The sequence below is a fragment of the Gymnoscopelus braueri genome (genome assembly GCF_963280865.1).
Source record: "Gymnoscopelus braueri genome assembly, chromosome: 12".
Taxonomy (NCBI): domain Eukaryota; kingdom Metazoa; phylum Chordata; class Actinopteri; order Myctophiformes; family Myctophidae; genus Gymnoscopelus; species Gymnoscopelus braueri.
This window is the reverse complement of record NC_137614.1, coordinates 646284-790462: the sequence shown is the minus strand read 5'-3', so window position 1 is coordinate 790462 and position 144179 is coordinate 646284. Positions and strand designations below refer to the sequence as shown.

Genomic DNA, 144179 nt, shown 5'->3' with positions numbered 1-144179 from the left:
GCGCCACCATGAGGCTAATTTGATTTTTTTTTTACTGTTCTTCAGTTGCTGTTGGTAGTCATGGCTGCCAGTTCCCATCTGATGTTATGTGACTGCTCCAGACCGTACTGAATAACTGCTAGCTTGCATAATGTCTTCAGACTAGGACTTAAAGGGATAGTTCACCCCCAAAATGACTATTTAATTGATGACCGGCAGCATCCCCCCCCCCCCCCCCGGGGGGGGGGGGGATGAAACTATCCCTTTAAGTCTGTAAAATGTAAGGTCATTGCGTGTTTTCACTTCTGCAAAGAGGGTGAAACGATCTCCCACCATGCAACAGCAATAGGCTACATTGGACCTGGGCCTTCTTTCCCCTTGGGTTCAACCTGCTTCCAGAAGAAGGTCTCTGGATTGAATTTCCACAGATCATTAAAGGTCTTTTTGATTGATTGATTGAATACTTTATTAACAGTTTGCAAAAAACAAGACACGTGGCACATATTTATACAAAATAATGCTGATAAATAAAAGGATAACACAGATTGTTTCCATTAAGGTGCTGTGTACTCTGTCCTCTGAGCCATCCTATCCTAGCATAATGAGCAGGGGTTAGGTGAGTTCTGGGTGTAAGGCCTAGTAGTAACCTGACCAGTTTGTTTTGAGGGTCTGCAGTTTTGTTTTGAACGCCATTGAGGTCTTTGAGTCTGGTCTCAGTTGTCTCCATAGGTAAAGGCTGAATGACCTGGAAGAAGCTGTGCAGATGGTGTGCTCAGCCATCACTCTGTCCCTCTCTCTGTCCCTCTCCTGATTGGATCAAATTGGTATCCCACCTGAAAAAAATTGGTTATGTTTACCGCCCTGTTCAGACCCTTGTTACTGAACAAACACTGGCAATGATTACTATCAGAATATATATTAACTTTTCAACAAAAAACGTTTTGTTTGAACCAAACGTCACTTTTAATGTTATAGCCTACAATAAATATATTTCTACCTGATATCTTTAACCTGTTGTATGAGGATCTGATTGAGTTGAGGTTGACCAAGGGTTCCCAAACTTTTCAGGCCGCGGCCCCCCAAAATAATCATATTTGAACTGGGGAGTGGGGACCCCCATCCTGACAAGCAAATTTTTTACTCTGTTCCACAGATAAATATTGTGAAAAAAGCCGATCAACAAGCTCACAACGCCTCGCACCACGAGGCGTTGTGAGCTTGTAGATCTGCTGATTTCACAATGTTTGCCTCTTTCTTATGTAATATTTGAAAATTTGGCCAATTTGGTATTAAAAAGGTCTTAAAAGTAATTAAATTGTAACTTTATAAATGTGCAGATACCCTGGCTACACTTACACTGTGTGTTGGTTTGTTTACTGTTGAGTGAGAAAACAATGTTGCACATAAAGCTAATCATCTGGCGGCCCCCAAAAATCATTGGGGGGGCCCCCCTGGGGGTCCCGACACCCAGTTTGGGAGCCACTGATGTTGACTTAACATGTTAATGTGTCAATCTGTCTACGTGTTAAGAAGGCAAGGACACTGGGTGTCACCGTTGCTCTCAGCATGCAGACAACACCAAACCACACACTGTCAATGTCCCAAGAGAATACACCGATCTACAAGCTTGTAGATCGGCTGTTTTCAAATATCCTATGTATAAAATAGGGCTAAAGTGGTTAATGTATGTTTTATAACGTAATAATTAACATCTGCAAAGTAACTAGTAACTACAATTTAAAAATAATTGTAGTGGAGTAAAAGTACAATATTTGCCTCTCAGATGTAATGGAGTAGAAGTAAAAGTATTGAAAACTGGAAATACTCCAGTAAAGTAAAAATACTTCAAAATTGTACTTAATTATAGTACTTGAGTAAATGGACAATAAAACATTCTAGTTCATCAGACCACCGATAGCCTGCGATTTGCAGGTCAAACCTCTTTGGCGAAAATAGCAGATCTGCAAGCTTGTAGATCTGCTATTTTTGGCAATTATCCCCCCAGGGATGCAAGGGTTCAAGTGTTTAATGTAATTTAATAAATAAAAAAGTTCCTATCACAAAAAGATGTTCCGGCCTCCCTGTAGAACTCTGAGGACCCCTAGTCCTGAGCCCCCCTGTTGTAGAGAACCAGATATAGAGCCAACTAGTATAGGGTTTAAGTGTTTAGATTTACTTAAATCATTACAGCAATATACTGTATATGCATTGAAAAATAAACACATAAACTAAGTTAACCAGACAAAACAATGGGTGTTGAGGTTTCAGCATGAACAGAGAGGGTCTATCAGCAACACTGTGGGTGGGATCGTTAGTTTTGCACACAAAAAAAAGGGGGGGAAAGCTCATATTCAGTTTCAAATTATGTTTGGGAAACAAAGTGTGGGAAGTTAGAATCATGTAACATCCGATTGTAAGAGCCACATGAAACCTAGCATCCATTTTCTGGATTCTATGTCGTTGTGGTCATAGAATGGTGGTCCATATTCATTGCAAATGGACCACCATTTGGTGAAAATAACTGATCCACAAGCTTGTCTGCAATTGTATATATTTTTTTACAGTGAAGTATAATGGGGTTTAATAAGTGGTTAATAATGCCTGTGCGTGCGTGTGTGCGTGCGTGCGTGCGTGCGTGTGTGCGCGTGCGTGTCTCAACAACTTGGGATGCCCAAAAAAAGGAGGCAAAAAGGCTGGCAAAGTATTGTGCTGTCTCTGCTATAATTGGCAGCCGCCATATACGGCGGAGACGCTGTTACTTATAGCCATAGAGTACTGAGTGACATGCTTATTGTATTATGAAGACATATTCCATGATTTAGTGAATGTAACCTTAACTACCTTTAATATTTGTGTCCTTGTTTGGGGGGGGGGGGCTGCAACAACATGTTGGGAGTCACTGTACAAGACAGAGGTGTTGTTTACATAACCAAACACCTATGACCCACATGAGATTACAAAGGCTGGTCTGTATCTCTGCGTGGGCCACTCCTGCACTGTCCGCTACCTAATACCAAACACACACACACACACACACACACACACACACACACACACACACACACACACACACACACACACACACACACACACACACACACACACACACACACACACACACACTATGGACCTAGCTGGAATGCATCCTTCTACAGTATATAAACCATGCCAGTTGTCTCACAAAGTACGTCTCCAGTCCCTCACTGAGAAACAGGTAAGTCATGGCTCCTTTTATTTAACCCGTTAAAACCGGGAAAGTATGTGTCATTTTAGATTTTAGTTATCGTCTCTGTTGGGTTGACCTAAACTGTTACTTTTCAGGATTCAAATAAAACAAATTGCAAGAATATCAGATCGACAAGCTCAAAATGCGTCACGTCACGCAGCGTTTCGAGCTTGTAGATTGGATGTTGTTGATACTTTTGTGTGATACTGTAGTATGATTACAGTATTCTTATATTATAGTATATAGTATAGTTTGATGATTACTTTTAATGCAGTAATGCTCTTTTTTATTATTTTTATGTCTTTACTTTGTTTGTTTTTTTGGTATTAAAAAGGTCTTAAAAGTCCTTAAATTGTCACTTAACTGTCATCTGGTGACACCCCCCCACAATCATGTGGGGACCCCCTGGGAGTCCCGGGCCACAGGTTGAGAACTTCTGCTTTAATTAAATCTCCATGAATCATAAACACTTGTCATCATTTCAGGCCACTATAAAGGATAGTCCTGCTGTAATAAACCATGACTTCACTAACCATTGTGGCTGGTAGGTTGAAATCATTGTTGAAGTCATTGTTAGTTCAATTAAATCTAATGTTCATTTAACAGTATAATATAGTGCAGTTACTCAAATGTATTTTCTGCTTTCAGGTCTAACCCTTTTATTATGTCTTCAAGAGGGTATGTATATGGTTTATTCATTCCATTTCAAACCATAAGAATTGAAAGGTAATATGCTTGAAGTGATATTTTAAGTTTTTTTGTTTTTTTGTTTAAAAGGTTACAGTTCTATAATTAAGCAGTATTACACGAGAGGGTGTGCTTTACCGTCATTATTGGCACGCCTGTGATGCGGTCAGGAACGAGGCGAAGCCGAGTTCCGCCAGCATCACAGAAGTGCCAATAATGTAAGGTAAAGCACACCCTCGAGTGTAATATCGCGATTATACAACAGTTACCAACAAAACACATCCAAATGTATTCATATTGTGGAGCAATTCATAATAAAAATGTTTCGCTATTATCCGTTTCCCTGTAAAGAGAATAGTTTTTCACTGAGACATTAAATAGTCCCTGTAGCAGCACTATGAGCCTGAGGCACCGTCTCATCAACACAGCCGAGCTATCAATGCTTGCGCAGTGGAATGAATTCCAGTAGGCTATATGCTCCGTCGTACGACCGTGTCACGTGGCCAAAATAAATGATCTACAAGCTGACAACGCGTCGCGATGGCGACGTGTTGTGAACTTGTAGATCGGCTATTTTCGCCGTGCGATACCTTCGTACGATAAAGTATAACATACACTGGACTGTTAACGAAATGGGAGTAATTTTACTTTAACACAGGAGGATTATAACCTTCTAACCAGTGATTTATTAATGTGATTAGGCCCGTGCTATGATGCTGGTTTGAAGCGCGGCTAGAAAGCTATTTCAGCCAATCAGATTGCTTGGTCGGTACTACCTGTTGTATAATCTATAATAATGCTATAGAGTATTTGTTCAGTAACAGGGGTCTCCCCATCTCTCCAGCTCTTTAATAAACAGTAAATACATGTTCAGGTGGGTTGTCAATTTCATCCAAACAGGAGAGAGTACCCATTCATCAGCTTAATCACACTATCATTAGTGTTCCAGTTCCATTTTGTCTGCTCACTTCTGTGTTTAATCACTTCCAATTTCACTTGTTTATTCCGTATACTTTTTTAAAAATGTTTTATTTTTATTACCCATGGTTGTAGCTGAGCATACTGTACAGTATGTGTATGTGAGTATGTGCTCATTTCCAGCCCTGCACTATTCTCTCTCCTGATTGGATCCAATTGTTATACCGACCTGTTTCTGTACTAAAGAGCTGAAGAGACTAAAACACTCTATAGCAATGATTACTATCACAATAAAGAGCTATTTAACAGTTACTGCACGTAAGCAAATAAATCGTCACGGTCAGGTGGAAACCGTTTATGTCCTAAACCGATCCTTTTGCATTATTATATAAAAGTAAAACAATAGTTAAAATAGACGATCTACAAGCCCTCAACGTATCGCGATGAGCTTGTAGATCGGCTATTTTCACGATGAAGTAGGGCATTCATTTACAAAAAACAAAACAAAAACACAACAATTTGAAACATGAAGATACCAGGTTTCTGCCCGACAGCATCGACATATCACTTACTGCACCTTTAAAAATCATGACTCCATGTTTACCATGAAATGTCTCACACAAGAGAAGTCAAATGCTTACGTTTCCTTTTTATTTGTTTGTTTGTTTGTTTGTTTGTTCTTCATTTCTTCATTTCTTCATGTACTTGTTTATTTATGTATTAAGTAATTTATTTAGTTATTTAGTTATTTAGTTATTTAGTTATTTAGTTATTTAGTTATTTTGATATTTAATTATTTAATTATTTATTAATACATTTATCAATTCATTCATTCATGCATTCATGCATTCATCCATGCAAGCGATCATTCAATTATTCATTCATTCGTTCAATCATTTATTCATTCAATCATTTATTCAATGATTAATTCATTCAGTAATACATCCATGCATTCGTGTGTTTGTTCGTTCATTGTCTCCGCCAGGCCGAAAGGCATGGCGAGAGAGTATGTTTTACCCCCTGTCTGTCCGTCCATCCGTCCGTCCGTCCTGTCTGTGTGTTAGCAGCTAATCTCCGGCACCGTTGGCCCGGTCGCTCCGAAACTGTGCACACACACTCCCTGGATGCCAATTCAGAACCTCTGCCCCAAATGTTTCACATGGGCCTGTTATAGCGCCACCAGGAGGCCGATTTGTGCAAAACCCATTTCTTTATATTACTCCTACAGATTGTATCCAAACGTCATGCAAATCGGTACACAGTATCTCTACAGTCATGTGATCAACACAGATCTGTCCGATTTCCCATATTCCATCCTCATTGCCTAAGGTTAGCTTCCAAAGTTTGCAGGATTGGTCCGTTTTGAACAAAAAGCCTCAAACTATGCACGCAGCTTGCGATTTCCTTGAAATTTCACACGCACATTCCCACTATGCCGAGGAAGAAATGCCACCCTTTTCACATTGGTCTGTTATAGCGCCACCAGCAGGTCTAATTTAGCAAAACACATTTTTGGAACAAAATGCCTCAAATCATGAATTCAGTGTCTGATTGCCGTGAAAGACCTAACAATAAATGGCACCCTTTTCACATTGGCCTATTATAGCGCCACCAGGAAGCCAGAATAACGTACCTGACCTGGCGGAGACCTGTGCTCCGAGGAGCACTTTTTCTCTCCTGATTGGATCCAATTGTTATACCGACCTGTTTCTGTACTAAAGAGCTGAAGAGACTAAAACACTCTATAGCAATGATTACTATCACAATAAAGAGCTATTTAACAGTTACTGCACGTAAGCAAATAAATCGTCACGGTCAGGTGGAAACCGTTTATGTCCTAAACCGATCCTTTTGCATTATTATATAAAAGTAAAACAATAGTTAAAATAGACGATCTACAAGCCCTCAACGTATCGCGATGAGCTTGTAGATCGGCTATTTTCACGATGAAGTAGGGCATTCATTTACAAAAAACAAAACAAAAACACAACAATTTGAAACATGAAGATACCAGGTTTCTGCCCGACAGCATCGACATATCACTTACTGCACCTTTAAAAATCATGACTCCATGTTTACCATGAAATGTCTCACACAAGAGAAGTCAAATGCTTACGTTTCCTTTTTATTTGTTTGTTTGTTTGTTTGTTTGTTCTTCATTTCTTCATGTACTTGTTTATTTATGTTTTAAGTAATTTATTTAGTTATTTAGTTATTTAGTTATATAGTTATTTAGTTATTTAGTTATTTAGTTATTTAGTTATTTAGTTATTTTGATATTTAATTATTTAATTATTTATTAATACATTTATCAATTCATTCATTCATGCATTCATGCATTCATCCATGCAAGCGATCATTCAATTATTCATTCATTCGTTCAATCATTTATTCATTCAATCATTTATTCAATGATTAATTCATTCAGTAATACATCCATGCATTCGTGTGTTTGTTCGTTCATTGTCTCCGCCAGGCCGAAAGGCATGGCGAGAGAGTATGTTTTACCCCCTGTCCGTCCGTCCGTCCGTCCGTCCGTCCTGTCTGTGTGTTAGCAGCTAATCTCCGGCACCGTTGGCCCGGTCGCTCCGAAACTGTGCACACACACTCCCTGGATGCCAATTCAGAACCTCTGCCCCAAATGTTTCACATGGGCCTGTTATAGCGCCACCAGGAGGCCGATTTGTGCAAAACCCATTTCTTTATATTACTCCTACAGATTGTATCCAAACGTCATGCAAATCGGTACACAGTATCTCTACAGTCATGTGATCAACACAGATCTGTCCGATTTCCCATATTCCATCCTCATTGCCTAAGGTTGGCTTCCAAAGTTTGCAGGATTGGTCCGTTTTGAACAAAAAGCCTCAAACTATGCACGCAGCTTGCGATTTCCTTGAAATTTCACACGCACATTCCCACTATGCCGAGGAAGAAATGCCACCCTTTTCACATTGGTCTGTTATAGCGCCACCAGCAGGTCTAATTTAGCAAAACACATTTTTGGAACAAAATGCCTCAAATCATGAATTCAGTGTCTGATTGCCGTGAAAGACCTAACAATAAATGGCACCCTTTTCACATTGGCCTATTATAGCGCCACCAGGAAGCCAGAATAACGTACCTGACCTGGCGGAGACCTGTGCTCCGAGGAGCACTTTTTCTAGTTTATTCATTAAATGATTCCTTCAATGATTCATTCAATGATTCATTCATGGATTCATTCAATGATTCATTCAATGATTCATTCATTCAATGATTCATTCATTCATTTATGCATTCATTTTGACAGTGTCTTCCACCAAACCACTGCTCTGCTACTTCACTAACTGGGCCCAGTACAGACCGGGTGTTGGCAGATACCTGCCTGCTGACATTGACCCCAACCTGTGCTCCCATCTGATCTACGCCTTCTCCATCGTCAACCAAAACAACCAGCTGGACACCTATGAGTGGAACGATGAGGTTCTCTACAAGGACTTCAATGGACTCAAGCAGAGGTGAGTCGTGTCCTTTTCTCTCTCTCTCTCTCTCTCTCTCTCTCTCTCTCTCTCTCTCTGTGTGTGTGTGTGTGTGTGTGTGTGTGTGTGTGTGTGTGTGTGTGTGTGTGTGTGTGTGTGTGTGTGTGTGTGTGTGTGTGTGTGTGTGTGTGTGTGTGTGTGTGTATATGTATATATGTATATATATATGTATATATATATATCTATATACAGTATATATATATATCTATATACAGTATATATGTATATATATATATATATATATATATATATATATATATATATATATATATATATATATATATATATATATATATATATTTGAAAATAGCCGATATACAAGCTCACTTTATGTCTATGTATGTCTATGTATTTACATACAGTATAAATGAAACACTGTGGGTTTAAATCCAATTCAAGACCTGTGTTGTTCTCCCTCTGAGCTTGTAGATCTGCTTTTTTTTTTCAAAGAATGTGGGAACATGTTTAATATTTGTTTAAACATTTAACAACACAAATCTTGTATGGGGGTCCCTGGTGCAAAACATGTTCAGATGGGGGGAGGGGGTCCGTGGTCAAGCACATATTGATCTGGGGGTCCTTGACATGAGAAAAAAGTTGGACAACCACTGATATATATCACACATCACACAACAGGCGATTAGACAACGGATCTGTGTCCCCCTGGGGACCCCGGTCAACACATTATATGGGGTTTAAATGTTTAATAATGGCTTATAGTTAAGGTTAGGGTTAGTAGTATACGTTATGTGCCATTCATTAAAAATGTCCATGTCTACTTTGCAGCAACCCTGGGCTGAAAACTCTACTGGCTGTTGGCGGCTGGAACTTTGGATCTACACAGTGAGTTCACAAAAGCAGTGGTGTAAAGTAACTAAGTACATTTACTCAAGTACTGTACTTGAGGTATTTGAAGTATTTTTTACTTTACTAGAGTATTTCCAATTTTCTGTACTTTTATGTCTGCTCCACTACATCTCAGAGGCAAATATCATACGTTTACTCCACTACAATTATTTGAAAACTTTAGTTACTAGTTTCTTTGTAGATTTTGATAATTATTACAAAACCTGAATTACCCACTTCAGTCCTATATAGGCCTACATTCCGGCCATTTGAAAATAGACAATCTACAAGCTCACAATGCCTCGCGATACGACGCATTGTGAGCTTGTAGATCTGCTATTTTCAAAAGAAACATTTTATACATTTGAAAACTGAAATTGGACATTCTGCATAATGAGTACTTTCTACTCTTGGTACTTTAAGTACAATTTTATACCAATACTTTTGTACTTTTACTCAAGTAAATTTTGAATTCCCGGACTTTGACTTGTAACAGAGTATGTCTACATTGCAGTATTGATACTTTTACTTAAGTAAAGAATGTGAGTACTTTTTCCACCACTGGTAGTCATCATGAGGTGGATAAACACCATTTAGCTGTCGATCAATAATACCATAAACAGTTGAGATGTGGTGATGTGTCGTGCAGATTCAGCAGAATGGTGTCATCTGCTGCCAGCCGGCAGACCTTCATCACATCAGCCATTAAGCTGTTGAGACAGCATGGCTTTGACGGACTGGACCTGGACTGGGAGTATCCAGGGGCGAGAGGGAGCCCCCCGGTGGACAAACACAGGTTCACACTGCTCTGCCAGGTCTGCTATCACTGTCTGGTTCCCAAACCTTTTTGTTTCCAGAAATTCGATGTTTCCCCGGAGACCCAAACCAGTGAAAATAGCCGATCTACAAGCTCACAACGCGTCGCTATGCGACACGTTGTGAGCTTGTAGATCGGCTATTTTCACTACCTCTACTGTTTTGTTTTCTTGTATTTTTTTTTCTTTTTTTACATTTATTTATTTATTTATTTATTTATTTATTTATTTATTTATTCATTCATTCATTCATTCATTCATTCATTCATTCATTCATTCATTCATTCACACCGAGCGCAACCAAGCATGAAATGACTTGTATTGGTTCTACTGGATCTCTTCTCCACTAGTCCCTCCATAACATTTACATAACATATGTCTACTTTTTATTTGCTGACGAAATTGTCAGTATATTTAGTCATAATTTTAGTCATCATAGCTTAGTTTTTTATATATTTAGTTTCCGTCAGTGAAAAAAGGTAGTCGACGGACATTTTTCGTCATAGTCGACAAAATTAACACTGGGTCCCTGAAATCAAAGAGTTTTGAGAACCACTGCACTATTGCTATTATCATTATGACTCATTATTGCATTGGTTCTCAAATTGGGGTCCAGGGGTCCTTGAGGGAGTTCCAGGGGGTCCCCAGCTAAATGATGGATACTTAAGAACCAAATGGACCCTTATAGGTCTTCAGTTGGACCTAAGTTAAATTAACATTGATTTTACAATATAAATCGGGGTCCAGGAGATAGAAATGTCATTAAATGGGGGTCCGTGGCCTAATGCATGCCAAACTGGGGGTCCTTGAAATCAAAATGGTTGAGAATCACTTCTAGAGCCGTAAAAATCTTGTCAATTTGGGGGTCTTTGACATGAAAACGTTTTGAGAACCACTGCAGTTATTGTGTGTTTGGATGTAGGAGTTACGCTCTGCCTTCGAGGAGGAAGGGAATCTGAACAGAAGGCCCAGACTGCTGCTCACAGCTGCAGTGGCTGCTGGGAAGGCAACCATTGATGCCGGTTATGAGGTCGCTCAGATCGCCAGGTGAGTTCAAAGCCTTTTCACTAACACTTACAATCATTGGAGAAAAAAGTACTCACATTTGTTACTTCAGTAAAAGTATCAATACTGCAAAGTAAAAGTGAGTGAGTAAAAGTACAAAAGTATTGGTATTAAAATGTACTTAAAGTACCAAAAGTAGAAAGTACTCATCATGCAGAATGTCCCGTTTCACAAGTTTTGAAATGTATAAAATGTATACACATCTTTTGAAAATAGCCGATCTGCAAGCTCATTCTCACGCATTGTGAGCTTGTAGATCTGCAGTTTTCAAATGACCGAAATGTATATAGGGCTGAAGTTGTTAATGTATGTTTTGTAATAATATTCAAAATCTACAAAGTAATTAGTAAATAAAGTTTTCAAATAATTGTAGTGGAGTAAAAGTGCAATATTTGCCTCTGAGATGAAGTAAAAATATCTAAAAATGTACTTAATACTTTAGTTACTTTACACCACTGTCCATAACTGTGTGTTATTGTATGTGTGTGTGTAACAGATCCCTGGACTTTATTAATGTCATGACGTATGACTTCCACGGAGCATGGGAGAAAACCACCGGACACAACAGCCCTCTCACTTCTTCACAAGATACTAATAATGTGGTGAGTAGAAATATCACAACTCAGACACACTTTATTACAAGTATGTAGAACAAAACACTGTTTTAATATGCTCTAATACACAGCAGCCATATTGTAAGGAAAGTGGGCCTCTTCTTTACTTCCTTCACAGGTCTTACCAATGATACTAATTAAGTCTCTGTTCCGTTTAGTGTAGCACAGTAGTTCTCAAACTTTTTTTTTTTTTTTTTTTTCAAGGACCCCCATTGCTCTGAGAGTGTACAAATGGAACTAAATTGGTTAGTTTGGTTCCATTTGTACACTCTCAGAGTTACACAACTGTAAGTGTCCATTTGGAACCCCCTCAATGAACCATGAGGGTCCCTGGATCACACTTTGAGACCCACTGGTGTAGCAGAGTGTTTCCAGTGAGTCAGCACCCTGACTCTGTTTGACCAGAATGGAACAGAGCCTAATTAGCATAATTGGTATCACCTGTGAAGGATTGGAAGTAAGGAAGAGGCCCAATTTCTTTCCAATATGGCTGCTGTGTATAGAGCCTACGGTGTCTCCCGGTAAAATAAAGGCTAAATAATATACATTTCCATCACAAATCAGAGGAAATCATCACATTTGTAGTTTTGGGGTCCCGGAGATATAAAAATATATATATATATCAAATGGGGGTCCATGGTCTAATGCATGGCGTTCAACAAGGGGTCCGGGACCTCTAGGGGGTCCTCAGAGTTACTATAGGAGGGCGGCAGATCTTTGTGTGATAGGAACGTGTTTTCTTTTTTCTTTTTCTTTTTAATTTACATTAAACACTTGAACCCTAGCTTCCCTATTTTAGAGAAACATTAGGCCAAAATAGCCCCCCCCCAAAAAATAATAATAATACAAAAACAAAAACAGTACTGGGTTTGGTGATGTTCTATATTGTCTGAATAATCTTTGTATGTGTTCGTTATGTGCTAAAAGAGTGACTGAGAGTTGTTTCACCGTACAATGTAAGTCAATGAGGAGCATATTTTTAGTTATCAATTTCTAATCAATGGATTAATTATTTTGTATTTATAGTCCACCTTTGGCGTTACATCATGGCAAGGTAACTACACAACCCAAACCTCTACCAAAGTGGTCTTGCCCTTTAAACGGTTAAACGTCTGAAAATACACATTCAAAATGAATATACAATATGAAATGGGGGTCCCTGCTTCATCTCTCCCTAAGCTAAGGAGATCTTGGCCTAAAAAAGGTTGAAGACCCCTGGTGTAATAATGCATATAAAACTGGGGGTTACCTTGACATTTTAAACGGTGAGAATCACTGATACACATGACAACTGATATGTGTTTGTTGTATTTGTTTACATTTTGCCACCAGGACTTTGCCATGAATTACTGGAGAGATCAAGGAGCTCCTGCTGAAAAACTCCTGCTTGGTTTTGCTACATACGGACGCACGTTCCACACGTGGTCAGCAGGTGGCGCTGTGGGCTCAGCAGCCAGCGGCGCTGGCTCTGCTGGACGCTATACAGGAGAGGCTGGGTTCCTGTCTTACTATGAGGTGAGTGAATGTTGATGTCCATTAAAGCTTTCATGACATTCACTTTTACACCACATTCAAAGTCTTTGTCCTGGTCCTTCAAAAGTGTACAAAAAGTTTTAAGTGAAAATTCCATTCCAGTGATCAATGGCAGGTGTTTTTCTCTCACATTTCTAAAGCCTTTTCAACTGCAATGAAAAAAGAAATATTTGCCTGCGGGTGTCGCTGGTGAGGGATTTTGCCTGTCAATCATCGCCTTTGCTCCGCCCCCCCCCAAAGGAAAGGATAGGGGAGGGGAGGGGCGAGGAGGAGAGTGGGCGGGATTAATCGACTGTGACCTCACTGTCGAAGGGCCAAGCTCAGATTACTTTTCAGCCTAATTATTCAGAAAACCCCAGACCACAGAAAATCCACTGAATGTTCTAAGTTCAGGTTTTTTGGGTGTAATTGAGGTCATAAAACCCCAAATAAAACATTGAAAATAAAAAAAGTGAAAATGAATGTCATGATACCTTTAAGACCTGTGTGTCAATTTATGATTTGGCTATTCAAAAATAGCAGATATACAAGCTCATAGAGATCTATGTGAGCTTGTATATCCCCCATCTGAAAATAGTTTAGTTCCAGAAGCAAAGATTTGAGTTAAAAATGTATATATATATATATATATATATATATATATATATATATATATATATATATATATATATATATTCAAAGATTTGCACACATTTTCACGACTTTTTTTTTCAAAAATAGCAGATCTACAAGCTCGTAGCGTGGCACTCGGTGCCGCGCTATGAGCTTGTAGATCTGCTATTTTTGAATAGCCAAAGACATCTTAAAATGACACAGATGCGTTCCCTTCCCGGTTTTAATGGGTTAATATTGTTGCTGTTGGGGAACCTTGTACAAAACTGTAACCTTTTAGGAAATAGGAAAACATTAACCTGCGTCCCAATGAATCCAATGTAGTTATTATTTAGTCACAAGCTCTAGTTAACCCTTTCAATCCAGGAACGGATCTGTCATTTTAGATTTATTTAGCTATTCAAAAATAGCAGATCTAAAAGCTCATTGCGTGGCACCGAGTGCCGCACTATGAGCTTGTAGATCTACTATTTCTGAAAAATCGTGAAAATCTTTGAATATATATTTTCTAAAGTGAACATTTGTCAAATATTTTGTTCCAGGGACCCCCAGAAGCAAAGATTTGAGTTACAAATGATCGCTTTAAAAATATATATATTGAAAGATTTGCACAAATTTTCAAGATTTTTCAAAAAATAGCCAAAGAAATCTAAAATGACAGAGACGTGTTCCCAGATTGAATGGGTTCATGCTTTTCATTGGTTCGATATAAACCCACAGACACGTGTAACCACTTTCACTTGTTTTAAAAGCAGCGGACATAGCAGATCTAAAAGGCTTGTAGATCTGCTATGTTCGCTACTTTTGTGGTAGGATATTTTACGGGGGGAAACAACAACTTGAAAACATGGAGATACAAGACAGGAACGATATGGGAACAATTTTGCTCTTTCAATGGCATCATATATGGTCAATAATGTCAAGTCTTTTGGATTAGATTCAATACATATATATATATTTTCATTCTTCCAACAGATTTGTAGCTTCCTCCAAGGGGCCGCTGTCCACTGGATTGATGAGCAAATGGTGCCTTATGCCACCAAAGGCAAAGAATGGCTGGGATTTGATAACAAACAGAGTTTTGCAAACAAGGTAATACACAGCAGCTTTACGATTTAATCTTAAATTTAAAAAATATCTCAATACCATGGATGTGTTCATTCTTACCAAAATAAAACCACACAAATAACTACTATGAGTAAATCTCAAATATTGTGACATTTTCATGAAGAAAATCATATTCATGAACTCTTTCTGTATTTTGAGACATAGAAGTGTATTGCTTAACATATAAGTCCTTTCTCTCTGCCTATTGCTGTGTTTCCATCAGAGATTGAAGTTATAATTGGCAAAAAAGTAAACATAAGCGAAGATGAATTAAATAACTAAAATGTATATAAAATTAGTTGAAAGCTGTGATGATGATACCAGCTATATACTGTATGTTACACATCAAATTAAATGACTGAATTTGATCATAATTGCTGTCTGAGTCAAAATTGATACGGGAAGAGTGGGCACTTGATAAGTCTGGGCACATGCATGTGATATTGCCAGTTTTTTCTTTCCAAAATGTGAAAAAGTAATGAATGAAAGTATGCTTTTGAAATGGACTCAAATCATGTACAATATACAGGATTTCAACATGCACGGTACATCAATATCGGACCTAAATTTACCCTTCAACTTCTTGTTTATGCCCATAATAACTGGATAGACTGGTTTTGTAGAAATGTGTTTGAAATGTTGAAATAGCATGTTCAAATACTGTATACGCAACCTCATTTCCTTCCAAAAGCAAACACTTAGTCACTATGTTCTTTACATTTTGGGGAATAAATTATAGTGGCAAAAAAAATAATTGTGATTAACAATAGTTAGATAATAAAAATAATGCTTAAAACATTAACTTTAACCCCCAGCATCCCTATTCTGGGGGAACGCCAAAAATAGCAGATCTACCAGCTCACAATTGTGTTGCAACGCAATGCGTTGTGAGCTTGTAGATCTGCTATTTTGATTTGAATTGATTTGAATTGATTTGAATTGATTTGAATTGATTTGAATTGATTTGAATTGATTTGAATTGATTTGAATTGATTTGAATGAAATACAAGCATACCAAATGCTCTCTTTTCAGGTCCGTTTTATCAAGTATAGAGGGGTTTAACTTAAGTGGTACTGAATGTGCAGTTCAACAAAAGCTAATTCATCCTAGACCTAGTGTATGACGGAGGACAATCTCACGATAAATTAAAATGTCCACAGGTGAAGTACTTGAAGCAGAACGGTTTTGGAGGAGCCTTAGTGTGGACTATCGACCTGGATGACTTTACTGGAGAAATGTGTGGCCAGGGCAGATACCCCCTCATCAGCCACCTGCGGTCTCTACTGGATTCAGGTAAACAAGACCGCAGCATTCATATTGTCACTGTTGGGTAGAAATCTTCAGTGGTGGAACTATAATAGTAATACATCTTTTTTACTTAGGTAAAAGTATCAATATTGCAATGTAGTAATACTCTGTTACAAGTAAAAGTCCAGAATTCAAAATGTACTTGAGTAAAAGTACATAAGTATTGGTATCAAAATGTACTTAAAGTACCGAAAGTAAAAGTACTCGTTATGCAGAAGGTCCCATTTCACAAGTTTTCAAATGTATAGAATGTATACACATCTTTTAAAAATAGCAGATCTACAAGCTCACTATTTTCAAATTGTCAAAGTTTAAATAGGGCTGAAGTGGTTTTGTTATAATAATCTAAATCTACAAAGTAACTAGTAACTAAAGTTTTCAAATAATTGTAGTGGAGTAAAAGTAAAATATTGTGAATGTGGGTTGTTTTCTGCAACAAGCAACAGAAAGCAGAGAAAAAGCCATTTTTCCAAATCCATTACCATTAACATGGCTGTTTTTTCACGTGATTTGCTGCTTCATTGTCTCACCGCGAGTCAAATGGTGACTCATGTGTTAGCGAACAGCGCCATCTAGCGTAAAACCACTGAAAACACAAAATCTCGTCATTCTCATTGGCAGTTTGAGCCTTACTAGCAAAATATGACGAGAAATCTCGTCATTGGCAGTCAAAGAGTTAAGCATATTTTGATTATTGCGATACCAGTGGTGGAAAGTAACTAAGTACATTTACTCAAGTACTCTGTACTTAAGTACAATTTTGAGGTATTTTGACTTTACTGGAGTATTTCCAGTTTTCATTACTTTTACTTCTACTCCACTTCATCTCAGAGGCAAATATTGTACTTTTACTCCACTACAATTATTTGAAAACTTTAGTTACTATAGTTACTTTGCAGATATAAATTATTACATTATAAAACATACTCACGAGTAAAAGTTTGTAATTATTCAAACTTTTTCTTAGAAACTTTTTTCAGAACTTCAAGCCTGGTAAAATCGGAACAACTTCTGGGTTGCACCATTGAACTCCACACCCCTCAGAGAGTGTGTGGGTGAAGTTTAAAGGCAATCAGACAAACCGAAAGTAGGAAGAAAAAAAACGGAAGTGGTGATTTTTTATGAAATTGAAGGTCTGTGGGACCACTCACCAAGTTTGAAACCTGTAGCATACTGGGAACTGGAGTTATGGATGTAAAGCCCAGCCAATAGGAAGACAGAGGGGGCGGGGCTTCAGCAATTACAGCTCGTCCCTATTGTCGGTCCAAGGCCACAAAACAAATTTTGAGATGGCAGCATGCTGCAAACCAGAGTTACGGCTGTTTCTGTTCCCCCCCCCCCCCATTGAAAGTCAAGGTTTTTTTTTTGCCGTCATTTCTTGCGTAACCGGAAGTAGGCAGTAAAAAAGAACGAAGTCATTATTTTTATGAAATTTAGGTCTGTGGGACCACCCACCAAGTTTGAGACCTGTAGCATGCTGGGAACTGGAGTTATGGCTGTTTAAAGCCCAGCCAATAGGAATACATAGGGGGCGGAGCTTTAGCAATTACAGCTTTTGCCTATTGGTGGTCTGAGTCCACAAAACAAATTTCGAGATGGCAGCATGCTGCTAACCAGAGTTGTGGCTGTTTGTTTCCCCCATTGAAAGTCAAGGTTTTTTTTTGTGTCATTTCATAACTGTAAAAGAAAGTGTGTGTACATTATATCCTATAATGCAGTGGTTCGAACTAAACTGATTTGAACTGGGGACCCCCAAAATAATATTTGAACTGGGGACCCCCCACCCTGAGAAGCACTTGGAATCATGAGTTGAGGCATTTAATTTGGTCTGACTTTGTTCCACAGATAACATATTGTTATAGCTCATTTATTTTTTATTTTAAATAGACGATCTACAAGCTCACAACACCTTGCTGTAGATCGGCTATTTAACCCATTAAGACCAGGAACACGTCTGCGTAACCACTTAAACCATTCTTTTATACTTGGCTATTAAAAAATAGCAGATATACAAGCTCATAGGGCAGCACTTATGAGCTTGTAGATTTGAAAAAGCTTGAGCTTCTATTTTTTTTTTAAATCATGAACATTTACATTTTACATTTGTAAAATATTTTGTTCCAGGGACCCCCAGAAGCAAAGAATTGAGTCACAAATGTACGCTTTAAAAAATGTATATTCAAAGATTTGGACCAATTTTCAAGATTTTTCAAAAATTGCAGATCTCAAAGTATATCTGCTATATTTGAATAGCCAAATAAATCTAAAGCAACACAGATGCATTCCCGGATTGAAAAAAATAGTGCCTCTTTCTTATATTATTTGGCCAATGTTTGACTCGTATTTATAGTATACAGTAGTTTGTTTAGTTTTGATGCAGTAATGGTCTCTTTTCTTTATTGAGGTATAAAAAAGATCTTAAAAGTACTTAAATTGTGACTACACCACTGCTAATCAGCTATGTTTGGCGCAACAATATACAAATCTGGCACTTGAGATTGGACTTTAATTTCAAAACTGTCCTTTTTTTGGAGATAGTGTTTAGCAATACAATATCTAAACACATCTCTACTGAGTAGCTATAAGAGACTATTTATAGTCTATCAACAATTACTATAAAATTGATATGTGTAGGCTACTGCCATGTCTGCTAGGTGAATGAGTGAATGCTGACCTTCAACAATAGTCTCATCAGTATGGATGCCTATATTCAGTGTTGATTGACACATGTCCATTTTGTATATATGTCACAGGTAAATTGGCATTCCAGGTAAATTGGAAGGGGGCTCTTGTTTTTAGGCGCGGGGCTGCGAGGCGAGGCTTTGATGCGAGGACGACAACAATAAAATAGCAACCAGGAAATGCAAGCACCAGCCTCAGTGGCGCACTTCGATAATCATTGGACTCCCCATCCACTACCAATGGGAGTCTGGGTTTGACTCCCGCTTGGGACATTACTTTTTCAAACAACCGCGGACTACTTTTTTTCGCCGATAAAGTATAGTTTTGGACCATGATGGAGGCGCGCCGACTCAGCAGACCTTGAGGCCGAGGAGTCGCGCCCGAGCGCCCCCAGGCGCGAGTGCCCGCGAAGACAAGCCGATGGTCTGCTAGTCGACTAAGCGCCGTCCGAGTTATGTACCGATAGGCACAGAATCGTAAATGATGTTGTGGGGACTGCGTTTGCCCCAACTGCCACTCACTGCACTAACATAGCCCGCCAGCACCGCCCCCTCGCCCTCTTGTGCTTCAACTGCATGTAATAAGGCTGTTCGCGGGTGTGTGTGTGTGTGTGTGTGTGTGTGTGTGTGTGTGTGTGTGTGTGTGTGTGCGCGCGCGCGTGTGTGCGCATGCGTGTGTGCGTGCTCGTTTGTGCACGTGTGCATGCGTGCGTGTGTGGTGTTCATGTCTGGCTTGCATTGCCCTCTAGCGTTGATTCTACAGAATTGCCTGGGGGGCGGTGAAAACAAGCGCTTCTTTTCGAATTTACCTGGAATGCCAATTTACCTGTAACATATACACATAATGCTGCTCATTATTTTGTTTTACCTCGTTTTTATGTTTAAAAAAAACATTCTCTCTCTATCATTCCAGATACTGAGGCAACGCTGGCTCCAACAGCGTTGCTGTATATGCGAAAGAACCAGAGTAAACTCTGTGAGGCCAAGAAGAAGGAGCGTGTGTTTTCTGAAGAAATCAGGGACCTGACGCAGGAGAAGGATTCCCTCCTCCACCAAGTTGGTCAAAGTAAGTAAGACCGTACACATTTCAGACAGTATTGCATGGGCACTTAGTGAAATAAAACATAACAATTGAGTGGCAGCAGGTCATCATTTTGACGTTGCAGAATAGCATGGACAGTGAAATAAAACATAACAATTGAGTCATCATTCTGACGTTGCAGAATAGCATGGACACTATGTATTATCCAATCTTTTATGGCATAATCAGTGTTTAGCATTATAGTTCTAGAGTGTTATTTATTGTTGCATTGCCTGTTTTATGTTATGTGTTTGTCTTGCCTTATTACATGCAGTGTCTTGACAATGGCAATAAGTCACTGACTTATTGCGTTTTTATCCTTGACCTTTCTGTGAGAAGCATGTAACATGTTTTTCTTTTAACCACTTCAGCCCTATTTTATACATAGGCCATTTGAAAATAGCTGATCTACAAGCTCACAGCGCGTCGCATCACGACACGTTGTGAGCTTGTAGATCGGCTATTTTCAAACATTTTAGTACTTTTACTTTTGGTACTTTAAGTACATTTTGATGCCAATACTTTTGTACTTTTACTCAACTAATTTTTAATTCTGGACTTTTACTTGTAAGAGTATTTCTATATTGCAGTATTGGTACTTTTACGTAAAGAATTTGAGTACTTTTTTCACCACTGCGCGATACTATCGTTAATCGCAATTACGTTTTTGCCACAATAATCATGACATGTCATTTTCATATCCATCCCATCCCTATGTGTCAGATTCCTCTGCCCCTCCGACGACCATCGCTCCTCCAGCAATCAGAACTACGATCCCTAACCCGGCTGCCATCACCACCACTGATGGCACCACTACCACCACTACCACCCCCACCACCCCCACTACCACCACCCCCACCACCACCACTGTGTCACCTGGCCTTGGCTTCTGCAGAGGAAGGGCTAATGGCCTCTACACGAACACCAAAGACTCCAACTCCTACCACAACTGCTACAACGGACTCACCTACCTCCACGCATGCGGCGCTGGCCTGGTGTACAGAGACAGCTGTAAATGCTGCGACTGGCCTCGCACCGGCTTCTGCGTAGGGAGGCCTAATGGCCTCTATAGGAACGCCAACGACAACAACTCCTACTACAACTGCTACAATGGAATCACCTACCTGCAGAAATGCCACGCTTACCTCGTTTTTAATGAACGTTGCAATTGCTGTGACTGGCCTTAATGGAATGTGTACACGATGATACAGCAGTGGTTCTAAACCTGTGGGCCGGCGGCCACTGGTAGGCCGTGAGTGGACGCCCATAATGTAACATTAGTGTAAAACAATATAATAAAAAAGGAAAAGAAGAGTAAAAAAAAGTTAGTGTATTTTCTTTCAAACCTGGAAAAATGTTCCATTCATTGTGATAAATAACAACTTAAAGTATATTCATATCATTAAAATAAAATTGCTCTGAAAATGCATGCGGCCCACCCATGTGACCACTTACAGATGGGTGGGCTGCAAATGCCTTTGTGATTTTTCAAGTGGGCCCTGATGCAGACACGGTTGAGAACCACTGACTTACAGTACATCATTGCTGTCGGGCTGAAACAATCTTTTCATAAATTCATTATTAACATAATAAATAAATGTAAACATTAAGGTCTGCTCATTCATTAGAACCAGTGTTCATTTTGACAGCAAATTGTGATCACTTTAAGTCATAGCCTTTTAAATAACATTCCATGTAGTTTTAGTCACATTTTAGTCATCTAAAACGTTTTACTTTTAGTCTAGTTTTAGTTGACTAAATATTATATGATTTCTGTTGTTTCTGTTGATTTCAACGCCTTGATGGTGTCGAAATGCCTGATTTATATACTGCCTGAAACACGTTGTGAGCTTGTAGATCGGCTATTGTGACACCCACACGCAGCCAAGCATTAAATGGCTTGTCTTAGTTCTAGTTTTCATTTGTTGACAAAATTGTCAGTAAAAGTTTTAGTCATCATAGGCTAGTTTTTCTTTAGTTTTTCTTTGGTTTTTGTCAGTCAAAAAAGGTTGTAGACGAACATTTTTTGTCATAGTTTTAGTCGACAAAATGAACACTGATTAGAACAGACCAAATCTGTGTCCAAATGCTGTCCAGGGGGCCAATCGTGGCCCAATCTTCCTAAAATGTATTATTTATGGACCAAGTTTCTGAGTGTTTTAAATGAACCTGGGCAGATTTTTCAGTAGACTTTGTAATTATTCCTAACCTAATTCCTATTTTTTATTAATTTGAATACATTTTTATTTCATTTTACTTCAATGTCACACTTAGTTAAATGTGGCTACACTGCTGTTTGATCTGTACGTTTACGTAAGAAAACAATAAATACGTTATCAGCCACAACAACGCAACATTTTACTTGAGGATTTGTTGTTGGATAGCACTTTGTAAGTGCAAATTCAGATTGTATTTTATAACAGTTGATTGTTTTCTTTTTGCTTTTTTTGCTTTCTTGTTTTTTTCTGCGTTTTTGGCTTGAACATGCAATATTGATCAGCCAATAACTAAAAAATGGAGGGTCGTGGTGACAGCAGCCATATTTTAATGAAATTGGGCCTCTCCCTTACTTCCTTCACAGTACTTATAAATTATGCTAATTACGGATCCGTTCCATTTAGTGTAGCACAGTGGTTCTCAATCTTTTTTTCATTTCAAGGACACCCATAGCCAAAGGGTCCATGTGGTTCCATTTGTCAGAGTTACACACCCATAAGGGGCCATTTGGAACCCCCTCAAGGAACCATGAGGGTTTATCAGACTATTTACATTTTGAATATGCCTTTTACAATTATTATGATTCTTTTTTTGTTATTGTGTGTTGACACACCATCATGGGGGAATTGTGAGAGAATGGGAAGCATGTTTATGTGTCAAGAAAGCGTCAACGTTTTCTGGCTTTTTTTATTTCTAAAGAGAGTCAGTTGGAAATCAGTGTTTGAGGAACTGTGTCAACATTGCAGCACACTGATCTGTGCTTCCTGTAACTTGTCCTCCATAATGTTCCTCTTTGCTTGGTCACTGGTGATGAGCACATAGTCTTTATTACAGACACATACTGTAGTTGGAAACAAAGGAGAATGTGGTACTATGCACATTCAACCCAAATGGATTCAGGTGCTGGGTTAAAGGTATCATGACATTCACTTTTACACCACATTCAAAGTCTTTGTCCTGGTCCTTCAAAAGTGTACAAAAAGTTTTAAGTGAAAATTCCATTCCAGTGATCAATGGCAGGTGTTTTTCTCTCACATTTCTAAAGCCTTTTCAACTGCAATGAAAAAAGAAATCTTTGCCTGCGGGTGTCGCTGGTGAGGGATTTTGCCTGTCAATCATCGCCTCTGCTCCGCCCCCCCCCAAAGGGGGGAGGGGAGGGGCGAGGAGGAGAGTGGGCGGGATTAATCGACTGTGACCTCACTGTCGAAGGGCCAAGCTCAGATTACTTTTCAGCCTAATTATTCAGAAAACCCCAGACCACAGAAAATCCACTGAATGTTCTAAGTTCAGTTTTTTTGGGTGTAATTGAGGTCATAAAACCCCAAATAAAACATTGAAAATAAAAAAAGTGAAAATGAATGTCATGATACCTTTAAGAACAAAACTACAAAATTAAGAAATATCTACACATTAAATAATAAGCTTGCAATATATTTGATCAATCTGGATGTCAAATGCAGGATAACTCGGTCTAGTGCAGTGGTTCTCCACCTTTTCAGGCCGCAACCCCCCAAAATAATCATATTTGAACCGGTGACCACCCAAAATAATCATATATGAATTGGTGACCCCCCAAAATAATCATATTTGAACTGGTGACCCCCCAAAATAATCATATTTGAATTGGTGACCCCCCAAAATAATCATATTTGAACTGGTGACCCCCCATAATAATCATATTTGAATTGGTGACCCCCCAAAATAATCATATTTGAACTGGTGACCCCCCAAAATAATCATATTTGAATTGGTGACCCCCCAAAATAATCATTTTTGAACTAGGGACCCCCCAAAATAATCATATTTGAACTAGGGACACACCAAAGTAATCATATTTGAATTGGGGACCCCCCAAAATAGTTTGAACTGGTCACCCCCCAAAATAATCATATTTGAACTAGGGACACCCCACACTGACAGGCACTTGGAATTGTAAGAGTTGAGGCATTACATTTAGTTTCACTCGGTTCCACAGATAAATATTGTGAAAACAGCAGATCTACAAGCTCACAATGCCTCGCAACGCAAGCTTGTAGATCGTCTATTTTCATATTTGTTTTGCCTCTTTCTTGTATTATTTGACAATTTGGCCAATGTTTTTTTTTGTCACTTAGATTTTTATTAAATGTTTCCACACACACACACACACACACACACACACACACACACACACACACACATATAAAAATAAAATTAAAACACAACTGGAGACAGACCTTGTCACAAGTAAAAAAAAAAAACAACAACAAGAAAACACAACATTTCAATTCAGTCATGGCTGTAATATCACACGAGGGCTTGAATTATTATTATTTTATTTTTGGGGGAGCCTAGTCTTCCTCTCATTATACTCTACATCCCCTCTTTATCATTAATTTGTTTTTCAAATCCCCCTCTTTATCTGAATTATGTGACTTCCAATATTTTCCACCTCTCTTGTACTGTTCTTGCCTGAAGGATCTCCATATATAAAAGAAATAACACAAAAAACGTGACTTCCAAACACGGGGTAAGGACCGCCGTGACCCTTATACCCTCCTAACAGGGTGAAGGGGTAAACCCCATCTTGAATGGGGGCCCCACCCTAGGCAACTAGTTCTAAACCCATCCTTGGGCTTCCCCAGCGCCTAGCCATCTACCTCTTAACATAAAAACCTCTCTGTTGGTACATTTCCCCCCCAAAATGAAAAAAAAAAAACCTCAAACATTTCGTTTGTACACACATCCCCATATCCCTCTATAGTCTCCACATTGAGTTGGTGGTGTTCCCAAAATATGACCGTTGAATCACAACGGTAGGAGGGTTCTTTATTGATTTCGTTTTTATTTCTTATTTTTTTAAACATGTCTATTAGCATGACGTCAATGTCTTCTTCTTTTCTCTTAAATGTGTCATTTTCTTTTTCTTTTTTTCCCCCCCCCTCCACCTCCCATCTTCATACCAACTCAATGTTACCTCTTTTCTCTTAGCATTTTGTACTCAGCTCTTTTTTAAGTACACTCTCAACTTTTCTTTGGCTCTCTTCATCGCTCCTCTTTCCCCCTCCGTTCGTCTTCGCTCCGCGGCTCCATGGTTCGATCCCGTGCGCCCATCCTCCTCCGTCGTTGGGTCCACCGTCGACTCGACGTATCTCCCGTCCTCCCTCATCGAGTCAGCGTCTCGTTCCTCGCTCGGTTCTCCCACCATGTAGCCTCTCTCTCTCATGGCTTGGGTAACCTCTGTCGCATTTCTATAGATCATCACTCCGTCAAGCCAATGGATCCTCATCTTGGTGAAGGGGTCTGGAAACGTATTCCTTTTTCTTTAAGGAGTTTTTTAGCTGGGAGATACTCTTTCCGTAAACGGACAACTTTGTGTGGGTAGTCGTGGTCGAAACCCAGTTGCTTGTTTCCAACTTGGATCTTTGTTTCCCAGGCCTTTTTAAGCACCATCTCTTTAGTCTCAAATTTTAGAAAGTTAATCACAATGGATCGGGGGGTGGCCGATGGGTTGTTGGGTTTCTGAGTGCGAGCGCGGTATCGCCTTTGTATCTGGAGTTGGGTCCCTTTAGGTAGAACAAGCTCCGTTTGAAACAATTGTTCCATATATTTCACTACTGAAGTCCCTTCAGCCCCCTCCATGAGACCGAAGACCCGCATGCTGCACCGCTTTGCCTGCGACCGCATGTCCAGTAGCTCCGCTTGTAATTGTTCCACACGGTTCACCAACCCCGTCACCACCACATCACCTGCCCCCGTTTTCCAATCCTCCATCTCTGATATGCGTATCTGTGCCTCGTGTGCACCCGCCATCAACGTCGCCATCTCTTCATCGTGTCTTTGAATCTGGTGGTGTATCTCCCTGCGAAAACTTGTGATTTCCTCCTTCATTTCCTTTTTCACTTCTTCTTTAAACGACACCAGCTCCTGCTGCCTCTCCTGCTTGTCAGATTTGAGTTCTTTAGTGATATTAGCGAGTCCCGTACGCAGTATTTCCGTGAGGTTTTCGTCCATTATTTTACCCGTTAATTCTTTCTTTATATTGGCGATTCCCTCACGTAGTACCTCAGAAAGGCCCCCGTCCATTTTCCCAGTCGAGTCTTCCTCACTTCTCCGCCCGTCGTCGTCGCTGATTTTGTTACTTTATTTTTCTGCTGTATGTCTTCGAGTTTTCCTATGACTTCATATGTGTCTCATAAACATTTATTTTCATTCCTTTTCCACTTTGGTTCTGTTTTTGTCGAGTTATTATAACCAACTGTAGAGAGCTAACTACTTAAGCTGCACCTCTCTCCGCCATCTTACCGGAAGTCCAAAATAAACCAATTTGGCCAATGTTTATATAGTATATTAGTTTGTTGATTATTTTTGATGCAGTAAAGGTCTTTTTTCTTTTCTTTCATACTTTTTTTTTTTTTTAGGAATTAAAAAGGTCTTAAAAGTCCTTAAATTGTCACTTCACTGTCACCTGGGGCGGGAAAAAAACCCGAATCATGTGGGGACCCCCCTGGCCTGGGGGTCCCGACCCACAGGTTGAGAACCACTGGTCTATTGGACCAAAATGTCTTGCGGTGACATAAGGAAGGGAACCATAGATGAACTCCTACCACAAGAATAGTGAATTCTACTGCTCTAAAGTGCTTCATACATCATAGTCCCCTGGATATGGGCTTTCAAAACGTCCTTCCGTTTTCGTTTGGTTAAACAGCATACATTTCATAATGGTACTGCTATTTTAATGAACTACAGATTGAATCACACAATTTAAGTAATAGGAAAATACACAGACACAATCAACTTTTAAACATCATGTTTTTAGAAAACCGGCAAGAGAAAAAGGTGATGACAATCAATAAATTATCAAAACTATGCAAAATGCACCCGCTTCAGAAAGTAATTGCATATTTGTAAGTTGTCCAGGGTCGTTTTAATAATTAGACATCCATCAGAGTACTGAGGATAGTAATAACGGAATTACAGCATGAAGGTTACTGACCTACATTTTTGTTTAGTTTTTCACAAATATATAAAAAGCATTGTCAGCTTTGATTAATTGTAATTGTACTGTGACAGGGAATGTTTTTGCTGCCTACCATTATGTGAATTATGCATGCATACGGACGGCACATAGCAGAGCTCAACTGCAAACGTCATGAGGGGATTGTGAGGGGAGGAGCGAGACAGAGCCTCTTGGGACAGAGTGAGACAGGACTCGTAGAGACAGAGTTGACCAACACAAGCAGAGCATCCAGAGAGACCTGTCTCCCTGCCACTAACCTACTCTCCTGACCGCCGCACATGTAAGATCGTCTCTGTTTAAATCATCCATAAATTAACCCTGTTTGACAGACATTGTCACATGACTCACCAGATAATGTGTACCTAATTTCATGGTCTCTTGCATGCAGGCATCATGAACGTTTAAGACTTTCTAACCCATTAAAACCCGGGTATGCATTTGTGTCATTATAGATTTTAGCTATATTATGTAATAGCAACATAAGTTTTTCAGAAAACTCTTAGGATTTAGAACGGTGGTTTAGAACAGTGGTTCTCAAAAATAGCAGATCTACAAGCTTCACATCTTGTGCAAGCTTGCACATGCTTGTTTTTTACATTTAAAAAAAAATCCCGAAAGAGCATTTTTGAATAATGTTTCTTTTCTGGGAGGGGGGGGGGGGGGTTCCTGGCACAAAACATTTTCAGATGGAGGGTCGGCGGCCAAATATATATCAATTTGGGGGTCCTTGGCACGACAAAGTTCTGGTGTCCCAGACACCACATGTATGCTTAACGGGAGAAGAAAATGGGTGCTATTCTCATGCTGTCCCTCCAGTCTGTTCAGTCAGATAACTGATACTATACGGATCAGTTATTACACAGGAACTAGTTACTTCAACATTTCAAGTTGGCTAATCATTGGACGTTCAGTATTTGTCTTTAGCTTCCTCTATTGTGTTTATGTTTACAGACAAAGCTTTACTGGTTGGCCTGATGGCCAATAATAGACTGAAAATAAGGGCTCGCAAGCATTGAAGAGAGATGCGTGTAAAGATGAAATTAATAAAATCTGGACATCTAGACATCTGCATTGGGTCTGACTTAACATAATAATTAAGTAGGCTATAATAATATGAATATACAATGTATCAACAGTGATTCATTCATTGATGGATATGTGCATGGATATGCGTACATTCTATCAACAGTGACTATAGTAAGTAGCCTACACAGTATTATGCTATAGTGAGTGCAGATGGCATACAAACGACAGAAATTTATAGTTCTTGGCATCCCGGGTACTCAACCTAACCCATTAAAGGGATAGTTCACCCCCAAAATGACTTTTTTCCTATTTATTACTCACCCCATGGAGCCTTGAATTCATGGCGATTTTTTTGTTTTTGTCGCTTTCCTAAGCCAATAATTTGATGACCGGTGGAGTCAAAGAGTCTCGATTGAGTCTCCGCTGGTCATCAAATTATTGGCTCAGGAAAGCGACAAAAACAAAAACATCTCCATGAATTCAAGGCTTCACGGGGTGGGTAATTGAAAGAAAATAAGTATTTTTTTTGGGTGAACTATCCCTTTAAGACCTGACACCGATTCTACAAATGCTTTTTTAACTTTTTTATTTATTACCCCTTTTTCTCCCTAATTTAGTCGTTATGCCCATTGATTCCTCCCCACACACATTTCTGTCACTGCTGTTATATCCTACTGACTCACCTGACAGTGAGGAGCCCCCACCAGGAGGACGTAGACGTAGAGCCTTCGTCCTACTCCTCCTGGAGTAGGAGTACGCGCAATGACCAATATCACCCTCCCCGCCCGGCTTCCCTCGCGAGCGCGTATGGGAGGGTAATTCTCCTGGACGCTAGTGGTGGAATGTGTAGGCTGAAGTCTTGTTGTGATGCCAATTCCCAATTCCCCCATGTAGCCCCTCCCTGACCACTGCTGATTGGTCTTGGGTATTATATGAGTCATCTAGCTTGGTGTCTCCCCCAATGACCCCATGTGACCTAGGCAAACATTCAGCAGAATAGAAGATCCATACTGTAAGTTAATAATGCACTCCTTGGGGACCCTGTCAACTAAGTATATAGGGTTGAAGTGGTTACCCACTAAAACCATATATATTTTGTTGACTATAGTCCCCAGGACTCTATACTAGGCCCCCTCCTGTTTTCCTTTGTACACTAAAAATATTAAAATAGGCGCTCACAAGCAACGTGCCACAACACAAGGCATTGTTCCCCTGCCTTTGCATTTGAACTACTTTTTGTATTAGTTTGGTTAGTGTTGTTTCTCTTAACTACTGCTGCTAGCTTTCCTGTCTCCAGTTCCATGTTAGGCAGTGTTTAGATCCAGAGTCAAATTTAACAAGTTCAACCCCTAGAACATTATTACATTGTAAATGACATCTAAAGACCTGAAGAACTAGGCACCACACTGCAGTAATAAAGGGGTATTAAACTCAATTCTCCATTCTGCCCACCTGAAGGCTTTCCATGTTGGGGAGGGAGGAGCTGTTATATCAGTTATAACTTAATCTGTTTTAAAAAGGCAATGTAATTATGAACTGATAATTGCATGTAAGGATGTGAGGCATGGTACATCAGGGGTTGACACTAAGGTCTCAGAGGCACTTGCCCGTCGGGCAAGTATAGGTCATTTTCTACTTGCCCACAGGTCTTGCCCAAAAAGTAAATCGTCCTTTACAAAATGATAGGTAAAATGTAATTACCGTTCAATTAAACACTTATTATTTACTTTCTACTTGCGAATTATGGGGCTGGCTGCACGATAAAAAATGTCATACCTCAATATTTATGACAAATATCTAAATAGCTATGAATATGACTATGGGTTAAAGGTAGGGTAAGTGATATGTTTTGGTAAAAACAAAAAGGTTTTTGTTATGGGTTAAAGCTCTATATTCTGATAGTACTCATTGCTATAGACTCTAGAGTGTTTGTTCAGTAACAGGGGTCTCTCTGTCTCTCCAGCTCTTTGATAGACAGAAAATACATCTCCAGGTAGGTGACACCATTTCAGCCAATCAGGAGAGTACCCATTTATCAGCTTAATTTTTATAGTGTTCCAGTTCCAAATTTACATGCACATTTCTTAGTGTCATCACTTCCAATTTCACTTGTTTAATCTGTATCCTGTCTAAGTTCTCTGTCCTGATTTGATAAAATTGGTATCCTGACCTGAAAATGCATTTTCTGTTTAATAAAGAGCTGCAGAGACATGGAGACTCATGTTACTGAACAAACACTCTGTAGCAATAAGTACTATCAGAATATAAAGCTATTTAACACTTATTTTAACAAAAGAAAATCACTTACCCTACCTTAACACTTGTTATTTTATATTTTTAAGTGTAGCAACAGTGAAAACAGCGCAATATAGGCCAACAGTGCTCTTATTTTACATTCCACAGACAGGAAGACACTTACTTTCCCATAACGTGACAAAGAGCTCTTATTTTGAAGTCCACCAACCAGAAGTCAAGGGTTTACGTTCGTCTGACTTGACACGTGTTAAGCTTTGACCGTTCAATAAACAAACAGAGGTACTGGGCTGATGCTGCTGTTTTGAACTGATACTGACATAAGGAATGCTTTACAAGTTGCTTCTTGTATTTTCATTTTTTAATCTTCATACTACAGTGTCACACTAAAGTAGCAAAAATAGCCGATCTACAAGCTCACAAAGCGTTGGGATGCGAAGCGGGATGAGCTTGTAGAGTGTGTCTGTGGGTTTTATAAATATTGAACCAACAAAAGCTTGTGACTAAACCATAATTACATTGGATGGATACAGGATAGTGGGCACTAGGGACATCTGGGCACCTCGATGTAAAATTGGCTATTTTTCCAAAATGTTAAAAAAAAATCAATATTTGAAAAATGGTCTTAAGTGAACATGCACGGTACATCATTATCAGACTTGATTTTATCCTTCAACTTCTTGTTTGTGCCCCAAAACGACTGGATATACAGGTTTTGTAGCAATTTGTAGCAATATTAGACCTTAATTGTCTAATGTTTAAGCATGTTCTAATCATGTATATTTGAACTATTTTCCGTCCAGTCTGACACCTCAGGAGGAGGGGTAAACCCTCCATTCAGTGAGTGTGGTTGCAGACTAAAGCAACCATGTGCTAAAGGTGTAATCACAGAGCTATCCGCTTGATGTATGAAGAGTGAAGAGTGAATTCAGATATTATAATACAACAAAAAGTCTAAATGGCACCATCAGCATCTCCAGTGAAGTTGTAGTAGCCTACAGGTGTAAACGTGTAATTACAAGAAAACATAAGAAGTGGGTTTCAGCCAGGTGAGCTTATCTGATTCTGAACACAGCCAATACACACAGTTGTCAACAGTTTCAGTAAAATTGTTAATTTGTTAACTCATTAAGTCATTAATAACATTTCATGTAATCATACAACAGGACAAAGGTGAGACACTCAGCAGGGTATACAGCACTGCAGGGAGTTGCACCCTGGATCCAGCAGACGCTAGAAGTACTAACTACCAATGCTTTGTTTGCTTCATGTCACACCACCATATCTTACTTGCATGTGAATACAGAAAATATTTAAAAAGGGCTGAATAGCCGGTGTAAAAACACGAATCGGCTGATTACAAGCCAATCTACAAGCTTGTAGATCGGCTATTTAAAAATAAATATAAAGTGAAAGTTTGGAATATTTGCATAAATAACTGTCTCAAATATGAACACAAAGTATCCCCTATCACAGTGGTTCTCAAAACTTTTAATTTCAAGGACCCCCAGTTTGATATGCATTAGACCACTATTATTATAATAAAATGGCAGATCTACAAGCTCACAATATGTCACTTATTATTAGATTATATTTATTAGTTTTCTTAAAAAAAAAAAAAATAGCACCTGCAAGCTTGTAGATCTATATAATTTTACATTTATACATCTTAGGTCATGATTGAATATGACACATGTCTACAACGTTGTGTTGTTGTTGTTGTTGTTAAGAACACAGACTCCATTTAAAAAAAAAATACATTTGGGGTCCTTACAAATGCCTTGTTGACAATAATTAATTGATGAGTCTCCTATCATGCTCTGTCAAATATTAAATAAATAAATGAGAATATAGGCAAAGCTAGCAGCTTCCCAGATCAACAGAAAACATTAAGAACTGTCCTGAATATCAAACGTGTGGAGAGAGATGAAGCAGGGACCCCCACTACATATTGTATACAATTGTGTCGCAGATTAAACTTTTTCATAGATTTCATAGATAGCTTCATAGACTTGACAGCCATATCATCAGCGTTGGATTCATGTTAATGTGAATTTTCAGACAGTTAACCACTTAAACCATCAATACTTAGAAAACGTGTAGTTGATCTGCTCTTTTCCCCTCTACACCAAACCTCTTTGCCAAAAATAGCCGATCTACAAGCTCACAACATGAGCTTGTAGATCGGCTATTTTTGGCTAATGTTCCCCTCAGAAAAGGAATTCTAGGATTCCAGTGGTTAATGTAAAAAAAAAAAACACTAACATTGGCGGCCCCCCTGTAGTAACTCTGAGGACCCCCTGTTGAAGACCCCTGCCCTAGTGTAATACATTACAGGGGATGACTAACAACAACAACAACAACAACAGCAACATCGTTTTTACATCAAATGTAACCATACAAATCTTAATCTTAATGAAATATAAAATCTAGTCTTTCTCAGGATCTAATGAGCATATATAGTGATCAGTGAATATGTTATTCATGCCCCACTCAGCCTGTAGTAAACCTCTATGGTGATGCTAACACGCTAGCTCTAGCATCGTTAGCATGGTTCTTCCTTGAACGGCTACATAATACATAAGTTAAATATATTTAGAATAATATGAAATATAACGTCGGGTCTAATTGGAGCATAACAGTGATCAGTGATTATGTTATTCATGCCCCACTCAGCCTGAAAACCCCTGTTATTATGACGTTAGCATAGTCATTAGCATGGTAGGTCCTGCTACATAAACTAAGCTAAATCTATTTCAAATAATATAACAATTTAATAATATGATATGACGAGTCTTTCTTTGGTCTAATACTGTTCAGTGATTATGCCATATTAATCATTAGGCACTTTACCTGTATGCTCTGCTGCAATGTCCTCAGGCAGTGAGAGTAGTCCAGATATAAAAAATCCAGGCCAAATGTAATTAAAACATATAAAACATAAAATCGACATGTTATTTGGGCCTAAACAGCACCAATAGACCATCATTATTGGGTTGCTGAGCCCTATAATTAATTACATTGCGACAAAGTGACATGTCCACTCCATGTAAACAAAGATGGATGCCGTGGTGGAGCCGGTCTCCCCGTCTCGCCCCCCCCTGCAGCAGGGAGGGAGGGAGGGAGGGAGGGAGGGAGGGGGGGGTGGGGATAGTCTGAAAGTTGTAGGCACCGCTCCCCAATAAGGTGTAAAGTCCCCACCCCCCTCCCAGGCAGATTGGGGAGAACAATTGTAGGGCGAAAACGATCCAAGCAATCCCGACCGAGCCCCGTCGGGGAGCGAGCCAACCGCGGGAGCCGGCCTACAACCCCGTTGTAGGCCATTGCCCTCCTGTAGGACTGTCTTCACGGGCCAATTGTGTTCATGTAGACGCTCGACAAAGCCAGATGCACCACGGTGGATTCCAAACCCACAACCTCCGTGGTGGTGGGCAGTGACTTGTCACTTTACCACTGCGCCACCCGAGCGCCTTCCAAATGCCTTCTAAATCAGTAGTTCTCAAACTTTTTCGTGTCAAGGACCCCCACATTAATATACATATATATATATATATGGCCCATATATATACACATACCCATTAGAGATGCGCGGATCGCGGTTTTAGCCGCGGTTGCCGCAGTTAACCGCGGTTTGGGTGGATTCGGGTCAATCAAATATAATTATTAATTAATATCGGATAAACCGCGGGTGAAATATTGCGGTAAATAAATTAATGACATCTAATATATCTATCCATAAAATAGCTAAATCTCTGCGTGCTTGTGTCTTGTGTGAGTGTGTAGAGCAGCCTCTGTGCGATGCGATCACAAAATGCATTGATTTAGCCTATGGAATGTCGGTGCGTCTTTTTTCTTTTTTTTAAACCGGTGCTGCGCTCTGTATGTTGGATGCCTGTATGTTGGATGCCGCACAGAGTCTGTATGTTCAGCGCAGCAGAGCAGTGCGCTCTGTATGTTCAGCGCAGCACCGGTTTAAAAAAAAGAAAAAAGACGCACCGACATTCCATAGGCTAAATCAATGCATTTTGTGATCGCATCGCACAACTAATAGGCTACTAAAACTAACGGGGAATACCAGAAAATAATAATATTTTGACATACGGGAAAAACGGTTGGTGCGGATATTTAAATTGGATAATATCATTATTGCGGTTGGATAACGGGCGGATAATTAATTTGTACATGCGGATTCGGGTGACGTGAGAGGCCATCCGCGCATCTCTAATACCCATATATCTCTGCTGTCCTGCAGGAACCAGCTAACTCCAAAATGTAAATTTTTCAGGAAATGAAAAAAACAAAACAAAAATGGAGTTAGGAGGTTTAGTTCATCATTGATAAGAACAGCTGAATGGACCTCCAAGCTCACAATGAGGTTGGAGGTCAAAAGGGGGTGGAGCCTGGAGTCAGCAAAACCAGCTAACTCCACCCCCCTTTGCTGGAGTTAGCTGGTTTAACAGAAAGTTTGAGGATCCAATGGAGTTAGCTGGTTGTCAGAAGCACTTTTTAATACTTTTCATTGGTTCAATATTTTTTTTACCAACACACAGACGTAAAGGGTGTTCAATAGCACTGATTTATGGGAAAAATAATGAGTTAGCTGGTTCCTGCCGGGCAGCAACGATATATATATATACCCGAAAATGTTTTACGCCAGGGACCCCAAGAGGAGAAAAACATCGGAAAATTTCAAACAATTTCAAACAAAATCGATATTTTTCAAAAATGTTCAAAAATAGCTGATGTACAAGCTCGCAGTGCGGCGATGCCACTGTTCTAAATCCTAAGAGTTTTCTGAAAAACGCATGATGCTAATGTAGCGCTCACTTGTGCCACTAGTAGGTGAGTGACACTTCTAGTTGTAACTTAGTACCCAAGTCACTATAGTGTAATCTGGGCTAGTCTAGGTTTAGTGTAGGTTCGACTCTCTGGAGCTGTGGGGAATACTTAGTGAGACTCAGACACAAAATGTTAACTGATTGCCGGCTATTTATATAGAAAAATGATAAACATATAAAACAAACAAACATGTAAACAACAATGGGGAAATACAAAATGGTTGGTACCAACACTGTGGCAATTGCTTGGCCACTTTCAATTCTCACAGTTCACTGTGTCTCTCTAAATTGGGTGCACCCTTCTAACTTGAACCTCAATTGTCAACATTAAATTCAAGCTCTTTCTGTTCCAGTTCAATCAAATCAACAATGAAAATAGGACAATTGCAAATACACAAATCCACCCTTTAAATAGGTAACTATTTCCACTCAGTCACAGTTCCCAATTTGAGGAGGTAAGGTTAAGTTTCAGTATACGTGTATGAGTTCCAGGGGTAGACCAGGAGGGTAGGTATCAGTATACGTGTCAAGAGTTCCAGGTGGGTTCCAATACCTAGGAGGTAAGTATCTGGGTTCCAAGTTCCAGGGGGATTGTGTGTGCGTGTGTGTGTGTGAGGGAGAGAGGGGGAATTGGGAATACTGCAGCTGAGAGTGGGGGAGTCTGCAGAAGTAGGCCTACCACACAGTAGAGTGCAGTAGAACTGTCCAGTGATCGCTGTCAATCACTCTCTAGATCCTGGGTGGGTTAGCTCGCCATCAATTGGAATTTTAAACAAAAACATCTTCACATGAATTCAAATACACTCTTGTACAAAGTGCAATGCAAAATGGATTACATCCATTTAGTAATCAACATTTGGAAACAAACTCCATTGTAAACAATTACATTAGAATGTGTTCAACATTAACTCAAGTGCAAAAAACATCATCCCTTAAATTAAAAGAATGAACAGTCTCACCGATTCTGTGAAACAGGCTGGGCACAAACAATGCAATGGCTGCCCCAGTGAATCCACAATTGGGTTCTAGAAGTCAAACAATACCACATATCAAAACCAAAGTAATTTAAACTTATGTGTTACTCTTCAAATGAAATTATAACAACGGGTGAGTTACCTTGCTTCTCTGTGGTTTGCATATATTATATTCTTCTAGATCTCAACTTCTCCTCTCTGTGTTCTGTGCTGTCTGTTCTGTGTAACAGTGGCTTTTTTCTGGCTGTCTCCAACCTCAACAGCTGAAGTGACTCTAGTTTGATTGGGGATTGGTTTGATTAGTGCAGGACTGCAGGTGTGTGTACTTGGCTGCCTCTGAAGGTCAGCCTGACCTGATTGACTGCTAAATGGCCAGAACCACTATACAGAAGTCACTCTAATGTCATGTGTAGCCCACTCCATATCATGTGTGTTACACTATCTATACTGTAGCTAAAAGCTAAAATGATTCCTGGCTTTAAGCAGAACATGTATCAGATAAATACCTTTATTGCCATTCCATCTATTTCTAACTTATCCAATATTATTACTTTTATTGTATTTTAAATGTTCTTATTGTGTTCTGTTGTATGGTTGTGTCAGCACAGTCTCTTGGGAACACGTCCCACCAACATGTCATTGCCTGTATGTGTGTGTGAGTAAGCAATCTGGGAACCCATAGTCAAACAAAAGGGTAAACAAAACAGCGCCCTCTGCGGCGGAGCTCTGAATCTGTCTTGAGAGATTAACCCATTCAAACCTGGAACGCATAATATGTCCATATTTTTATACTTTAGCTATTAAAAAAAAGGTCATAGTGTGGCATCGAGTGCCGCGCTATGAACTTGTAGATCTGCTATTTTTGAAAATGTGTGCAAATCTTTGAATATATATATTTTTAAAGCGACAATTTTTAACTCAAATCTCTGCTTCTGGGGGGTCCCTGGAACAACATATTTTGAGATGGGGATCCGCGGCCAAATACATATAATTTTTGGGGGTCCTTGCCATGAAAAGGTTTGGGAACCTAACCGTTTTTAGAGGACTTGTACATCTGCTATTTTTGAATAGCCAGATAAAATCTAAAATGACAGAGATGCGTTCCCAGATTGAATGGGTTATGAGTATAGTGACACTTAAACTCTTCTTGATTCTTGACTGATTCTTGATTCTTGAAGATGTCATCAAATCCACTGCAAACACAACAAAGAAGAACATGAGCGAGAATGAAGAGAGAGCAGAGATTGAACTTGAAGAGGGACGAGGCACCGATGGCAAGATATCTGCATCTGAGAAGGATACGGTGGGCATGGAAATAACACTGTGGTTATTTATGAAGACCTTTAACAATATACATTTAAAAAAAGAAGCTGTAGGTAAAAAGTTGTAAATGTGTGTCAGGGTTGGCGCTTGCAAGTGAATTCACAAAGAGAATAATTCCGAATATCACATCCTCTCTTCACGCACGACTGTGTAAATACTTTTGGGGCAAACTAACAGTGGTGGAAAAAGTACTCAATTGCTTTATTTAAGTAAAAGTATCAATACTGCAATGTAGAAATACTCTGTTACAAGTAAAAGTCCGGAATTCAAAATTGACTTTAAGGGCGCTTTCACACTATGGTCCCGGGTGCGCACCCCGGACCACATGGCAGATGTTGTGGTAGTGTGAACGTAGCGAACCGTTCCCCGTAACGCATCACCGTACCGTACCCGAAACCACCTTGGGAGGTAGTCTCGGGTCCGATTGCTGCGGAGTCGGGAACGGAACGCGGCAGTGTGAATCCATCCGTTCCAAGAGAAGGAAGTGGACTGCTAATCATATATCATTTATATATTTTTTATAATGACACATTATTTTAGCTGGGTTATACCTTCTCATAGTTCTACTTGAATGTTGACAAGAAATAATAATCCCGCTAGTGTTTGAGTAGCGCGAGCCGTGAAAAATAATAAACAAAAAACACATGTGTGGCGAACGTATTTATAAGGATAAATACACCAAGATTAGTCCGTGACGTCACACCAAGGATGCGTCCGTGACGCCAATATCATATTAACAGGCGACGTTACATTTCGAGGTTTCAAAGACCAGTGCACACACCGCTTTGGTTGTGTATTGTTGATCTGTTGTTATTATAATTCAAGACAACGTCAGGAACACAGTCAAACTTTATTAATCACTCTAGAGTGACTTTTCTTCTGTGAATGACATTCGCTCTCCCAAAGCCCCATAGTCAACAGCGCCCCCATGAGGCACATATTTACCATTACTGTTCAATGAAAATGGTCTCGAGTGCGTTAGAATCTTGGCCAGTGTGAATGCTGGCCAGCCAAGCGTACTCGGGAACGGTTTGATTCAAACGAACCCAGTCTGAAACCGCCCTAAAAGTACAAAAGTATTGGCATCAAAATGCACTTAAAGTACCAAATGGCCGAAATGTATGCAGAGCTGAAGTGGTTAATGTATGTTTTGTACAATAATAAACATCAACAAAGTAACTAGTAAAGTTTTCAAATAAATGTAGTGGAGTAAAAGTAATTTTTTTGGATCTGAGATGTAGTGTAGTATAAGTATAAGTATTGGAAATAGTAAATACTCAAGTAAAGTACAAATACCTCAAAATTGTACTTAGTAAATGTACTCAGTTACTTTCCACCACTGCAAACTACCCTGCAGTTATATGAATATGCCCTATACACATTTAATTTTACAAACAGTAAATATCCTTCCATGTCTGGGATTTATCCCATGAATGAGAAAAAAAAGAATACATTAAAATAAATGCATAACTAACTCAGCGGTGTGATGTAATATACCATTACCTGTGGCAAATATTTTCAGGGTTGGATATCAATCCTCATCAAGAAAAGAGAGTGCACCACCTTTGTAGAGGATTCTTCCAGGTAAACAATCTCTCCCCTTTATTGCAAAACATTAAACAGACGATACAAGTCACTGGGTCACCAAATTATTATGGGGGGTCCCCAGATGATTATGGGCGGGTCCCCAGATGATTAGCTTAATGTGCAATATTGTTTTCTAACTCGACAGTAAACAAACCAACATACAGTATAAGTATTTTGCACATTTCGAAAATGACAGTAACACATTTTGTACCTTAAAAAAGACCATAACTGCCTCAGAAGTAATCAACAAACTATAACATAAAAAATTATCAAACATTTGCCAAATTGTCAAATATTACTTAAGAAATATATTGAAAATAGCCAAGCATGTAGAACGGCTATTTTCACTAATATAGTGAATATTTTATTGACTATAATATAGTATAAATAGCCAATAGATATATTATATTTGTGGAACCGAGTCAAACTTGCCTTAACTCCTACAATTCCAAGTGCTTGTCAGGTTGGGGGGGTCCCCAGTTCAGATATGATTATTTTGGGGGGGGGGGGGTCGCGGCCTGAAAAGTTTGAGAACCAGTGGTCTAGTTGATGTATTGCCCTATGTTGTCTCCCTCAGCGATGGCGCACGATGCCAGTGTGGACGTCAGAGACATCTCCCGGAGTCTCTGGACCAGTCCATGGTCACACACTGGGACAGAGCCCTGCACTCCTCTGAGTATCCTACTGATGCCTTTGGATGGCTGTGGTTTGAGGGGGTCAGCAGGTGGAGGCGCAGCTATGTACCTGTAAGTGTCTGATAAATGTTCTATGTCGCAGTGTTAACCCATTCAGTCCGGGGACGCATCTGTGTCATTTTAGATGTCTTTGGCTATTCGAAAATAGCAGATCTACAAGCTCATAGCGCGGCACCGAGTGCCGCGCTACGAGCTTGTAGATCTGCTATTTTAGAAAAATCTTGAAAATATGTGCAAATCTTTGAATATGTATATTTGCTCCAGGGGTTCCTGGAGCAAAATATTTTTAGATGGGGGTCCAAGGCCAAATGCATATCATTTTGGGGGTCTTTGACATGAAAAAGTTTGAGAACCACTGATGTAGCAACATTTTTTCAAACCGTTAGGATTTAGAAGACATTTTGTAGAATCGGAACCTCAGGCCTTAATGGGTCAATCATTTTTTTTTTGTCATAGTTTAGTCATCTGAAAAGTTTTAGTTTTTGTCTAGTTTTAGTCGACTAAATATCATAAGATTTTAGTCGACTAAATCTACAGTTGATTTTGTCGACAAAAATGTATTTTGGCGGTGGTTGCGTGCTGAAAATAGCTGATCTACAAGCTCACAACGTGTTCGCATCGTGACATGTTTTGAGCTTGTAGATCTGCTATTTTCAGAGCGCAACACCCGAGCGCAACCAAACATAAATGACTTGTCTGAGTTCTACTGGATCTCTTCTCCACTAATCCCTCCTTAACATTTGTTTTTATTTGCTGATGAAATTGTCAATATATTTAGTCTTAGTTTTAGTCATCAAAGCTTAGTTTTTGTTTAGTTTTTATTTTGTTTTTGTCAGTGAAAAAGGGTAGTCGACTAACATTCTTTGTCATAGTTTTAGTCGACGAAATTAACATTGCTCTGTCGTCCCTCATCAATTTTAAATTCTTCAGTCAAGAGACTCAAGATTTAAGATTCAAGATTATTTTTATTTATTATGTAGTGCTTTTAGGCCCATGATGTTGAGGTAATTGAATGATCCAAATACATCATAAACTCAAATAAAAGATGTTTTCCATTAGACCAGGATATTAGTCAACTTTAGAATAGACACTATACTACACATTGTTATTGTCATAAGAAAATGTACATTTTGACATCATATTGTTTTCACTGTACCTGTTTATTTTATGTGTATATCCAGTGGCGTCAGTTCAGCAAAAGCTAAGGTATGGCAAGGTTAGGGTTGCCAACTCCCAGAGATTAAAATGGGACACCTATCCTGGGCGCGGGGCAAAGCCGTGCAGACGGAAACAAATTGGGGGTCAAACCCCCCAAAACCCCCGAAATGCATAGAAAACCATGCATTATACCTATAACACAATACAAACACAATGGTCTTACACCTGCATTAGGCCACTATTCATTTTTGGGCAGGTGCCAGGGTATGGCACCTGCCCTACCTTGCCATACCCAATTGATGCCCCATATATTTGAATGGAAATGTATATTTTTATCCTTTGCACACATTATTATTTTTTTTAAAAACATAATACAAAAAAATATATATGACCATGACGGGCCGCAGAGACACTGCGTTGGGGCCGCATGCGGCCTGTGGGTTGAGTAGCACTGCACTATAGGGTAGAAATATCATGCAGATGAATCTACTCTGTAAACCCTGACCCTGTTGATATGAAAGTCCTTAGTCTGTATTCAGTTTGATCATTTCCATCGCTGACGTCATCTCATTTTGCCTCTTTGATCACCTAGCTCCTGCGTCTGTCCTGGGACACAGACCCCTCCACGGTCTACGACCTGATGACAAGGGACAGATCCAAGAATGGGTGGGGTTTGTCCAGCCCCAACTTGATGGTGTCTGTGGTGGGAGGAGAAGGCAGTGCAGAGGTCAACGGCTGGGTTCGAGAGGTCCTCAGGCAGGGACTGGTCAAAGCCTTGAGACGAACAGGTACAGTAGCTGAGGGGTTGTGTATATGTGGAAACTACAGTCATACCCCCAGTGATGGAAGAAGTACTCACATGTTTTACTTAAGTAAAAGTGCCAATACAGCAATGTAAAAATACTCTGTTTAAGTAAAAGTTCGGAATAAAAATGTACTTGAGTAAGGTATTGGCATCAAAATATATTTAAAATATATTTAACGTACCAAAAGTAAAAGTACTCATTATGCTGAATGTCCCATTTCAAGTTTTCAAAATGCATGCTGGGGTTTAAGTGGTTGAACTGTGATTATCAAGCCATGTCTAACAATCAGCTGTGAGTGTCTCTCTGCCTTTTCTACCATCAAAACACAAACTCTCCCTCTTTATCTGTCCTCATCCTTGCTCACATACTGACATAATTCACAAAACACACACACACACACACACACACACACACACACACACACACACACACACACACACACACACACACACACACACACACACACACACACACAGGTGCCTGGATAGTGACAGAAGGCTTGTGTGAGGGCGTGGGGAGATGTGTAGGAGAGGCGGTGAGGGACTACAACATCGCAGCCTCTTCTGACTTCCACAACAAGGTGGTGGCTCTGGGCATCGCTCCTTGGGGCCTCGTGCACAACCGACAGCAGTTGGTCAACCCTCAGGTACGCACGCACATTACAAGTTGAGATGTCCTCCATCGAATACATTTTACTGTCATTGACTGCCCAGTTCATTAATACTGTCCCACTCAAACATACAGTGAATTAATATTTTGCCTGTATAGGCCTACTGTGAGCTTTTATTTATTTATTTGTTATTCTTTTTTTTTTTTTTTTTTTTTTATTAAAATAATAATAATAATAATAATACAATATAAGACCATTATTGTGTCAAAAGTAATCAACAAACTATTAATGGTCAAACATTGGTTAAATTGTCAAATATTACCTAAGAAAGAGGCAAACATTGTGAAAATAGCCGATCTACATGTGAGCTTTTAGGCTATTTTCACAAAATGTATCAGTGGAACCGAGTCAAACTAAATGTTATGCCTCAACTCAACTCCTACAATTCCAAGTGCTTGTCAGGGTGGAGGGGTCCCCAGTTCAAATTATTTTGGGGGGGGTGCGGCTTGAAAGGTTTGAGAACCTGCTGTAAATGACAGTCACTGCCACATGCAATTCCTGTTTTCTTCCATCTCAGGGCATCTCCAGTCGCTCCACACCCACCGCTAAGTACTCTGTGGAGAAAAGCACCGGACACTCCTGTTGTCTGGACAACAACTATGAGGCCTTCCTGCTTGTGGATGATGGGAGTGTAGGGCGCAGAGGAGGAGAGGCCATCTTCAGGCCCAAGCTAGAGAACTACATCTCCCACCAACGCACAGGCATCAGAGGTAAGAGATGGTGGATGGAAGAACCAGTGGTGGAAAAAGTAAACATCCGGAATTCAAAATGTACTAAATTTACAAAAGTAGAAAGTACTCATTATGCAGAATGTCCCATTTCACAAGTTTTATATAACAATTTTTTGAAAATAGCAGATCTACAAGCTCACAATGTGTCGCATTGCGACACATTGTGAGCTTGTAGATCGGCTATTTCCAAATGGCCAAAATGTACAGGGCTGAAGTGGGTAATGTATGTTTTGTAATAAAAATCCACATCTACAAAGTGACTAGTAACTAAAGTTTTATAATAATTGTAGTGGAGTAAAAGTACAATATGTGCCTCTGAGATGTAGTGGAGTAGTAGTAAAAGTACTGAAAATTGGAAATACTCGAGTAAAGTAAAAGTACCTTAAAACTGTACTTAAACAGTACTTGAGTAAATGCACTTAGTTACTTTACACCGCTGCAAATGTATAATCCAAAAATCTAACACAAATCATAAAACATGGAAATATAAATAATATCGGCTACCAGTATGCATTATGAGAGATGTACATAATGTATGGTGCATCAGTGTTCAATAGTTATACATGAACTATACTGTATATGGGGCAAAGAGAAAGGAGACAATTCCAAAGTTGAATTATGATATTTTTTTAATACATTTCTTTCCTACAGGCAGCGGCAGCATTGCCATTCCTGTCCTCTGCATGCTCATATCAGGACAGGCAACCATGCTGGAGGTATAGTCACTGCTTCTTGATGAAATATTCATTCATACAATATCGTTTGGAAAAAGAATAGTGGATGTACAAGCTCGCAGCGTGGCACGAAGTTACACACTGTGAGCTTGTAGATCTGCTATTTTTGAATAGCCAACACTGACATCTAAAATGACACAGATGCTTTGCGGGTTTAAATTGTTTAAAAATATATATATTCAAAGATGTGCACACATTTTCACAAGCTCATAGCTTGTATATAAATCAAATAAATATAAACTAGAAAAAGTGCTCCTCGGAGCACAGGTCTCCACCAGGTCAGGTAGGTTATTGTGGCCTCCTGGTGGCGCTATAATAGGCCAATGTGAAAAGGGTGCCATTTATTCTTAGGCCTTTCACGGCAATCGGACACTGCATTCATGATTTGAGGCATTTTGTTCCAAAAATGTGTTTTGCTAAATTAGATCTGCTGGTGGCACTATAACAGGCCAATGTGAAAAGGGTGGTATTTCTTCCTCGGCGTAGTGGGAATGTGCGTGTGAATTTTCACGGAAATCGCAAGCTGCATTCATGATTTGAGGCATTTTGTTCAAAACGGACCAATCCTGCAAACTTTGGAAGCCAACCTTAGCCAATGAGGATGGCATATGGGAAATCGTCCAGATCCGTGTTGATGACATGACTATAGAGATACTCTGTACCGATTTGCATTACGTTTAGATAAAATCTGTAGGAGTAATATTAAAAAATGGGTTTTGCACAAATCGGCCTCCTGGTGGCGCTATAACAGGCCCATATGAACATTTTGGGCCAGAGGTTCTGAATTGGCATCCAAGGATGCACAGTTTCGCAGCGACCAGGCCAACAGTGCCGGATATTAGCTGCTCACAGACAGATGGACACACAGACGGACACACGGACGGATGGACAGGGTGCAAAACATACTCTCTCGCCATGCCTTTTGGCCTGGTGGAGACAATAAAATACATAAAACTGATGACAGATAAACCAATAATAAAGACTTACAAGGGCCAGAGCATTTATGAATTGGAAGTGTGTAAAGAGATACTGGTTCATACTATAAAAGTATTAACCAGTAGAGAAGCAATGTTGCATCATTTGTCTTTATACCTGCTTCTGTTTCTTTCTGTCTGTCTGTCTGTCTGTCTGTCTGTCTGTCTGTCTGTCTGTCTGTCTGTCTGTCTGTCTGTCTGTCTGTCTGTCTGTCCCTCCCCAATATCTTCACCAGCGGGTAGACGCGTCTCTGAGGAACTCCACACCCTGGCTGGTGCTGGCAGGTTCAGGAGGCGTGGCTGACCTCTTGAGTGACATGCTGGAGAGCCTGTCACCTTTCCCTGCTGTTCAGACGTCCTGCAATGCGGGTCCTAGTGTTGATCTGAAGGACAGAGTGGCAGAGCGGGTCAGGAGACACTTCTCTTCTGAAGCACAGACAGACACACTTATTGAACAGGTATGAAAGGGCAGTGGATGGTGCACAGTAATGAGGCTTTCAACACACCCAACTGGGAACACATCTCTGTCATTTTTAGATCTCTTTGGCCATTCAAAAAATAGCAGATTTACAAGCTCGTAGCATGGCACCGAGTGCCACGCTATGAGCTTGTAGATCTGCTATGTTTAGAAATATCTTGAAAATTTTTGCAAATCTTTGAATATATATTTTCTAAAGCGAACATTTGTAACTCAAATCTTTGCTTCTGGCGGTCCCTGGAACAAAATATTTTGCGATGGGGGTCCGCGGCCAAATATATATCATTTTGGGGGTCCTTGACATGAAAAAGTTTGAGCACCACTGATATAAAAACATATGTTTTAAAAAAAAATTTAGGATTTAGAAGACATTTGTAGAATTCCCCAGAAGCAAAGATTTGAGTTACAAACGTTTGCTTTAAAAAATATATATATATTCAAAGATTTGCACACATTTTCATTCTTTTTCAAAAAGATAGCAGATAGCAGATATACAAGCTCTATGAGCTTGTATATCTGCAATCTATTAAGCCAATAGGCTTTTCTGAATGCACATAGTTGTTCCAGAACATGTGTGCCCTGTTGACTTAGCCAACAACAGGGACGGTGTTATTTGTCTGTTTTCAGAAGTTACTACAGTTTTTCTTTTTAATTTACTATTTCTATATACTATCACTATAACTTATCCGGAGTCAGACAAGGTAATGGATGGTCTTTGGATGCCGTTTGTATGTCTATGCATGCTGATGCAATTTACAATTTAGGCATTTAGCAGGCGCTCTTAATCCAGAGCGATTTACAGAAAGGTAAACACAGGTAATACATAAAATACATAGAAATAGTAATCTAGGATCATAGGTAAACCAAGAACCTATCATCAGTCTAAACAGTGTCATATTAAAACAATATATGTCCATTAAAACTATACAAACTATAGGATGCCAGGTCAACAGATGAACCTGGCATCTGTCTACATAATATGCTATCTAAATTTGAATGTATGGTGAAAGCTAGTTAGTAGGCCTATAGCTTTTAGCTTAATTCCTGGATGTGACTCTGGTAGATTACAGTGGGGAAAATAGTAGAATTTACCCCAAACCTTACAAGGTCTCTGTGCCTGTGGCATGCTGTTAGATCAGTGGGTGGGGATGTACAGTACATCATGTGTCACAGGTTTGAATCTGGCTGACAAAATTTGTCGCATCATTGCAAGTCATCCTCTTTGTCTTGCGTTGCACTGTGCCAAACAGAGCAGAAAGTCTATCAGTTGTGTATGTAATAAACGGAATGTCATCAGGAGATTGCAGTTCCTGTTTACAGTTCATTACAGAAATTGCAATCCTGTAACCCTTAACCTTGACCCTCAGGCTCTGAGCATCTACCAGAACAGGGACCTGATAACAGTCTACCATGGAGAGCAAGAGAGGCCAGATGACTTTGATACAGTCCTGCTCAAGGCCCTGGCAAGAGGTACAGTATATAACAATAATCAGTATTATTATGTTATGTTATGTTATTTGTTATTTGGCCATTGCTGCCATCAACTTGGCAAGGAAAGCTCAGATACATGACTGGCATATCCTGCATGACACTACAATGACAACAGCCCCTCCAAACCCTTGCAATATAGTCTCTGTTGCCTGTTGCCTCCCACAATTTTCGAATGCTTCCGGTCATACAGTCTGGAGCACGGAAGCTCTGAAAATGATCAACCGATAAAGCAGATGTGACGCCTCCTCCCCGCTTCCGTTTTGTCTTTACAGTCGCACAAATGTATCTGAATATAAATATAAATCATCTAAGCAAGTAGCTTGCTGCTTAGCAGAAATGAAAATGAAAAACTTTAATGTAAAGATATTTTAAGATTCGGATTTCGGGAGATGTAGCTCCAGACTCCATATAGCAATCGGAGATAATGGAATAGTTGTCTGTCTACTGCTACAATTCAACTATGAAGAAGTGGGACCTGGCAGACAATGCAGCATACCAAGTGTGGTGAGCCTGAGCAGACTGCCGAACACATAATCGCCACCTGTCCCCTGTACAGACCACCTTCAGTGGCAGGCCCGCCGACAGGCTGGGATAAAGGGGACAGTTGTTCCCCCAGGCCTCAGGCGGGGGGGGCCGCTGGAACAGAGACGTCGCAAACTTCTTAAGAATTAATTTAATTTATGTATGTGTGGTGGTGGACTGGTGGAACTGCGCGCTGCATCGCGACGTGTCTGTGTGTGTGTGTGTGTGTGTGTGTGTGTGTGTGTGTGTGTGTGTGTGTGTGTGACTGCACGCGCGTGTGTGTCACTAGTGCACACACAGCGAGATTCAGAGAGAGAGAGAGAGAGAGAGAGGGGGGAGGGTTGCCAGGTATTAACAAGAAAATCTATGAAAAAAGCGATGCATTTGCGCTTACAGTATTGATTGATTGATTGAATATTTTATTAGGCAGAAAGTACAGTTAAAGACACCCGACTTAATGTTTTGAGGTCAAAAATAATAATATAATATAGCTGCAAGCAGCAATAATACGGGGCCAGTGAATGCAGAAAGAAAAAAGAAAGAAGCAATGATAAGTAATATGCACAATAAGCCATAGAAACATAGAAGACTGAACTTGAGAGAAAGAAGACCATGCAATTAACAAATGAGCATTTTAAACCCTCACTAAAACAACGCCTAAGTCTATCCTCAAGAAACACTATGTGTAAACCCAAGAATGCCAAATCATGATCACCTCAATACATTGCCAGGGACAGGGATCGTACCAGCGACCCACGGACTCACAGGCTGCCTGTCTTCTCATTGAGCTAGATATATGGCCTCCCTGACAGTGTCTGTTGACATCTATAATTATTTTCGTCCATTATGAACCAAGCCTCTGTGTCCCGAACTACTCTAGATAACTGGTTCACAAACCATTTAGCAATAAAGATTGTTTTTGTCTCCTCAGAACGAACTAGTGAAAGAAGCCGATCTACAAGCTGTTGTTTGATTGTAGATCGGCTATTTTCACAATGAAGTATATCATACATTGAAAAAACATACTCTCTCAAATAATTATTTCAGGTTATCTTTAACAATTGCACGTGTATTAATTGACACAATCATGTTGTGTGCAATGCAACTTTAATGAAGTCTGCATCAAGTGAGGCTTGAACTGGCGACCCTAAGGTTGTGAGGCACACGTTTAAGCGAGAAGCCATTGGACCAACAGACAAAAAAATAGAAAAAGAGAGACAACACAGATGATACAGTTTCACGCAAATAGCTGAAAAATCCTGGGTTTAAGTGTTTTTCAAACTGCTCAAAATTGCGGACAATCTAAGGGCGGAGCTTACTGGTCAATGTGATAGATGTGTTCCTCATGAGTCAAGGCACATGTGTAAGCAGGTTTAATGGCTGTCGGCCAAACGAGGCATGACTTTTGCCTGTTTAAAGTTTGCATTTTCAAAAAATCGCTATAGCGCCCCCCTTTGACCAATTGGAGTAAGATTGGTTTCGGTGATATTTGGAATGACCATCTACATTACCGCAAAGTTTAAAAGAAATGTGAGTCTGCATGTATGTGTTAGGGGCAGATGAATAATTGTCATAAAACTGCATTATTCATTGGCTCATTAAAGCTTCATTTTTTCACTTAGAAAAAATCCGCTCCCTATTTTATGTCGGCATAGGTCCAAAGTTCATGTGTAAAAAGTTTCGTGCAAATTGCTCAAAAATCCCAGGATTCCATAGATTTGAACTGTTTCAGAGTGTGAAAGTTGTTCATCATGAGTAGACGCATGTGTATATGGAAGTTTTATTGCTCTAGGTCAAACAGGGCATGAGTTGTACCTGTTCAAAGTTGGCATTTTCAATTGAGTGCTATAGCGCCACCTTTTGACGAAAGATTGTGAGATGTATTTCTTGATAGTTTTTCATGACCATCTATCATATGGCAGAGTTTCGTAAAAAGCGTATGCACGGTTCAGCCAGAACTGCGAAAAGTGGCAGAAGGAGAAGAAACAAAATAATGCCAATATTAAAACAGGGCCTGCTGCCATGCTGGCAAGCTGGCCCCGTAATTAATTCAAAAACCAACACTTTGTCTAAAAGGTCCGTCCAAAAAAGTCCTTGCTGTCTTGTTTCCATTGAGGTCCTTGGTATTCAATTCAAAAACATATAATATCCATAGACCGGATAGCTTATTGCTCTCACAATAAATGGCAACACTAGAAGTCACGGGGGAGAAAAGTAAACATTGTGTGAATTTATGATGAGACAGAAAATAGCATGTTTTCAACTAGAAATTATGAATTTAGGAGATGTTTGGACATTGGATGGACATCTATTGTGAATACAGAATGTTTAATGTGCAGAAATGGCCGCCGTGCCTATGAGTAAAAGTGCAAAAGTATAAAATGGACTCGTATCAAAAGTAAAAGTACTCATTATGCAGAATGTCCCATTTCAAGTTTTCAAATGTATAAAAACCTTTTGAAAATAGCAGATCTACAAGCTCTGTGAGCTTGTAGATCTCTGTGAGTGGTAGATCTCAGCCCTATATAGGCTACATTTCGGCCATTTGAAAATAGCCATCTACGTTGCATCGCGATGTAAATTGTGAGTAAAAGTACTCACAAGGTCTGGAGTACTTTTACTTTTGGTACTCAAAGTAAATTTTTATACCAAAACTTTTGTACCTTTACTGAAATACATTTTGAATGGACTTTTACTTGTAAGGGAGTATTTCTACAGTATTCATACTTTTACTTCAGTAAAATATGTGAATACTTTTCCACCACTGGTTATGAACAGAACTGACTATATATTGGCTTGAGGTGGCCAACGTGAAATCGCGCAAAGACACCCGACTTAATGTTTTGAGGTCAAAAATAAAATAAATTATTTCAGAAACCGAGAAAAACCAGAGAAAAATAATAAGAAATTAATAAATAGCCGAATTAAAACCGATTTTTTTTTTGCATGGGGGGCCCCTTTCGAAAAACTTGTCCCCCCACCCAAGAATCCTGTCATCGGCCCTGTTCAGTGGTCCCTAGTGGGACCAGAGACAAGGGTGTGGCTGTACGACACTGAGTTTGAGGATGATACATGAAAGATGTTATGTTATGTTGGTGTATATAATAGTCCTTAACATGGTGTGTGTGTGTGTGTGTGTGTGTGTGTGTGTGTGTGTGTGTGTGTGTGCGTGTGCGTGCGCGTGTGTACGTTTGTGCGTGGCTGCGTGTGTGTGTGCATGTGTGCGTCCATGCGTGTAGCATCCAATAAGAACCGTGCATCTTATGATGCCAGACTTCACACGGAGGATCTGAAGCTAGCAGTCACCCTGAACAGAGTGGACATCGCCAGGAGTGAGTTCTTCAATGGTGACATCAATTGGATGGTGAGAAACATCACAATACCTGAATGTTGAAGTCACACAAATATTGCCACTGTCGATTTGGAGTTACTTTAATAGTTCCACAATGGCTACTGTCACAGTGGCGGATTTAGCAATTCTGGGGCTCCAAGCAGAGCTCAAGTTTAGATTTTTAGGAGAGTACAGTAGCTACAGTATACATGCCTACCACAGAGTAACGGCAACTATTTTCAACAACTTTTAAGGAGAATTTAACTCAGGTCAAGACAGAACTAAATTCCAATGAATTTGCCAGTGTGCGACCCTGTGATTTCTGTGATTTTCCCGAAAAAATGCTTATCTACAAGCTCAGCATTTAATAGGTCGTATTTTAATGTCACCATGACAAAATATATAGCCTACTTTTGCAAAAAAATCTGTGCTGATTAGTGCCAACAAGAGTATATTTTATTCATGAATATTTTTGGACCACTTTAAATATCCGTTAACACTCGCATGACTGAAGTTTCATTCTCCTCCACCAAGCCTGAAAAAAGATCATTTTGATCCCCAAATCAGGCTATCCTATTGGCCACTGTCTCCCCTCTCTGCTCCAGACTAGTTCACACTTTCTCCCCCAAACAGTGGGGGGTTCCATTGTCTTCTAAAAAGCTGAGAGTTGAAAATGGGTTGCCAAATTTTGAGAGAGAAATAAGCAGGCAGGTCTATGAAAGTGTTACTGCATGCGTTGTGCACACTCACACACACCCCCTTTTAAAGTTGCAGCCGCGCACGCACACACACACAGAGTCACACCACCGTCAAATGAATGGCAGGAGGATTCAGATTTCAGAGCGAAACTTTACAAAATAAAACGGTAAAATGCTTTGCACGGGGCTCGGGAGAAAGAGAAGAGGTGATATGGACACATTTTCGCTACATCGATGTGGAGAACAAAACACAATGCTTGATTTTATCCTAAGGCAAGCAATGTGGGAAAAACACAACAACTTGAAGAGACACAAGCGTTCACCACAAAGAGATCGAGTTATAAGTTAACAAAAGGTTTGGTGGTGGTTGTTTACAACGTAACATTAAACGTGGTGTTGCGTGTCGGCTTAATGTTCCAACAAAAACACTAATCCGACCCCAAAGTGCCCAAACTAATGCTGACGAACTTACATTAGCTTCTTAGCATGTAGCGATAAACTTACACCTGGTGTTTGCACTTTCTCCATTTACAGCCCATACATCTACACAAACGTTCAGATTTCAAATATAAAGTGCTTACCTCATGGCCAGGGATGTTACAATTATATTCGGGTAACCCATAAGTACCCATATTCTCCGTATTGTCCAATAAAAAACATTTTAATCCGATCGGTGGCCATTTTCTCCGTATTTTCTCCATGCTTTCAACTACGTGACCCTATCGGTTGGTAGGTGTAATTGCACCCTGATACACTATAACTCTATGAGAAAATGACCGCCAATCGGATTTAAAAAAATGCTTTTTATTGAACAATACAGAAGTTACGGTTACTTATACCCACCCGAAGTCAATTGTAACATCCGTGGCCACGGAATAAAAACTTTATATTTGAAATCCGAACGTTTATGTAGATGTACGGGCTGTAAATGGAGAAAGTGCAAAATATGACCGTCATGTGATGCTGCTTTAAATTTAGTAGCAGCAAGCGAACTATAGTAACTTGTAAACAACCCAGTGACAAACCTATATTATTATTATTCATAATAATAATATTCACATTATTGTCTGAGCGTAAAGCTCTCATTCTATCAGCTGTCCACGTCGCTGACAAACGCGTCTCCTCTCCTCCTCCCTCAGTGCAACAAGTGAACACAATGCTATGTTCCACAAATGTGCTCAATCCTGCGCAACATATCTGATCTTCAAGCATAAAACAGTTGCTGCGTGACAAGCTGTATGCTTGTAGATCCTATCTTTTTCCACCGCTTTGCAGTGAAAGGGAAAGTGGAAAATGGGTCGCCAAATTTTGCGAGAGAAATAAGCAGGTCTATGAAAATGTTACTGCATACTGCATGCCGAGGCTAATTTGCAACACCAGTCCCTGGTTAGACCTTTCTATATACATATATACCTAATAAAAATGCATGAAGCTCTAATCTAAACAAGTATGAAAAGATATTTATATCTGCAAAGTAACTAGTAACTAAAGTTTTCAAATAATTGTAGTGAAGTAAAAGTACAAGATTTGCCTCTGAGCTGTAGTGGAGTAGAAAAGTATTACCATTATAATGTAATTATATAATTATAATATTAATAATAATAGAAAGACGTGAAAAACAAGCCCAAAGTCGCTTATAATAAGCAGACATGGCAACATAGACTTGCATCGACTCGCTTCGCAGCTCGTCTACGGGCCGCTCTGCGGGGGGTCTAGAGGTGTCAACTGCTCTTGCCTGGGGGAGAGAGGGGGAGAGCGGTCAATTTAGCCGAAATATAACGGTTGGGATGGTATATATGGTATATATTTCATATTTATAATACGTTTCAGAAGAAAAAAAAAACGGAGATGATTTGAAACAAATATTTAGGAAAAGTCATGAAAGGGGAACTTTCTCAGAGCTTCATGAGAGAAGATAATCCACTTTAAATTCTCAAAATCGGTCATATTGATAGCTTAGTCATGCAAGTGTTAAGACAACAACATTTAAGACGGCTGGCGGTTTAAAGGTAGGGTAAGCGATTTTCTTTGGTTAAAATAAGTGTTAAATAGCTCTATATTCTGATAGTACTCATTGCTATAGAGTGTTTGTTTAGTAAAAGGAGTCTCCTTGTCTCTCCAGCTCTTCATAAAACAGAAAATGCATTTTCGTTTCAGTTTCAGTTTCATTTCCAATTTTATCCAATCTGGATAGAAAACTCAATCGGTATATAGATTAAACAAGTGCAATTGGAAGTGATGACACTAAGAAATGAGCAGGCAAAAAAATTGAACTGGAACACTATAAAAATTAAGCTTAAAAATTGGTACTTTCTCCTGATTGGCTGAGATTTTGACACCTACCGGAAAATGTATTTTCTGTTTATTAAAGAGCTGGAGAGACAGGGAGACTCCTGTTACTGAACAAACACTCTATAGCAATGATTACTATCAAAATATAGTGCTTTAACCTTTTAACAACATACTTTTTGTTTTAACCAAAAAATATCACTTACCCTACCTTTAATTGACGATAACACATCACTGCGTGCAGTGCAGTTCAGTGCAGATACTAACATGATACTGACCATGATACTGACCATGATACTGACATGATTTTGACATGATACTGACCATGATACTGACCATAATACTATTTATGATATTGACATGATACTGAAAATGCTTCGGCCACTGTGCCGTAGAGGCTCTTCGGCACCTTGATACTGACCATGATGCTGACCATAATACTGACCTTGACACTGACCATGATACTGATCATGATACTTAACATGATACTGACCGTGATACTGACCATGATACTGACCATGATACTGATCATGATACTGACATGATACTGATCATGATACTGACATGATACTGACATGATACTGATCATGATACTGACCATGATACTGACCATGATACTGACATGATACTGATCTCATGATACTGACCATGCCTTTATTTTTTTTAAAGTAAAAAAAAATAAGTAAAAATGATAATGACTTTTACCATCAGATAGAGCTCATGGAGACCTTTAAAATGATATATGAAAGTTTTGTCCTTTTTTTCTTTCTTTCTGGTCTACACCTAAAAAAGACAACAACTAAACAAACAGCTAGATAACCTGTCCCTCTTGACCTCCATTCTGTCCGACAGAATCGAGACCTAGACGACTGCATGACGGAGGCACTGGTCAACGACAAGCCCCATTTTGTGCGCCTCTTCACCGAGAACGGCTTCAACATCCAGGCCTACCTGACCTATGGCAGGCTGGAGAGCCTCTACCGCTCGGTGGCCGAAGGCACACTGGCCTACAAGCTGCTAGTTGAGCGCCTGGAGGAGCGGAAGAAGAAAACCTCCGGCCACACACAGAGGACAGGGATCTGTGTGCCAATGGAGTGTGTGAAGGAGCCGCCAGAGCGGCTTAAAACAAGGAGAGAGATCAGCCTGTATGAGGTGGGGTTTAGAGAAATAATGTTGTATCTCCATTTTCTAACTTGTTGTGTTTTTTCGTAAGTTAACGCTCTACTCGATCATACTACAGCGTCACACAAAAGCATGAAAGGTAGAAGATCTACAAGCTTGAAACACGGCGCAAAGCATCGCGTTTTGAGCTTGTAGATCTGCTACCTTTGCTATTTTTTTATTTGAATCCTGAAAAGTAACCGTTTTGGACATATGAGGTTTCCACCCGACTGAGACGATATGTTATTATGAACCTGATGACCTTCACTACTGCTGTTATTGCTGCTGACAAGACAAAGAAATAAATACAATAAAACATGTGAAACAAGGTAAATGACAAAAGTTCAAACAACATTGAAAGCTAGAGAAAAGAAGTGTGTCTTAAGGCGGGATTTAAAAACCCCGATAGACTGGGCAGTTCTAATGTATGCTTTGAGTAAATGTATGCTTTGAGTAAACGTATGCTTTGAGTAAACATACTAAATTTAGATTATATAATTTATAATATTAACCCCAACATCTAGGCTAGCTGTATATTACATGTAGCGGTTCAAAGCTTCGCTAGTGGTCGAGTGGATAAACATAGTGGATATTCCTCTTGTTAACTTAACAACTCCGTTAAAATCGAAATTACCAAAAGTAAAAGTACTCTTTATGCCGTAACCTGCCTTGGGGGGAGAGAGAGAGAGAGAGAGGGGGGGGGGGGGGGGGGGCGAGAGAGGGAGAGAGATCGCTATTTTTATTTTCAGTGGCCTTTTCAACAACAGGATACAGTGTTCGTTTTTAACTGTGCACCCTCAAAAACCTCTTCTGGATTCTCCCAAATCCAGGAGAAATGACAATCCAGGAGATTGTCAGGAGACAAGACATGGTTGAACTTAAAGGACGACTTCAGCCATTTTCAACCATTCTTCATGTAATTCGTCCTCACTAATGCTCATTATACAAATTTAAATAATCTATTCGGCCTGTGTCAGGAGGGCTGCAGACACTTCAGACACACACCGACCAGTGACATCATCATTAGGCAGGTTTTTTTTGTTGACAATATTTTTATTTGGACAAAGCCACTTTGTTGATTTAAGAGGAAATTTGGCCTTTGTGATAAGTTTGTCTTATTTCCTTTTTTTTTTAAAATATATTATTATTGTTTTGCCTCTTCCCTGTGTCTCCAGTTGTCAGGTGTCTTGAGGAAGTTATTGGGCAAAGAGAAGCCATTCTACTGCCATGCTCTGGGTCTAGAAGACTTCACCTCTGGCAGGAAGTCTCTGAGGGTACTAACTCCACACAATACTGCTACCATTATTTTATCTTTAACCCATTAAACATGAACCCTAACATCCTTATTTTGGGGTGAACATTATCCGAAAATAGCAGGTCGACAAGCTTGCAATGTGTTGTGTTGCGACACGGTGTGAGCTTGTAGATCTGCTATTTTCGATGAAGATATTTAACGTAGAGGGAAATAAATGTGCGGCCTAGTCTAGACCCCTCTACATAAGTATACAGGGTTTAGTGATTAAATAGCCAGCCTGTACCATGCTGCCATTTTTCAAGGATCAGTTACACGTGTTTTATCAAATTAAATAACTTTTATTAGTTTAATACCCATGTAAAAATTACAAACCTATCACTGTTTCTTTCTTAACCCATTAAGACCTAAGGCCGATTCTACAAATGCCTTCTAATCAGTGGTTCTCAAACTGATATTTGGCTGCGAACCCGGATCTACCAGGGACCCCCTGAAGAGAAGATTTGTGTCTGAGAAATTCAAAATTATTCCAATTTTCCAAACACTTTCAAGATTTTTCAAAAACATGTGAGCTTGTGCATCTGCTATTTTTGAGAACCACTGTTCGAAACCAATGTTCTAAAGCATAAATGCTATTGCTGCTATGCATATATATATATATATATATATATAGAGAGAGAGAGAGAGAGAGAGAGAGAGAGAGAGAGAGAGAGAGAGAGAGAGAGAGAGAGAGAGAGAGAGAGAGAGAGAAAGAGAGAGAGAATCTGAAATGACACAGATGTTTTCCGGTTTTAAGGGCTGATCCCTATGAATGTAAACAAATAGCCAGGGAGACATTTTTATATTCTAGGTCTTTATTATTGAATGATAGAAGGACAACATTTTGTTGACAACATGTTTAATGTATTCTGGTGCTGAAAGGTCTGTTTACATTGGTAATATGTGTAAACATTGGAGTAAATATTTAGATTTATGATGGGGTAAGATATTTGCAAATAGTATAGTTTCCATTTACAAATTAAACTCTTTAAGAATGTACAGTATGTGAATATAACCCCAATGTATATGTTCGAAAACAATCCTGGATTGGGCCTTTAAAGGGATAGTTCACCCCCAAAATATGTTTTCCCCCTATCGATTAGTCACCCCATGGAGACTTGAATTCATAGATATTTTTTTTGTTTTTGTCGCATTCCTAAGCCAATAATTTGATGACCAGCAGCGGTTCCGGTAGGAGAGACAAAGGAGACTCTTTGTGTCTCCTACCGGAACCTTTAGGCCCCATTTCAAATGGCAGCCAAATCCAGCCTAAATCAGATCGATGCCATATCCAGATTGGAATCCGAATGTTTTATGTAGTCTGAACAGAGACAGGTCACATGGAATCCGATTTTTACAAATCCGACTTGAGCCACATTCAGAGGTGCTTTCAAATCTGATTCAAATCTGATTTCTAAAGATACGTCTCCGTCTGAACGCAGTAACCTGATCTAACCACCCAAGTCACATCAAACTGTCCAAAACGTCACTTGCAGCGCGACCTGAGCGCCACTGACGTCATTACACAGCGAGAATTGATTTTGATTTACGAGAGCACAAGAGGTGTAATGAAAACAAAACAATAGTGCAAGTTTTACAGAAGAAATGGCGAGCAGCATTCAGTGGACAGACGAAGAAATTCAATGTCTCCTAGCACTTTGGGGGGGATGCCTCAGTACAAGCTAAATTTGTAGAAATGTATGGCAGAAAATGGGTTCACAAGGTCCTAAAAGTCATGACGTCATGACGCCTACGTCGTTACCACGGCAACCAAAGCAGATATGTCGACGCAGGGCGCCAATTGGGTTGACGTTGTTTAAATCAGTCTAAACACACAGATCTGTGACAGATCAGATCTGGTCACTTGCAAATGCAGTGTGAGCAGTCAGGTCAAAAGATCGGATTTGAGAAAATTTGACTGGATTTGACTGTAGTCTAAACGGGGCCTTTAATGCCTTTCCTCTTCATAGCTCTGTTCTTCTCTCCTTCTCAGCATGCTAGTAAGCTGCTGCGTGGAGACTGTTCTTACAGGGAGCAGCCCTGTGAATTCCCCTGGACTTCTCTCTTCATCTGGGCTGTCCTACAGAACCGCAGTGACATGGCTGTCTTCTTCTGGGAGATGGTAAAACACGTGATGCCCGGAAAAAGCTGAAGTATTTTTGGGCGGTGTAGCCGCCCCTATATTGGGCGGTGTAGCCGCCCCTATAAGTGGGGTTGGGACACCTCATTAGTACACCCTTCGCTGTACTGTGATTGGCTCATAATTAGTACCCTAGCATTAGTACACCCCTAGCTGTACTGTGATTGGCTGACTCTATTGGCTGACTCTATTCAGTACTGTGATTGGCTAGCGAGACACTTTAATTAACACACAATTAATAACCTATAAATAGGACTATGCACTTAAAAAAACATTTTTTTTAAAAGTGAGCTTCCATCACTGTGATGACCACTCCGATGACCACACCGCCCACTTCACACTGGGTGTGATTTTTATATTTGGTACTGTGTATACATGAACAGTGGTGGAAAAAGCACTACATTTCTTTACTTAAGTAAAAGTATCAATACTGCAATGTAGAAACACTCTGTTTGCAAGTAAAAGTCCGGTAATCAACATTTATACTTGAGTAAAAGTACAAATGTATTGGCATCAAAATATACTGAAAGTAGCAAAAGTAAAAGTACTCATTATTCAGATTATCCATTTCACAAGGTATCATATGTAGATCTGCTATTTTCAAATAGCCAAAGTTTAAATAGGGCTGAAGTGGTTAATGTTTGTTTTGTAATAATAAGTCAAATCTGTAGTGACAAAGAGATGCAATGGATTAGAAGTAAAAGTATAAAAAATAGGACATACTTCAGTAAGGTAAAAGTGACAAAAAATTGTAATTAAGTACAGTACTTGAGTAAATGTACTTAGTTACTTTCCACCACTGCATACATGTATGCGTAGAGCAGTGGTTCTCTTTAACTTTTTCATGTCAAGGACCCCCAAAATGATATATTTGGCCGCGGACCCCCATCTCACAATACGTTGTTCCAGGGACCCCCAGAAGCAAAGGTTTGAGTTACAAATGTCCGTTACATATGTTCGCCAATGTTGCACTAATTTTCACGATTTTTCAAAAGTAGCAAATCTTCAAGCTCGTAGCTTCTGAGCTTGTAGATCTACTATTTTTGAACAGCTTAAGTATGAAATATGGTTAAAGTGGTTAAATTGATTGTGATGCAATATTAAGACATTTTGCTGGGGACCCCCTGGTATCCCCCCAAGGACCCCTGGGGGTCCCCGGACCCCACTTTGAGAACCAATGGCGTAGAGAGTCTGTAACCAGCCCTCTGTTTTCCTGTCCCTCTGTCCCTGTCCCCAGTGGTGTAAAGACACTAAGTACATTACTCAAGTACTGTACTTAAGTACAATTTTGAGGTATTTGTACTTTACTTGAGTATTTCCAATTTCCAATACTTTTACTTCTACTCCACTACATCTCGGATCCAAATATTGTACTTTTACTCCACTACAATTATTTGAAAACTTTAGTAACTAGTTACTTTGTAGATTGTGATTATTATTACAAAACATACATTAACCACTTCAGCCCTAAATACATTTCGGCCTTTTGAAAATAGCCGATCTACAAGCTGTAGATGTGACACAATGTGTCGCGATGCTTGTAGATCGGCTATTTTCAAAAGATGTTTATACATATGAAAACTTGTGAAATGCAAAATGAGTACTTTTACTTCTGGTATTTTTAAGTACATTTTGATACCATTACCAAATTTTGAATTCCGGACTTTTATTTGCAACAGAGTATTTCTACCTTGTAGTATTGATACTTTTACTTAAGTACAAAATGTGAGTACTTTTTCCACCACTGCCTGTCCCTCTGTCCATCTTCCAGTCAGAGGAGTCGGTGCTGAGTGCTCTGAGCGCGTGCAAGATGCTCAGGGAAATGTCCAAGATGGATTGTGAGACGGAGGCCAAGCATTCTATGGCTGAGCTGGCACAGAGGTTCGAGGAACTGGCACACGGTGAGAGACCTCTCACCGATAAATGACTCAAACTGAAGTTTTTTAGGCAGTAGCTCCTGAACTGAGCTCAGAATCCATTGGAATCTGATGTCACACAAATCATTATTGGTTTAACCGCTCTCTCAGATCACTACTCTGACCGTATAACGACGCAAAACCCATTTCTACCCTAATGCCTCACCTATTAAAACCAGGAAAGCATCTGTGTCATTTTTTTATTTCAGCTATATGATGATTTTTCTTTATTAACGTGTCATGCTTCCAAGTAAGCCCAGCCCATATGGACTTACAGGACACTTTTACATTTCATTTGACATGAACAATGAACCAACATGATAATTCACAAACAAATAACTAAATCAAACACTCAAGCTCTATGCTGTACATGGCAGATTACATAAATACAACTTAAAACACAGCATTGGGCCTGTTACACCACATCTTAACAGGAGACCGGACATGAACCTATTTGAAAAGATTAGATTGTCTTCTACTCCAGGCTCCAGAAACAAAATGTGGCATCTTTAATACCTCTTAATTAAACAACCACACCAACTTCTGCTATATATATATATATATATATATATATATATATATATATATATATCGTCATTTGGAGTGTGCGGTTCCTTCCAAAGAGAAGCAGTGGGAAGGTTCCTTTCTTTCTTATGCATCATCTTGCCAAACCAGCACCTCTACCCTGGATGTGCACGAGAGCTACCTGTGTATATATATATATATATATATATATATATATATATATATATATATATATATATATATATATATATATATATATATATAACCCTATATATTATGTTTGAATATTCTTTTTTTTTAATATTATTTTTTTATCACAAATCTTCTCTTCTGGGGGTAAAAACATTTTCAGATGGGGGGTCCGTGGCCAAATATATATCAATTTGAGGGGTCCTTGGCACGAATAAAGTTTGAGAACTACTGATTTAGAAGGCTTTTGTATAATCTGCCTCAGGTCTCCAGTTAAACACCTTTTCAACCCTTGATGATATTAGGTCAGTTCCCCTCTGCTCTGGCTGTTTGCCAATGCATTATGGGTATTAGTACTGCCACCATCAATATATATAGCTCTTTATAGCTGTTTATAGCTCATGTAAACTAGACAAAAAGACACAAGCCAACAACTAGTTTAATCTCTATGAATTTGCTCTGCAATATCCTTTTGTGATATTGTATGTGCACCTTCTCAACTCTGTAATAAGTAATAATTATCAAGTGATAATTGAAGAGATTGCTTTTAAACACCATGACCCCAGTTTGGAAACATTCTACTGCTAAATATATTTGATAATATATGCATATTTTAATATAGTTTTCATTGTGTCCAAGAACATTTCTTAATTCCTTATTATATATCTGTTTTAACCCATTTAGACCTGGAAAGACCTGTGTTATTTTTAGATTTCTTTGGCTATAAAAGAAATAGCAGATATACAAGCTCATAGAGCTACGAGCTTGTAGATCTGCAATTTCTTTTAAATCGTGAAAATGTGTTCAAATCTTAGAATATATGTATTTTTAAAGCAAACATTTGGAACTCAAATCTATTGCTTCTGGGGATTCTACTAATGTCTTCTAAATTGAAAAAACTTATGTTGCTATATACAGTATATCAGTGGTGCTCAAACTTTTTCATGTCAAGGACCTCCAAAATGATATGTATTTGGCCACCGACCCCATCTAAAAATATTTTGTTCCAGGGACCCCCAGAAGCAAAGTTACAAATGTTCCCTAATATATATTAAAAGATTTTTCCAAAATAGCAGATCTACAAGCTCATAGCGCACTCAGTGCCACGTTATGAGCTTGTATATCTGCTATTTTTGAATAGCCAAAGTATATAGTAAATATGGATAAAATGGTTAAACAGATGCGTTCCCGGTTCGAATGGGTTAAGCTCTGTAATAATGCTTTTTCCTGTGTGCCATCTTCCTCTCCTCAGATGTGTTCAGTTCCTTTTACCAGAGCAGTCACTCCTTCAAGCTGCTCACCAGCGACTCTCCGGTGTGGGGCTCAAACTGCCTCCAGATGGGCATGGCTGCTGACGCACGTCTGTTCTTCAGCCATGATGGAGTACAGGTTGGTCCGTCTCTGTCTGGCCAGCTCAGCTATTAGTCTAGAGCAGTGGTTCTCAACTAGTGGTCCGGGGACCACCAGTGGGTGCCAGGTGGTCCCCAGCTAAATGATGGAGAGTTGGTATTGGTAACCAAATGGACCCTTATAGATCTTTAGCTCTTGAGAGCGTAAAATGAAACCAAATGGACCGTACTATCTTTTTTAAAGTTTTTATTACACGATACTTACCTTTTCAATCCTGCACCTGACAAAAAAAACTAAAGTATAAAAAAAAACACTAACACTAAAACTAATAAAAACTAACTAAAACTAATAAAAACTAACTGAATAAGAAAATAATTATCAAAACAAACTAAAACTAAACTAAAATGAAAAATCCCAAACTATGTGGAATTGGCAACGGGACAAACTAAAAAGTCACCCTCCAAATAAATAAATACATGGAAAATGGTAAACGATCTCCGCTCATCACCTTGGTATGTCACTGACCAGTTTTTTGGCCCCCCCATCTGCTGTTTATATCCCATATCCCAGAGGGACGGTGACGGTACCATTGCTACAGAAACTGTAACATTAACACTCAGAAATGGCAGGGAAAAAAACAGACCGTTCTGCTTCTCAGGCCAAGCTGTCTAAGATCTGGTTGGGAAGCATGGAGAGGGACACGACAATGTGGAAAGTGCTTCTCACCCTTCTCTGCCCTGTGCTCTGCTACACCAACCTCATCACCTTCAGGTTCAGGTTGGTGCTCGACGGCCATACATGTATGCATACATCCAAACTTAACGCAATAATACGCTTGTTGTCACAACCTGTATATTACACTTATTACCAAAATGATCCATGGAATTGTTTAATTGTGTTTAAAGACTAGAAGTTGAGTGGGTTTGTCATTATGCTCCGCCTTGCAGAATTCTGTACTCCAGATGGCATCAGTTCTGGAGTGCTCCCGTCACTTCCTTCGTGGGCAATGTGCTGATGTACTTCCTCTTCCTCTTCCTGTTTGCCTATGTGCTGCTGGTGGACTTTAAGCTGCCGCCCCCTAGTGGCCGCCCGGCCATCAGTGAATACGTGCTGTACTTCTGGGTGTTCACCTTCATATGTGAGGAGATCCGACAGGTGGGTGGAGGGGGAGCTTATATCTCTCTTACATTTCCTGTTAGCACACACTCACCGCTCAGCCAATAAATACACAAATGGGGTTTAAATCGTTTGTCATTCACAGTGGTGTAAAGTAACTAAGTACATTTACTCTCAAGTACAAGCTCACGTCGTGATGCGACGTGTTGTGAGCTTGTAGATCTGCTATTTTCAAAACATGTTAGTACTTTTACTTTTGGTACTTTAAGTATATTTCGATGCCAATATACCTTTGTACTTTTACTCACGTAACATTTTGAACACAGGCCTTTTAATTGTTACAGAGTATTTTTATAATGTGGTATTGCTACTTTTACTTAAGTCAAATATCTGAGTACTTCTTCCACCACAGGTCATTAATATACCAAAGAGTCAAACATAATTCAAGGAACAAAACCTTCCTGGACTTGCACAGCACAGCAGGAAAATGGCCCTGAATGGTGTCTACTAGTGATGTGCGGGTCGGGTTTTTTCATGACCCGCCCCGCCACGGAACCTACTCGTGGGAGACCTTTAGTGGTATAAATCACTTATCAAACATGTTTGGGGTCATTTTAACATCTACTCAGACACCCCAGACAGTTATTAAGTTGCCTGATTCAGTATTAATATATTTGATATTAATTTTTTATCAGACACGCCTCCTTCCTATGCAAACCCATTGTAACTTCAAACTCTGTTTTAACCATGATAGATTAATAGATAGATGCCTACATATGGGAATATCTGTTGGATTTGAGGTCCTGGACAAGCGTGTATCTGACCACCTCGACACCGGGCGAGGCAGTCCCTCTGGTCCTCTTCGACGCACTCGCCAAGTTTGAAGTCGATCGGTCAGGTGGTTCTCGAGATAATATGTGAACTACTGACGCATAGATTGACCGACAGATTTTGCACGTTTATTGTAGGAATATGACTATTTTGCAGTGGTGGAAAAAGTACTCAATTGTTTTACTTAAGTAAAAGTATCAATACTGCATTGTAGAAATACTCTAAGTAAAAGTCCAGAATTCCAAATGTAGTTGAGTAAAAGTAAAAAAGTATTGGTATCAAAATGTACTTAAAGTACCAAAAGTAGAAAGTACTCATTATGCAGAATGTCCCATTTCAATAGTTTTCAGATGTATACAAATATTTAGAAAATAGCAAATCTACAAGCTCACAATGTGTTGTGTTGCGACGCATTGTGAGCTTGTAGATCGGCTATTTTCAAATGGCCAAAATGTATATAGGGCTGAAGTGGTTAATGCATGTTTTGTAATAATAATCAAAATCTACAAAGTAACTAGTAACTAAAGTTGTCGAATAATTGTAGTGGAGTAAAAGTACAATAATTGTACTTAAGTGCAGTACTTGAGTAAATGTACTTAGTTACTTTCCACCACTGCTATTTTGAATCTTCATGTTATTTTTTACTTTTGTCCACACTGTTGAGGAGGCTCTAAGTACAATCATTTTGCTGCCTGCAATGTTTCCACAGCTGTAATGTAAGGTCATGTGACACGTTCAAAGCATGTTAAACATTGTCCTCTCGCAGCCGGCGGTCACTATTCACACATCTGTCAGCTTGATTCAGTTTGGTCGATGTGTTTCATGACTTTCAGGCTTTCTTTGAGGACCACATGACTTGGCACCAGAGTATGAGGCTTTACAAGCAGGATGTCTGGAACAAGTGTGACCTCACTGCCATCGTTCTGTTCATTATTGGTCTCGTCTGCAGGTTGGTACACAGACATGATTGGTTCCTGTAGTACACTGTTTCCCAAACAGTGGTCGACTCGGGACCCATGCGTGGGTTTTTATGAGTAAATACACATTTATTTTTTGTTTCCTACATTTTGTTTTTAATTATTATTATTTAATAATAATAATTATTTAATAAAAAAATAAAAACTTTTAACACATTGCGTGTCAATCGCGTAGTTCTACACAAACCTAATCTCTCAAGAACAGATTCTGCTCTGCGTTTGAATCTGTCGGGGGGGTTCGTCATATCGCGTACGCACTGGCCTACAAGTGGGCATGTCTTCAGATCAGGAAGCAGGCCGCGCTTTACCCAATCAAATGTAGTGGGCGGGATTTACGTGTCTGCCGATCCTTCCCCACTCGAAACAAACCGAAACTCATTTAACAACAGCGTCCTCGGAGCAGACAAAAGCACGGAAAGATATTCACATTTTAACTTGCTCTTTCATCATAGAAACAAGTGGGCTTATAACCAAAACGATCCATGTTCTCTGGGAGAAGTGGTGTTAGTGTTCCGTGTAGAAATATTGTTAGTGGGAATGAAAACATAGTCGCACCACCGGAAGTGAAAGGCTGAAGGCAGACCAAAACCCTGGTTTCCTTGCAGTGACACATTTCATTGTAGGCCTCCCTCGCAGTGACACATTTCATTGTAGCACACCCGGATATGGAAATATCCGTATCCAGAGATTTTCGTTCCCACCCGCCGCCGCTCTAAATCTTCCCCTAATCCGCCATTATCTCTGAGTTTTTTTTCTCCTCGCTGAACACTGTTTAACAGAAACCGCGACAACTGCAAAATGGAATGTCGCCAATTGAAACGGTCTTCTCTGGGCCACTCACACAGCTACCCTGTGTGTCTACAAACAGGTTAACGCGCAATCTTAAGGTATTTAGCGAGGTCTGTGGCGACGTGAAAAAAACAAAAAAACAACAATAAATCGCTGGCACTGGTGAGTACATTATGATATTAAACTCTGGCGTGGAATGCGACGTGTTGTGAGCTTGTACATCGGCTATTTTCACTATAATTTGGGTTCCGGGGAGACATCACATTTCTCTTTTGGGTCTTGAGCTAAAAAGGTTGAGAACCACTATAGTAGACTACTTGAAGTCGATCGAGAGCTTTGAGAAATACCGGAACCATGATAATCTTCAAATCAGAAAACTCAGAGTTTGATTAAAATTAATTAAATGAGGTGAAATGTGTTTTGTTCTGCTTGTGTGCTTCAGGATGTTTGAGTGGTCCTATGAGTTTGGACGATGTGTCCTGTGCATCGACTACATGGTCTTCACACTCCGTCTCATTCACATCTCCATTGCTCACAAACAGATGGGACCAAAAATCATCATTGTTGGCAAGATGGTAAGACATAATACAGATAGTAATGCTCTTTTATCATGCTATGAGGGTAGCATGGGTCACTGATATTATGTAATGAACACAAAATGTCTTGTTTCTCACTGTTCAGATGAAAGATGTCTCTTTCTTCCTCTTCTTCCTGGGGGTGTGGCTAATGGCATATGGCGTAGCCAATCAGGCGCTGCTCTATTCCTACGATCCCAGCCCAAATCGTATCTTCCGTCGAGTGTTCTACAGACCTTACCTGCACATCTTCGGACATTTTCCTGTTGAGGAAGTAGATGGTGTGTGTGTGTGTGTGTGTGTGTGTGTGTGTGTGTGTGTGTGTGTGTGTGTGTGTGCGTGCGTGCGTGCGTGCGTGCGTGCGTGCGTGCACGCGCGCTTATTTCTTGGCCACCGGCAATGCTGCTTGCAGCTTTATTTATATTTGTTTTAGTTTACCATTAGTATAACAGTTTTGTATTTTACAACAGATGGACAGTCATTCATTCATTATTTTATTTATTTTCATGTTTTTTTTGTCATCAAAGTGGGAGAACAGTGGGACCTGGCCTGCACTGACAATGTGACACAGATAGAGGGCGGTGCTGAGCCATGCAGGATCGAGTACAGTAACTGGCTGGTGATAGTTCTGCTGGTCATTTACCTGCTGGTCACCAACATACTGCTCATCAACCTGCTCATTGCCATACTCAGGTAGAGAACCAGGGACATTTCACCTTCCTTCTGTCTGTGGCTCCATAAGTGCCCTCTCTGTACCTCTTCTTGGTTTCCCTCACTCAGCTACAGTGGTGTAAAGTAACTAAAGTAATGTACTCAAGTACTGTGCTTAAAGGAGGAGTTCACCCAAAAAATGACTTATTTTCTATCAATTGCGCACCCTATGAAGCCTTCAATCCATGGATTCTTTTTAGTTTTTGTCACATTCCTAAGCTAATAATTTGATTCCCGTCTCCTACCGGCTAATGTATCCGGTAGGAGACACAAAGTAGATTATTTGTGTCTCCTACCGGAAATACACACGGTCATCAAACTATTGTCTTAGGAATGCCACAAAAACAAAAATAAATCCATGAAATCAAGGCTTCATGGGGTGTGTAATTGATAGAAAATAAGTAATTTTTTGGGTGAACTCCTCCTTTAAGTACAATTTTGAGGTATTTGTACTTTACTTGAGTATTTCCAATTTCCAATACTTTAACTTCTACTGCACTACATCTCAGAGGCAAGTATTATACTTTTACTCGACTACAATTATTTGAAAACTTTAGCTACTAGTTACTTTGTAGATTTAGATTATTATTACAAAACATACATTAACCACTTCAGCCCTATATACATTTCGGCCATTTGAAAATAGCCGATCTACAAGCTCACAATGTGTCGCAATGTGACACATTGTGAGCTTGTAGATTGGCTATTTTCAAAATATGTGAAAACTTGAAATGGAACATTCTGCCTAATGAGTACTTCTACTTTTGGTACTTTAAGTACATTATGATGTCAATACTTTTGTAATTTTACTCAAGTAGATTTTGAATTCCGGACTTTTACTTAAGTAACACGAGTATTTCTATATTGCAGTATTGATACTTTAACTTAAAGGAGAAATCCGGACATTTTAAGTGTTATCTTTGATGTGTCGATACTCACTCACCGAGGTATGAAGTGGCGTTGAGTTTTTCCAGCGATGCCCCTGTCTGTGAGTCTGGTCGACCCCCACCATTGGAATAGTGGGAGGCGCGTGGCTCAGTGAAAATCGCCTAATTCCACAGCTCCAAACTTCTTTTTTTCCTCCAAGTCCTCCTCATGGTGTCTCCTGATACTTTCACATGCACTGTTTATCACTCACGAGCTGGCGTTCATGGTCAGCGACGTGAATGTTTTCCTCTCGCGTGAAATCTCGCGTCTCGCGAGATTTCCCGTCCTCGGCTCACTGTGCTCCTCGGGAAATCTCGCGTCTCGCTTGATTTCCCGAGGAGCGCAGTGAGCCGAGGCGTCTCGCGAGATTTCCCGCGAGAGGAAAAGATTCACGTCGCTGACCATGAACGCCAGCTCGTGAGTGATAAACAGTGCATGTGAAAGTATCAGGAGACACCATGAGGAGGATTTGTGGGAAAAGAAAGAAGTTTGGAGCTGTGGAATTAAGCGATTTTCACTGAGCCACGCACCTCCCACTATTCCAATGGTGGGGGTCGACCAGACTCACAGACAGGGGCATCGCTGGAAAAACTCAACGCCACTTCATACCTCGGTGAGTGAGTATCGACACATCAAAGATAACACTTAAAATGTCCGGATTTCTCCTTTAAGTAAGAAATGTGAGTACCTTATATCTCCTCTCATTACCTCTGATGTTGCCCTTCTACCCATTCATCCCTTTATGTTGTTGTTTTGCCACTTCAATCCTCCACGCAGCTACACCTTTGAGAAGGTGCAGGAGAACAGCGACATCTACTGGAGGTTCCAGCGCTACAAGCTCATCCTCGAATACAAGTCCCGTCCTTCTTTGGCTCCTCCGTTCATCATACTCTCCCACCTTCATCTCTTCTTCTTGTTTTTAAAGAAGAAAATCCACAGGGTGCCTTCAGGCCCGATCTACCACAGTGGTCAGTATTTCATTTGGATCTAATCAAAAACAAATTAAAGACTCAGTTAATCCTTCATCTTTAGATGACACTTTTGTGTGATTTGACAATTGAGTGAAGTCTTGAACACCATGAGAATAATTTATAATTGTCAATTTTACTGTGTGCGTATGCATGTATGAATGCACAGGGCACAATGATGGGAGACATTACCACTGTCATTATTCTTGAAAACTGATCTCATCTGTACAAAATCGGGCTGTGTAACAGCGCTTTTAGTACCTACCAGTGGTGGAAAAAGTACTCAATGTTTTTACTTAAGTAAAAGTAGCAATACTGCAATATAGAAATACTCTGTTACAAGTAAAAGTCTGGAATTCAAAATGTACTTGAGTAAAAGTACAAAAGTATTGGTATAAAAATGTACTTAAAGTACCAAAAATAAAATTACTCATTATGCAGAATGTCCCATTTCACAAGTGTTCAAATGTATGAAATGTATACAAATCTTTTGAAAATAGCAGATCTACAAGCTCACAATGTGTCACATTGTGAGCTTGTAGATCTGCTATTTTCAAATGGCCAAAATGTATATAGGGCTGAAGTAGGTAATGTATGTGTTGTAATAATAATCAAAATCTACAAAGTAACTAGTAACTAAAGTTTTCAAATAATTGTAGTGGAGAAGCACAATATTTGCCTCTGAGATGTAGTGGAGTGGAAGTAAAAGTACTGAAAATTGGAAATACTCCAGTAAAGTAAAAATACCTCAACATTGTACTTCAGTACAGTACTTGAGTAAATGTACTTAGTTACTTTACACCACTGGTGCCTACAGATGTATGACATTGATTATGATGGTTGGTGACCAACGTAATATTTTGATTTGTTGACATTGTCTGTAGGGCTAGGCCAAGCATTTCAGCTCAACCTCAGCTCACATATGTTGAGCTACTGCCCAGATTATGTTAACTAGAGGTGTAACGATATAGTAACTGCATCGAAACATTGTTTTCAATTTTCAAGGATCTACTATATCGTTATGCAAACAGCAAAATATTGTATCGTTTGACTTTGTATCGTATCGAATCGTTTTGCAATGCAAATAATCAATTTTATCAATACTAAGTACTTGTGCGTTGTATTTAGCAATTTTAAGAAGAAAAAAGAGAAAGAGAGGTTTATATCCAGGTGTTTATTTTTCACACAGAATTTTTGGGTAAATAAATAGTTACTATATCGATTTTAAATCCTTGAATCGAAACGTATCGTATCGTTCTAAATTAACCTGTATCGTTCATGTATCGTTTCAACAACCAAGTATCGTGATACGTATCGAATCGTTCATAAAACGTATCGTTTCACCCCTAATGTTAACACATTCCCTTTCGGCTATTAATTAATTAATTATGTAGCTTCTGCCAGGGTTTTTTACCTTATAATGACGATCTCTACAGAGCCACGGGAGCCGTGATGTGTGCGTGCACTTGAACAAAGCATATCTGGTGGATGGGGGAGGGTCTGATCTCTCCACCAGAGAAAAACAATTGTAACCGCGATCGTCCATTTTGTCCCGGTCGGCAGTTGTTTAACAGCCGTTTTCACCAAAAAAGGAGAAAAAAAAGAGAAATGGGTGTTTTTCAAAAACTGATAAAGAAGGAGCGGACGGGAATGTCATTCTTTGGGAAGACGTAACATCTGTCCATTCCTTCTTTCAGGGTCCTAGGATCATTCCTAAGTTGCGTTAGAGTGCCCTCTAGTGGAATTTTCAAAAGAATATATATTTTTTGAAAAGACGGAGATCTCCACCAATGGCAGGGAATAAATTCAGTATTTCCCCCCCAAACGGTTAGAGTTGGAGATCAGACGTAATGAGCGTGACCGTATCATGAGATGGGAGAGCGACCAGAAGAAGAACCTCCTGGCAGCCCAGAGAGCCATTCAGAGAGACAGTGACTCTGAGAGAATCAAACAGATGTCTGACAAGTGAGATGCCAACGATTCTGTGATGGGAGAAGTACTCACATGTTTTACTTATATACAGTTATGAAGTAGAAGTCCTGTATTCAAAATGCACTTGAGTAAAAGTACAAAAGTATTGGTAGCTCACAATGCATCGCGATGCGACACATTGTCGATCTTGTCAATCGGCTATTTTTAATGGCCGAAATATATATAGGGTTAGTGTCCCCACTCAAGGTGTAGTGTAAGTGGTTAGTGTATGTTTTGTAATAATAATCAATCTACAAAGTAACTAGTAACTAAAGTTTAAGTAAAAGTTAAAGTAAAACTATTGAAAATTGTAAATACTGAAGAAAGTAAAAATACCTCAAAATTGTACTTAAGTACAGTTCTTGAGTACATGTACTTAGTTAATTTACACTATTGGTTTACGATTTCATGTCAATTACTAAATTCACCTCCGGCCACAGATCAGCTAAATGGATCTGTACTGAATTGTACTGAACTGTGTGTGTTTTGACAGAGTGGACAGTGTGCTGCAACAGGTGACTGCAACCAGAGACTTTGACCAGAGGCTTAAGCAGATGTCTGACAAGTGAGATAACTAACCTCATTGGATTTCAATCACCAAAGGCCCTGACAGAGAAAGAGTCAATTACTCATGTCAAGTTAGGCAAATTGTTCACATCAAAAGTGGGAGAATTTGAAGCGTCAGTATACATATTGGCTGCACTGAAAGTACTAATAATTTGAACCGCACCTGAATGAAACAAAAGAAGTCAAATACATGATTTTTTAATTGTACACCAAACCTCTTTGCCGAAAATAGCCAATATCTGCGATGCGTTCCCCTCAGAATAGTGATGCTAGGGTTCATGTGGTTCATGCAAAAAAAAAGAAGAAGAAAGGTGGCCCCCCTGTTGTAACTCTGAGGACCCCCAAGGGGTCTTGGACCCCCTGTTGAAGACCCCTGCTCTATGTCATAAATTAACATGTCTTGTGTTTCTCAAAAGAGAATTTAGAACACTCAATCTTTACACACTGCGATACGTATTTAAACTCATCAATGAGTTTTTAGACCCATTAAACACTGTAGTGCACTGATACACACATAGTGTGTCGACGCTCCAAAATAGAAACGTTTTCTGAAAGAAGCGTCAACAGGTTTTGATGTGTCGACACCTCCAGGGTGTCTACTGCCGTTGTAAACCGTCTGACCCTTCATTGCGACAGGGCCTTAAATTCACATCCGGTCACACAACTGCACCAGTGTAATGGCTCTGTAATGCAATTTACTGTATAACAGAAAGAGAACGTGACATCACACCATTGAAAGTAATAGCTGAAAACCTCACAAGATGGCGCCACCTGTCCATTGAACCATTGAACTGTTCCTACTGTATATAGCAGTTGAACCAAATGTTTATCATAACCTAGTGAGCTGCAGCTTTTTGAATTATGTGTGTATATAATAATAATAAATCATCAATAAGTTGATGACCGGCAGAAAGATGCTAATGTCTTCGGTAGGAGACTCAAAGTTGACACTTTGAGTCTCCTACTGGAGCCGCCGCCGGTCATCAAATTATTAGCATCGGAATGAGACAAAAACAAAAAAATAACCATGAATTGAAGTCTCCATGGGGTGTGTAATTGATAGAAAAAAATAATGTTGGGGGTGAACTATCCCTTTAAGAATAGTACTTGAGTAAATGTACTTAGTTACTTTACGCCACTGCATGTGAATGAGTCAATGACTCAATCAATCAATCTGTGTGTTTTGGCAGAGTGGACAGAGTGGACTGTGTGCTGAAACAGCTGACTGAACAACTGAATGAAACCAGACATTCTCTGAAGACTGAGGTAAATTCAGGCTTATTCAAAGCTCTTCCACTCCTCAGGGTTGTCTTGATCTTTTGTCTGTGATGACACCTCGGGATTTACTCAAAATGTAGCTCACCATTCTCTCAAAGGGTTTTTTATCATTTAAATTCTGATATGCATGCCTTTATGATGTTTTTACTGTTTTGATCCACTAGATGGAGAAAAGCTTGAATGCTCTCAGCCAGATCTTGGATACTCTGGCACAAAGCACCCTGGCAAACCCTGGTCAACCATCACCCACTTTTAGAAGTATCTCTACAGACATGTGTGCAACTTCTGGAATGGTGAAATAACTACTTTATACAGTTAGAGACAGCAAAGATACAATAAACCACATTTAAGTATGTCTGCAGGCCATGCTTTAGTATGCTTTTTTAAACTATTTAGGACTGTCATGGTCAAATTAGCCCAGTGCAATCAATCAATTGAGATGATTTAGCAGATGATTAATATCATATATTAACTAGAAACAAATTTCCTTAGAAAATTTAAGTGTGCCTGCAGCTGGCTGGAGAGTCAAAATAGTGTCACTACAAAGTAGCACCAATCGACTCCAAATGGCCTGAATGGTGCTCTTAACAGGTTTGGTCCATTTTGGGTGGTCCATTTTGGTGGACTATGAAAAAAAAACAGGAAAAGAAGAATTGTAAAATCAATAAAAAATGAACCAAAACCCAAAAAAATTAAATGAAAACAAATAAAAATGTAGGCTAAGGGAAAAAGGAACAATGTTTGAAAAAAATTGAAGAATGTTTTAATATATAAACAATTACTCAAATGGTTTCACGTGCTTGTTTCTGGTGGTCTGAGACAAAAACTGACCATTATATATTTGTTCGCAGACCCCCATTTAGGGGGGGTAGGCGAAGTTTCGGAGCATTTTGGGCAATTTTCAAAACCGGAAGTGAATAAATCCACTTCCAGATGTGACGCATTTGTTTGCAGACCCCTATTTAGGGGGGGTAGGCGAAGTTTCGGAGCATTTTGGGCACTTTTCAAAACGGGAAGTGATACATCCACTTTTGGGTCTGATGCATTTGTTGGCAGACCCCCACTTAGGGGGGGTGCGCAAAGTTTCGGAGCATTTTGGGCACTTTTTAAACCGGAAGTGAAGAGGTCCACTTCCGGGTTGCACCATTGAGCTCCATACCCCCCAGAGAGTGTTTGGGTGTAAAAAAAAAAATGAAACAAAAAAGTTGGGAAAAAAACAAATGGGTTCCAGATTGGTATGGTAGAGCATGTTAATCCTACATATATACAAGGAAACTTCTCCTCAGTGGCTGGCAAAATTGACCTGAATTTGCACATGGGCATTGACCATTAGCATTATGCACAACATGACAACGCCTGTTTTTCACTTTCCCAAAATGTAAGCGGTTTATTTGCGTTTTGATGTAAACACCGGAGATTCGGAGTTCGGCCTATGGGATCTATAGTCGCCATGGTTACAACCGTCGCCAAGGTTACAGCTCGCAAGCTATGAGATGATTACTGTTGCCGTCTTGCACACAGAGGATGCATGTGACAACAGTAGCACAGGCTGAGGCAGACCTCGCTCACAGATTAGCTACAAAATTGTAAAAGAGTCGAGGTCTTTCATTTAGGAGTCCACACACAGCCTTGTATGAGCGGAGGACCACTATGGATATCATTTTCCATAGCACTCGCTCACACATTGACACTTTTCGTGTTCCAATCCACATTGTGTTAGCTCTTGATGCTAATAGCATTAGCGTGTACAATGTTTACTCATTCACGGAGCAGAGCGTCGCCTAATGTACGACCTCACCGCGGGTTACAAACTACATTATTTCAAGTAGTATATATGTATATGTATATATATATATATATATATATATATATATATATATGACTCGCAGTTTGCCTCCCAGTGTCCCAGTGCGACAAATCTGCCGGTTGGAATAGCTGGATAGCAGATAACACTCTGACATTAAGTTTCACACAACACACATTAACACTGCGCTGTTTTTCCAAAATACACATTGTATTCAATGCAATTCATCTGAACATAAAACAAACACATTAATACATGTAATCAAAAATACAAATAGCTATGATTTACAGGTGGAGAAAAAAGTCAAAGAGGAAAACGGACGGCAGTGTATGTCCCCTCATTTTTAGGGGAATTAACATGTATCTCCACTTCAAATTTTCTGACAGTTCTTTGAAAGAAGCCAGTGATTCACAACGTTTAATGGATGATGTCAGGGCATTCCGCATTATGGTGGCAGAGTAGTAAAATATTGTTTTGCCCATTGATATTTGCTGAACCCTGTCTTCTACCCTGAGCCATGCCAGACTAGTAAAGTGTATTGGAATTAGGTGGGTCATGGGCTTTAGGCTGAGTAGTAGCTGTTTCAGTTTGTTTTGGGAGGTCTGAAGTTACGTTCACGCAAAAGTTATAAATAATGGTGATATTGATTTGAAGTCAGAAGGCCTAGCCCTAGATAATACATGTGTCTGATATAATTTGTCAATTCAGATGCTCCTTTTAAGAAAACATTAGTTTCTGTTCAACTAACAGCTTCTCTGTGTTAAAATGTTTTTAAATTCATAAATAAGTAACAGTGTTGGACATACAAGATTGTGACGATATCCGATAGTGAGGATATCTTCAGATGTGAATTTGGTCCAAAGCGTTAACCATGAACTGCAACTAAAGTTTTTTTGCCCCTTTATGAGTCCTCATGTGTTTCTTTAGGTTACTCATCTGACTAAAACCTTTGCTACAAACTGTACAAGTAAAGGGCTTTTCCCCTGTATGAATCCTCATGTGTTTTTTTAGATCGCCCTTTTGAATATAGTTGTGGCCACAAACTGTACAAGTAAATGGCTTTTCCCCTGTATGAGTCATCATGTGTCTGTTTAGATTACCGTTGTGACTATAGCCTTTACTACAAACTGTACAAGTAAAGGGCTTTTCGCCTGTATGACTCCTCATGTGTTTTTTTAGGCAAGAGCCTTCACGAAAGCTTTTGCTACAAACTTTACAAGTAAAGGGCTTTTCATCAGTATGAATCATCATGTGCTTCTTCAGATTTCCCTTAAGATTAAACAGTTTGTCACAGACTGTGCAACTATAACCTTTATTCCCTGTGTGACTCTGCATGGAGTCAGTTTCTTTCGATGAGTTCAGGTCCTGGGACATCTTGTTGCTCAAAGACAATCTCTGTCCTTCCATATGTTGTGTCTTGTGTGACTTCAGTGTGTTTAAAGATGACTGATCTACACTGGTCTCCCACTCATCACAGTCTTCAGTGATGTCAGATTCAGAACAATGTGAAGAGAGGAGCTGGTCCTCACTAGTTGGATGTGATGTTCCACAGTCCTCTACGTCAGCTTGTGTTTTCATGTGTTCAGTTGAGGTGCTAGCTACAGGCTCTGTGTCTATGTTTTCACCATCATCATCTTCGCTTTTCACTGCTAGTAATGTCAGAATTGGCCTATCAACCTCTTCTGGTCTTTGAAGTAGCTCCTCCTGCTCCTCTTTAATGTGTGGAGGCTCTGGTTCCTCCTGGACCAGACTGGAGCTCCTCTCCTCTTCAGGGGAATCCTCCTCTTTACATACAGGGAGATGCCTGAGGTCTGTGGAAAAGATCAAATGAAAGCAAACATGAAACTAGAAAAAGTGCTCCTCGGAGCACAAGTCTCCACCTGGTCAAGTAGGTTATTATGGCCTCCTGTTGGCGCTATAATAGGCCACTGTGAAAAGGGTGCCATTTCTTCTTAGGCCTTTCACGGCAATCGGACACTGCATTCATGATTTGAGGCATTTTGTTCCAAAAATGTGGTTTGCTAAATTAGATCTGCTGGTGGCGCTATAATGGCATTTCTTCCTCGGCCTTGTGGGAATATGCGTGCAAGATTTCACGAAATCGCACACTGTGTTCATGATTTGAGGTGTTCAAAATGGACCTATCCTGCTAACTTTGGAAGCCAATGTTAGCCAACTAGGATGGAATATGAAATATCGGACACATCCATCTTGATCACATGACTATAGAGATACTGTGTACCGATTTGCGTGATTTTTGGAGAGAATCTGAAGGAGTAAGAACTAAAAGGCATATGTGAAAAATGCAGGGCAAAGGTTTTTCCTTGGGCTCTAGAGAGAGATCGGTGCAGTTATAGGTTAAAATGTGAATCGGCCTGTTATAGCGCCACCAGGAGGCTGATTTGAATTTTGAATTTGGCATTTCTTCCTGGGCCAAGTGGGAATCTACATGGAAAGTTTCACGGACATCGCATGCTGCGTTCATGATTTGAGGCATTTTGCAACTTTGAAAAGGCAATATTAGCCAATCAGGATGGAATATGGAAAATCGGACAGATCCGCGTTGATCATGACTACAGAGATACTGTCTGGGGTGCTCACAAAAGCATGAGTAGACGTTAAAATGACCCCAAACATGTTTGAATGTCAAATATCCCTTTAATCCTTATTTATTTATTTCATTAAGTGTTACGTGTGGTAGTTGGAGTAACTGACGCTGTAAATAAATGCTCCATTTCTAAACCATAGATCTATTCTCACTTATCTATCAGCTGAAACCATTCAAATTTACCTATGCACTTTGTGGGGAGAATGTAACACTGTCTGCGTATGGTACTGTAATCAAATGTTTGAATCTTTGTGTACACTACAGCTGTCCATCATAATAGATGATCAGTAGGGCCGAGCCGGGTATTTCATAATCATGCAATTGACGGCCACCTATTGACAAATGTATCACTTGGCATATGCAAAACGTCTGTCATAATTACCATTTATTAGGGCCCCGAACACTGCACCAGTGTGAAACCGTATTGAAATGCAAGGACTTATTATTATTCTTAGCACAAATTGTAGTGTTTTTGAGGGCCTAAGCGTACTCAAAAATAATTTGCAACTTTGCACACACATCGCAAGTGGTGAAAAATTAAGTATTTTATCAAAAAGGGCCGTGGCCCCCTACAAAATGTCGTACAAAAGTTGAAGCCCCACAATACGGTTTCACCTACATCTATACAAATTGGTATGTATATATGTTGCAGAGAAAACAAAAAACAAAAACTTAGATCGGCTATTTTCAATTCCTGTTTGGAGCTGAAACATGGAAGTTCGATGCTTCGCCACGGTCACAGCATTTTCCGAAAACTCACGATTTTGATAAGTTTACATCATCTAGGTATTTTATGCAAGCTGAGCGAGTTTGAGGTTGATCTGACTAACCTTCTAGGAGGAGTTTGTTAAAGTATAACCTGTGTAGAGGCATAAAATGACTTGAGACTGTTTTGTGCAAGCTGGGACGTGATACAGGTGCGTACCAATTTGTATAGATGTAGGTGAAACCGTATTGTGGGGCTTCAACTTTGACATTTTGCAGGGGGCCACGGCCCTATTTGATAAAATACTTAATTTTTCACCACTTGCGATGTGTGTGCAAAGTTGCAAATTATTTTTGAGTACGCTTAGGCCCTCAAAAACACTACACTGGCTTTTTTCACTATTTTCTCACCCCACCATTGTACAACAAAGTATAATACAAGGTTAAGTGGTTAATCAGATTAATTGCTTTAGTCAATTATAACAAATCTATTAGAATTTTACTAGATTTCACTATATTATTCAATGAACTTGCAAGAGCAAGATTAAGTCGGTTATTGTTTCTAAATGTTGGTTTCAATATATTTTCAGTGAATTGTCCAGCCCTAGTAGGCAGAGATCTCTGATCACACAGGAGACTATGAATTAATGCATTTATTTGGTCATAAAAGGAAAGAGCACATCAGCACTTCAATAACATATATAATATACACAATATGACCGAGGATAAAAAAGACAATAAAGCCCTGAGGCTTATTTATATTGTGGTCCTCTAGGCACCACCAGTCTGAGATGATTGAATGAACAGAACACCACCAGGTCAGCTATGGCTGAACTTGGCTTGGCAACGTAATACAATGTGAGCACAACCTAAGTGTCAACAAGTTGTTTTACCTGGTGCACGGTTCAGAAGAGTTCATACAAACATTCATTAACATGTCCTTTAGGTACCTGTTATTTAAACATGCACGGGCATAAGTATGTGTACAATAAACGCCTTGCAATTTAAACCCATCTGACCTAGCAGCTTCTATGGGGTGATAGTGGGGTTAGATTTAAAAACATGTATTTTACCTGAGAGAGTGTTGCACCTGGTCTTCCTATATAGTAATGTCAATGTTGACAGAGCAGCCTCTAACTGTTCCTCTTTAATCTGTGGAGGTTGTGGTTCCTCCTGGACCAGACTGGAGCTCCTCTCCTCATGTTCAGGGAAAAACTCTTTACACACAGAGGACACATGAGGTAGCATCAGCACTAGCCCTAGAATGGCTGTGATGTTCATTTACATACAGTTAATGTATTCCACATACACAGCCAAAGATAACTCCTGTGCATGTTCAAATCATATATACTTTACATTATTTCACACCATTTTGTAAAACATACATTTATTCTTACTTTTTGTTTTACAATAATTCATTAATGTAGGTAAAAAAGAAAAAATCACACCCAGTGTGAAGTGGGCGGTGTGGTCACAGTGGTCATCACAGTGATGGAAGTTCACTTAAAGAAAAGTAATATTGTGGACCAACCATTGTACACCCTTTTTAAGTGCATAGTCCTATTTATAGGGCTATGCACATGTGTCATGTTTCACTAGCCAATCACAGTCCTGAATAGACTGTGATTGGCCAATCACGGTGCAGGGTTAGGGGGGTACACTGGTGGCCAATCACAGCGCAGGGTTGGGGGGGTGCAATGGGTGGTCGATGTCCAAACCTCACATATAGGGGCGGTTTCACCGCCCAAAAAAACATAAATATCTGGTGCCCACTGGACTTGGAGATTCAGAGAATGTTGTTTGTGTAAATATCATGGAAAAGTGGAGACAAATTACTAAATAGCCTACACATTTTCTGCCACAATATTTCAGTGACAAGAGCTGAGCCAATTAAGTCACAAAATTAATTATTGGTTGAGTAGCCTACACACGAAACAGTGAATCCCTCCACAAAAATGCATTGTGTGTTTTCTGTGGCTGTGTATGGAAATAAATGCTATACATGGAATATCTGCCATTCTAGGGCTAGGCTATACAATGTAGCCTAAGTAGACAATATATGTGTGCTTGTTAAAAGCAATAACACATATTAATACAAAATAAATACTAATAATAATTCATTAATACACTGCACACCCATCTGTTTGATCTGGTGCCTTGGTGTATGCCACAAACACAAGGTGCTGCATTTTATTTATTGTTATTCATTTTGAATTATGTCGCCCCTTAGTTTTTTCGTTAATACCCCCTCACCGATACTCTGCTGATGCCGGGCCCCAACCCATTATTAATGCATGTATGGCTATGATATTACATACATTTAATGTACTCCAGATACACAGCCATAGTGTGGCACTGTGTGTGTGTGTGTGTGTGTGTGTGTGTGTGTGTGTGTGTGTGTGTGTGTGTGTGTGTGTGTGTGTGTGTGTGTGTGTGTGTGTGTGTGTGTACTCACTCAATTGCTTCACACAGACACAAACATTCTCTGCCCACGAAGGGGCCAAAAATATCTGCTGGACTGAACATATAATAACTTCCTTTAGGAAAAAACAATTCTAAGGCTACAGCACCACACCTCATAGTTGTTCAGCTAGAATTACGTGTTGAATGTATGTGTTTGACATGATCGCATGAACCGACCTGCAGTGTTAGGATGGATGTCCATGAAATCAATGTCCAGCAGTTTGTATTGTGTCTCCAGCAGAGTTTCTAGTGTCTCTATCTCTCTCTGGAAGAGGTTGCACATGAACTCTGCAGCCGCACTGAGGCGCTCCAACACAAACACTCTGACATTAAGCTTCACACTACAAACATCAACACCACGCTGTTTTTCCAAAACACACAATATCTCCTCTCCCACCGACGTCATGTGACCTCCGTTACCAAGCTCAGCTGTTCCTACTGTAATATACAAATAATGTGTAAAGCTCAGCTGTTCCTACTGTAATATACTTATATAATGTGTAAAGCTCAGCTGTTCCTACATTAATTAATTTATATGATGTGTAAAGGCACAAAGATAAATAATTCCACCATTACGTTAGCCGGCTACTGAAAATAAACAACACGTAGAACTATTTATTTCCTGTTCAACGTGTTTGAAGAATAGAGTTAAATAAGTTATCTAGAGAGCGGACTGCCCCGCCCCGCCTATTCATTTCAATGAAAGTTGCTCACCAGCGCATGAAGCGTCCAGAAGAACACTCTTCTACCGCATGCCCGTTGATTTGATCGGAAGACTTGAGCACCTACCGAGCAGGCGCAATAGGGTTTCAAACGGTAGAAGCATGCGCAGTAGCGTTTTAAATGCGCAAGTATTGCAATCCCAGAGTTGGGGGGTCTGTGAAAGTGTTGTTTTATTTTATATTTTCTATTTAATTCCATTGAACTGGCTGGCTCAGTTTGTGCATGCATGCAACTGCTTTAACGTTGCCGGCCCCCCATCCCCCACAACACACACATCAACAGACGCATGGAAGAGAGAGAGAGAGAGAGAGAGAGAGAGAGAGAGAGAGAGAGAGAGAGAGAGAGAGAGAGAGAGAGACAGAGAGAGAGAGACAGAGAGACAGACAGACAGACAGACAGACAGACAGTTGTGAATAGACTAGGAAGTTTGAAGTCAGTGAGGATTAGCAGAATAGTGATGGTTATAATCAGATGCAAGAACATTGATCAGCTGTTTAAAGCCCCTGACATCTAATATGTTTGGTGACTGTCCTATGAATGTGTTCTGACTTGAAGGAGGTGAAAGGAGGAAGGGAGTAGTATAAGTGGCTTTCCACAGTCAAAGCCAGATGCATTTACAAACCTCGTTAATGGTGTTTGCAATGCTAAACAAATACAATAACTTTCGTAGATCTGTTCTTTACCTGTAGTGAAGGTCAGGGCAAGTTGCATATTATATAAATAAATAAATAAACACGCACGCACACTATCAATCTAATCTTTATTCAGTAACAGTTACACACCTCCTCCACCAGGTGGCGAAAGCCAACAGTGCCTGGATCCTTTACTACTCATGGTTGAAACACGTTGAGCCGGAAGCAAATGCGTGTTGTTTTTTTTCAGAGGCAGCGCAGCAGTGAAGAGTGACACAGTTACAGATACAGAGTAAGGAAAGTACTGTCGGATACAGTAATACAAAGGCAAGACATAACAATAAGAAGTACCATCGATAAAGAACAGTATACAACAAGTATACACCTAAAAATGTCTCATAAAGGAGGTAACATGAGTCAAATGGAGTCTGTACGGCTGTCGATAAATGAACACATGACATCGGTGGGAGAGGAGATATTGTGTGTTTTGGAAAAACAGCGTGGTGATGATGTTTGTAGTGTGAAGCTTAATGTCAGAGTGTTTGTGTTGGAACGCCTCAGTGCGGCTGCAGAGTTCATGTTCAACCTCTTCCAGAGAGAGATAGAGACACTAGAAACTCTGCTGGAGACACAAAACAAACTGCTGGACGGTGATTTTATGGACACCCATCCTAACACTGCAGGTTGGTTCATGCTGCATGTCAAACAACATACGGTTCAACACAAGTCCATATCGTTAGGAGTTCTTCTTTAATACTAAGCGACTGCCCAGCTCTAGCAACCGAGCGTGACCGCTGACGCCACGCTGGTCTTTTTATGGCGTGCCGAAATACACCCACGCTGATCTGTCCTTGCGCCGGAGAAGTCTCGCTCAATGGATTGCGTGGCGATGTGTCGTGAGCCTCTATTGTCACACCAGTGTGACGCTGTCCATGTTTGAGTATATATTAACATTTGAATGCATAGCACTCAATGTAGATTAGACAACATTAGCATGAGGAAAGTGTCTAGAGTTGTTTCTCTAAGACTCTCTCTGTCTCTCTGTCATTACTATACTTGTGAGGACATCAACATTTAGGAAAGCACTTTTATGGATACAAAAAAGAGGGAACCAGACCAAAACATTGTATGTATTTCATATAAATAAATCCTTTAAGAATATTTTCACCGAACTTTTTTTTAAAAAAATTGGTGTGTTAATAAGTAATAATTTGAAATGTCCCAAAATTAAATTAAATTATCCCAATTCTCAAGAATGGGTGACACCATTTGTAATTTTTGGCATTTTTCTCCCTAAGCCTAAAGCCATTTGTAAGCTTGTATATTGATGTTATTTAGTGTTAAAAACAAAATAAGGTGACTTCAGTAATATTACTGACAATAGTATAAATATTTCCAAGGATAAAATGCTCCTCAGTCAAGTGTTTTTTTTAGCCTTGTTTTTGTTATTCTTATTTTTTTGCTATTATATTTATTCCTTGCATTGTTAATGCTGACACTTGTATTTTATAATACTGCTAGAATGTTGAGGGGTTTTAATGTATTTATTATTATTATTATTATTATACAGCAGGGACTCATAATACATACTCCGGTACAGTAGGTGGCGGTATACCTCAACTATAAGCCAGCTTAGCCAAGCACCACCACAACAACACGGTCGGCTACACGTCGACCCAGGCAGCCTTCTCAACGGAGGGGAAAATCACCGCTGATATATCGATCCTTTTCCTCCGGGGAAATGTAATTTAAAGGTTAGTGTATTAGCCTACTATTTTTTTTGTATCTGTGTGGATGTATGCCTGCTGTGTGTAGTCTAAATATCTCGTTTTAGAAATGTTTGATTTTGTTTCATTGTTAAATGTTAGCGTGCTAGCTAGCTAGCCTACTGTAGCTAACCAACTGGTGGTTGCTATTGCCCACATTACTTTTAATCACGTCACAGAGTTAAGATACTAACTTTTGATAGATGGATTGGTAGGCAAATCTTTGTTATGGATACTTGTACTTATTTTATTTATATAGATCGCCGAGCTAATGTTAGCTGTAGGCTAGAATAAGGCCGAATAAGCTAAAAGCCATCTCCACGTAGCTAGCTGTGGCTAGCCACACACACACACACACGAAAGGCTGCTCATTTTCTTAATTATTTTGCTTTACATTAAATGTAAGTGTGTGTGTGTGTGTGTGTGTGTGTGTGTGTGTGTGTGTGTGTGTGTGTGTGTGTGTGTGTGTGTGTGTGTGTGTGTGTGTGTGTGTGTGTGTGCGTGCGTGCGTGGGCGTCGTCGACACAACATAATGTAGTTGGTTTAGCTGTTTAATTGTCTTATAAAGGATGTAATGACGATATTTACTTGCACTTGCTTGTTGTAGACTAAACGGCGCAAAACTGTTCAGAGTTTGCGTGTGTGTGTGGGACGGTGCGCGCGTACACACACTCTTCACTCTGCTCTTTTCATTCTCTGTTTGCACTCTTTTCTTTAAGTCTTTTTACGTTTTCTATCATTATTCTATTGTTATTAGCTATGCTGCTGCATTGCCTGTAGGAAGCCAAACCAAAATAAGTTTTACTCTTATGAACCTGTACACAAGATGTAACAAAGTACAACCTTTAACCCTCTATCTGTGGAACCACAAAATGGCCATCACCCTTAAGTTGTGTAAAACATTAGTCCAATTTAGAATCCATTCATCTAGTTGTAATTCTAGTCTTGTTCAGTGCATACTGTTCCTTGTTCATATTGATTAAATCAGGTTTGCCAGTAAGACAATTATTTTTGATAGGATTTGATAGAAGACAATGCTTCCCAGCGCATTGTGAGCTGGTAGATCTGCCATATTCTTGTGTCCAGTTTACAGAGAGGGTTTAAGTGTTTAATGTGTGTTTTCTCTGTCTCTGTCTGACCAGTCCGCCCAAGCTGGTCCTCCACCCTCCTCCCGCCAGCATGAGTGACATCAAGCCTATCCCCGGCCTGGGCCACTGCTGCCGCAAGACCACCAAGAAGCAGACGCCCAAAGGGTGAGTGCAGTGCCCGCACATGTGCCAGAAAAGGTTGCCTACCAGCTAATACTGAAGTCATCTCCATATTTGGGCCTCACCATGACAAAAGAAGTGACTGTTTGGTTGTCAGACTCAGGACCTCTTACTGTGCCATTATAATGTGCCTTTTTTAATGGTGTAGCACCGAAGGGGTCAGCCGTTTAGAACAGTGTTTGTATGTATGTGCCCCAACATTTTGCCCTAATATGGAGTAACACGTGTCATCAAACAATTGCCCAAGTTCCACACGGCTCCAGAATGGCCTCCAAACTGCACACCTGTTAATTTGCTTGCACAGACAGGGAAGCCACACTGTTTTTAGAACCTGTCTTGTTTCTTTTTACCAACTGAGAGTAGACATAGGCATAGATCATGTTCATCCCTGTGGGCTTGTTGTGCATTTAAGGTAGCACCTCTGTTATTTGATTCTGAACTGTTTCCTTCAATACTAATGATAGGAAGGACTCATGCATTCTCCTCCACTTTCTCCCATATTCACTCCTCTGCTTTCTTGTCCTTCTCGTCTTGTCTCTCCAGGCAAGACTCCAGAGGAGGTGGTAAAGAAGTATCTACAGAAAGTCAAAAGTCCACCAGAGAAGGTAATCAAACGGTAGCATTGGAGCAGTGAGTTGAAGTTCCCCTTTGTTCTGTTGACTCTGAGATCTCAGAGATGATTCAGAGATTAAAAAGAGCAGCATATAGCCTCCTCTTCCACTCTAATGACCCATGCTTCCACTTCCTCCTCCTGTCTGTTAGGACTGTACCATCTGTATGGCGTTAGGGGGTCCTTTTGGCTACAAAGGCCCTGGGGTAGGGCCCGTCTCCAGGGCATAGTCGGTGGGGAGACTGGCCCAGTGCGGACACTAGTACCACCTCCACTGTCTGGTGGCCATGTACAACAACGGCAACAGGTAGGAGTCCTCATAGGAGCACATTACATTACATTACAGTCATTTAGCAGACGCTTTTATCCAAAGCGACTTACAATAAGTGCATTCAACATTCAACAGGTAGGGAACGAAACTACTAATCACCAGAAGTCTTAAGTGCATTTCCTGCAAAAACAAGCAACCAAGAGTATACCAATATAACATGTTTTCTCTGTTTCAGCTGCTGTCTTATTGGTGTGGTGTTGCTGTTCTGACCGTCTGAATGACCCGGACCCTCGCTTTCTAACCTGTTGAAGGAAATCTACTCATCACTCCCAAAGACCATCTTGTTACGGTAATGTTTCATTGAGGATGTGTTGTTAAAATGTTTCACATTTAGTCCAGGGGGTGTACTTGTTCATCAAGCTGCCTCACGCTACAGAAATAGGAGATGGCCTATGGCTAAAGTGGTTAACATGTGTTTTCTCTGCTTTTCAGCTGTTGGTGTCTAATGGTTGCTGTTGCGGACCATCACACTCCTTGCTGCCTACTGAATGAAAGCTGCTCTGCTCATCACTTCACTCCAAGGACTTTCTTGTTTTGGATCAAATCAAAGAGTCCAAAACTCAATTAATGGACCAAATGTTTTATCAGCAAAGTATAATGTTCAATATAATGATGTTTAGGTCTTAATTTAGTTTTAGGAAATACTTCTAAAAGCAATTGTCTGTGGTCAGAGATTTTTGTTTGTAGGTAGCACAGGGTTTCAGTTGCGAATGAGGGGCTGGTTAACAGCTCAACAAGGTCTTTCAATCTACAAAATGTGTCAACATTAAAACACTCTTGGTATCCAGCATGTGAGAGTGCACCCAAGTTCTCTGCGGCCACAGACAAAACAGTAACTTTGATGTAAGACCCAAGACTTTGAACAAATACACCAGTGTTGTCAATATCTGAATGTCTGTAATCAGAGGCTCCGAAACTTTGCTGTAACCATATTGTTTTATGTGTACAGTTTTACACAATACAGCTACATAAATTGAAGTTAATGTTGACCTGTGACCTCGACCTGTGGCCCATACAGTGTTAAAATGAATTACCATTATTTTGTTAAAGGCATTCTGAATGGTGTAGGTATGTGTGACTCATGTGTTAAAAATATATATTATATATTGATATTAAGACCCTTAAGTTTGTTTTACTATGCATCAATTCTTAAAAACAAGATATTTTTATGGTGTTGATGCCCGTGTTCAAGCAGAAGAATGGAGTTCAAATACATTTAATTTTTCAACCGAATGTAATATTTCAGTGATGTATTCCTTGATTTGAAATGGCAAGTTCTATACATGGATAAGTTATTTTAACTTGAAGCTGTGTGTCTAATAATATAGAAATATGTTTGTTCAAAGAGGTAAGGAAATAATAATGATGATTATTATATTTGCATTGATAATATAAAATTATTAAGTTCAATCAACTTTGATAACTTGCAAAACGATGTTGAGACAACTAGAATATTGTAGTTGAGTCAACTTAATAAACTGGAATTTCTCAGTTGAAACAAAGTGAATAGTGAGGTTGTCTTAATTTGAAATTTCAAGGCAGCTTTTGAACCTACTTTTTCAAGTTCAATTGAGCTCAGATTTGTTAGTGTACATCATCCTGCCTTGTACAATTGTGATTGCTTTATGCATTTGTAACTTTATTTTGCTATTTTAATAAAAAGGACAAATAAGTTCACATATGTGCTCCTTTATTCAATGTGTTTATATATAAATATGTGGGAGGGAGGGGGGTTTACAATAAATGGGGGGAGGGGGTCATATACGAGGGGGGGGTTTGCAATATATATGGGGGGGGGGGGTCATATACGACAGCGCCACACTACTTGGCCGCTGGCGCGTCAGCCCGTCCCGCCAACGCTACGCCGGGTGGGCACTCGGCGCTGCGCACGGTAAACGCTGATCAAGGACGGCACGTGGAGACGTCGGGTCCCGACGAGCGGACGCTCCGGTCGGCGGGGCGTGGAGACGTCGTCACACTAGAAATCTGACATGATTTGCTACCTGGGTGTAGGCCTACGTGTTAATTTTCCTGATTTGAACGGGTGCACGATATCTACGGTTCAGCAAAAATAAAGAATATATGTTCGCTGTTTGCATTCGGTTAGCTATTCTGGTTTTACCCAAGGGTTTTTGCCCCCATGCCTTTTTTTTGTAGATGTGTTGTTTTTATGCAAACGTTTTTTATCCTGTCCAGTAGCACCTTCAGATTTGTTTCAAATGTGAAGTGCAATATACAAAAAATGTGTTGTTGTTACAATTAGATACTCACAGAAACAAAGACGGTTAAGGTGTTGAAACCCTACTCTCCGCGGTGGGAAGACTCTCAGACGCCCACCTTCTGTGTAAAATGCACTTTTTGGCCAGATAATAAAATATTGTTTTCAGAACAGAGAAATGTTTTAGTCACTCCAGTGCGCCATCTACCAATCTGGTCAATGGCATGTTTCTATTGACCAGAAAAACACACGTACAGTCAAATAGCGTTAATGTGAACTCCTAACGCTATGGACCAGAGCTAGTTCAACACAAGTTTAGCTACAAGTAGCTAAGCTGCTAGCTGAACTACAATTTCTCTTTCAATGTTTTTATTGATTTTTTAACAGTTAAGTGCACAACACTAGACACATATTACAACATACTCACAAAGAAAGAAATAAAAACAAGACAAAATCAACAACAAGCCAGCAACCAACAATTGAACAAAAATTATAATAAAATTAAAATAGTCATGTTTACTCCCCAAATACAGTTAGACTTCTCATATATTGGTCACTACCATAGAAATTACTCTTTTCCATTCTTCTTTCAAAAACCTCAGCAAGAGTGCCTCTTAATACGTGATAATCTCCATTGGTAATATGGACATACATTTCTCATACCAAAAGTTTATATCAGGGGGATCCTCATCTAACCATTTTAGCAAAATTGAAAGCCGTGTGGCATACAAAGCTAGTCCTAAGATGTATCTATACCGGCTTTCGTAATCTGAATCCAAGCCCAGTATACAGTTCATTGGGTTTAGGTGTATCTGTATCCCGAAAACTTTAATTATCTCTCTTTGAACAATTAACCAGAAATGTACACTTTTGGGCCAAAACCACATCAGATGACTGTATGTACCAATCCTGTTTTTACATTTCACACATTGCCCAGTACACGTAGGATCATATTTACTACGTATTGCTGGAGTTACATGTAACCTGTGGATGATCTTATATTGGGTTTCATAATTATTATTGGAACACGTGATTTTCTTTGCACTTAATACGATTATTTTCCACTTTTTATCATCCAGCTGGTACTCAAAATCCTCTGCGAAAAATGCTCTACTACTAAAATTAGGGGTGTTAAAGGAGGAGTTCACCCTCAAAAAATCTTATTTTCTATCGATTACACACCCCATGAAGCCTTGATTTCATGGATTTATTTTTGTTTTTGTGGCATTCCTAAGACAATAATTTGATGACCGTGTGTATTTCCGGTAGGAGACACAAATAATCTACTTTATGTCTCCTACCGGATACATTAGCCGGTAGGAGACGGGAATGAAATTATTAGCTTAGGAATGTGACAAAAACAAAAAAGAATCCATGGATTCAAGGCTTCATAGGGTGTGCAATTGATAGAAAATAAGTCATTTTTTGGGTGAACTCCTCCTTTAATAAACATTTGAGAGTATATATAACGTATGACTGTCTTCATTAAAGAAGAGGCTTTCATTCATATATTTTCCAAATTATTCACCCTCATTTCCCTTTTATATTGTGGTGCAGATTGGATATATCTCCTAAATTGTAAATATCTAAAGAAAAGGCTTGGGGCAAATTAAGTTCAGTCTTAAGTTGGGCAAAGGATTTGCCCAACTTAACTTGAATGTTGACATGAAATAATAATCCTGTTTAGTGTTTCATAAGCGCAAGCGTGAAAGAATCCAAATACAACGTGGAGCGACGGTAAACAAACACTATTGAAAGGCTAGGATCAAAATACCAAGGATTCGACAGTTATGTCGCTACTATGCTACACGGAAGTAGAACGGCATAAAGATACCAAGGATTTGTCAGTGATGTGACATCACTAAAGGTAACTCCAGACCAATCCTAGTCGGCCAGACTATTGCAGACTACTTTCAGACTGCAACAGACTGGCAAAAGTTGTGCACAAAAAGCAGCCCAAGCAGTCGGCCGACGGAGCATTTTCACATTGTCACAGCGCATGCGTCGCTCAGATAATATGTAATAATTCTCCAAACCAGTAGGTGGCAGCAGTCTGCAGGAACTCAGGGGACCGGAAGCTAACCAGCTGACCAGTGACCACAACAACAACAGCCCACCCAGGGCATGTAGTTCTAGTCGTAGACGAGACGTACATACACGTAGTACTGCTTTGCTTTGGAGTTGATCACAGTGTAGGAATTGAGAGTTGAGAAAATGGTATCTAGTTTAAAACTGCAACGGGTGATGTCTCTGGCTTTTCTAGGCGTGCTCCTACATCAGAGGCTGGCGAAAGGGGGAAAAAAAAAGACGAAGCATACTAAAAAGAAATGGGTGAGGTCGTGGATTCTGCGGAAACAAGCACAAGGGGCTTTCCCGAACCTCTGCCAAGAGCTGGAAAATAACGAACCATCCGATTTTAAGAACTTTTCCCGGCTTTTTCCCGAGCAGTTCCATAGATTGACCGAGCTAGTCGCTCCGTTAATCCGCAGGAAAAACACAAATTACCGTGACTGCATCTCAGTACCAGAGCGGCTCATGATCACCCTGCGCTACTTGGCAACAGGTAAGCAACCAACGCCTTTTCTTATTTTTTTTACCATCTGCAGTTACTGTTGTCTTTTTGTATGTCAGCCCTTACCAGGAGCTTTCATTTATTATTATTTATTGTCTGCGCCTACTAACAAGCAAATTATGTGTGTTCACATTTACAGGGGAGTCCTTCCAGAGCCTTACATACCAGTTCCGAGTAGGATTATCAACAGTTGCCGAGATAATTCCTGAAACTTGTGGAGCAATCTACCAGGTCTTAAAGGAGAAATACCTAAAGGTAAAAAAAAAAGTAATTATTTGATCCAAATGCTATAAGCAAATTTTCATCTGTAGTCCCTCCCTGGGCTGGCTGTAAAAAGTGGTGATATAACAATCAATGCATAGTACAGGAGACATAACAATTACAGTAAAATTCTAAACGTCAAAGCATGCAGCTACTGGAGTAAGCTTTGATCAGGCATGATATTATCAACAGTAATTGTAGGGAAACATTACCATAGGCATTTGATAATGGTTTAGGAATCTTTGTTTACATTTACAGGAGGCCATAGTTGCTTCATATGGGCTGTGAACCCAATATCAATATATATATATTTTTTCATTTCACTAATACTCCACTACATCTCTGATGTACTTTTACGCCACTACACTTATTTGAAAACTTAAGTTACTGTTTAGATTTGTATTACTAAATATACGTTAACCACTTATATTAACTATTGTTTTCTGCATTCACAGTGCCCTGACACCGTGGAAGAGTGGCAGAAAGTAGCTGATGGATTCCAGGCTCAGTGGAACTTCCCAAACTGCCTAGGTGCTCTAGATGGTAAACATGTCACCATTCGCGCCCCACCCAGAAGTGGTTCGACATTCTTCAACTACAAGCACACATTTTCCACAGTGCTGATGGCACTGGTGGACAGTGATTACAGATTCCTGTACGTTGATGTGGGTTGCAATGGGAGGATTTCAGATGGTGGAGTGTTTGCCGGATGCACACTTCATGATGCCCTGGAGAGGAGGACATGCCACATCCCTGCACCTCTCCCTGCATCTGACCAGCTTGCTCCTTACACCATCGTGGCAGATGCAGCATTTCCCCTGAAGGAGTACATCATGAAGCCGTATCCGGAACGCAGGCTAACTACTGAGAAGCGTGTCTTCAACTACAGGCTGTCACGCGCTCGGAGGGTGGTAGAAAATGCTTTTGGCATCCTTGCTAACCGTTTTCAGGTCCTTTTCACAACCATGCCCATTCAGGACACTGCAAAAGTTGAGGCTGTTGTTCTGGCTTGCTGCGCTCTGCACAACTTCCTGCGCACTGAGGGCGGTAACCTGTACATGGAGGGAATAGTGGATCGTGAAGGTCCCAATCACGTCACTGTCCCAGGAAGATGGAGACAAGACCCTAGCCTACGACAGGCCGGGATGCCACGCAACAACAATGCAAAAGCACACGCCAAGCGGCACCGAGAGGACCTATGCCATTATTTCAATTCTGATGTCGGGGCGGTGCCTTTTCAGTGGGACAAGATTTAGTTCCTTGTGTGATTTCTCAACATGTGTGCAATGACTTTTCAGTGGGACTACATTTAGTTCCTTGTGTGATTTCTCAACATGTGTGCAATGACTTTTCAGTCGGACAAGATTTACGTTGTCCTCCCAGTACTGATTTTGAATGACTTTGCTGTTGACTGTGTGAAACAAAATAAACCTTTGCATCATACCCCTGTTCATTATTTCCTTTTAAACACTTGAGCCCTGGGTTGGGTAAAATATGAAGGATGCATGGCTGTTTTAAATAACACTTTCACGGTTTTCCGATTTCAAGTTCAACAAGAGGATACTGTCAGAGGGAAGAACATAATTATGTAGAACAAATTAAGAGTGGTAAACTTACGTGCCATTTATTTTAGGAACTGAACATAGTACAATATTTCCAAAAGCTAAAAACAGCTTACTCCTAGTAATGTTAAAGTGCCTTAATGCTTCATACAGTATTACATCTTGGTCTTCCCCTGGACAACATGAGTCAAACAGCAAACAGCCATAGTGTCTTACTATATATATATTGCACATATATCTGTTAACCCAGTGTAGCTATATATGGGAAGTCTGAGTAACTGAAAGAAGCAACAGATAGATATGTTCAGCAAACAAATCCATAGTGATTTAGCATATTAAGTGTTTATCAACCTTTTTGGTGCCAAGGCACACCTGGCATAGCCAAAAAATCCCAGGGCACACCTAGATATACGGTGTGTGTGTGTATATATATATATATATAGCTGGAGCTCTCATCATCTTGTAGTAATAATGAGTGCCAAAGCATGTACCCTGTGCCCCCTATACAGTACCAGGTAGGACAACATATTTGCATTCCTATGGGTGATGGTCGCTACACTGAATGGACTCGGGCGTGGCTGTGTGTGAAACGGATGATGGCCGTATCGATTGACGGACGATCGCCGCTATTGTTCTCGAGGGGCTGGGTTCGCAGGGTTAATCATAAAGACATACAAATGGGTCCACATGTACAGAGTTACAAACTTGCAAGGGTCCATTTATATTGAAAATTACAAAAATATGATTGCAAGCCAGTCTTTCATTAATGGCATAGGTAAAAGAATCAATACTGCAATGGACATTACGGTCATTTAGCATACGCTTTTATTCAAAGAGACTTCAATTCATTGTAACTTGTATTTGTACTGCATACATGGCTGCTGGGTCGCAAGACAAATTTCAGTGTGAACTGACAATAAAGTATTATATCATATATAAGTGCAATAAGTGCTATCAACAATCAACATAGGTAGGCAAGAGTGGAAGCAGATGGCTTCACGGCTGCAGAGAGTGTACACCGGTTTCCGACCAGCACGCCTCGAGTAGACCAGACTTCCGATGCAGACAGTTTCGCAGCTGCAGAGAGCGCCAACAGGTGCCTAAAACAAGCAACTGAGAATATACCTAGCGCTTAGGTAAAAGTGCAATATACCAGCTACCTACTTTCTTAAACAGATGAGACATGTAGAAATACTCTGTTACAAGTAAAAGTCTGGAATTCAAAATGTACTTGAGTTAAAGTACAATAGTATTGGTATCATAATGTACTTGAGTTAAAGTACAAAAGTATTGGTATCATAATGTACTTCAAGTATCAAAAGTAGAAAGAACGGCAAACATACTTTGAAGTAAAGAACACAATAAATACAAACACATCTAGTAAGAAACAAACACCTCTAGTAAGAAAAACACAACATCTATATAGCTAAAATTGCCATGTGTTCACCACAAGTTTGTGTACACTGGCTCGTACTCAGATTGAGTGTCTAACTGGCTGGCACTAGCTGATTGAGTGTCTGGCTGGCTGGCATGAGCTGATTGAGTGTCAAGCAGGCTGGCACGAGCGGCAGCTATCATCAACATATTCACTTGTTGGTCAATGGCATTACACAGGACACACAAGTCCAGTGGACTAAGCTCCCTCATTCTGTCTGCAAGTGCAGTGCAATAGTTTGCAATAGGGTCATTTTCTTTAATCGCACTGATGGTCGATGTGATGGCCCTGAGCAAGTTGGGCAGCTCTGAAGCGTCGACAGAGTCATCTGGGTCCTCCTGAAGCCGGCGCCTCCTACGAGTGTTTCTACTTCTTGGCTCCCGACTCTTGGCAACAGAAGCACCAGTGGGTACTTCAGCGAGGGTAGAGTCCTCCAGGGGGACACTGGGCCTCTGCATCGCTCGAGGTGTGCTTGTCAGAAACCGGTTGTCGCTCTCTGCAAAACTGTCGACCTCAGCAGTCTGGTCTACTTGAGGGGTGCTGGTTGGAAACCGGTTGTCACTCTCTGCGAAACTGTCGACCTCAGCAGTCTGGTCTACTTGAGGGGTGCTGGTTGGAAACGGGTTTGCACTCTCAGCCGTGAAGCCATCTGCCCTTGGCGTGCTGGTCAGAAACCGGTTGTCGCTCCCTGCATCTGCAGTCGATTCCTATAAGAAAAATACATTTGACATACACATTATATGCAGTACATTGTTGGGGATTTAAAACCCCTTTCCTACACACAGGGGTTCTATAAAATAAATTAATCAATAATTATAGCTCAGTTACCTGCGAGCTCAGGTTGGACACACTCAACATTCTTCTAGTGTGGGCCTCCAGGAACTGCAGCCTGTTCATGACCCACCGCTGCCTCCCCGTCAAGGGGGCTGCACCACTCCCTAATTAAATTGACAAGGCATTTATAGGATACCAGGTAAACAATGAACTTAGCATCTATTTATATCACATTGTTAACAACATTGTGGTCAAGTAAAACAAGTCTAGGTAAGTCTGAGTCTTCACCTGATGGAGCCAGCTTCTTGTACCGCAAATACTGGGTGCGCAGGGAGTCCCACTTCTTCTTAAGTTCTTTTTCTGAAAGAAAAATAAGTGATTTAATTATAATTAGAAAACATACACAACCAAGTCAGCCCTATATACATTTCTGCCATTTGAAGATAGCAGATCTACAAGCTCACAATGCCACACATTGTGAGCTTGTAGATCTGCCATTTTCAAAAGATTTTTATGACCCTATATTTGTAAATCTGTCAAAAGGATATAAGAAAGCTAATGATAGCTTGTGTCTTTAAATGTTTGATCTCTTGAGCACACCTGTTACAAGTCCAGTGATAATTAGTTCATTGGCAATGAAAGCAACTACCCACATAATATAAGCCCTATATCCACAATACACGTACGCCCTAAAATGTGTCATTGACAAAAATGCACATGGCCGTATATGTGGACCCATCTGTCAAACTTACCTAAAGATGGTGAGCGGCTACTCAGCTAGCCAATGATGCTAGAATAGACCTATGTGTAGGCTATTTTAATACGGTACAAAACGCACACATGGATAGTTCTGTCCATCCACAGCAGTGTTGGGCTTTAATACAAGCCGTCAATTCGTATGTATATTATTATTTATCGTGATAACCCGTCACTTCTCGAAGGCGAGAAGCGACGGGCTTAGTAGCTCATAGCAACAGTAGCACTGGGCTTAGTAGCTCATAGCAACAGTAGCACTGGATAAACAAAACGGCAAATAGACAGCTTACCTGTGAGATGAAGTTCTGCCTCGATCTCCCTCCAGAGCCTCGACTTCACTATTCGGTTAGAATATGCTTTGTCTTTGATATCATAAAGTGGCCTCCTCTCCTCCACCAGTTCAATAAAGGTTTCCTCCGCCTCCTCAGTCCACGTAGTTGCCATTGCTAGACACATGACCATAGCAACTCCCTGTGTTGTCTTTTATTCTCTCTCGTTGGCTCACTTCCGTTTCTCTACTCGTGCTCTGATTTGTCTGACCAAACAAGCTAAACAGCCAATCAGGGTGCTCTACAGAGCCTTCACCCCCCTCCCTCCCCCCGCTTCACCACCCCATGGTTCTATCAGTCGGCTAAAAAGCTGAACATGTTCGGTCGGCTCTGGGTCGGCCGAAAAGGTCCCGACGGACCCCCCGACGGACCCCTAACCGACTGGACGACGCTTCCCGAAGCCAATTCGGCCCAAAATCGGGCCGACTAGGATTGGTCTGGAGTTACCTTAACGAATCCTTGGACATGAAGGATGAGATGGACGCTTTTGACTTCCAGTGTTGCCAGATATTGTGAAAGAAATAAGAAACCAGGTCTATGAAAACAAGCCCAAAAGAAGATAACTAGGCCAAGAGCACTTTAAACCTAGACATGGGATATTATATATTTGAAAATTGCCGATCTACAAGCTCACAACGCGTCACGATGTTACCCATTGTGAGCTTGTAGATCTGCAATTTTCCAAAAAATCTTGAGGGGAAAAAGTGCAAAATGTGGAATATATTTGAATCGTTTTAACAACACATATTTGGTAGGGGCTCCCTGGCACAAATTATAATTTCAGATGGGAGTCCGTGGAAACATACATGAACATGTTTGATAACCACTGGTTTAAACAACAATCAAAACATTTGGATACAAGCCCAAATATCAACTACATTTTAGAAAGAAGCCGCTTATAATAAGTAGACATGGCAACACTGTGGAACACTGGTACACATGTTGTGTGTTGTTGTTGAAGATCACACCCACATGCAGCCTCCACTCCCAGAGAGGTATGTACACTCCCCACAAGGAGGGGCAGTGCACCAAAGCATTATGGTCATTGTAGTATTGCAGCAGTCCAGGCAAACCCTAGTCAAACACACAGATTTCATTATTTTTCTGGCCATAGGGTGCACATTTTAAATTGTTCTACAGTAATCTACTACAAATACTATTAACATTGAGTGATTGCAGTTTCTTCCAGGGGTGAAATGCTCCTTTATTACCAAAATGCCTTTGTATCTGATTCCAAGATTTAAGAGTGTTTCTCACAATAAAGTTTTCCCTTATCCCAGGAAGTGCAATAGCTCCATTTATAAATGGTATCTCAGATAGAGCTGACCCACAGCCAACAGCCTCAAGAAAAGTAGAATTATGATCATTTCTTATCCACTCTGCTATATATCTAATTTGGGATGCCCAGTGATAATACATCACATTGGGAAGAGCTAATCCCCCTTCTATCACTGGTGCCTGTAATTTCTCCAATTGAAGCCTAGGGTGCTTATTTTTCCATACAAATATGCAAATCATACTGTGTATTCATTTAAAATACTTAATTGGAACATAATTAGGCAACATCTGCATTGGGTATAAGAGCCTCGGTAATACATTCATTTTGACAATGGCAACCCGTCCAAGTAGTGATATTGATAGGGGGCTCCATCTTTGAAGATCTATTTTTATTTTATTTACCACTGGATCTAAATTCATTTTTATCATTTCCTCAAATTTAAGAGAGACGTAGATGCCTAGATACTTAAAACCATTAGGAGACAACTGAAAAGGAATGTGTCCCATTAATTCTGAGCTTGTTGTACTACCAAGTGGCATTACTAAAGATTTGCCAAAATTGATCTTATATCCAGAAAACACTGCACATTTGTTGATTATCTCAATAACAGCTGCGACTGAGGACAAAGGGTTATTTAAATTACAATTTGAGTTGTGGTGCTGATGCTACCTCTTCTGTCCTCCTTCTGTCTTTGTGTAAAGAGGTTTCATCTGGACATGAGAAGAAGAGGAGCCCCAGTCTGGTCCAGGAGGAACCACAACCTCCACAACATGAGGAGAGGAGCCCCAGTCTGGTCCAGGAGGAACCACAACCTCCACAGATCAACCGGGAAGACGATGAGGATGTCAATGTGTCAACATTGGCATTACTACATAGGAAGACCATGTGTAACATTCTCTCAGGTAAAACAATATAAATACTAACAACGTTATACTAGTACTAATCTAAGCCCACTATCAGCCCATAGAGGCTGCTAGCCTAGGTCAGATGGTGTAGGTTCAGAAACAATTTTACATTTCAATACAATACCAACATTTAGAAACCAACTTAATCTTTCTCATGTAGGTCAATTGAATAATCAAGGTTTTAAAAAACCCTTAGCCCATATATATATATATATATATATATATATATATATATATATATATATATATATATATATATATAGTGCAGGTCATGTTCTACTTGCCCACAGGTCTTGTCCACTTGCCCAAAAAGTAACTTGTCCATTATACAATTATAGGTTAAACTTGGATTACTGTTCAATTTAATACTTATTTTTTTACTTTCTACATTGCGAAGTGTAGCAACAGTGAAAATAGCACATAATATATAGGTCAACAGTGCTCTTATTTTACACACATACAGACCCGAAGACTTGATACGTGCAAAGCTTTGACCGTTCACTAAACAAACGTCAGTAGGTACTGGCATTGCCGTTTTGAATCTGACATAAGGAAGGCTTTATAAGATGCCCCCCTCCCCCTACCATACCCTTAATAATAAAGAAAATACGTCATACATAAATACTAAAACCAAAGTTTATGCATGCACCTACATATGTAAACTGTTAATGTCCAGCCATTCAGTTACAAAACAATCAACACAAACACATACCAAGCACCACTGCAAAGCAACATATGGCACTGGTCCAACCGCTATCCTGTAGCAGGGTCCCTAGTGATGTCAGTACAACCATTTCTATGTTAACACCACTGAACATGATCAGCATCTTGCCCTCTCCATATTCTGCTAAAGCATATAAGGGTTGGTCAACAGCAGGGTTGGGAAGTAACGGATTACATGTAACGCCGTTACATAATCAGAGTTTTAAAAAACGGTAACGTCTTACAGTATATTTTAAAATGTGTAATCTGGATTACAGTAGTTGTAACGGGGGTTACAGGCGGATTATATTCTCCTCTTCCCCTCATCAATTTTACAAACAAGTTATAAATTATTATAACACCAAACAACCACCTGCCAGAGCGCACACTCCGCACAGACTGCAATGGATCCGTGGAGACCGCAAGGGCGCACAGCACGCACCTCTGTCAATATGGTTATGGTAGACCCACCAGTTGCCTGGTTGAGATTCAACATCAAGTGAAACGCTGCACATAACCAGTGGTAGGTTTGATTTCAAGCCTATATTCCAGCTTAAAATGCGCGCTTTTGACAGAGAGAGGGGGGAGAAAGAGCATGAGAGAACCCGATGTCGGATCAACAGCAATACAAATTAATAACTGGAAACTTAATTTGAAAGTTTAGGCTATCAATATCATACAAAAGTAGAGAGAAGCTGTGATCTCACGCTCTGATGGACAGTAAATATAATCCTTTTGCAAACAATATCCATGTTCTCTTCGTGTGTCAACAATGATCCAAATGGGAAGTTTATTTCAGCAGATAGAATGTGACAGTTTGACATCGTTTGAGCCGTTTTTGGTGCGCAGCTCCTCTTTAAGTTAATTGCCTTCTGCGCACAACAGGGCAGATCTCTGCCAGGCCAGGGTGACCTACCCAGGCCCATGAAATTCATAGGCAGTCATAGTAGCCAATTAGAATGAAATCTGCTCAAACTGACTCATACACTGATACAGAATCATATATAGGCTAAATATTGTCACTGTCGGTTGGAAAAACTGTTCCTTTTAAAAAAATATTATTTTAAAACAATTTAAAATGGTAAAAAAAAGCCAATCTACAAGCTATAATTATTAATAATTAAGCAATACTATATTTTAAATAGTGAAAAATCAACTAAAGTCATTAATAGTGCAAGTTCAATCACATTTCATTTGAATGAAAATAACTTGAAATCTGTGATTAATGTGACCCCTTCAGTCAGTGAAGTTCAGGGCTGAATGTGACAAATGTTGAGACAAATAGGCTATGATGACTTTGTACAAATATTGGTAATTTTCCAATACATCATTTTATGAAATAAATGGGTTATATTTTACAGATAGTTACACTATTCTTGTACTATATTAAAATTAAATAATCCTTAACCTTCAAGTTAAATTCATTATTTCCGTGGACTTAAAAATCATCGTTTTATTTGATGGCCTTCTTGCCCTGGCATTTGGCCTTTGTGCCCTCAAACAATTGACAACACCAAAGGCCAAGTGGCCTTGCCCCTAAAATGACGAAATTCTAGGCCTGCTATCAATGGTAAAACTTGTTTTATCTAATTAAATAGTTTTGCTTAAAAGTAATCCAAAAGTAACTGAAAGTAACTAGCAGTTACTTTCTAAATTGAAGTAATCTGATTACGTTACTGACTAAATTTTTTTGCAAGTAATTTGTATCTGTAGGGGATTCCTTTTTAAAAGTAACCCTCCCAACCCTGGTCACCAGCAACAACTGCCCCGGGTTCAAGAAAGCCACTGTATCGCAAACTTTGTCAAGGGAATGCTTGATTGTTGCTACAGAGTGAGCTTGGTCTCGCAACAGTGGCATTAGGGCTGAAATGCTAACCTCAAATGGCTGGCTCCTCTTTTGTATTGCATGGTAGGCTGACCATGTGATGCAGACACCATCAGCCACTGCCTCAGTGAATAACACTTTTTCCAACCAGGAATATTCTTGCTTCAAGTGTGACTTGATAGACTCAGGGGCTGGGAGTAAATGGCATGCCACTGGAGGAGGATTGTAATTCTTCGTAAAATAGGCTGGGCGGACATTGGTGTAGGCCTCTGGAAGCTTGGGAACTTTCTGCACCTTCACATCTGACTTTACTTTGCGTAACGTTAGTTCACATACTTCACCAGCATATGCAAGGCTTGGATGTTGGAAGATGGACACACTTGTACCATGGAAAGTTTGAGCTGTGGTCGCAGTCGGATTATGGTCAATGCCATCTACAGCTGCAGTAGTGAATAACTGCTTTCTCAGGACAAGTGGACAGATTACTCCATCTTCCACGTATTGGGCTACAACCGCCTCTCCTAACAGGGATATCTGGCACTCTGTCATATGACATGCTGAGCTCATTTTCATGGAGTTTTCTCTTTCTTGTTTTGGAAAACACAGACAGACCCATAGAGACAGCAAAAGGTGTCTCACGTTACCACCTTCACTGCAGAAGTGAGTGTGGTACAGCCTGTTCTATGTTTGCATTGTCATAGTTGCTTCTGAAATGTGACTTGTGATTAAGCATGTCTCATCTAATTATCCCAGCAGCTTTTGCCAGATGGATTGCTTCACCATACTTTGATGCTTGGGCAAGGATTGAGCCCACACTTGCAGTTCGGGGATGAGAAAAATCTGGTCTTCCTTGAGTTGAGTTGAAGCTGCTCCAAGGTTCAAGGTTGTGCTTTACTGTTACATCTTGTGTACAGGTCCATAAGAGTAAAACTCATCTTTGTTTGGCTTCCTTCAGACAATGCAGCAGCATATGTAATAATAATAACAATAATAATAAAAAAAAAAAAGTGCGAAAAATAGCAAAAACTAGAAAATGTGCTCCTCGGAGCACAGGTCTCCGCCAGGTCAGGAAGTTGTAATAGAGGTTGTGTTGTCACAGTACGTCCTGCGAAGCTTAGCCAATGGTGCCGGAGATTAGGTGTTCACAGACGGACGGACACACACACAAAAATATTTATTGTGACAATCTTCCTGTCACAAACATACATACAAAGCTAGTTATAGAAGTGGTTAGCACCGCTCTAAAAAAAAGAATAGGAAGAAATATTTTTGCGTCAATGTATTCTGAAAATCATGTTCTGTTGTGCACTGCTGAAAAAAAACATGTGGAAAAAAAATATATTGTGACAATTTCTTTTGCCACAAACATACATAATTTGTACTGTAAAGTACTGTTCCTGATTGATTCTGTCTTACCTATTTATATTACATATTGTGGTGTCACGTGAAGCTTGACCAATGTTAGGTGTTCGCAGACGGACGGATGGACACACACGGACAGACGGATAATTTGTACTGGAAAGTACTGTTCCTGATTGATTCTGTCTTACCTATTTATATTACATATTGTGGTGTCACGTGAAGCTTGACCAATGTTAGGTGTTCACAGACGGACACACACACACACGGACGGACGGAGGGTAAAACATACTCTCCGCCAGGCCTGGCGGAGACAAAAAGGGAACATCAGCGTATGCACACGTGCATATGATCTTGGTATATTTGCCAGACCCAGGGGGTCGGGCCTACATGAGGCTTTGTCTGTCCCCCTCTCCAAACGTTTTCGTCCATACATGGGCATAAAAGAGGTCTGTCTTCTGTCCTCATTTTGATTGGCCAAGCTTAGCGTGACGTAGTGCTCTGATCTTTCAACCACTAGGGGTATGGCATTACCAGGTCTCCTGGTTCCCTTGTATATACACCAACAGCATTTTTTCAGTTTCTACCACCTAACTTTATGTAAACAACTTCACAGTATCTTCTATATTATTATCTTCTATAGGAACGGTTCAAGCATATTAGAGTGCAAGTAAAGAACAGGAGAGGTGTGAGGGATGGGGGGATAGCGTTTCTTCTAGAAAAGGTCAGCAAGCTTGAAGATGGGTGGATCTTTAAGGTAACTCCAGACCAAACAGACTCGTCCAGACTATTTCAGACTACTTCAGACTGCAACAGACTGGTATTCGGTTGGCAAAAGTTGGCATTTAAGTCTGTCAGCCGACTGGCCATTCATGTGCTAATTTGACTTTTAGCCTGCCAGCGTTGCCAGGTCTGCTTATTATAAGCGACTTTGGGCTTGTTTCCCTGCAAAGCCACTTGTACATAGGGATGTTCCCAGCGTTTTTTCTTCACTGACGTGCAGTGGTGTAAAGTAACTAGTACATTTACTCAAGTACTGTACTTAAGTACAATTTTGAGGTACTTTTACTTTACTGGAGTATTTCCAATTGTCTATACTTGTACTCCACAACAATTATTTGAAATGTTTAGTTACTAGTTACTTTGTAGATATAAATCATTATGAAACATACATTAACCACTTTAGCCCTATTTTATACCTATGAGCTATTTGAAAATAGCAGATCTACAAGCTCACAACGTGTTGCGATGCACGCGTTCTGAGCTTGTAGATCTGCTATTTTCAAACATTTTAGTACTTTTACTTTTGGTACTTTAAGTAAATTTTTATACCAATACTTTAGTACTTTTACTCAAGTAAATGTTGAATTCCGGACTTTTACTTGTAACAGACTCAGAGTACATCTATTGCATTCAAGCCTGTAATTTTGTCATTTTAGGGGCAAGGCCACTTGGCCTTTGGTGTTGTAATTTTTTGGAGGGCACAAAGGCCAAATGCCAGGGCAGGAAGGCCATCCAAAAAAATAATAAAGATTTTTAAGTCCAAAAATGATTTTTAAGTCCACGGAAATAATGCATTTAACTTGAAGGTTAAGGATGATTGTATTTTAATATATTATAAGAATAGTATAACTATCTGTGAAATATAACCCATTTATTTCACAAAATAATGTGTTGGCAAATGACCAATATTTAGTTATATAGGTCTCAATATGTCACATTCAGCCCTGGACTTCACTGACTGAAGTAGGGGTCACATTAATCACATTAGATTCACAGAATGTATTTGACCCACAAGTTATTTTCATTCAAATGAAATGTGAATGAACTTGCACTAATAATGACTTTAGTTGATTTTTCACTCTTTCAAATATAGTATTTCTTAATTATTAATAATTACAGCTTGTAGATTGTCTATTTTCACGATTTTAAATTGTTTTTAAATAATAATAAAAAAGGAACATACAAGATTTCCACCCGACAGCCATAATATATAGCCAATATTTGGTTCTGTATCAGTATATGAGTCAGTTTTTGCAGATTTCATTCTAATTGGCTACTATGCCTGAATATGAATTTCATGAGCCTGGGTAGGTCACCCTGGCTTGGCGGAGATATGCCGTGTAGCGCACACTCCGCACAGCAGCAGCAGGTGAAAGCAATTCACTTGTTGTGGTTGTTGCGCACCAAAAAACTGACTAAAACTGTCACATTCTAGCTGCTGAAATAAATTTCCCATTTTGATCATTGTTGACAAACGAACAGGGGACTGGTGTCTAAAAAAAAAACTTATTGACAGGAAAATCGCGCATTGATACTTTTACTCAAGTAAAACATTTGAGTACTTTTTCCACCACTGCTGACGTGTACACAACATTTTTGAAAACGGTTATTCGAATAATCAAAATTAAATACATTAATTAATTTATTGAAATTAGCACCCAGAAAATAGCCAAAACTGAGCACATTTCGATCTAGAAGGCCAAATCTAATTTGAAAAAAATATATTAAGAGTATGTGAAAGCCAATTAAAATGTTTATACTATTGGAATCTTACACACCTGATCCCAATAAATTCACCACAGCGCAAAAGTAGGTCAAATCAATCAATCTCTCTCTCTCTGGGAGCAACAACGAGAAACAGTGAATGTAGGTTTTCATAGACATGGTCGCTTGTTTCTCTCACATAATCTGGCAACACCGACAGCCCTCTGTTGTCACTTCGTCTCTGCTACATAGCTACTCCAGTCGGACCCCAGTCGGCTAAAAAGCTGAACATGTTCGGTCGGCCCTGGGTCGGCCGAAAAGGTCCCGACGGACCCTTCGACGGACCCCTAACCGACTGGACGACTATATACGACGCTTCCCGACGCCAAGTCGGCCCAAAATCGGTTTGGTCTGGAGTTACCTTTATCATCACTGGCAGCCTTTATTCACTGAGAGTGACCAGTTCAGAGAAGGCAATTGGATATGCTTCCTTCCAGTGCTCTTGCTCTGCCTTTTGCTCTTGGACCTTGAGGTAGTCTCGTTCTCTGTCATACAGAACCGTCAGGCAGACAGTGTGATACTGAAGTTCTTGAGCTATGACATCTCCGCCACTGAGTTTGGTGAGGAGTTTTCCATCACTGAGTCTTTTTGAACATTCATTTACTCTCTTATTCATTTGTGGTATCATGACTTGGATCATCTCACCCATTCAGTCTCACATAGAAAACACTCGCTTGTATTGTGGACCTTTGATGGGATCTTGCTTCTACTGCCCTAGTCTGTAGCAGTAGCTGGGGTTCTCCTTTTCCCAGCCCTCTGTAGTATTGTACTTTGCAACTCACATGATATAGTGCTTTGTTTTCCCTCAAGGTGTCCTCTATCCCATCACCCTCATCAAGCCTTGCAGGGTCCAAATGGATTGGTAGTGCATGAAGGGATTGAAACTAGCAAAGTTCTTATACCCATCCTCTGCTGTTTTCACAGGATTGGCCTGGGGAGATTTTCATCCTTATCAAGCTTGACTTAGGCAGCATTTTTTTCCAGTCAACAATTCTTGCTTTACTATAGCTCACATCCATGGCCAGTCGCCCAGATATAAGGGTCAATCCTTTTACCAACCTGAAATGGCCAAGTCAGAGCATGTAGATGTGTAAAAGTAAACTATAGAGATGCAAACTACCTTTTAGCCAATAGAAGCAGGAAATAAATGATTGGGCGAAATGGTATGGGCTGAAGCCGAAGCTTATTATGCCCACCTATTAATTGGGCGATACCTCTAACTCCATATCTCTCCACTGATCTCATTTGCCCCAGATTCTGCACAAACATGGGGATGAATTAATTCTACTATTCACACTACACTCAAACATCCCTTCCTCCAGCAGTCAGATCCTACAATGATACAGTGTATAAGTATACTGTGTAGAGATAAGTGCACCTTACCCTCTCCAAAACCATGGTCTTTGAAATGCTGGCAGAGGGCAAATGAGAAACATCATGCACAAAGCTGCACTCCAATTGTCCTTCCTCTGGCAGTCAGACCCTACAATAATGAAGAAGCTAAATAAACCTTCAGCAGACTTGAAATGTGCAATGCTTATGTCAATTTAGGTCATTATATGCCTAAACCTTTATCTGAACATACACAATGTGTTACATATAGTCTAATCTTTCATTTCAGATCTCTATCCATCAAACTGTACATAGGCTACATCCAACTATAAATTAACTATAGGCAGACTATTTTACAGTTCAACAATATACTTACTTCTATAGAACTATGAGTTTGCTATTGAGTCAAGAGTTTAGTTCGTTCAGGTCTAGTAACATTAGCTAGCTAACATTAACGTTACCAATATTGCTAGCTAGCATTAGCTAATGTTAATTTCTGAATCACTGCAGTTCATTAATATGTATTGTCTTATTTCAATTATTGACAGCCATGTTGCAAAATACCTGCCATCTTGGCTTTTCAAATGTCCTATCGGACAAATTTGATTGATACCCTTTGGAGAGCAAATGAACCAAATGTCACACTTGTATCATAATTTTCACAATTTCTCCTATATGTCGATTTTATCCGCTCCGCTATTTATGAAAAAAATAATTTAAAAAGAGAAAGTTAAAATATTTCGTGGTTGCTTTGATTTGATCTTTCCCCAGACGTCCTGCACCTCCCTGTGTGTAAAAAGGTTTCTTCTGAAGAGGAGAGGAGTCCCAGTCTGGTCCAGGAGGAACCAGAGCCTCCACACATTAAAGAGGAGCAGGAGGAGCTACTTCAAAGACCAGAAGAGGTTGATAGGGATGGTGAAAAGAGAGAGACAGAGCCTGTAGCCAGCACCTCAACTGAACACATGAAGACACAAGCTTATATTAAGTACTGGGTACAATCACAACCAACTAGTGATGACCAGGTCCTTTCTTCACACTGTTCTGAATCTGACATCACTGAAGACATTGATGAGGATTGGGAGACCAGTGTAGATCCGTCACCTTTAAACACACTGAAATCGCACAAGACACAACATATAGAAGGACAGGGATTGTCTTTGAGCAACAAGATGTCCCAGGACCTGAACTCAGAGGAAACTGACTCCATGCAGAGTCACACAGGGGAGAAATGTTTTAGTTGTACAGTCTGTGACAGAATGTTTAATCTTAAGGGAAATCTGAAGCAGCACATGTTGACTCATACAGATAAAAAGCCATTTAATTGTCAAGTTTGTAGCAAAGGATTTTGTCAAAAGGGTGCTCTAAATATACACATGAGGACTCATACAGGAGAAAAGCCCTTTACTTGTGCATTTTGTAGCAAAGGCTTTGGTCACACAGGTGATTTAAAAAAACACATGATGACTCATACAGGGGAAAAGCCCTTTACTTGCACAGTTTGTAGCAAAGGCTTTAGCCAAAAGGTTTCTCTAAAAGCACACATGAGGACTCATACTAGGGAAAAACTGTAGTTGCGGTTTGTGGCTAACACTGATCCAAATGCACATCTGAATATATCCAAATGCACATCTGAAGAAATTGTCATTGTTGGGGTGGAAATATTGTATGTCCAACACCGTTTTATGATTACTTTAAAAACATTTTAAAACAGATCTACAAGCTCATGGGTTGGGTCTACAATCGTTGTGAGCTTGAAGATCAGCTATCTTCACAACTCTTGTATGATGAAGTAGAGCATAAATTTACGGGGGGGAAAACAAAGTTGAAATATGGAGATACAAGGTGACTAAATGAGGATTCAAGTTATTTTTGTGAGTGTCATCTGAGTTGACAAATGATATCAGACACATTAATGATCTAGTTTATTTATTTTGGTCACAATTATCCCAGGGTGGGACAATGTCAGGTCTCTGCTCTACATGTAAAGTGTCTCAAGACAACTTGTTGTGAGTTGACACTTAAATATAATTGTATTGAATTGAACAAAAGGTGTTACGTACAATAGAAGCAGGAAATAAATGATTGGCCGAAAAGGTATCGGCTGAAGCCGAAGCTTATTATGCCCACCTATTAATTGGGCGATACCTCTAACTCCATATCTCTCCACTGATCTCATTTGCCCCAGATTCTGCACAAACATGGGGATGAATTAATTCTACTATTATGCCACCACATTTGTAATGTCCTACCACCAGCCATCACAAAGTGTGACTCACTACACTCCTTCAAAACCACCATATAAGAGCACCTGTCTACAATGTCCACTGTGTATCTGTAAATATATTTGTACTGCTCCTATTATTGATTTGTTTTGCATAATATTGTATGTCTTTACATGTCTTTTGCTGAATTGAATACTTCATAACACAATGGAAACAAGCTCTCAGGGCTTTTTGTGTTATCCTTTTAGCATTATTGTATAACTGTAACCTATGTACTGGTTGCAAACTTGTTAATAAAGTTTTCAATCAATGGAGTGTGGATTTTGATTAATGAGCCTTTCATCTATTCTGGCCTGTCCTTTTCTCCCGGCTCATCAATCTTAACTATACTGTACTTTTACTCTTTTGCCATGTCTGCATGCAACTATGCATCTCTTGTTTAATACCAATTCATATTCACTTTTGACATGTGTTTAATACCAATTCATGTTTAGAACACACTGTAAATAGATTTTTTTTTAGATTTCCAGGTGGGAAAATGATGAAAAAAGATTTCAGAACTGTTCAAAACGTTTCAGAAATTGAAAGAAAAAAAATCCAAAATATGTTTTGAGCTTGTTCATCGGTTATTTTATTATTATTTTATTTTTGATAAAGGTCGTCTTTAGTGCTTAATTAATATGTTACGGCCCCTTTAACCTTGGCTCGAACACCCAAGGGACCACAACATAAAGGACATAGTCAGGTTTCACACTAAATTGAAGGCTTTATTTTTCAATATAACAAGTGTGTACGTTTGTAATACACCATGAAATACTGATTAAGGCAACAACAAGAATAATAGTGAACCAAAAGAGAAACCTAACTAAAGTCCTAACCAAACAAAAAGGTGATGGGCTGGCCAAACTCAAAAGTGGGGAGTCTGGTGAGCCAGGCACTATGTGCCCGTCGCCTCACCAGACTCCCATAAACTACCAAAACATATACTAAAACTAAACTAACCAGTAACGAGATAACAAATAATACTTACAACCAGCCCTTCAGAAATGAAATAAAGAACTACAAAACTACTATGGGATCAAAACTTTGATGTTGACTGCTGGGGTGCTGGGGAGATTCTGAAAGCTGGCTACAGCTTCTGTTTTATAGACCTGGCCCTAATCACAAATGAAGTGTCGTATATGATGAGGCATTAAACTGCGTGTTATCAGGCTTGTAGTTGTAATAATGAAGAGGAGAAGAAGAGACGTCAGGTTTCCAGGTTCCCAATCATTCATTTATTCAGCAACAAACAGCATAACAGAGAACCAGGGAGCCGAAGCTCCCCGACAGCCTCACGTCGTGTGAGACAGTACTAACTAGTCATTTTACAATCACTTCTTTATACACTGTAGGTAGCTGACATTAGAATGCAAACGTCATGTGGGGTGGGGGTCAATGAGAGCCCCCAACAGCTGAAGATCAAGGAACAGCTGCTGATTTGATCTGCAAGTGCCCGAAGAAGGGAGCGGAGACAATGTCCAGACCTGATGTCTTTTAGGTTGACAAAGGAATGTAAATCGTACTTCACACCTATAGCCAGGCTAGGCTCCCTCTTAAACAACAGGTCACTTGAATTGCCCAAAAGTGCAGACTGTCTGTCTACAACACATTATTATCCTGACTTTAGCAAGGTTACTTCTATCTGATTTTACTTGCACACTGTCATACAATATAAGCCAATTTACCACAGAAGCACAGCTGCGACAGGGAGAGGCAGCCAGAGCACTCCCAGGTGAGTGACAGGTTTCTAGCCAGACCAGGGCAGCAGAGCCAGCAAGGCAGGGTAGACACTACACACAGGACAAATAAGCATTAGTGAACACATAAGCAAAGAAAGACTATAGACTGAGGTGTGAATATGTGCTAGCACATAACAATAATGTGTTTTTGTAAGTTTGGGTCTGGGAAAGACACCAAATTTCTGTTTTTGGGTCTCGAGCTGAGAACGTCCTGGTTTAGAACTTGATCAGAGTGGTAAGACGTGAAACACGTTTTGAACCATGTTGTTCAACCCACCACATCACCAGCTCTCATGTCACTATTAAGACATGAGAGTTTTACATGTGAAAGGGGGGATTAACATGCTCGCTTTTCATTGGTTCTCATTGCGTTCCAGTGTTGAATCTCCAGCCATCTTCACAAGCATGTTTCTGTGTTTACATGTGCGACATATACTAAAACTAAACTAACCAGTAACGAGATAACAATCCATTTGGAGGTCTTTAACTCTGAGAGTGTATATGAATTACTAAGTTACGGGTTCCGTGGTCTAATGCATAGGCTACAAAACTAAATTACCTTGAAACTAGAAAAAGTGCTCCTCGGAGCACAGGTCTCCTCCAGGTCATGTAGGTTATTGTGGGCCAGCAATGTTCGGAATTCGCCAATCAGGATGGAATATGAAAAATCAGACAAAACCATCTATTCAACAAAAATGGGGAATGCCCTACCCAAAGGAGTAAAGGAGTGTAACACCCTACTCACTTTCAAAACTGCCCTAAAGAATCACCTGCAATTCCAAATTGGCCCCTGTCAAAGTCTTAACCTAGCCCCCCCTCCCCTCCTCCTAAAACGGTCTATTGTACATATTTCTTGTTTTTCATAGCAGTAACCTGTAAGCTGATTGTATGACGTTCTGCATCAATCAATCAATCAATCAATCAAGATCACTTGACTATGGAGATATTGTGTACCGATTTGCATGATGTTTGGACAACATTTGTAGGAGTAATGTAAAAAAGAAAATTGTTGAAAAAATTGGCCTCCTGGTGGTGCTATAATAGGGAAATGTTAAAAGGGTGGCATTTGTTCCTTAACGTAGTACGAATGTGCATGCAAAGTTTTACCGCAATCGGAAGCTGCGTTCATGATTTGCGGCATTTTGTTCAAAACGGGCCACTCCTGCAAACTTTAGATGTCAATCTTAGCCAATCAGGATGGAATATGAAAAATCAACAGATCCGTCTTGATCACATGACTATAGAGATCATGTGTACCGATTTGCGTGAAATTTGGATAAAGAAAATGTGGCGCTATAAAAGGCAAATGTGAAAAATGCAGGGCAAAGGTTTTTCCTTGGCCTCTAGAAAGTGTGCATACAAAGTTTTACACAGATCGGTGCAGTTATAGGTAAAAACACAAATCAGCCTGTTATAGCGCCACCATGAGGCTGATTAGAAATCAAGTGGCATTTCTTCCTCGGCCCAATGGGAATGTGCTTGTGAAATTTCACGGAGATTGCATGCTGTGTTCATGATTTGAGACATTTTGTTCAAAACGGAGTACTCCTGCAAGTTTTGCTACCAAGATACAATAAGTCAGTAGAAAGGTATTACAATCACATAAAATATATGAAATACCTATAGGGTCCACTGAGTTAGGCAGAATATATAAACATGGATATAGTAACAAATATAAGCAGTAAATGCTGTGTCCCAGGAGGGCATAATATCCAATAAATGGTCAGACCTAGTAAATTACAGACCTAGTAAATTACAGGTGTAAGGGTCTAAACTCGAAATACATCAGTAGGACATCACACGCAAAAAACAGCAAGATTACAATACTGTTGATCAGGACACAAAATAACAAAAAAAAAAGGAAAAAAGAAGAAAAGGGGAATATCATATCAAAAAATACCCAGAGGCATAAAGCCTAAAAATCACAGCATCACATTCAATAATAATTCATCATTTAAACCTTTGGGGGCTGGAGTATCACAGGTAAATATCCAAAAAGCCTCCCTTCTCTTCAGAAGGAGGTCATGGTTGCCACCTCTAGGTGGCAAAAAAAAACTGCTCCATACCAACAAAGCGCAGGGATGCTATGTCGTGTTTCATGTCGTTAAAATGAACGGCTACAGGGTAGTCCTTATCATTCCTGCGAATAGAGCTTTTGTGTTCGCTGATTCGAGTTTTAAGTTTCCTGTTTCCAATATAGGCCAGGCCACAGGGGCAGCGTAACATATAGATTACATGGGTGGAAGCACAAGTAATCACACTTTTTATAGGGATTTTTTTGCCAGTTAACGGGTGACAGAAAACCTTTGCCTTGTTGGTATTGTTACATTGTGCGCATTGGCCACAGGGATAATTGCCATTAATAATAGGGCTGAGTAAGGTTAGTGTGGGCTGCGCTGGTCTGTTACTTGAAAAGTTTGCTTTTATGAGAGAATCTCTTACGTTTCTCCCGCGTTTATTAACAAAGAGTGGGGGGAATTGGAAAGTATGTGATACTTCCGGATCAGACTGTAGCAAATGGCAATGTTTCTTAAAGACTGACCGGATGTGATGGGAATGTGGGGAATAAGTAGTGATACAAGTAACTGAGAAGTTCTTGTCCTGTTTCTTACTCTTTTGTAGTAAATCAGATCGGGGTTTCTCTAAAGCTGAATTAAACCCCTGCTCAACCCATTCTGTCAGGTAGCCCCTTTGAACAAATCGTAGTTTCATCTCACTGGATTTATTGATGTAGTCATCTGTTGTGTGACATATTCTTCGGAGTCTGTAAAATTGGCTTTTTGGCAGACCTTTTTTGAGGGTAGTGGGGTGTGCGCTCTTGGCCAACAATAATGTGTTCCTGTCTGTGTCCTTTCTATATAAGGTGGTTGATAAAAAAATTACCTTCTCCAGGCTAAATTCGCAAGTAAAAACCAAATGTCTCTTAAAGCTGTTTAGTAACTCTATAAAGCTGTGCAACTCATCTATGGTGCCCTGGAAAATACAGAACATGTCATCAATGTATCTATAGTATTTTAGAATTTGTGGGAGGTACATATTCTTCTCAAGGTTAAAAACAAAGTTGTTCTCGAAATAACCCATAAATAGGTTAGCATAATTAGGCGCACAAATTGTCCCCATACTGACCCCAGAGGTCTGCAAATAAAAATCGCCATCAAAACAGAAGTAATTGTACTCCATTACAAAGGTTGCTAAATCGGCAATACATTTGTTAGGAGGGTTGGCTGTCTGATCCCGATTTTGTAGGAAATAATTCAAAGCCTCTGATCTACAGATTTTTTGGGAGGACTGTCAAAAAAATTGTTTTGCACAAATCTGCCTCCTGGTGGCGCTATAAAAGGCCCATGTGAAAAAAATTGGGGCAGAGGTTCTGCTCTGGCATCCAGGGAGTGTGTGTGCACAGTTTCACTGCGATCAAGTCAATGGTGCCAGAGATTAGCTGTCCACAGACGGAGGGGGCGACGGACACACACACACACACACACACACACACACACACACACACACACACACACACACATGGACGGAGAGGGGGTAAAACATACTGAGCGTGAGAGTAACAGTGTACATGGATCCTCTCTAACAGTACAACAGGTTGGTGTTGACATACAGGAAACTAGAAAAAGTGCTCCTCGGAGCACAGGTCTCCGCCAGGTCAGGTAGGTTATTGTGGCCTCCTGGTGGCGCTATAATAGGCCAATGTGTTTTGGGTGACATTTGCTCCTCAACATAGTGTGAATGTGCGTGCAAAGTTTGACCGTAATCGGACGCTGCGTTCATGATTTAGATGTCAATCGTAGCCAATCATGATGGAATATGAAAAATCTAACACATCCGTCTTAATCACATGACTATAGAGATCATGTGTACTGATTTGCGTGAAATTTGGATAAAATCGGAAGAAGTAATATGAAAAAATTTGTTTTACATAAGTCGGCCTCTTGGTGGCGCTATAAAAGGAAGATGTGAAAAATGCAGGGCAAAGGTTTTTCCTTGACCTCTAGGGAGTGCGCTTACAAAGTTTTACTCAGATCGGTGCAGTTATAGGTAAAAACATGAATCGGCCTGTTATAGCGCCACCATGGGGCTGATTTGAAATTTTTCAAGTAGCATTTCTTCCTCGGCATAGTGGAAATATGCGTGCAAAATTTCAAGGAAATTGCATGCTGTGCTCATGATTTGAGGCATTTTGTTCAAAACGGTGCACTCCTGCAAACTTTGGAAGCCATTTTTAGCCAATCAGGATGGAATATGACAAATCTGAAAGACCCGTTTCGTTTAATGACTATAGAAATACTGTGTACCGATTTGCGGGAGTTTTGGACAAAATCTGTAGGAGTACTGTCAAAAAATATGTTTTGCACAAATCGGCCTCCTGGTGGCGCTATAAAAGGCCCATGTGAAGAATTTGGGGCAGAGGTTCTGATGTGGCATCCAGGGAGTGTGTGTGGGCTGAGGCACACATGATTTAGCTGTTCAAAAACAATTTACTTAGGAATTGTGTTCAATGAGCGGGTGGCTTAAAAGAGGCGTTTTAGTGCCCGGGGGGGGGGGGCATAGATTGTTCTTGCAATAAAGCAAGGACAATCTATGGCTTTCCCACACAAAACATTACAAGAGGAGCTGGTGTGGTATTTATTTTTTAATTTTTGGACCTATGGACTTCCATGCTGGTGGCCTCTTCAGTAGGGTTGCCACCTTTCAGAAATGGAAATACGTGTGCGCGTGCATGCGGCGGGCAAAACCGAAAATGTTGGGTTTTGGGCGGATTTTGAAGTTTTTTCTGTTACTTTATTTCGGTTTTAGGGCTAGGGTTGTTAGGGTTAGGGTTAGGTTAGGGTTATGTTATGTAATTATTTTGGGGGAGCCAGCCCCCCAAACTCCTGAAATGCATAGAAATCTATGAAATCTAAATAAAAAAATCTATGAAATGTATATTAATTATATTGAATTATTATATATGAATTATATTATTTATGTATTTATTAACTGTTAATCCATTATGAAGAATCCCGTTTTCCAGATGAGCATAACAACATAAGAGTTATTCTTTAAATGGGCACACTATTTAATTATATTGATTAATATATATTAAACTAGAAAAAGTGCTCCTCGGAGCACAGGTCTCCGCCAGGTCAGGTACGTTATTCTGGCTTCCTGGTGGCGCTATAATAGGCCAATGTGAAAAGGGTGCCAACCGTGCCATTTATTCTTGCATTGACACTGCATTCATGATTTGAGGCATTTTGTTCCAAAAATGTGTTTTGCTAAATTAGACCTGCTGGTGGCGCTATAACAGGCCAATGTGAGAAGGGTGGCATTTCTTCCTCGGCCTAGTGGGAATGTGCGTGTGAAATTTCACGGAAATCCCAAGCTGTGTGTATACTTTGAGGCTTTTTGTTCAAAACGGACCAATCCTGCAAACTTTGGAAGCCAACCTTATGGAATATGGGAAATCGGACAGATCCGTGTTGATCACATGACTATAGTGATACTGTGTACCGATTTGCATGACGTTTGGATAACATTTGTAGGAGTAATATAAAAAAATTGGTTTTGCCCAAATCGGCCTCCTGGTGGCGCTATAACAGGCCCATGTGAAAGATTTGGGGTTCTGAATTGGCATCCAGGGAGTGTGTGTGCACAGTTTCGGAGCGACCGGGCCAACGGTGCCGGAGATTAGCTGGTGACAGACGGACACACGGACACACACACGGACACACACACGGACGGACGGACAAGGGGTAAAACATACTCTCTCGCCATGCCTTCGGCCTGGCGGAGACAATAAATGTTTATTAGACTTTAAAAACTATGCCCTACATCAGCAGCCAATATGTAGGCTGCCAGGGCAGGTAAATAGAAATACTGACATCTTGTTAAAAAACACAACCAGATAAATAAGATGTAATATCCCATACCGAATCGATTTCAGGAGATGTTTTAGTCATGAAGAACTGTGACACTTGTGCTTGGGTCCTTATATTTTTGGAATGTTGTTCTCCTGAGGCATGCTGTCTGATGTCAGCCAGTCCACCATGCGCTGCAGAAAACATACACCGACATACTTTACAGTTTGCTTTGTAAACATCTCCACTGACTCTCGTCTGTACTTTTGGAGGCGTTTTCTCTTTTGAGGACACGGTGTAGACATTTTGAAACAGCGCGGTGCCCATGGTGCAGTGACTGACTGAGCATAGGTAACTAGGTAACCATGACAGGCCATTGTCTGGGAGTGCACTCAGAGCTGCTGAGTGCACTCCCAGACAATGGCATCATAGCCAGCGTTGGCAAGTCTGTTTATTTCCCGCAACTTTTGGCCAAAATTTTGCTTGTTTTTTGGCTTGTTTTTGTAGGTCGGCTGGCTCATTTCTCTCACTATACTTGGCAACACTGACTGACACGCTCTGAGCTCTCACTCACACAGCGAAGAGACAGGACGGCACTGTGAGACAGGACGGCACATAAATCGCCCTGTCATTCATATTGATTCCCTGACCTGCAAATATGGGACAAAGTGCGTCCCGTATCAGTTCAATACGGAACACGTCTTTTAGTTTCCAATTAGGGGACGATTCCGTATTTTACGGGACAGGTGGCAACCCTACTCTTCAGGCATCTTCATTATCTGGTGAAGAGAATACAACAAAGGCTTTCGGCATCAATCAAAGTTAAGTGATCAATGCACTACTTTGGTAGTCGCAATAATGATTAGGTGTGGCTGGTTTAAGCTATGAGTATGTTCTTGTTTCTTGTATGTGTTCATAGATATGCCACACGACTACGCTCAAATGTGGAACCACACCTTGACCCTTGACCCATCGTGGCGACTGTGTACCTTGCTGACTGTGGTTGTATTAAAGCAACAACAAGGAACTTAAATATGGTCCTTAATCCACAATATACCATGAATGAATACTGGAATATATTCAATACATACCCCTTAGTCCAGGGATCTTCAACAGGGGTCCGGGACCCCTAGGGGGTCCTCAGAGCTACTACAGGGAGCCGTCAAAGCTTTGTGTGATAGGATCTTTTGTCTTTTTTTACATTAACCATTTGAACTTAGCATCCCTATTTTGAGGAGTACTTTGGTCGGAAATAGCAGATCTACAAGCTCCAGCAAAGGGGTTTGGTGTAGGGGGAAAAAAGAGCAGACCAAGTGTTCTAAGTATTGAGGGTTTAAGTGGTTAACTTAAACACAAGACACATTAACATGAATCCAACACAAAGCTACACAAGTCTAAAACATTATCTATGAAATCTATGAAAAAGTTTAATCTGCAACATAATTTGATACAATATGTAGTGGGGATACCTACAGTACTTCATCTCTCTTAGCTAAGGGGTCCTTGGCCTGAAAAACTGAAGACCCTTCGTCATCCAGGGTTCTTGCACCATTTTAAAAGTAAAATATAAGACTTTTTAAGACCCTTTTAGAACTCAACAAATATAATTTAAGACCCAAAGAAATGTCAAAACAATGCCTTCGATAGAAAACAAACAAACAATAGTTGATTGAGTCCTAATTTAATGCTTTCTAACATAAATTAGTTTTTGTTTTGTTTTACACATACGGGTATTTTGGGTGTGGGCCGAATGCGCCATTATTTCATCGGGTGAAACAACACAGCTTTCACCATTGGAATTGCATTACGGAACATACACATTGTTACATTTAATGGGTTTATTTTGTCATAGCGCAACATATGGTGAAGTATTGTAGTGCAGGTCATTGCAACAACCACCGATCTTGTGAAAAATGAAAACGGGACCGCAAAATATTCTAAACTGCTAACTCTATTTTGACGCTTTTGCATTTTTTTCCATAAATCAGGGCCATTGAACACACTTTACGTCTGTGTGTTGGTAAAAAGAAAATATTGAACCAATGCAAATCATTAAAGCACTTCTGACAAAACCAGCTATCCATTGGATCCTCAAACTTTCTGCTAAACCGGCTAACTCCACCGGAGTTAGCTGGTTTTGCTGACTCCAGGCTCCACCCCCTTTTGACCTTCCTCATCACTGTGAGCTTTGAGGTCCATTCAGCTGTTCTTATCACTGATGAACAAAACCTCCTGACTCCACTTTTTTTCATTTCCTGAAAAATGAACATTTTGGAGTTAGCTGGTTCCTGCCGGACAGCAGAGATATGTTGTATATCACCATGCAACTTCACCAAAACATAGGTTAGGTTATAAACTAAAAGATCTGACACATTCAGCATGGAATCAATCCCATGAGCTCTGCTGACACTCGTCTTATCAACTCATCATATACTGCATACATTCAAAATGGAGGCCTTTGTTTTTTAAACATGAAATGAAATAAGAAAACTATTTCTTGAAGGTTACAACATTACAGCTGAAGACTCTTAAATGAGAATTTTGGACTAAGTTTTTCTTACCTTTTCTATGATGTTATGATATCTTAGGATGAATGGTACAGTAGAAAATTTTCATAACTCCATCCTGGGTTCGCCACAGCTTAAAACGTGCGCGGATAGGCCTTGCGTTAGATCACATATTTTAATAGCTTTTTTTTTTTTTTTTTTTTTTTTAGATCTGACGTTCATAGTGACAGAACACTGTCAAAAAAACCAAAAAAACAGAAGTCTCGCTAGACGAGATTGAAATCTCGAGATTTCAATCTCGTCTAGCGAGAAAAAAAAAAAGGGAAAAAAAGCTATTAAAATATGCAATCTAGCGCAAGGCCTATCCGCGCACGTTTTAAGCTGTGGCGGACCCGGGATGGAGTTATGAAATTGTTCTACTGTACCATTCATCCTAAGATATCATAACATCATAGAAAAGGTAAGAAAAAACTTAGTCCAAAATTCTCCTTTAACAAATAATTACTCTCTAGACAGTTTCACATAAACTTGCAATGGTGCTTCTTTTCTTGCGTAGCTCTTACAGCTCATCTTCATCCCTTTTTCTCTTGCTCATCTGTTTTGCCATTCCCTTTTTCTTCCTCTCTTCATCCACATGGATCCTGTACCGGTTGCATGCAGTTGCACACTCATTTAGCAGCTCTTTGGTTAGTGGCACCATCACTACTCCACACCCTCACTTAGTCACAGATTAGTCTCTGCGATACTACAGTGTCCTCCTCCATATTGCACATCTCTACTTCCTTGTATACGGAGAACCCACACTCCACTGTAGCTTGTCCAGCACAAAGCTCCAAAGTTGTGGATATCCATTCATGGCCTTGTGCAGGGAGCTGTCAACTCTCGATTTAATCTTATGTATTCTGTAATTAACTGGGAGCCAGTGCAAAGAGGCCAGGATGGGTGTTATGTGACAGGATCTCCTGGACCTGGTTAGTAACCTGGCAGCAGCATTCTGGACCAGTTGCAGGCGGTCTAATGAAGATTTAGAGGGACAGGTAAAAAGGGAATTACAATAATCTAGACGTGAGGACACAAATGCATGGATGATCATTTCTAACTGATCTTAGTTTGGTGATATTACGAAGGTGATAAAAACAGGCATGGGACACAGAAATAACATGCTTATCTAAAAGCATAGCCTGATCTAAAATAATGCCAAGGTTTCTGGGGTTAGAGCATACATTTGTTTTTAATGACCCAAGACGGTGGGAGACAACTGCAGCAACCCTATCTGGAGCAACAATTAAAACTTGAGTTTTTTCTGCATTTAATTGTAGAAAGTTGCTGGCCATCCAGTTCTTGGCAGATATGGCAGATAGACATTTGTGCAGTTAACTGATCATATCCATTTTATCCGATTTAAAAGAAATATAATTGAATGTCGTCATAACAATGGTAGGATATACCCTTGAAGCTGCTTATGATGGGTCCTAGGGGAAGCAAATAAAGGGCAAACAGGATTGGACCTAGCACGGAACCCTGTGGAACACCACATGACAGTCTAGTGGATTTAGAGGTATAGGGACCAACGGCCACCGAGAAGCTCCTGTCCGATACATTTTTTTTTTTGTTAAAGACTTTATTTTTCATTTTTTTAACTTTGTCATGTGGACAGCAAACGACAGTGCTGTCCTCAATCTACAACCCCACCCCCACCCCCACCAAGGCACAGTACAGGAGCTTGGCACATCCACCTACACTTAACAAAACAAAACAAAAATAAAATAAAGCGAGACAAAAACAAAGGGAGGGGAGGGAAATAAAATAAAATAATAATAATAATAATAATAATAATAATAATAATAATAATAATAATAATAATAATAAAAGTGGTGTCCATTTCAGGGAGTCCCAATAGAAAATCCTATGGCCCGTGGACAACATACTGCCGGTGGACTCGGCACGGTCCATTTCCCATATTGGCTATGGAGCGTGGACACTCTTAGTGTCCACGAAGCCTAGTCTCTGTAACGACTACATTTTCTCAATGGGGGGCAGCAGAGAGCCATGGTCTCGCCTACTACAGCCTGGTTGAGCTTCAAACAGCCTTGTACTGCCATGGTTGGTTCCCAAAGTGTGGTTCAGGGACCTCTGGGGGTCCCTGAGGGGTTTCCAAGGGGGTCCATGGCTGGTTCCCAAAGTGTGGTTTGGGACCCCCAGGGTTTCCAGGGGATCCATGACTAGTTCGCAACAACATAGAGTAGCCATGGCTGGTTCCCAAAATGTGGTTCGGGGACCTCTGGGGGTCCCTGAGGGGTTTCCAAGGGGGTCCATGGCTGGCTCCGAAAGTGTGGTTTGGGGACCACCGGGGCTTCTAGGGGGTCCATGGCTGGTTTACCATAAGTGTAATAGTGTAATAAGTGTAATATTGTAAGAGGTGTAATAGTTTAATAGCGCAATAGGTGTAATAGTGTAATAGTTGTGACAGTGTAATTGTGTAATAAGTGTAATAGTATAATAGCACAATAAGTGTGATAGGTGTAAAAGTGTAACAGTGAAATATGTGTAATAGTGTAATATTGTGATATTGCATTAAGTGTAATAGTATAATAGTGTAATAGTGTAATATGTGTAATAGTGTAAGAGCGCAGTAATAGACCCTGGATTCTGGTGGAGCCTGGTGGAGCCTATTGCAGCCTGGTGCACCCTTGTCTAGCCTATTCCAGCCAGATCCAGCCTTGTATAGCCTAGTACAGCCATCCAACTACCCCCTCTCCTTTTCTATTCCCAGTTGGGAAGGCTAGACTGGGCTGGACTTGGGTGTGCTGGGGAATGCTGTGCTCTGGTGGGCTGTATTGGGCCCTGGTGGGCTGTGCTGGGCTCTGTTAGGCTGTACGGGGCAGTGCTGCACTATAGCGTAGAAATGTTCATGTAAAACTATTGGCCGTGGACACAAACTCATGTAAAACTATTGCCCGTGGACACAGTGGTTAATCTCAAGTGCAAAGGGGCTACAGGGCTGAAAAGAGCCTAGTACAGCCTAATAGAGCCTATTAGAGTCTAGTAAGGCCTAGAACACCCTAGTTTAGCCTATTCCAGCCAGACCCAGCCCTGTATAACCTAGTACAGTCAGTTTACTACCCCCATACCCTAATGTAAAAAGAAAGCCACAGCCAGACTGTACCATGATGATTACATTAAACTTGTTAAAAGTGTCAGGGCAAGTCCACTGTACCAGGAACAAAGAGGCTGTCAAATGCCCATATTATAATCTGCCATGAACGCATGTCAACATTCAAACACATGTAGGCCTAACTTTAAATCAACATAAGTGTTAGTTTTCTTATAAAGTGCTTCTAAGTCGCTCCAGTGTGTTTGTGTCGACAACAACCGTGTTGTTTGTGGCGTTTAATTAATCCACAGAGAAAATCTCTCGCAAGCCGCGTTGCTGCCGCAGCGGACCAGCGGTTCTTGTATTCCTGACACTGTATTTGTTTTTACTGAGGATAAGGTTAGAAATAAGTTTAGGGTTAGCCATATTATTAGTTTTACTGAGGTTACGTTTTTTAGGTTTTCGTCTGTAGTGGGCAACTGCGCATGCGTTCGCAATAATGCTATCAGGATCAGATAATTTGATATTATTATCAGATATGAGTTTATATTTTGTAATTTTATAATTATAAGTATATTGGGTTTAGTTCCAAAGAAGTTTTACTCTGGGAAGGTGAAATCAGACTCCTCCATTCATTGCACTGACCCAAGTTTATATAATTGTAGGCCAAAGACATTTTGTAATGGTCAAGGTTTATTTATACCTGCCTTATGATCTCTCTCTCTCTCTCACACACACACACACACACACACACACACACACACACACACACACACACACACACACACACACACACACACACACACACACACACACACATACATACATACATACATACATACATACATACATACATACATACATACATACATATATATATATATATATATATATATATATATAAAATACACACACCGTATATCTAGGTGTGCCCTGGGATCTTTTGGCTATGCCAGGTGTACCTTGGCACCAAAAAGGTTAGGAAACACTGCCCTATAGGCTATTCTCCCACTGGGCTGGACTTGGGTGTGCTGGAATGTAATGAACTGCTGGGCTCTGGTGGGCTGTATTGGGCTCTGGTGGGCTGTGCTGGGCTCTGTTAGGCTGTACGGGGCAGTACTGCACTATAGCCTACAAATGTTCATGTAAAATTATTGGCGGTGGACACAAACTCATGTAAAACTATTGCCTGTGGACACAGTGGTTATATATATATATTATATATATATATATATATATATATATATATATATATATATATATATATATATATATATATATATATATATATATATATATATATATGTTTCATATAATTTATCTAAAAGTCAGAGGTCACGTTGTGCACAAATATGATGTGGCATTCTGCCACTAATGAAAAAGAGATACAGGGGGCTAGCAGAGGAAGACATAATTATGTGAATACTTTGATTTGAGTGAGGTAGAAAATGAAACACATTGTATTTCTTTATCCTTTATTACTATTACTATCATGTAAAATAGCTACTTTCATTATTGGTATTGCAGCCTTCAAGACATTTTGTATGAGAGAAGCTATTTGTTTAACACATTGACTGCCAGAGGTTTTTCTATAACAGGATCAGCCAGTGCCAGGAATTTTGACCATTCTGGCTCATATTTGAGGACTCACAGATTTTTTTGTGTTATGACTATAAACAAATGGAATATCTCAAAACGAAGCTTAGAATCTCTTCTTTCATCTGAAAAAAAAAAAAAAGTGAGTTGATAGCATGTTCCGTTCTTTAGCTAGAGGTAGTTGAATACACCTTGGTTTCACCAAAAACAGACCTTTTTCTCTAGATTCAGAGTTATTAGCGTTTTAGTAAAAGGACACACTTTAGATGCATAAAATGATTTCAAAAGTCTTTGACATTTATTTTGCGCCTTCATTGACATCAGTCATGTAAACAATATTTGTTTATAAAAGAAATATGCTTTAGATTGTACATTTATCGCTCTGTTTCACTCCAAAGTGAATGAACATGAACACTGAAGTGACTATTTTCAGTCGATTTTTTTTTTTTTTTTTTTACTATATAATAAAATAAATAATAATCATTCAAAGTTCAACATCAATAAATGGTGCAATTAGTGCAAAATAAATAAATACAAATAAAATCTTTGCCTATAAATCTAAAATAGAAAAGTGGCAGGTAGAACAAGTTTTTACTATTCAAACAATTTTTCAACTCCAGTTATATACATCAAATAATAATAAATAATAATAATTCAAAGTTCAAAGTGCAACATCAATACATTGGTCAACTTTTTGCCCAAACTTTTTGCCCCAAAGTCAAAATATCAAGCTACACCTGTATTCATAGCAACAAATAGCAGATCTACAAGCTTTTACTGAGCTTATAGATCAGTGCATGGTGAGTGAGGTTTGCAGGTAAATAATAAATCATTCAAAGTTCAACATCAATAAATGGTGCAATTAGTGCAAAATAAATAAATACAAATAACATCTCTGCCTATAAATCCAAAAGTTGTAGTGGCAGTAGAGATCAGTGCATGGTGAGTGAGGTTTGCAGGTAAATAATAAATCATTCAAAGTTCAACATCAATAAATGGTGCAATTAGTGCAAAAATAAATAAATACAAATAACATCTCTGCCTATAAATCCAAAAGTTGTAGTGGCAGTAGCAGCCGTTTGCCCCACAGTCAAAATCTCAAGCTACACCTGTATTCATAGCAACAAATAGCAGATCTACAAGCTTTTACTGAGCTTATAGATCAGTGCATGGTGAGTGAGGTTTGCAGGTAAATAATAAATCATTCAAAGTTCAACATCAATAAATGGTGCAATTAGTGCAAAAATAAATAAATCCAAAATCGAAAAGTTGTAGAGGCAGTAGCAGCCGTTTCACTACAAAGGACAAAGTGCAAGTCATTTCAAACTAAATATAACTACATAATAATAATCATTCAAATCAATAAGTGTGCAATTAGTGCAAAAAAAAAAATGTGTGTGTGTGTGTGTGTGTGTGTGTGTGTGTGTGTGTGTGTGTCTCTAATAATCGTCTACTGAGTGGTACCTTGCGTGACAGTAACCCACGCACAAGGGAACACGACAGGCATGGCATTCATATCGTGACTCGCGCCGTTCTTTTCCCTCTGGTGTCGATTTTGATCTGGAACAGACCCTGCACCGCCTTGAATTATACTTTTTTCCCGGAGTGGGTGGGAACGGTACGAGAACATGGGCTCCAATGTCTCCATCCAGCCTGTTCTCCGGGTCCTCCCAGGGTGCCCTTGGGTGGGGGTGGTAAGCGGGTGGGGCATCGTCTTCCTGAGGAACAGGGTGATCCTCAGGAGGAGGGGGCCCATTCCCATCCTCCAGAGGAATGGCCTCTTCCTCACCCCCTTGCTCAGGGGAAGGGGGCCCATTCCCATCCCCCTGAGGAAGGTCTTCACCCTCTTCCTCAGCCCCTTCCTCAGGAGGCGGGGCTTCAATCCTACCCTCCTGAGGAGGGGCCAAACCGCGACGGCGTCCCAGGGTGGTCCAGGACGTGGCAGCAGCCGTGGAGTAAGTGACAAGGCATTTGTATTTGCCATCAGGATGCCTGGCCTTGTAGAGGACGAAGGAGTTGAACAGCGATATTTGGAACAGGTAGGCTACGAACTTCTTCGTCCACTTTGTCGTCTTCCTGGTGAAGTGGTAATAGGCCAGGTTTTGGTCCAGCTTGTCGACCCCCCCCATGTAGGTGTTGTACTGGACCACGCACACTGGCTTTTGAACAGCCACTCTGTCACTGTGGCGTCTCTGCCTCTGGTTCACGGTCACCATCTCATCCTGGTGGCACGTGGTGATCATAGTGACGATTTTGCTCTCCTTGGCTCGCCATGCCGTCACCATCACGCCGTTGTGGTGACTGCTGATGGTTGACCCGAGGCCCAGCTTAGCCTTGGTCACGGCCTTGATGGCTGGTGGCTGCCCTCTGTTGCATCGGAGAGTACCGCACACGTGGGTCCCTTTCCCCAGAAGTTCAAGGCACGAGTCCACCGAATTGTACAGATTGTCCATGTAGAGACGGTACCCGTGATCTACAAGGTCACACAGCAAGAATGTCACTGTCTCACGCAGGGTAGACTTGTTGCTTCCAGCACAGCACGGCTTCATGTGGTAGAGGTACCCCGTCTGAGAGTCGCACAATATGTAGGATTTTATTCCATACTTTATCGGCTTCATTGGGTTGTAGACCTTGAAGGACAGGCGCCCACGCCAGGACAGCATGCCCTCGTCAATGCTGATGTGCTGGCTTGGCAGGAACATCTCCTGGAACTTCAGCGTCAAGTAGGTCAACACTGGGCGGATCTTCCTCAGCGGGTCTCTCTCGTTAGGCTCAATGGGCTGGGGGGTGTTGTTGTCCATGAAGTGGAGGTAGCTCCAGATCAGCTGGTACCGGTTCCGTGCCATGACCTTGCTGAAATATGGAGTTGCCAGGGGCTCAGTAGTGGTCCAATACATGGGAACATCAGGCTTGTGAATGATCCCAGTGAGGAAGAAGAGGCCAAGAAAGTTCTTCAGCTCTGTCACTTTCAGCGGTTGACGTGGATTCCAGGCATTTTCTCTGGAGTAACGCAGACCACTGGGAGCCCTCTGACTCGCATACCGGTTGGTCTCGTCGCAGATTTCCTGGAGCAGCTCATCGGTCAGCAGTAGCTCCAGGAAGTCAACCGGTTCATCTGACTGGAGATCAGCAGCCCCATTGCGAGGCCCCGGAGTCCCAGCAGGGGAGAAGGGGATGTCGCGAGGCTGCCAGTCGCCAGTGTCAGACCACACCCGAGGAGGAGCTGCAGCCTTACGAGGCCTGCCACCTGTGAATTATAGAAATAGATAATTACCATAAAATATATTTTTGTATTTGTGTGGTTTACGTTGTGGCGGTGGTGCATGACTTTATTACACTTAGAATGAATGAGAGAACACACACACACACACTATAACAAGTATAAATCAGGCATTAGTCTACCCCCAAACCCTAAACCTAACCTCTAAATGCCTAATCCTAACCTCAACTTGAATCTTTTCCTAATTGTAAGACTAACACCTCTAAATCATTTTTGAACCAATTATGTACAACCATTTTTCTTGTGAGGTCCACGAAAATGGTCCTCATCTCTATTTCTCAAATTCTACTCTAATTGAGGAGACGTTTGGCCCTCACAAGTATAGTAATAAAGTATGCGCGCGCACACACACACACACACACACACACACACATAGACACAGGTTCTTTCTTACCTCTACGAGATGACGGTCCAGGTGGCGGTCCAGGTGACGGTCCGGATGACGGTCCGGGCCCACCCATGTCTCCCTCATCCCCAACCGTGTCTGGCCCTGATAGAAATGGGGTGCTCCTTCCATTCCGACATCTCACCACTCCGACTAGTGGCTTCCGCGTGCGGTTATGGTTAGGGTTAGGGTTAGGTATAGGGTTCGTCAACGTCGGAAAGGCGACATGTCGGAAAGGAGAAATGCACCCGATAGAAATAGAATAAATAAATTACTTGATCAATATTATGTACATGAGATCAATTTAAACATTTAGCATCATCATAGATCACATGCATGCATATATATATACATAAATATGAGAGAATATTTACCGTTGCTGTGTAAGGTTTTAGCTTTTTTTTATTCCTGTGATAATTGTGACATCTTACCTGGACTCCCACCAACATGTCCACGTCCACCAACTGCTCCCTCCAGCTCTTCATCAGAATCCTCACACTCTGAAATGGATCAAATAATACATGTTACTGGTGAATTTTTCAAAAGCTATGTTGACATTACCTAATCATGACCTGCTTTTTGAAAGTGGCAAGATGGCAATATGAAAGATTAGGGGTTCAGTTCTAGGTCAGGAAAACATCAACAAAAATTATCAAAGCGTTTGTGTTGTGTCCTAACCTGGACTGAGGCTTTTGATGTAATTTGTATTATGACAACATGTGCATAGGGAGGGGGGGGGGTTCAGCACACCTGCCATTGCCCCCTTCAAAAGGCAGAATAAAATAGCAGATCTACAAGCTTGAGTTTAGGTTATATAATTTTCAGATAGGTTTGAAGTGCTCATGTGGCTTATAGTTGTTTAGTCGCTACTTTTGGGCTCGTTTTCATAGACCTGGTTGCTTATTCCTCTCCCACAATCTGGCAACACCAAAAAATACGTGCATGAATAGCGACCACAACGGAGTCTACTTGTGTGATCTGCTTGTAGATCAGATGAAGACAATGTTTAGGTTAGGTTATATTGATATATTGTGGTGCTATAAAAAAAATAGCAGATCTACAAGCTTGTAGATCTGCTATTTTTTACAAGTAGACTCCGTTGTGGTCGCTATTCATGCACGTATTTTTTGGTGTTGCCAGATTGTGGGAGAGGAATAAGCAACCAGGTCTATGAAAACGAGCCCAAAAGTAGCGACTAACCAACTAAAAGCCACATGAGCACTTCAAACCTATCTGAAAATATCCAATCTACAAGATCACAATCACCATGATATTATATAACCTAAACAGTGTCGTCATCTGATCTACAAGCAGATCACACGAGTAGACGCGACGCGTTGTTGTGAGCTCTGTTGTGGTCGCGAACCACAGGTTTGGAACCTACTCGTGCGTCTTTTTTGTGTTGCCAGATTGTGGGAAAGGAATAAGCAACCAGGTCTATGAAAACGAGCCCAAAAGTAGCGACTAGACAACTAAAGGCCACATGAGCACTTCAAACCTATCTGAAAATAGCCAATCTACAAGCTCACAACCAATCACCATAATTTACAGGCAGCTTTACAGAGAAACAAGCCCAGTGTGGCTTATATCAGATATACAAGCTCAACAAGCAGACAATAAGCAGATCTGGCAACACTGGCTACGTCTCAACACACACACAATCGCTAGTTTTCTCCATTGAATCAACTACGTAACAAATAAGACGATAAAACATTGAATGTGTGCTTACTATGACAACATATGAGTTCAGCACACTTGCCATTTGCCCCCTTCAAAAAGGCAGAATAAAATAGCAGATCTACAACAAGCTCAAAAGCTTGTAGATCTGCTCAACTACGTAACAAATAAAAGACATTGAATGTGTGCTTACCAAGGGGAAAAAGAGAAGGCGAATGCCTCGGAGATGGCTGCCACTCATCGCCGGAGGGATCACTGGAGGAAGCCGCCCCCTCCAGTTCGTCCTCGGTCTCAGGAGCGTCACTGCAGTCCTCAGGCGGGGGAAGTACGGGCTTGGATTTCCTCGAACTCCGACGAACGGGTGGGTCCCGGTTGTCGCTCGGTTCGACAGCCGCGACCCATCCGCCCGCCAGAGTTCCTGCCAAGCCAACCGGACCGGGCTGGTCCTTGCCGTCCACGGGAACTGGCCTCCGACGAACGGGTGGGTCCCGGTTGTCGCTCGGTTCGACAGCCGCGACCCATCCGCCCGCCAGAGTTCCTGCCAAGCCAACCGGACCGGGCTGGTCCTTGCCGTCCACGGGAACTGGCTGGTCCGGTTCGAGTTTGTCGACAGGACAAACAACCACTGGAGCCTTCGGTGGTGCTGGGGCCCGGAGGAAGCGATCCAACGTCGGCTGGCATGGATCAGCTGACCCGCTGATGTGTTTGCGCTTGCTTGAACGCTTCGGCATACTGTATACGTATAGTCTACTCTCTCACAATAAACTATACTACTCCTCTCTATTTCCACCTATATATATATCTCTCTCCTCTCTATTACCACCTGATTTTATTCTATATCGCCGATCTACTGCCCTATAACTTCGCCTAACTTCCACCTATAATTATTATGTATACCTCCACGCCCTCTCTATCCTATAATATATATATATATAACTCACTAGGCTAAATATATATCACTCACTCACATATATCACACACACTACTATAACTACTAATCAAACACACGCTCAAATATTAAATCACTCAGACACTCACACAAACTCACAAACAATCAGAACACTCACCGTCAATCAATCACTGTCTCAATCTCACTAACTCTCACACGATACAACTCTCTCTCTCTCTCACTAACTCACTCAAATAATCTATCACTCAATCTACAGTATCCTATCACCTATCAAACACCTATCAAACTAACTCACTCTACAACTAACACTCAAAATCACTCAATCTATCTATCTATCTATCTATATTTCTCTCTCTCTCTCTCTGTAACTATGACCGGCTCTAAACTCTCAAATCGCAAGACCGAGGGGTTCGCGCGACCCCGATTTATAGGTTTTGTGCGCGCGCATCGAGCCTGCGCCCGAGACCCGCGCCCGAGACCCGCGCGCTCGGCGCGCGCGCACTCAGACACGCGAAGCTAGTGGCGAGCCTACCGGCAACACGGATCTATCCACAATATCTACCGTCATCTCAAACACGGATCTATTCACAATATCTTTTCTTCATTTATGAAGAAATACAAGAATATCCACGGACTCGGGGCGCGCGAGGTGGCGCGCACGGCTTCCAAAATCAAGATCCATGGTGAGTTTTTTTTTCTTTCCTTGTTTTCTAAACATGATGATGGCGCCGATCACATCACAGCTGGTAACGTGCGCGTGGAACGCTTACAGTCTGTCTTGCCTGTGGTGTGTGTGGACGGGCGTGCACATACAAGCACGACGTCTAACCTTAGATCTCACCGCGGATGTTTGTAAACTTCTGTGTGAAGGCGACATCGGGTCGTTGCGACCTCGGATCACTTGGCTTGTGTGTTTTGGGTCAGGGAAAGTTCATCCCCGTGCACATACGAGCACGACGTCTAACCTTAGATCTCACCGCTGATGTGTGTTAACTTCTATGTCAAGGCGACCTCTTATCACTTGGCTGTTGGCTCATGTGTTTGGGGTGAGGGAAAGTGCATTCCCGTGCGTGCACGAGCACGTTACAAGCGCAAGCATGTGAACGTGCATGGCTGTTTCAAGTTTTCCCTAGGTGCTTCCCTGCTCAATGAGCACGGCTGCGCACAGGCTGCCAGTTGATGCACGGATCAAACATTTGGTTTGATATGAGCAGATTGGCGGACCCCCTGACTTTATTTGACTTTTGTGTTTTGTAATAACATGTTTTATGTGATTACTTGACCAGATCATGATATTTTACAACTTTTCTGTGGTCTAGATGGATGAAATTTCTTGACAATGTAGGGAAGGACTTCATCTAATGTAAGACACAAAAAAGACCACTTCGCGTAGATCTACGCGATTGGCACGCTGCGGCTTTAAATAGGTTCGCGTAGATCTACGCGATTGGCAGTCAATGTGTTAAGAAGTGCCAATAAGAATAAACCATTTGTTAATAGAATAATTCAATTCCTAATACAGTCTCTGCTATATTTTGTAAATGGCTACAAAACATTGTTTGAGGCAGGACAATAATTATTTTTATTTTATGTTCAATAATGAACAATGATCTAATATTCAGAAAATATCAGTGAATAATAATAATTAATATTTTCCTAACAACATTAATTTTCATGCATAATGTGTGTATTTTTGTAACAACATTAATTTTCATGCATAATGTGTGTAATCTTTGAGTACAGTTTGGATATTGCAGGCAGCTATGTTCAGGTATATTTATAGCCAGACCAATGCTGTCATCTTCAGAGAGGTGTTTGCAAGCTGATCACCTAACATTCCAATCAATTAACTCAATTGTCGCCAGCTGGTGGCTGTGTGAATTAACCACTGTGTCCACGGGCAATAGTTTTACATGAGTTTGTGTCCACGGCCAATAGTTTTACATGAACATGTCAAGGCTATAGTGCAGTACTGCCCTGTACAACCTAACAGAGCCCAGCACAGCCCACCAGAGCCCATTACAGCCCACCAGAGCCCAGCATAGCCCAGCACATTCCAGCACACCCAAGTCCAGCCCAGTGGGAGAATAGCCTATAGGGTATGTGGGTAGTTAGATGACTGTACTAGGCTATACAGGGCTGGGTCCGGCTGGAATAGGCTAAACTAGGGTGTTCTATGCCTTACAGACTCTAATAGGCTCTATTAGGCTGTACTAGGCTCTTGTCAGCCCTGTAGCCCCTTTGCATTTGAGATAAACCACTGTGTACACGGGCAATAGTTTTACATGAGTTTGTGTCCACGGCCAATATTTTTACATGAACATGTCTAGGCTATAGTGCAGTACTGCCTCGTACAGCCTAACAGAGCCCAGGACAGCCCACCAGAGCCCATTATAGTCCATCAGAGCCCAGCACAGCCCAGCACATTCCAGCACACCCAAGACCAGCCCAGTGGGAGAATAGCCTAGGTTATGGGGGTAGTTATACGACTGTACTAGGCTATAAAGGGCTGGGTCCAGCTGGAATAGGCTAGAATAGAATGTTCTATGCCATACTAGAGTCTAATAGGCTCTATTAGGCTGTCCTAGGCTCATGTCAACGCTGTAGCCCCTTTGCACTTGAGATTAACCACTGTGTCCACGGGCAATAGTTTTACATGAGTTTGTGTCCACCGGCAATAGTTTTGCAAAAACATTTCTAGGCTATAGTGCAGTACTGCCCCGTACAACCTAACAGAGCCCAGCACAGCCCACCAGAGCCCATTAAATTCCACCAGAGCCCAGCACAGCCCAGCACATTCCACAACACCCAAGTCCAGCCCAGTGGGAGAATAGCCTATAGGGTATGTGGGTAGTTAGATGACTGTACTAGGGTAAACAGGGCTGGGTCCGGCTGGAATAGGCTAAACTAGGGTGTTCTATGCCTTACTAGACTCTAACAGGCTCTATTAGGCTGTACTAGGCTCTTGTCAGCCCTGTAGCCCCTTTGCACTTGAGATTAACCAATGTGTCCACGGGCAATAGTTTTACATGAGTTTGTGTCCACCGGCAATAGTTTTACATGAAAATGTCTAAGCTATAGTGCAGTACTGCCCCGTACAACCGAACAGAGCCCAGCACAGCCCACCAGAGCCCATTAAAGCCCACCAGATTCCAGCAAAGCACCAACACATTCCAGCACACCCACGTTCAGCCCAGTGGGAGAATAGCATAGGGTATGTGGGTAGTTAGATGACTGTACTAGGCTATACAGGGCTGGGTCCGGCTGGAATAGGCTAAACTAGGGTGTTCTATGCCTTACTAGACTCTAACAGGCTCTATTAGGCTGTACTAGCCTCTTGTCAGCCCTGTAGCCCCTTTGCACTAAAGATTAACCAATGTGTCCACAGGCAATAGTTTTACATGAGTTTGTGTCCACCGGCAATAGTTTTACATGAACATTTCTAGGCTATAGTGCAGTATTGCCCCGTACAACCTAGCAGAGCCCATTACAGCCCACCAGAGCCCAGCAGAACCCAGGACATTCCAGCACACCCAAGTCCAGCCCAGTGGGAGAATAGCATAGGGTATGGGGGTAGTTAGATGACTCTACTAGGCTATACAGGGCTGGGTCCGAATGGAATAGGCTAAACTAGGGTGTTCTATGCCTTACTAGACTCTAACAGGCTCTATTAGGCTGTACTAGGCTCTTGTCAGCCCTGTAGCCCCTTTGCACTTGAGATTAACCAATGTGTGCACGGGCAATAGATTTACATGAGTTTGTGTCCACCGGCAATAGTTTTACATGAAAATGTCTAGGCTATAGTGCACTACTGCCTCGTACAGCCTAACAGAGCCCAGCACAGCCCACCAGAGCCCATTACAGCCCACCAGAGCCCAGCACAGCCCAGGACATTCCAGCACACCCAAGTCCAGCCCAGTGGGAGAATAGCCTATAGGGTATGTGGGTAGTTAGATGACTGTACTAGGCTATACAGGGCTGGGTCCGGCTGGAATAGGCTAAACTAGGGTGTTCTATGCCTTACTAGACTCTAATAGGCTCCATTAGGCTGTACTAGGCTCTTGTCAGCCTGTAGCCCCTTTGCACTTGAGATTGACCAATGTGTCCACGGGCAATAGTTTTACATGAGTTTGTGTCCACCGGCAATAGTTTTACATGAAAATGTCTAAGCTATAGTGCAGTACTGCCCTGTACAACCTAACAGAGCCCAGCACAGCCCACCAGAGCCCATTACAGCCCACCAGAGCCCAGCACAGCCCAGCACATTTCAGCACACCCAAGTTCAGCCCAGTGGGAGAATAGCATAGGGTATGGGGGTAGTTAGATGACTGTACTAGGCTATACAGGGCTGGGTCCGGCTGGAATAGGCTAAACTAGGGTGTTCTATGCCTTACTAGACTCTAACAGGCTCCATTAGGCTGTACTACGCTCTTGTCAGCCCTGTGGCCCCTTTGCACTTGAGATTAACCAATGTGTCCACGGGCAATAGTTTTACATGAGTTTGTTTCCACCGGCAATAGTTTTACATGAACATTTCTAGGCTATAGTGCAGTATTGCCCCGTACAACCTAACAGAGCCCAGCACAGCCCACCAGAGCCCATTACAGCCCACCAGGGCCCAGCACAGCCCAGGACATTCCAGCACACCCAAGTCCAGCCCAGTGGGAGAATAGCCTATAGGGTATGTGGGTAGATAGATGACTGTACTAGGCTATACAGGGCTGGGTCCGGCTGGAATAGGCTAAACTAGGGTGTTCTATGCCTTACTAGTCTCTAACAGGCTCTATTAGGCTGTACTAGGCTCTTGTCAGCCCTGTAGCCCCTTTGCACTTGAGATTAACCAATGTGTCCACGGGCAATAGTTTTACATGAGTTTGTGTCCACCGGCAATAGTTTTACATGAAAATGTCTAAGCTATAGTGCAGTACTGCCCTGTACAACATAACAGAGCCCAGCACAGCCCACCAGAGCCCATTACAGCCCACCAGAGCCCAGCACAGCCCAGCACATTCCACAACACCCAAGTCCAGCCCAGTGGGAGAATAGCCTATAGGGTATGTGGGTAGTTAGATGACTGTACTAGGGTATACAGGGCTGGGTCCGGCTGGAATAGGCTAAACTAGGGTGTTCTATGCCTTACTAGACTCTAACAGGCTGTATTAGGATGTACTAGGCTCTTGTCAGCCCTGTAGCCCCTTTGCACTTGAGATTAACCAATGTGTCCACGGGCAATAGTTTTACATGAGTTTGTGTCCACCGGCAATAGTTTTACATGAAAATGTCTAAGCTATAGTGCTTTACTGCCCCGTAAAACCTAACAGAGCCCAGCACAGCCCACCAGAGCCCATTACAGCCCACCAGAGACCAGCACAGTTCAGCACATTGCAGCACACCCAAGTTCAGCCCAGTGGGAGAATAGCATAGGGTATGGGGGTAGTTAGATGACTGTACTAGGCTATACAGGGCTGGGTCCGGCTGGAATAGGCTAAACTAGGGTTTTCTATGCCTTACTAGACTCTAACAGGCTCTATTAGGCTGTACTAGGCTCTTGTCAGCCCTGTAGCCCCTTTGCACTTGAGATTAACCAATGTGTCCCCCGGCAATAGTTTTACATGAAAATTTCTAGGCTATAGTGCAGTATTGCCCCGTACAACCTAACAGAGCCCAGCACAGCCCACCAGAGCCCATTATAGCCCACCAGAGACCAGCACAGCCCAGGACATTCCAGCATACCCAAGTCCAGCCCAGTGGGAGAATAGCATAGGATATGGGGGTAGTTAGATGACTGTACTAGGCTATACAGGGCTGGGTCCGGCTGGAATAGGCTAAACTAGGGTGTTCTATGCCTTACTAGACTCTAACAGGCTCTATTAGGCTGTACTAGGCTCTTGTCAGCCCTGTAGCCCCTTTGCACTTGAGATTAACCAATGTGTCCACGGGCAATAGTTTTACATGAGTTTGTGTCCACCGGGAATAGTTTTACATGAGTTTGTGTCCACCGGCAATAGTTTTACATGAAAATGTCTAAGCTATAGTGCAGTACTGCCCTGTACAACCTAACAGAGCCCAGCACAGCCCACCAGAGCCCATTACAGCCCACCAGAGCCCAGCACAGCCCAGCACATTTCAGCACACCCAAGTTCAGCCCAGTGGGAGAATAGCATAGGGTATGGGGGTAGTTAGATGACTGTACTAGGCTATACAGGGCTGGGTCCGGCTGGAATAGGCTAAACTAGGGTGTTCTATGCCTTACTAGACTCTAACAGGCTCCATTAGGCTGTACTACGCTCTTGTCAGCCCTGTGGCCCCTTTGCACTTGAGATTAACCAATGTGTCCACGGGCAATAGTTTTACATGAGTTTGTTTCCACCGGCAATAGTTTTACATGAACATTTCTAGGCTATAGTGCAGTATTGCCCCGTACAACCTAACAGAGCCCAGCACAGCCCACCAGAGCCCATTACAGCCCACCAGGGCCCAGCACAGCCCAGGACATTCCAGCACACCCAAGTCCAGCCCAGTGGGAGAATAGCCTATAGGGTATGTGGGTAGATAGATGACTGTACTAGGCTATACAGGGCTGGGTCCGGCTGGAATAGGCTAAACTAGGGTGTTCTATGCCTTACTAGACTCTAACAGGCTCTATTAGGCTGTACTAGGCTCTTGTCAACCCTGTAGCCCCTTTGCACTTGAGATTAACCAATGTGTCCACGGGCAATAGTTTTACATGAGTTTATGTCCACTGGCAATAGTTTTACATGAAAATGTCTAGGCTATAGCACAGTATTGCCCCGTACAACCTAACAGAGCCCAGCACAGCCCACCAGAGCCCATTACATTCCACCAGAGCCCAGCACAGCCCAGCACATTCCACAACACCCAAGTCCAGCCCAGTGGGAGAATAGCCTATAGGGTATGTGGGTAGTTAGATGACTGTACTAGGGTATACAGGGCTGGGTCCGGCTGGAATAGGCTAAACTAGGGTGTTCTATGCCTTACTAGACTCTAACAGGCTCTATTAGGCTGTACTAGGCTCTTGTCAGCCCTGTAGCCCCTTTGCACTTGAGATTAACCAATGTGACCACGGGCAATAGTTTTACATGAGTTTGTGTCCACCGGCAATAGTTTTACATGAAAATGTCTAAGCTATAGTGCAGTACTGCCCTGTACAACATAACAGAGCCCAGCACAGCCCACCAGAGCCCATTACAGCCCACCAGAGCCCAGCACAGCCCAGCACATTCCACAACACCCAAGTCCAGCCCAGTGGGAGAATAGCCTATAGGGTATGTGGGTAGTTAGATGACTGTACTAGGGTATACAGGGCTGGGTCCGGCTGGAATAGGCTAAACTAGGGTGTTCTATGCCTTACTAGACTCTAACAGGCTGTATTAGGCTGTACTAGGCTCTTGTCAGCCCTGTAGCCCCTTTGCACTTGAGATTAACCAATGTGTCCACGGGCAATAGTTTTACATGAGTTTGTGTCCACCGGCAATAGTTTTACATGAAAATGTATAAGCTATAGTGCTTTACTGCCCCGTAAAACCTAACAGAGCCCAGCACAGCCCACCAGAGCCCATTACAGCCCACCAGAGACCAGCACAGTTCAGCACATTGCAGCACACCCAAGTTCAGCCCAGTGGGAGAATAGCATAGGGTATGGGGGTAGTTAGATGACTGTACTAGGCTATACAGGGCTGGGTCCGGCTGGAATAGGCTAAACTAGGGTTTTCTATGCCTTACTAGACTCTAACAGGCTCTATTAGGCTGTACTAGGCTCTTGTCAGCCCTGTAGCCCCTTTGCACTTGAGATTAACCAATGTGTCCCCCGGCAATAGTTTTACATGAAAATTTCTAGGCTATAGTGCAGTATTGCCCCGTACAACCTAACAGAGCCCAGCACAGCCCACCAGAGCCCATTATAGCCCACCAGAGACCAGCACAGCCCAGGACATTCCAGCATACCCAAGTCCAGCCCAGTGGGAGAATAGCATAGGATATGGGGGTAGTTAGATGACTGTACTAGGCTATACAGGGCTGGGTCCGGCTGGAATAGGCTAAACTAGGGTGTTCTATGCCTTACTAGACTCTAACAGGCTCTATTAGGCTGTACTAGGCTCTTGTCAGCCCTGTAGCCCCTTTGCACTTGAGATTAACCAATGTGTCCACGGGCAATAGTTTTACATGAGTTTGTGTCCACCGGGAATAGTTTTACATGAAAATGTCTAAGCTATAGTGCAGTACTTCCCCGTACAACCTAACAGAGCCCAGCATAGCCCACCAGAGCCCATTACAGCCCACCAGAGCCCAGCACAGCCCAGCACATTCCACAACACCCAAGTCCAGCCCAGTGGGAGAATAGCCTATAGGGTATGTGGGTAGTTAGATGACTGTACTAGGGTATACAGGGCTGGGTCCGGCTGGAATAGGCTAAACTAGGGTGTTCTATGCCTTACTAGACTCTAACAGGCTCTATTAGGCTGTACTAGGCTCTTGTCAGCCCTGTAGCCCCTTTGCACTTGAGACCAATGTGTCCACGGGCAATAGTTTTACATGAGTTTGTGTCCACCGGCAATAGTTTTACATGAAAATGTCTAAGCTATAGTGCAGTACTGCCCCGTACAACCTAACAGAGCCCAGCACAGCCCACCAGAGCCCATTACAGCCCACCAGAGCCCAGCACAGCTCAGCACATTCCAGCACACCCAAGTTCAGCCCAGTGGGAGAATAGCATAGGGTATGGGGGTAGTTACAGTAGATGACTGTAGTAGGCTATAAAGGGCTGGGTCCGGCTGGAATAGACTAAACTAGGGTGTTCTATGCCTTACTAGACTCTAACAGGCTCTATTAGGCTGTACTAGGCTCTTGTCAGCCCTGTAGCCCCTTTGCACTTGAGATTAACCAATGTGTCCACGGGCAATAGTTTTACATGAGTTTGTGTCCACCGGCAATAGTTTTACATGAAAATTTCTAGGCTATAGTGCAGTATTGCCCCGTACAACCTAACAGAGCCCAGCACAGCCCACCAGAGCCCATTACAGCCCACCAGAGCCCAGCACAGCCCAGGACATTCCAGCACACCCAAGTCCAGCCCAGTGGGAGAATAGCATAGGGTATGGGGGTAGTTAGATGACTGTACTAGGCTATACAGGGCTGGGTCCGGCTGGAATAGGCTAAACTAGGGTGTTCTATGCCTTACTAGACTCTAACAGGCTCTATTAGCCTGTACTAGGCTCTTGTCAACCCTGTAGCCCCTTTGCACTTGGGATTAACCAATGTGTCCACGGGCAATAGTTTTACATGAGTTTGTGTCCACCGGCAATAGTTTTACATGAACATTTCTAGGCTATAGTGCAGTACTGCCCCGTACAACCTAACAGATCCCAGCACAGCCCACCAGAGCCCATTACAGCCCACCAGAGCCCAGCACAGCCCAGGACATTCCAGCACACCCAAGTCCAGCCCAGTGGGAGAATAGCATAGGGTATGGGGGTAGTTAGATGACTGTACTAGGCTATACAGGGCTGGGTCCGGCTGGAATAGGCTAAACTAGGGTGTTCTATGCCTTACTAGACTCTAACAGGCTCTATTAGCCTGTACTAGGCTCTTGTCAACCCTGTAGCCCCTTTGCACTTGGGATTAACCAATGTGTCCACGGGCAATAGTTTTACATGAGTTTGTGTCCACCGGCAATAGTTTTACATGAAAATGTCTAGGCTATAGTGCAGTATTGCCCCGTACAACCTAACAGAGCCCATCACAGCCCACCAGAGCCCATTACAGCCCACCAGAGCCCATTACAGCCCAGCACATTCCAGCACACCCAAGTCCAGCCCAGTGGGAGAATAGCCTATAGGGTATTTGGGTAGTTAGATAACTGTACTAGGCTATACAGGGCTGGGTCCGGCTGGAATAGGCTAAACTAGGGTGTTCTATGCCTTACTAGACTCTAATAGGCTCTATTAGGCTGTACTAGGCTCTTGTCAGCCCTGTAGCCCCTTTGCACTTGAGATTAACCACTGTGTACACGGGCAATAGTTTTACATGAGTTTGTGTCCACGGCCAATAGTTTTACATGAACATGTCTAGGCTATAGTAGAGTACTGCCTCGTACAGCCTAACAGAGCCCAGCACAGCCCACCAGAGCCCATTATAGTCCACCAGAGCCCAGCACAGCCCAGCACATTCCAGCACACCCAAGCCCAGCCCAGTGGGAGAATAGCCTTTAGGGTATTTGGGTAGTTAGATGACTGTACTAGGCTATACAGGGCTGGGTCCGGCTGGAATAGGCTAAACTAGGGTGTTCTATGCCTTACTAGACTCTAATAGGCTCTATTAGGCTGTACTAGGCTCTTGTCAGCCCTGTAGCCCCTTTGCATTTGAGATTAACCACTGTGTACACGGGCAATAGTTTTACATGAGTTTGTGTCCACGGCCAATAGTTTTACATGAACATGTCTAGGCTATAGTAGAGTACTGCCTCGTACAGCCTAACAGAGCCCAGCACAGCCCACCAGAGCCCATTATAGTCCACCAGAGCCCAGCACAGCCCAGCACATTCCAGCACACCCAAGCTCAGCCCAGTGGGAGAATAGCCTAGGTTATGGGGGTAGTTATACGACTGTACTAGGCTATAAAGGGCTGGGTACAGCTGGAATAGGCTAAAATAGAATGTTCTATGCCATACTAGAGTCTAATAGGCTCTATTAGGCTGTCCTAGGCTCATGTCAGCGCTGTAGCCCCTTTGCACTTGAGATTAACCAATGTGTCCACGGGCAATAGTTTTACATGAGTTTGTGTCCACCGGCAATAGTTTTACATGAACATGTCTAGGCTATAGTAGAGTACTGCCTCGTAAAGCCTAACAGAGCCCAGCACAGCCCACCAGAGCCCATTATAGTCCACCAGAGCCCAGCACAGCCCGGCACATTCCAGAACACCCAAGACCAGCCCAGTGGGAGAATAGCATAGGGTATGGGGGTGGTTAGATGACTGTACTAGGCTATACAGGGCTGGGTCCGGCTGGAATAGGCTAAACTAGGGTGTTCTATGTCTTCTTACTAGACTCTAACAGGCTCTATTAGGCTGTACTAGGCTCTTGTCAGCCCTGTAGCCCCTTTGCACTTGAGATTAACCAATGTGTCCACGGGCAATAGTTTTACATGAGTTTGTGTCCACCGGCAATAGTTTTACATAAACATTTCTAGGCTATAGTGCAGTATTGCCCCGTACAACCTAACAGAGCCCAGCACAGCCCACCAGAGCCCATTACAGCCCACCAGAGCCCAGCACAGCCCAGGACATTCCAGCACACCCAAGTCCAGCCCAGTGGGAGAATAGCATAGGGTATGGGGGTGGTTAGATGACTGTACTAGGCTATACAGGGCTGGGTCCGGCTGGAATAGGCTAAACTAGGGTGTTCTATGCCTTACTAGACTCTAACAGGCTCTATTAGGCTGTACTAGGCTCTTGTCAGCCCTGTAGCCCCTTTGCACTTGAGATTAACCAATGTGTCCACGGGCAATAGTTTTACATGAGTTTGTGTCCACCGGCAATAGTTTTACATGAACATTTCTAGGCTATAGTGCAGTATTGCCCCGTACAACCTAACAGAGCCCAGCACAGCCCACCAGAGCCCATTACAGCCCACCAGAGACCAGCACAGCCCAGGACATTCCAGCACACCCAAGTCCAGCCCAGTGGGAGAATAGCATAGGGTATGGGGGTAGTTAGATGACTGTACTAGGCTATACAGGGCTGGGTCCGGCTGGAATAGGCTAAACTAGGGTGTTCTATGCCTTACTAGACTCTAACAGGCTCTATTAGGCTGTACTAGGCTCTTGTCAGCCCTGTAGCCCCTTTGCACTTGAGATTAACCAATGTGTACACGGGCAATAGTTTTACATGAGTTTGTGTCCACGGCCAATAGTTTTACATGAACATGTCTAGGCTATAGTGCAGTACTGCCTCGTACAGCCTAACAGAGCCCAGCACAGCACACCAGAGCCCATTATAGTCCACCAGAGCCCAGCACAGCCCAGCACATTCCAGCACACCCAAGACCAGCCCAGTGGGAGAATAGCCTAGGTTATGGGGGTAGTTATACGACTGTACTAGGCTATAAAGGGCTGGGTCCAGCTGGAATAGGCTAGAATAGAATGTCCTATGCCATATTAGATTCTAATAGGCTCTATTAGGCTGTCCTAGGCTCATGTCAGCGTTGTAGCCCCTTTGCACTTGAGATTAACCAATGTGTCCACGGGCAATAGTTTTACATGAGTTTGTGTCCACCGGCAATAGTTTTACATGAACATTTCTAGGCTATAGTGCAGTACTGCCCCGTACAACCTAACAGAGCCCAGCCCAGCCCACCAGAGCCCATTACATTCCACCAGAGCCCAGCACAGCCCAGCACATTCCACAACACCCAAGTCCAGCCCAGTGGGAGAATAGCCTATAGGGTATGTGGGTAGTTAGATGACTGTACTAGGCTATACAGGGCTGGGTCCGGCTGGAATAGGCTAAACTAGGGTGTTCTATGCCTTACTAGACTCTAATAGGCTCCATTAGGCTGTACTAGGCTCTTGTCAGCCCTGTAGCCCCTTTGCACTTGAGATTAACCAATGTGTCCTCGGGCAATAGTTTTACATGAGTTTGTGTCCACCGGCAATAGTTTTACATGAAAATGTCTAGGCTAGTGCAGTATTGCCCCGTACAACCTAACAGAGCCCAGCACAGCCCACCAGAGCCCATTGTAGCCCACCAGAGCCCAGCACAGCCCAGCACATTCCAGCACACCCAAGTCCAGCCCAGTGGGAGAATAGCCTATAGGGTATTTGGGTAGTTAGATGACTGTACTAGGCTATACAGGGCTGGGTCCGGCTGGAATAGGCTAAACTAGGGTGTTCTATGCCTTACTAGACTCTAATAGGCTCCATTAGGCTATACTAGGCTCTTGTCAGCCCTGTAGCCCCTTTGCACTTGAGATTAACCAATGTGTCCACGGGCAATAGTTTTACATGAGTTTGTGTCCACCGGCAATAGTTTTACATGAAAATGTCTAAGCTATAGTGCAGTACTGCCCCGTACAACCTAACAGAGCCCAGCAAAGCCCACCAGAGCCCATTACAGCCCACCAGAGCCCAGCACAGCCCAGCACATTCCAGCACACCCAAGTCCAGCCCAGTGGGAGAATAGCCTATAGGGTATTTGGGTAGTAGATGACTGTACTAGGCTATACAGGGCTGGGTCCGGCTGGAATAGGCTAAACTAGGGTGTTGTATGCCTTACTAGACTCTAACAGGCTCTATTAGGCTGTACTAGGCTCTTGTCAGCCCTGTGGCCCCTTTGCACTTGAGATTAACCAATGTGTCCACGGGCAATAGTTTTACATGAGTTTGTGTCCACCGGCAATAGTTTTACATGAAAATGTCTAAGCTATAGTGCAGTACTGCCCCGTACAACCTAACAGAGCCCAGCACAGCCCACCAGAGCCCATTAAAGCCCACCAGAGCCCAGCACAGCCCAGCACATTCCAGCACACCCAAGTTCAGCCCAGTGGGAGAATAGCATAGGGTATGGGGGTGGTTAGATGACTGTACTAGGCTATACAGGGCTGGGTCCGGCTGGAATAGGCTAAACTAGGGTGTTCTATGTCTTCTTACTAGACTCTAACAGGCTCTATTAGGCTGTACTAGGCTCTTGTCAGCCCTGTAGCCCCTTTGCACTTGAGATTAACCAATGTGTCCACGGGCAATAGTTTTACATGAGTTTGTGTCCACCGGCAATAGTTTTACATAAACATTTCTAGGCTATAGTGCAGTATTGCCCCGTACAACCTAACAGAGCCCAGCACAGCCCACCAGAGCCCATTACAGCCCACCAGAGCCCAGCACAGCCCAGGACATTCCAGCACACCCAAGTCCAGCCCAGTGGGAGAATAGCATAGGGTATGGGGGTGGTTAGATGACTGTACTAGGCTATACAGGGCTGGGTCCGGCTGGAATAGGCTAAACTAGGGTGTTCTATGCCTTACTAGACTCTAACAGGATCTATTAGGCTGTGCTAGGCTCTTGTCAGCCCTGTAGTCCCTTTGCACTTGAGATTAACCAATGTGTCCACGGGCAATAGTTTTACATGAGTTTGTGTCCACCGGCAATAGTTTTACATGAACATTTCTAGGCTATAGCGCAGTATTGCCCCGTACAACCTAACAGAGCCCAGCACAGCCCACCAGAGCCCATTACAGCCCACCAGAGCCCAGCACAGCCAAGGACATTCCAGCACACCCAAGTCCAGCCCAGTGGGAGAATAGCATAGGGTATGGGGGTAGTTAGATGACTGTACTAGGCTATACAGGGCTGGGTCCGGCTGGAATAGGCTAAACTAGGGTGTTCTATGCCTTACTAGACTCTAACAGGAAACAGGCTCTATTAGGCTGTACTAGGCTCTTGTCAGCCCTGTAGCCCCTTTGCACTTGAGATTAACCAATGTGTCCACGGGCAATAGTTTTACATGAGTTTGTGTCCACCGGTAATAGTTTTACATGAAAAGTTCTAGGCTATAGTGCAGTATTGCCCCGTACAACCTAACAGAGCCCAGCAGAGCCCACCAGAGCCCATTGTAGCCCACCAGAGCCCAGCACAGCCCAGCACACCCAAGTCCAGCCCAGTGGGAGAATAGCCTATAGGGTATGTGGTTAGTTAGATGACTGTACTAGGCTATACAGCGCTGGGTCCGGCTGGAATAGGCTAAACTAGGGTGTTCTATGCCTTACTAGACTCTAATAGGCTCCATTAGGCTGTACTAGGCTCTTGTCAGCCCTGTAGCCCCTTTGCACTTGAGATTAACTAATGTGTCCACGGGCAATAGTTTTACATGAGTTTGTGTCCACCGGCAATAGTTTTACATGAAAATGTCTAAGCTATAGTGCAGTACTGCCCCGTACAACCTAACAGAGCCCAGCACAGCCCACCAGAGCCTATTACAGCCCACCAGAGCCCAGCACATTCCAGCACACCCAAGTCCAGCCCAGTGGGAGAA

At 41.1% G+C, this 144179-nt stretch overlaps 5 protein-coding genes across 5 annotated transcripts; 4 read left to right on the top strand and 1 right to left on the bottom strand.

Moving 5' to 3' along the window:
- Positions 1-3724: 3724 nt before the first annotated feature.
- On the top strand, positions 3725-21181 carry LOC308097418 (chitotriosidase-1-like; the record flags this gene model as incomplete). Its single annotated transcript, XM_080445178.1, has 11 exons — positions 3725-3749; positions 8103-8310; positions 9118-9174; positions 9827-9992; positions 10915-11039; positions 11554-11659; positions 13004-13186; positions 16085-16217; positions 19827-19979; positions 20718-20801; positions 20892-21181. 11 exons carry the CDS (start codon positions 3725-3727, stop codon positions 21179-21181), a joined length of 1530 nt encoding a protein of 509 aa, XP_080301304.1.
- Positions 21182-37485: 16304 nt separating this feature from the next.
- Positions 37486-73474, top strand: LOC308097417 (transient receptor potential cation channel subfamily M member 5-like). The gene is made up of 26 exons (XM_080445177.1): positions 37486-37604; positions 39147-39208; positions 39789-39957; positions 41657-41852; positions 42347-42516; positions 43058-43250; positions 43923-43987; positions 45216-45437; positions 46825-46927; positions 50710-50834; positions 54641-54940; positions 56125-56223; positions 58234-58362; positions 60152-60281; positions 62263-62399; positions 63019-63137; positions 63308-63515; positions 65141-65256; positions 66516-66648; positions 66755-66929; positions 67176-67341; positions 69064-69254; positions 71087-71219; positions 71719-71790; positions 72983-73058; positions 73235-73474. The coding sequence occupies exons 1-26, from the start codon at positions 37518-37520 to the stop codon at positions 73370-73372; spliced, it is 3714 nt and encodes a 1237-aa protein (XP_080301303.1). The 5' UTR covers positions 37486-37517; the 3' UTR covers positions 73373-73474.
- Positions 73475-75176: 1702 nt separating this feature from the next.
- On the bottom strand, positions 75177-81056 carry LOC308097416 (uncharacterized protein; the record flags this gene model as incomplete). The annotated part of the gene is made up of 3 exons (XM_080445176.1): positions 75177-76685; positions 79261-79404; positions 80828-81056. 3 exons carry the CDS (start codon positions 81054-81056, stop codon positions 75757-75759), a joined length of 1302 nt encoding a protein of 433 aa, XP_080301302.1. The 3' UTR covers positions 75177-75756.
- Positions 81057-82308: 1252 nt separating this feature from the next.
- Positions 82309-107539, top strand: LOC308096696 (uncharacterized protein). Its single transcript, XM_080444111.1, has 3 exons — positions 82309-82688; positions 97868-98068; positions 106608-107539. The coding sequence occupies exons 1-3, from the start codon at positions 82397-82399 to the stop codon at positions 107405-107407; spliced, it is 1293 nt and encodes a 430-aa protein (XP_080300237.1). The 5' UTR covers positions 82309-82396; the 3' UTR covers positions 107408-107539.
- LOC308096697 (uncharacterized protein) lies at positions 83671-87402 on the top strand. Its single transcript, XM_080444112.1, has 6 exons — positions 83671-83759; positions 84914-85024; positions 85583-85644; positions 85802-85956; positions 86156-86269; positions 86413-87402. The coding sequence occupies exons 2-5, from the start codon at positions 84951-84953 to the stop codon at positions 86195-86197; spliced, it is 333 nt and encodes a 110-aa protein (XP_080300238.1). The 5' UTR covers positions 83671-83759; positions 84914-84950; the 3' UTR covers positions 86198-86269; positions 86413-87402.
- Positions 107540-144179: the final 36640 nt, after the last annotated feature.

What these genes read in the sequence shown, in the direction of transcription:
- LOC308097417 (XM_080445177.1), top strand. Translation starts at nt 37,518, where the DNA reads ATGAGCGAGAATGAAGAGAGAGCAGAGATTGAACTTGAAGAGGGACGA. An exon ending in CTGGCAGGAAGTCTCTGAGG is followed by an intron (nt 56,224 to 58,233) that starts GTACTAACTCCA and finishes TCTCCTTCTCAG; the next exon opens with CATGCTAGTAAGCTGCTGCG. An exon ending in GACATTCTCTGAAGACTGAG is followed by an intron (nt 73,059 to 73,234) that starts GTAAATTCAGGC and finishes TTGATCCACTAG; the next exon opens with ATGGAGAAAAGCTTGAATGC.
- LOC308096696 (XM_080444111.1), top strand. Translation starts at nt 82,397, where the DNA reads ATGTCTCATAAAGGAGGTAACATGAGTCAAATGGAGTCTGTACGGCTG. An exon ending in CACCCATCCTAACACTGCAG is followed by an intron (nt 82,689 to 97,867) that starts GTTGGTTCATGC and finishes CTTTGTGTAAAG; the next exon opens with AGGTTTCATCTGGACATGAG. An exon ending in CATGTGTAACATTCTCTCAG is followed by an intron (nt 98,069 to 106,607) that starts GTAAAACAATAT and finishes ATCTTTCCCCAG; the next exon opens with ACGTCCTGCACCTCCCTGTG.
- LOC308096697 (XM_080444112.1), top strand. Translation starts at nt 84,951, where the DNA reads ATGAGTGACATCAAGCCTATCCCCGGCCTGGGCCACTGCTGCCGCAAG. An exon ending in AAGAAGCAGACGCCCAAAGG is followed by an intron (nt 85,025 to 85,582) that starts GTGAGTGCAGTG and finishes TTGTCTCTCCAG; the next exon opens with GCAAGACTCCAGAGGAGGTG. An exon ending in ATGTACAACAACGGCAACAG is followed by an intron (nt 85,957 to 86,155) that starts GTAGGAGTCCTC and finishes TCTCTGTTTCAG; the next exon opens with CTGCTGTCTTATTGGTGTGG.